At 39.7% G+C, this 124,618-nt stretch overlaps 1 protein-coding gene across 3 annotated transcripts; it reads left to right on the top strand.

The window, feature by feature from the left end:
* Positions 1-15,804: 15,804 nt before the first annotated feature.
* On the top strand, positions 15,805-120,975 carry Dennd4a (DENN domain containing 4A). Of its 3 annotated transcripts, XM_015998034.3 has the most exons (35): positions 15,805-15,944; positions 44,865-44,938; positions 45,592-45,719; positions 46,307-46,470; positions 48,679-49,010; positions 52,714-52,963; positions 58,087-58,156; positions 59,920-60,089; positions 61,176-61,417; positions 65,725-65,791; positions 67,064-67,122; positions 69,067-69,211; positions 69,471-69,646; positions 73,356-73,456; positions 75,687-75,905; positions 76,912-77,057; positions 89,432-89,565; positions 90,825-90,960; positions 91,252-91,458; positions 91,547-91,675; positions 91,918-92,059; positions 96,178-96,297; positions 98,141-98,272; positions 99,779-100,887; positions 106,966-107,155; positions 110,871-110,965; positions 111,934-112,109; positions 112,198-112,344; positions 113,958-114,153; positions 114,389-114,643; positions 116,350-116,467; positions 116,576-116,602; positions 117,055-117,217; positions 117,366-117,430; positions 119,640-120,975. In XM_015998034.3, exons 5-35 carry the CDS (start codon positions 48,700-48,702, stop codon positions 119,774-119,776), a joined length of 5,634 nt encoding a protein of 1,877 aa, XP_015853520.1. In that variant the 5' UTR covers positions 15,805-15,944; positions 44,865-44,938; positions 45,592-45,719; positions 46,307-46,470; positions 48,679-48,699; the 3' UTR covers positions 119,777-120,975. The 3 variants fall into 3 exon arrangements, with proteins under 3 accessions (XP_015853520.1, XP_006979407.1, XP_076432632.1); XM_006979345.4 differs by lacking the exon at positions 46,307-46,470; XM_076576517.1 differs by lacking the exons at positions 15,805-15,944; positions 44,865-44,938 and having other exon boundaries at positions 46,375-46,470.
* Positions 120,976-124,618: the final 3,643 nt, after the last annotated feature.

The raw sequence follows: 124,618 nt of genomic DNA on the forward strand, positions 1-124,618 counted from the left end.
CATGTGGTTTTCCGGTCTCTTGTCCCTGTCTCCTCTCTGCAGCTGGTGGAGTGGCCAGTGGCCAGGAATTCCAACAGTATGTCCAAAGGACAAACTTGGATTGTTGCTCTTTAGGTACCTTTGACATTTTGTTTGAGTCATAGACTCCATTGTCCTGGACCTCCACTAGCTGGTTGCATGGAACTTGGTAGTAATGAAAATAGAGAATGAAAATATGGTATACAACAAATTAGCTGAATGGTTGTGTTTGGAATGTCTTGATTCCACAAAACATTAAATTCTGACCAAGGCTTTAGTATCAGAGGAAATGATTATGGTAACTGTCAGCTTACTGCTTCCTGATAAAAAGATAAAGTTAAGAATGCTTTACTCTTTATCTCCTCATCCCCACTTTGTTTTTGAGACTAGGTCTCACTCTGTAGCCCAGGCTGGCTCGAGACTCACTATCCAGCCCAGGCTAACCATAAACTACTGACATTCTGCCTACTTCTGTCTCCCATTGCTGGAATTACATGCACAAAGCACCACAGCCAGCAAAAAATGCTTTTTTATGTAAATAATGAGCTGTCAAATTCATCAAACAAAATATAATCATGGGTGTGGCTTGTAGCTCAGTTGGCAGCATGCTTGAATAACATGTGCAAAGCCTTGGGTCCCAGTCAAAGAACTACAGAAAACTGAGTGTAATGTCACATGTCTGTCATTCACATGGAAGGCAGACATAGGAGGGTCAGAAAATCAAGGTTACCCTCAGCTACACAGCAAGTTTGAGGCACAAGCCTGGGATACATAAAACCCTGTCTCAAAAAAGAAAGAACGAACAAATCCTGTCAAATACATAGAAAAGTAAAAACAAAAATGAAAAATGAACAACAACAAATACCATCATGTACTCCCATACACTTGAAAAATCTTTTTCTTCTCTCTCTCTCTCTCTCTCTCTCTCTCTCTCTCTCTCTCTCTCTCTCTCTCTCTCTCTCTCTCTCTCCAGGTCTCACTATGTAGCTCTGGCTGTCCTGGAACTCACTGTGTCGACCAGGCTGGCCTCGAACTCACAGGTCCACCTGCTTCTGTCTCTCAAGTGCTAGTGCTAGGACTGAAGGTGTGCACCACTGTGCCCACTTCATTTGGTAGATCTTCTAATGTTATGTTTGCTTGGTTTCTTTTTAGAAAAGCAACACATTGCTATAGTTAAAGCCCCTACTTGCTTCTGTTTTTCTGCTCCTTCTTAGAGGTAGCCCTCTTCCGAAGTTGGTGTGTAGCCTGTTATTTTAGACATGTGTCCATGTTGCTAAATGTCAGCAGATTTCACTAAATTTAGTACTTGTACAGTATTGCCTTTGTCCAGCCACCCCATGTTCTCCCTCTAACTGGCATTTGGGTTTTGTTCTGTAGTCACTACTGTGGACAGTACACCAGTGAACATTCTAGTATTGAGTTTCTCCAAGTAGGGGGGCTCTTAATCTCTCTCCCTCTCTCCTCACTTTGTGTGTGTGTGTGTGTGTGTGTGTGTGTGTGTGTGTGTGTGTGTGTCTGTGTACTCACTCATGTGTGCATATGTGAAGGCAAGAAGTTGACACTAGATGTCTTCAATTGCAAGTCTCTTACTAAACCTAGAGCTTATCATTTTGGTGAAGCTGACTGGCTAGAAAACCCTCCAAGATTTGTTTGTTTGTTTTATTGGGTTTTTTTTTGGGGGGGGGGGCGGTGGCGTTCGAGACAGGGTTTCTCTGTGGAGCCCTGGCTGTCCTGGAACTTGGTCTGTAGCCCAGGTTGGCCTGGAACTCACAGAGATCCACCTGCCTCTGCCTCCCGAGTGCTGGGATTAAAGGCGTGCGCCACCACCGCCCGGCTCCATCAGCCTTTTAAACGGGTGCTGGGGACCCAAGTTGAGACCCTCATACAGCAGGCATTTTGCCCACTGAGCCATCCCCCAGCCTCTGGCTTTCAAACTTTCAGTACCCAAGATGAGAAATTCCTTTACATTTAGATCCCAACCATGCTGGTCACGCTGCTTGGCATGTAGCCTCTGAGACAGATTTTTGTCGGGATTTTTCTTTAGAGGTGTTAGAAATAATCTCAGTGTCAACACATATAAACAAAATGAAAGTATCTCATCAAGACAGTTCTTTTTGTAAAAAGGGTGTGCTAGAACCCAAACCTGTCTAGCAACACACCAGGGCTAACATGGCTTCTGTCGTTTATCCCTGGTGTAGGTGGTAACTGTATGCCATCCCTTGGGTGGGAGCTTGGTTAATTGAAGCAAAGGTTACAAAATCTGTTTCTCACAATAACAGGGTCTCACTATGTAGAACTGTTCTGGGACTTGCTATGTAGACCAAGCTGGCCTCAAATTCACAGAGATCCATCTGCTCTGCCGTCCAAGTGCTGAGAGGAAAAGCATGTGCTGCCATGCTGGTTCATGGATGTTTTTGTTTGGGGACAGGGTTTTACTATGTAGCTAGTAAAATGAGGTTGCTCGGACTTCAGTGTATAAACCAGCATTGTGTAGCAGTTTCCTGGCCCATCCACCTTCGAGAGAAGCCTAAGACACTGGATGTTCTATGGAGACGTAAAACATTCCATCCTGAAGGGAAGCTAGTTAAGTTCAGGAAATAAACAACTCAAAGGCTTCAGAAAGTTCTTGAAACTTCCTCCCCCACCATATATAAGCAGTGAGGGCCGCTGAGAGACACTCTAAAGCTAAGTTGCCTAGAAGAGGCTCAGATCAGTCAAGCTACCTGGAAGCAGCAGAGACGAGCCTAGTATCCTAGAAGAGGCTCAGACCAACCGAGTGACTTAGAAAGGACACTTCCCAACGTGTCAGGCTGCCAGTAGGCTGTGCAGTGTGCTCCAGGCATTCATAAGCTGCGCCCATGCTGGGGTGGACTTTGATGATGTAGCTATCTTTGGGTCCTTTCTGCTCTCCTAAATAACCCTTCACCCGCACTCTTGTGTGTAATCCCAATAAGATGTATTGGTTCATCACGTTGGACTTTGGTGGTATCCTCAGCGGTTGGTTTTCTATCTGGGGTTGGTAGACGTTTGTTCACAACCCCCCAGGAGTAGTGTGACACAACAGCCAGGCTGGCCTCAAACATGCAATCCTTCTGCCTCAGCTTCCCAAGTCCTGGGATTATAGGCATGGGCCATCATTCCTGGCTTTGTATGCAGAATGTTTATTGAGAAGTTCCCCAGAAGAGGCACACTTGTGGGTGAAAAGTGGCAAGAACGGGAAGGGGGAGGAGTCAGCCTACCTCCAATAGCAGATGGCCTCAACTAATCCTGCAGAGACTGGCATGATCCTTCAGATTACTGAGAACTGGAGAAGGGGACCAGGCCTTTCTCTACCTACCTGCCAGTTACGGGATACAGTTGCAACCAGGAAGAGGACATGGCCTGGGGTGAGTAGCTTTCTTCCTGGAGAGTCCTGTAGAAGGACCTAGATAAAATCTGGTGGCTGCCAATACTCTTGGCAGCTGGCAGAATGAATGCTTCGGTCCTAGAGAGAGAGAGAATTTAGATGGCATATCACGATATTTAATATATATATACAGATGTAGAGATATTAGTGTGTGGTGTTACATATTCACACACATATAACATCAACTCATATTGATCTGATATTTTCTGTTCTATTTCATTTTAAAAAATCATGGTGACACATTCCTGTAGTCCTAGCAGTTGGGAGGCAGGAGGGTCAGAAGTTCAAGGCCAGGCTCAACTAGTGAGTTTGAGGCCAGACATGAGATCCTATCTGTAAGTAAATAAACAGAAAAAGGAAAAATAAACCAAAAATTCCCATACTGTAGTACCCCAAGACTTAACTTCTTGCTAGCTTTTCAACCAACAAAAAGACACATGTGTTCCCTGATAATTAGGTATCATTCATTTTCCAGTATTGCAGTATAGAAACCTCATCTTACAAAAATGAATCTGTTAGTCTTGCAACCCTTCCTCTAGCACCTATCAGCATGCATTGCATAGGATAGTTTAAAGTAAAATACAGGTGGGCGGGAGGAGGGATTTCTATGCCCAGAGACATGGCAGTTTTGGTTTTGTTGGCTTCTCCAGTAGAGATCCATTGGCCCAGGGGTCATGGGGCCTGAGCTCACTATCTGTCCGATGACTTGGAAAAATTTATTTTACTTTTCTGAGCTCAATTTCTTCCTGCCAAAACTAAGGTTTTGTTTTGTTTTGTTTTTCCTATTTATCAGTCTTGCTTCTAAGAGAGATTGGTCCTGCGTTCTCAGGCCTGATGGGTATACGTGGAATGTAGAGAGCTAAGCACTCTAGATCTGAGAAGTGGAACCTGGCTCTAATTCTTTTCACACAGTTGCATGTCTATGACTTCAGAGAAGTCCCGGGTAGGCAAATGGTGACTGTCTTAAAGTTGAATTTGTCATTGTTTACTCTCTGAGATTTATTTCTGCATGAAAGTTCTATGCTCTGGAGTAGAGAAACAAGAAATCAATTGATGTGGGTTAGATGATGGATTTGAAATACATTTTCTGTTGCCTGCTCACCTCGATTGTCCTGGAACATAATCCACTGTCCAACTGCTATAGAAGTTACTTAAACTCCAGCGTTGAGGTTGTCCTTTGGGAAGACCAGTGTGTGTGTGTGTGTGTGTGTGTGTGTGTGTGTGTGTGTGTGTGTGTGTGTGTGACAGTGGTTGACTTCTGATCTCTTTCTCAACTGCCCTTCACCTTATTTTTCTGAAGCAATCTCTCAGTGAGCCTAAAGCTTATCACCTAGCTTTTATGTGGGTCCCGGGGACTGAACTCAGGTCTTTGTGCTTGCTGACTGAGCCAACTCCTCAGTCCCCACAAGCAGCATTTTTTATTATCTGTAGTATTTCTTTTTAAAAGTTAAAAGGTGTGCGGGGGTGGGGGGGGTGGGGGGGTGGTATGTGTACGTATGGGTGTATCTGCCATGGCACCTGTGCGGGGGCCAGAGAACAACCGTGTGGAGTTGGTTCTCTCCTTCTACAGTGACGTGCATCCCAGGGATCACATTCGGGCTTTCAGGCCTGCCCGGCTGGCACTTACACCCATGGAGCCAGCTTCCCAGTCCCATCATCAGAGTCTTTCAGCTTGACTTTATGAGAGAATTTGAAATGGAGGAATACATTTCTCGTCTCTTTTCATAGAGCCATTATCTGCCCAATTCCCTTTTCATACATAAATATTAAATATTAGCTAAATGTGGCCAGTATCATCGTAGATCTCGCCAGCCTAATGGGAAGCATTTCTGTGGCTGCTGTTCTTCATCTGTACTGTCTACTGCCTTCCAGACGGTCTGACTTCCGTGCAGGCAGGACCATGGCAGTCGGACAGCACTGTCCTGAATACCTTCTTTTCTATCTAGTACCAATACTTTCAGATGAGAGATAACTCATATCAACTTCTCTCTCTCTGTTTTTTTTGGGGGGGGGGCAGGGCAGGGTTTCTTTGTATAACAGCTCTGGCTGTCCTGGAACTCACTCTGTAGACCAGGTTGGCCTTAAACTCAGAGATCCTCCTGTCTCTGCCTCCCGAGTGCTGGGATTAAAGGCATGTGCCACCACTGCCTGGCACAATTCTTTCTCTTTCCCTGGAAACATAGTTTATTTTGAAACAGATTCTCATGTAGCCCAGGTGGGCCTCAAATTTGTTATATACCCAAGGATGATCCCGAATCTCTGGTCCTCCTGACGCCACCTCCCAAATGCTGAGATTACAGGCAAGCACCACCATGCCTGGTTTTATGCAATGCTGAGGAGTGAACCCAGGCTCTTGTGCAAGCTGGACAAGCATTCTACCAACTGAGGTACATCCCTAGCCCCTTGACATAATTTTAAGCTCTGTAAGTTATTATCATAGAGTATTAACTCCATAGGTATGATAATGTCTAAAGTCTACTAATTCAACAAAGTAACATTTATTAAATTACAAATGCTGTTAAAGCAATTACAACCAAATGTGCAAGCTTGCAGGACTCTGAATGAAACACAGAGGAAGGCTGGGTACTGCTGGCAAACAGTTAGGTGATGCTCACACTTGAGAGCCTAAAACAACTTGGGAGTTATTTAGTTATCAGGAAAACTGATATACAGGGGGCTTTGGAGACCTTTCTAAGCTGAAATATCTATTTTAGCAGTCTGCTATTCTCCAAATCTTTTAAAACAGTTTATTGGGCTGGAGAGATGGCTCAGCAGTTGAGAGCACTGACTACTCTTCCAGAGGACCCGTGTTCAATTCCCAGCACCCACATAGCAGCTCCCAACTGTCTGTAACTCCAAGATCTGACACCCTCACACAGACATACATGCAGGCAAAACACCACAGAACATAAAATAAAAATAAACTATTTTAAAGCGGTTTATTTTTATCTTTTATTTGTGTGTGTGTCTCTGTCCATTTGTGTCTGTGTGAGTGTATGTCACATGTGTGCAGGTATCCATATAGGCCAGAAGAGGGTGTCGGATCCCTTGGAGCTGGGTTACAGGTCTTTGTTAGCTGCCCAATGTCTCTGTGTTGAGAACCGAATTCAGACCGTCTTCAAGAACAGTTAATCTTTGAGCCGTCTTTCCAGCTTCTATCCTCTAAATCTTGAATAAGCTAATTGTGGGACTTTTTCCTTCAGGATGAATTTTGCTCTTGACACAAGTGACGAGTGTCTTTGTACTCACGTGTGTGGAAAAGGGACTGAGGTGCTTCTTTTGGTTTTTTGATACAATGTTTCATTATGTGGCTTAGGTTGGCCTCCAAATCCCAACCTTCCCGCCTCAGTTCCCGGGAAGATGGCATCACAGGCTTATGCCATAGGCTCAGCTTGACTGAAGTGCTCTTACAGGTAGCAGAGGTTTAAATGCTTCCTGTCTGTCAAGAACCTTGTGCTGTCAGTGAATGAGAGATGCTCCATCACCCTAGAGAGTGGCAACAGAGAAAGAGGGAGGAGCTTAATGCCTGGCACCCTGTTTTAGTTACTTTTTTTTTTTCAAGACAGGTTTCTCTATGTAGTTTTGGTGCCTGTCCTGGATCTCGCTCTGTAGACCAGGCTGGCCTTGAACTCACAGAGCTCTGCCTGGCTCTGCCTCCCGAGTGCTGGGATCAAAGGCATGCCCTGCCGCCACCACCACCCAGCAAGTTACTTTTTTTTTCTTTTTGTTTGTTTGTTTTTTATAATTTATTTTTATTTTTTGTTCATTGGTGTTTCACCTGCATGTATGTCTGTGCGAGGGTGTCAGAAGGCCTGGAACAGGAGTCATGGACAGTTGTGAGCTGCCATGTGGGTGCTGGGAATTGAACCCGAGTCTTCTGGAAGAGCAGTCACTGCTCTCAACCACTGAGCCATCTTTCCAGCCCCGCAAGTTACTTTTTTATTGCCATGACAAAACACCATAGCCAAGGCAATTTATGAAAGAAAGTGTTTTATTTGGTTCATGGTTTCAGAGGGTCAGAGTCCATGGCCATCATGGCTGAGAAGATGGCAGTAGGCAGCAGGGCATGTTCTGAAGCAGCAGCTGGGAGCTTACATCTGATCTCCGAGAGAGAGAGAGAGAGAGAGAGAGAGAGAGAGAGAGAGAGAGAGAGAGAGAGAACTAATTGGAAATGATAAGGGCTTTTGAAATCTCAAAACCTACCCCTAGTGATGCACCTCCTCTAACAAAGCTACACCTCCCAATCCTTTCCAAACAGTTCCACCAACAGGGGACCAAGCACTCAAATAAATGAGCCTATGGGGGCCATTCTCATTCAAACCACCACACCCCTCTTAGGTAACTTCAAGGTTAGACATTGATGGCAACATAGACTCAGTTCACAGAGTGCTTAGCTAACATTCGTGAAGCCCTGGATTCAACCCCCAACACCAGATAAAAATGGGCAGGAAGGGAAAATGAGATTGATGACTCAAATGTTTTCATTTCTGTGACTAGGTACACAGGTGGGTGCCATTCAAGAAATTAGAGAATACAGAGGCTGGAGAGATGGCTCAGTTGGTAAACCGCTTCCACTCAAGTATGAGGACATCAGTCAGACCTCCACAGCCATGCAGTGGGAAGTACATGTAAAGCTACCATTGAGGAGGCAGAGACAGGTGGATCCCAGGAGCTCCCTGGCCAGTCAATCCAGCCAGCCAGCAATGTCCAGGTTCATTGAGAGATTCTGTCTCAAAATATAAGAAAGAGGTGCCAGGGAAAGGGCTCTTTAAGGTGAAGTGCTTGCCATACAAGCCTGATGATAGGTGTTTGAGCCCTGGAGCCCTCGTAAGGGACATACTCCAGAGCTGTCCTCTGATGTCCACATGTGCACTACAGATATCACACACAAATGACATAGTTTAGGCTTATTTATTTGTCTGAGTATTTTGCCTGCATGTATGTATGTATGCATACCACCCACATTCCTGGAACCCAAGGAGGTCAGAAGAAGATGTCATTCTTTACTCCCCTGGAGTTCGAGTTAAGGATGGTTGTAATCCACATGGATGCTGGCAACTGAACCCAGGTCCTCTGCAAGAGCAACAGATACTCTTAACCACTGAGCCGTCTCTGCAGCTCATAATAATCTTTTTTTTTTTTTTCTGAAACAGTCTCTCTATGTAGCCCTGGCCATCTTAGAACTCAGTATATAGATCATACTGACCTCTAACTCACAAAGATCTTCCTGCCTCTGCCTCTCTAGTGCTGGGATTAAAGGTATGTGCTATTGTGTTTGGCCAGTAATTACAGAATATGGGAAGAACAGGTTTGGGACAAAAATAATGAGTTCCTTTGAAAATGCTGACTTTCAGATGCACTTTTGATTGAAGTAGCAGGAGACAATCCATTATGCAATACTAACATGTAGGGGAGAAGTGTGGATTTAAGATGTGTCTCCCATTCTAAGGAACTATAGAGAAAACAGGAGCTGCCCCCTCCCCCAAGTTCATTCTTTGGAATTACAGGTGCTTCCCTTTCAGGCAGTTTTCCTTAAGCCTTGGCAATAAAAGGGTGACTCCCCTCTCCTTTTTGCAGGATGTGTGTCTGGATCAGTCAATACAAACAAAGCAGGTTGGTGTCTGATTTGTTTAGCCTGGTGTTTTCCAAATCTCCAGGCTGCACCTCTCGTGCTGAGCAGATGAGACACGCTGACTCATATTTCCTGCAAGTCAGCACAGATAGCCATCCTTCCAAATGACTCGAACTTATGGCCACTCCCAAAGACAGTTCAAGTGCTGGAGTCATTTATGAGCATCTCTTTCTGGTTTTGTATCTGTTATAAAAATTCAAAGAAAAAAAATGCCCTTTCTACTTCGACCCATCCTCAGCCCCAAACTCCATGATGTCCTTAGCTTTGTAGAAGGGCTCAGAAGGACCTGTCAGGATCGGTTCAAATGTCATTTTTCCTCCCGCCTTCAGTCTTCACAATGAGTATTCAATCCCCTGGGCTTCCACAGCAACGAGTGAGTCTGCTTTGTGTGCAACTTGTCACAGTCTGACTTTTATTAAAGTTCCTTGTCTGGGAGCATGCCTTCTGCCTCTTGGGTGTTCCTATTTGTGGTCTGCCATGGTCCTCCTGTGTTTTGCACGGTAATTGGAATGTAAATGCTGGCTGAGGTGAATATGTTAAAAGTTAGAAAACTGTTGTCTTACCACTCAGAGTCAGGGAGCACAGATGAGAACACAATACTTATGAATAACTTTAACTTAAAGATAACTCCAGAAGTAAAAGTTGCATTTATGAGGCATTGTTGGAAGAGATGGAATTACTCATTCGAGGAGAATGTTGAGAAGTGGTCATTTTCAAAGCTATGAAAAGGTGCTGAGTCAAAGATGATGCCTCAGATGGCCACCCAAGGGCAGGGACACCAGTGGCCCAGACTGCTACAGAACCCCCTGTTCTTGGTTATTTCTCTCAAGCATCAGGTTTAGAACTGATGATTTCTTTTGTATTTTATTTTTTATGTGTGTGTGTGTGTGTGTGTGTGTGTGTGTGTGTGTGTGTGTGTGTATACACACAACTTTTTTTTGGGAGCGGGGCTTGTTCTTTCCTTCCACCAAGTCAGTCCTGGGGACCCAACTCAGCTCAGGAAGCTTTTTGGTATGTGCCTTTATTGGGTGAGCTATCTCATCGGTCCTAGAATCGGTGATTGCCATTATAACATTTTTTACTGTTATTCTTTTAAATTGTTAGATACATTGTATTTAAAAAAGAATTACACCATATTTGGTCTATTTAAAGAAACAAATTGCTGATAGGATCATGTGACTGATACATTTCTGCTTGTGGGTTCAATACATGACAATGTCACTCTAACACTGTTTCACAACGAGTATAATTTGGCAAATGTAGGTTCTGCTTTGGAAGTCATCCCAAGAGTTTGTGAAAGCTCATAAATGGCTGCTGGAAGGTTTTCACACCCATGAGGAAGCCCTGTGGCACAGATACCAAGGATTACTTTAAGGCCACAGGCTTTCACTTAAGAAGCCATCGAAACGTCTGGCAGAGCCATGAGAGCACCGGTTTTAACAGGTGGACAGGACTAGACTGTAAGCAGCGTGTGCTCCACCGCTGTAAACGGTTACAGCTTTCATCGTTTGCCTTCATGCATCATTTGAACTACAGTGTTTTAAAATAACTTCTGAGAAACAGCCAGATAGAGTTCCAGGTGTAAAGGGATGACATCATTTCAGAAATGGCATGGGGCTGAGATTTATAAGCCATGTTTTTCTATCTGGTTCATGTCTATACTGTTAGAACCCCTTGTGTGAGACACATTTGGGCCTTAAGTTTATTTAGCTGTGACTGTAGTGACATGTGCCTGGAATGTTGCCAGGACTTGAGATCTGACTGTTAAGGGCTCTGCAGTACTTGAAGATACTTTCTAAACACAGCCAAATGTTCCGTATTGGCTTTCCATCATTTCTGTTTGCTTAAAGCAGCAGAAAAACTTATTTATAATATCAAAAAAAGTACTTAAGAGGTTGGAGAGAAGGCTCAGTGGTTAAGAGCACTTGTTGCTTTTCTAGAAGACATGGTTTCGATTCCCAGCACCCACAGAGTGGCTCACAAGCATCTGTAACTCCAATACCAGGGGATCTAACACCCTCTTCTGATCTCTGTGGACACCAGACATGCACACAGTGCACAAACACACACTCAGGCAAAGCATCTATACCTATAACATATAGTAAAAATATTATTTTGAAAAGTGTTTGAGATCAAGCACAGAGTCTCCTGTATGTTAGGCAAACGCTCGAGTTTCTTGAGCCTCTGCTACCTTTTGATAGAATTCTCTTTTCAGGAGACAGAAGGTCTGGGGCTAGAGAAACAGCTCAGCTGGTCAAGTGTTTTCTGCTCAATTATGAGAAACTGAGTTTGAGCTGCGGTACTCCCATAAAAAATCCAGGTGTATTATCTAGATTTGTGTCAAGTTGACATAAACTTTAGTCATCTAAGATGAGAGAACCTTTATTGAGAAAATGCTTCTAGAAGATCTGGCTGTGGGCCAGCCTGGAGAGCATTTTCTTAATTAGTGATTGATAGGGGCAGGACCTGCCCATTGTGGATGATGGCATCCCTGGGATGGTGGTCCTGGGTTCTAGAAGAAAGCAGGCTGAGCAAGCCAGCAAGCAGCACCCCTCGATGACCTCTGCATCAGCTCCTGCCTCCAGGTTCCCACCCTGTTGGAGTTCCTGTCCCCACTGCCTTTGGTGATGAACAGATATGGGAGTGTGAGCTGAATAAACCCTTTCCTTCCCAACTTGTTTTTGCCATGGTGTTTGGTTACAGCAATAGGAACCTTAACTAAGACACCAGGTATAGTGGCATGTGCTTGTAATCCCAGTGCTGGAGAAGTAGAAACGGGTGGATCCCTGCCAAATAAGCCTTACTTATTTGGGAACTCCAGGCCAATGAGAACCCCTGCTATTTCATTTGCAACTTTTTGTTTTGTTTTGTTTTTGTTTTCAAGACAGGGTTTCTTTGTGTAGCTTTGGCTGTTCTAGAACTAGCTCTGTAAACCAGTCTGGCTTTGAACTCACAGAGATCCACCTGCCTCTGCCTCCTGAGTGCTGGGATTAAAAGTGTGCGCCATCATCGCCCAGTAACTTATATATATATATATATATATATATATATATATATATATATATATATTTATATATATATATATATATATATATATATATATTTTTATAATAAACTTTAAAAAATGTGGCCTAAATCTGAGGAATGACACTGTAGTTGACCTCTGGCCTACACACACACATATGCATATATACTGGCCACATATATGCAACTGCACACACATACAAATAACCTGTCTCCACCTCCCCAGTGCTGAGATTACAAGGGCTGTGCCAAAATTCTAGTTTCCTTTCTGTTGCTGTGTTAAAACAACAACAACAACAACAACAACAAACAACAACAAAAACAAAAAACAAACAAACAAAAAACTAGACAAAACCCACCTGGGGAGAGTATTTCATCTTATACTGCCACATCAGAGTTCATCACTGAGGAAAGTCAGGACAGGAGCTCAAGAAGGAACCTGGAGGCAGGAACTGAAGTAGAACCATGGAGGAAGGCTGCTTATTAGATTCCCTTCCATGGTTCACTCAGCTGCTTTCTTATTAAACCTAAGAACATCTGCCCAGTAATCAAGACTGTGCCATACACTTTTGCCTACAGGCCAATCTGATTCAGGCATTTTCTCAATTGAGATTCCCTCTTTTCAGACGACTCTAGCTCGTGTCAAGTTGGCAAAAACTAGCACAGCCACCATGTCCAGATTTTTAAACGTGGGTCCTGGGGGTTGAACTCGGGTCTCATTCTCTCACGGTAAGCACTTTAACGACTGAAGTCTCGCTTTACCCCAACTTTTGAAACTTTTAAAGAGTCCCATGCCACAAGCTCTTCTTGCAACTATATGTTTATATTTTAACTAGAACTCTATAATGTGGATGAATATATCTATTTCTCAACTGAACGTGCTTTGTACTGCTGATAATATAATATGCTAAGATACCCTTTAAAGGGGAACTGACTGGGTATGTTTCACAACAATCAAACCAATTAGTGGCTAACTCTACGGACAATGGAAAAAGAACAGGAGTTACCAGCTGAACCTTTAGAAAGTTTGTTTTTGTTTGTTGAAGCAGGGAATATTGCTCAGTTGCTAGAGTGCTTGCCTAGCATGCATCACTCTCGGGGTTGATCACAACACACTGGGTGTGATAGCACAAGCATGTAATCCCAGCACTTGGAAGGCGGAGGCAGGAGACTTGCGGTGGGTTTGACACCAGCTTGGGCTACATAGTGGCCTTGTCTTAGAAGAAAATGTAAAAAAGTAAAAGCTTTTAAGTGGTGCTATTGAAGTCTAAAGGATACAGATATTTAGAGGTGCAACTTAATAACTCTGACCTATGTATGTACCTATGACCATCAATGCAATCAAGACAGTGACAATTCCATCTTCCCCCCGAAGTTTACTTGTACCCCTTTATGATACGGACTCTCTAGGAAGCATCGATTGGCAGAGAGCCATGTCCTCACATGGGGGTAAAAACACTGTGATGACATTGGCAGCCAGGAGGAAGTGTCCAACCAAGTTAAAAGATCACAGTCTTTGTTTGGTTTCCTCAGGCACTGCATGCATGTGGTGGACCTAAAATAAAAATAAAGGAAAAAAGCTTATTAAAAATACATTTGGAATTATAGCATCTAACATTACCCATGAGCAGAAATGACTAAGACTGACTAACATGGGTTACTACCTGAATTCTATAAAAAGAAAAAAAGAAAAAAGAATAAAATACACATCAAATAACATTGATCTATACAGGCAACTATACATTATAACAAAATGATATATAAAATGATTAAAAATAAATGATATCAAGTCAGGCATGGTGATGTACAATTTAATCCCAGAGCTAAGAAGGCAGAGGCAGTTGGATCTCTGAGTTCAAGGCCAACCTGGTCTATATTGAGTGAGTTCCAGAACAGCCAGGGCTACACACAGAAACCCTGTCTCAGGAAAAAAAGAAAGGAAGGAAGGAAGGAAGGAAGGAAGGAAAGAAGGAAAGAAATGAAGGAAGGGTGATAGATATCACTTAATAATTTTCAATGAAATTAGCGTTTTTCTCTCCACAATATTATGTAATGCCTACACATCTTTAAACAATCTAAACTATATTTATAGTCAACTCAGTGTTGAAGAGTCTCAAACTTAGATTTTAAAAAACTTTCAGTCAGGTTCCCTGGTCTGTGTTGCCTGGAATATAAATATAGACGTCACACTTCAAACGCCACTCACTGCTCCTAACTCCTTTGCTCACTCCTTACCATTCATTCAGTGGCTTCAGCCTGCAGTTAGAATCAAAGCCAGTCTTGTTTCCGTGTCTTTCTAGGCTTTGTACAACTGAGCCCTCAACTCCCTCTCCAATCTAATGTAAGGCTTCTCCAGGCAAAACCCATTTCCCAGCAACACGGATTCCACTCCGTTCTCAAAGCCAAGCTCCTCCCTATTGCAGGGTCTCTGCACAATCTGGCTTTGCTCCATTCTCCAGGGCCTTTCTCCCTTTACTGGCTTCCTCCTGAGCTTCAGATGGGCATACCCTTGCCCACTCCGGTTTCAAAAACCATCCTACGATTTTTCTACCCAGAATTCTTCCTGTAATTTTCTTGTTTCTTCTCAAAGTGCGAAGAAAATTTGTTTTTTGGTTGCCCTTCCCCCACTAGACTGCAAGTCCCTGAAAGCCGACCTTTTGTGGTCCCTGATCATGGTGTCCCCTCTGCTGGGGTTCCCAACAATGTTGTCCTAACGAATGAGTACATGAGAAGAAGTGGAGGTATAAAATAAAACCATAATCTCAGGGAGTAAAAAGGTGAAGCCTGTTTTGCACAGATGAACTTGAACCTAGAGGGATTTTTTTTTTTAAGGTCTTATTTCTTCCTTCACTCGTCCTTGGAATAACAGCTAACATTATTCAGTACTTTTAGGCATACACTATATCATTTCTGAGTAACCCTGTAGAGGTAATCAACCTTTATTATCCTCATTTTTCAAAGGCAACCTGCCAATAGCCATTAACGGTGGAGCCGTAGTCTGGTTTAAGTAGGCCATATCCAATTAATCAATGTAATGGACACCCCTTCGGTCAACAATAGGTGTTTTATCAAGGCGCTTTTTAGAGAACCCCTCTGAATTTCCCCTTTTCCCTGACCTTCTGTCTTGGGACTGAAAGCTACTGGTGGTTGCTAACCGCTCAGGGGGTTTCCTGCAGAACGCGAGTGGCTTTGGTGGGTGGTTCTCAGCTCAGACTGCAGCACCAAGCTCTCTCTAGCAGGCTGGGACTGCAGGGGAGGAAGGAGAAAACAGGTCGTTAGCCAGAGCTGAATCCTTGCGCCTTGAGATGGTGAAAGAGGAAGAAGGTACAGTACGCCTTGTTCACACTCGCCAGGGGCTCGGGATCTCCCCAGCAGAAGGGGAACCACGGCGCGTTTCCCCAACTACACCCGCGTCACGAGCTAGCCCGGGCTCGCCCCGCCCCCGGCCCCGCCCCGGCCACGGCCCCGCCCACTTGCAGGGGGGGTCCTCTTCAGCCCCCTCCCCCACGACCCACCCCTTTAGCCGGCCTTCTCCTGCCCCTCGGGTCAGACTCGGCCTGTGATTGGTCTTCGAGGCCACAGCCCCCGCCTCCTTGCCTTTTCCGTCACTCCCAAGATGGCGCCGGCCTCGGTGGGTTTGGCGGCTGGCGCTGAGGAAGGAGGCGGAGGCAGTGGCGACCGCGCTGGGAGGGGGAGTCCCGTCTGACTGAGACGGCAGGGCGGAGCGCCGGGCCGGGGGATGAGCTAAGCGGGCTGCAAGCGTCGCGGCATTCAGCCCCCTCGTGTCCCGCCCGCCGCGCGTGAAAGGATCGGACCCCGCGCTTCGGGCTCTTCCCGGCGCTGGCGCGGGGGGCCGGCGGGGAGGTGAGTGGCGGGGGCGGCGGCGTGGGCATCGGTGGCGTGGGGAGCTGTCACGGCCCTGAGGAGGTGACTGGCAAGGGGGGACGCCGAGCAGGGCGATGGGACTCGGAGGGCCGCTAGGCGCGGGCAGCTGCTTGCAGGGGCTCGGACCGTCCGGGAGGATGGCGAGACGCTGCCGAGAGCGTTCGCGCGCCTCCGAGTGGGAACGCGCGCGGGGCTCCGGGGGGCTCCTTCCAGACTGGCCCTCCGGTGCTGGCCTGGGGCTGTTGTTGGGGTGATGGGGCGGGGGCGGACCGGGGGGGGGGGAGGTCCTGAAGCTGGGATTTTTGACAAGCCGGTTACGTAAGGTGGCTTCCCGGAATCCCACCTGCTCCAGGTTTCAAACCCGCGGCGGGGGCTGCTTTCCCGCGGCTGCTCAGCTGCTCAGCCCTGATGCCGGGGCCCAGCCGGGGCTCAGGTTCCACGTGAGCCCGGCCAGCGTCCAAGTTGGACAGTTTTTTTTTTTTTTTCCTTTACTCTGTGTGTGTGTGTGCGCGCAATTCTTGGTCATCAATACTCCTTTTGAAGTTTATCTCTTTCTAGGGAGGGGAAAAGGGGGGGGGGAAGAGAAGGGGCAAAAACCGCTTGTGATCTAAAATTGGGTCGCAGCGATATCTCTTCATATTATGGTGCGTTTAAATGACAGGACTTACTGGGAAATTTGGCTGTTGTCGCTCCAGTGTGCTTTTCATTCGGACGTATGGCTGGCTTCGGAGCCATAGAGAGGGTTTTTATTTGTCTTACAGGACAGTTATTTCTTGTTTGCAAAGCGGGACAGGCATCCATCAACAGGCTTGTATTTATTTGAGGGGAAAGCGAGTGTCAGCCAGCCAGAGACACGGGAGGGCAGAAATTGTGTCACTCTGTGAATCTATTATTCTTTTAAATGTATTAGACATGAATGAAAAGGATAACCCAGGCGTAAAAGAAACAGTATTACATGATCACAAGCTTTTGTTTAGTGTATATACACAGCCTCATTCTGTTTTCTGCCTAGTCCATTCTACCTCCTCTTTCCTTGGGGGAAGGAGGTGGAGACACCTGTAAACATCGTAGCCCAGGTTACACAAAGCTATTGTAGTGCATTTGAGATTATTATAAAAAGGAGTCTCTTGGGGACCCAAGATTGGTTAATAAGTAAGGATTCTTGGACAAGCTGTTCAGTTTCTATTTATAGTAGTTCTGGGATACAGCTTCTGAAAAAAGTGAATAGAATTTCTGATCTATTTGAACCCTAATTGAACCTAAAATAAGATTGTATTTGGTTTCTTTTATGGGAACTTAGTTTTGTTTGGGGGAGACATTTGAAGCAGCCTTTCATTTTCACAAACTCCCTTTGAACTGCAGCTCCCAGCAAGAGTCTAGAATAACATATAGTTACCAACATCATTCTATATGTGTTACATAATTCTCTTTTTTCCAAATTATTAAACACAGACCTACTTCACTGAGGAATTTTGAAAGAATGTGCTTGTGAGGGAAGTTAATTGATTTTGACACCAGCCTAATATTGGGGAAGAAAAGGAGAAATTTTGGCCTGCATTTCAAGCTTAATTGCACAAGTTTACATTTTTGAAGTTTGGTGATGCAGTCTAAGTCTTTTCTCTCTGTGCAAGAGACCCAGGAACCTGGAGCTGATTTTAGCTCTTCCACAGGATTACCACTGGTTTAAGTAGTTATTGATTCTCAAGTTCCTGGAATTACTGTCCCATTTCTAACAACTTGAATACTATTTAGTATAATTGGGACTTTATATGAAGAAAAGGACAGAGTACATCATATTAATTCATTCAGAAAACAGTAAACATGTAACAAAGAAGAAAACAATATCTTCTTCCTATGTGATACAAAGTACATTAACTCTAGTTGTTTGCAGAATCTTAAGCCTTCTGCTTATGAGAAGCCTAGTTTTTCATAATCATCACTAAAGATAGACTTGGTTGTTGTGTTACAGATCTTTCATTCTTGTTTACACTGGTGTCTCATAATTGTACGCGAAAAACATAAGTGACTCCAGCAGGAAAATGGACTTGCTATTTCTGCTTTCTCCCATGTCAGAGACTTATCTTTTCAGGTTCTGACCCTTTCATGCCAGAGGTAGAGGAAGGAGATACTTTAAAAAAAAAAAAGTGAATCAAGTGTTCTTCCTTTCTTTCCATTCCCTCCATCCACAACTGTTTTTTTTTTTTTTTTTCCCAGTAGAATTGGTGGGGTGGGATGAAGAGGGTCCAGCTATACTTTGCTACTACATATCATCGATATCACTTTGGAGTCGAAAAGAGTAGTGTAAAGCTTCGGATTGGAGACACTATTTTGGCCTGGAATTTGAGAGCTTCCTGCCTCAACCACATGAGCGCTGGGATTATAGATATATGTCACCACATTCAGCTAAATTACTGTTCTTATAATCACAAAGTGACATTAAAGAGTTAAGAGAAAATATTGAAAATCTAAAGCACTATTGATTCTACAAAGAAACTGCCCTCTTGTTAGCAGAATATGGTGTGTATGTGCACTCACAATAACAGAAGCAACTGGTTGTTTGGGTGAATTCATTTTTATGTCTATGGCTTGCATCTGTGCACATGAACTTCTGGGTCCTTTTTACTTCTGGCACTCAACTGCTCTGTGTTGACAGTGCCACCTATTGATAATGAACTCAGTTTTTTCCTCATTACTTTATTAGTTGTTAGGCAACGGCATTGGGATGTTTAAGAGATACCAATATTTTGCTAGTTACTGAGGATACAAAGGTGAATAAAACATGACTTCTGCCCTCCAACCCTGCCTGAGAAGCTTTGTTTGCTTTTGGGGCCATCAGTACATGTGTCTCCTGCTTTTCCTGTCTCACTTTCTCCTGGTGTTCATATCCTTTTGTAACTTTCCTAGTTGGAAACTGTTTTGGGTTCTAGACAACCATTTTTCAAATTTCTTTTTTAGAACATTTGATTTCATGTTGAAGTGTGTTTTTTAAGTAAAACCTGAAATATAGAGATCAGAAATTTATTTTTAATCCTGTGGTAACTTTCGTTCGATTACTGTGTGTGTGTGTGTGTGTGTGTGTGTGTGTGTGTGTGTGTGTGTGTGTGTGTGTGTGTTGGGGGGCTCAGATGCCTTCCTCAGTTACTTTTTTTTTTTTTTTGAGGCAAGGTCTCTCAGTGAACCCAGAGCCCATCAGTTGGCTAGACTGTCTGACTGCTGAATTCCTGAGGTCAGCTTTTCTCTTCCACCCATCCAACACTAGGGAGACAGATCTGTGTTACTTCACCCAGTCTTTTGTGTGGGTGCTGGGGTTCAAAACTCAGGGCCTCATGTCTGGGCACTAGGTACTTAACCCAATGAACTACCCTCCAGCTCTCTTACTGGTTCTGGAGACAGTTTGTCCCTTGAGCTTTCCAGCTGCTTGCCTCCTCTTCCATACAGCTGTGATTATATGTCATGCCCAACTAACTGTAAGTGTTGTTTTGTAGATGAGACATTTTTCTTCTTGAAAAGTTTTAAAAATAAACCCAATTACCAAAATATATAGTACACACCCACATGCCTACATAAAATGTTGACATTTTTCGTTTTTTGCTTCAGATATATATATTTAATATAAAAGAACTATGTATATCACAGTTACCACACTGAATTCTAAAAGAGCAATATAGCAACTTTGTACTTTATGTGAAGTTGCAATCTGCTTTGTTACCTCCAGTTTCATTCCTCGCCATCTCCCTTACCACTTTTTAACCTGTATAATGAATGTAGCATTGCTCTGGTGCCTAGATTGGTTTTCAGACAGGGCCTCATGTAGATCAGGCTGCAAGGAAGACAGTATTGGCCTTGAACTCCTGACTTCACTGTTCCTTCTTCCCCAAGCCTGGAGTTACAGTATTGCACCACCATACCCAGCTCAACTCTGAGTGCTGAGAACAAAGTATAATGACATCCTTATGAAAAATGCCATGATGAAACCCAGTACTTTGAATGTTAACCTGAAATTTTAATAGGAAAAGTAAGTGTGGTTTGAATCTTTGAAAACAGTTTTGAAATTGTGTTTTATGAGAATGAGTGTTTTACCAGTATGTATAACTATATACCACGTGCATGCCTGGTGCCTGCAGAGGCCAGAAGAGGGTGTTGCCCCCCCCCCACTGGAGTTACAGATAGTTATGAACCACAGAATGAGTATTGGAAACCAAACTCTACAAGGGCAGTAAGCACACTTAAACTGTTGAGCCCTCTTTCTAGCCCCCTTGGTTTAAATCTTGACTTCACCATTCAATGGTTTTATAGTTATTTAAACTATATCCTTAGTGCCCTTATCCTCTCAAATAGGATCAATAGAAATGTCCATCTCATAAGGTTTTCGTAAAAATTGAATCTATTTCCATAAACTTGAAAAAGCATTTGGTAGTTTGACTGAGAGCAGCTCCCATAGACTCTTACAGTTGAAGACTTCATCCACAGTTGGCGGAACTGTTTGGGAAAGATTAGGATGTGTGGAGTGTGTCGCTGGGGGTTGGCTTTGAGGTCTCAAAAGCCCATGCCATTCCCATTAGCTCTCTCTCTCTCTCTGCCTTGTGCTTGTGGATCAGATGTAAGCTCTCAGCTACTGTTCCAGCATCACCCTGCCTGCTGCCATGCTCCCTGCCGTGATGATGATGATGGATTTTAACCCTCTTGAACTGTGAGATTCCAGTTAAAGGTTTTCCTTTTACAATTTGCCCTTGTCATGGCAATAGAACAGCAATTAAGACAAATCATGTCAGCTGGGCATAGTCGTGCACACCTTTAATCCCAACACTCAGGAGGCAGAGACAGGCGCATCTCTGTGAATTCAAGGCCAGCTTGGTCTACACAGTGAGTTCCAGGGCAGCCAGCGCTACATGAAAAAAAAAAAAATACAAACCATGTCTACCATGTCTGGCATTCTTTTCTTTCTTTCTTCCTTTCTTTCTTCCTTCCTTCCTTCCTTCCTTCCTTTCTCTCTCTCTCTCTCTCTCTCTCTCTCTCTCTCTCTCTCTCTCTCTCTCCCTCCCTCCCTTTCTTTCTTCAAATACTAATAAATTTAAGTAGGTATTGATATTGCTGTGTCTTGGTATGTGTAGGTTCCATTGGATGAATGCACTGGACTGCCAATTATCATTTCTTCTAGTAATGCTTGTTTACATGGGCTTCATTTTTTGTCAGGTATAAACAATGCCTCATTAATATCACTCTAGCTCTTAAAGCTTTGGCTCTCAACCTGTGGGTCGTGACCCCTTTGGGGGGGTTTACGTGACACTTTTATGGGGGTCATATATCAGATATCCTATGTGTCATATATTTACATTACAACTCATAACAGTAGCAAAATTACAGTTATGAAGTAGCAATGAAAATAACTTTATGGTTAGAGTCACCACAACATGAGGAACTGTATTAAAGGGTCGCAGTGTTAGGATGGTCGAGAACCACTGTCTTAAAGCAACATGTCAGAGTTTTTCCAGGTCATGGACCTGGTTGTGAAATTGCTGAGTCCTAGATAGACGTATTTTTCCCTTTTAAAATTACTTATAAGATTTTGACAACCAGTGTGTATTTTTCTTTCTGTATATCCTCTCCAGGTATTAGGTTTTGGTTTTTGCTCATCTGCTTAATGTAAAATAGCATTTGATTTTTGTCCTGTGTTTATTTCTCTTCATCTTTTTGAGTATTCTTATTTTTGGTCATATCTTCAGTAATTTGTGTGTTCCTATCCTTTACATAATTTCTTTTCTTAAAGATAGATTTGTTTGCCAGGCAGTGATGACAAATGCCTTTAATCCCAGCACTCAGGAGGCAGAGGCAGGAGGATCTCTATGAGTCTGAGGCCAGCCTTGTCTACAGAGTGAGTTCCAGGACAACTGAGGTTACACAGAGAAACCCTGTCTCAAAAGCAGAAAAAGAAAAAGACTTGTTTTGTTTGTGTGTGTTTGTGTGTCTGTGTGAGTACATGTGCAAGTGTGTGAGGGAGTGCAGCTGTTTGCAGATTCAGAAGAGGTGGTGAGGTGTCCTTTCTGACACTCTCTGCCTATTTCTAGGAGGCAGGGTCTCTTCTGGAACTGGGAATTGTGTTTTCTTGGCTAGGTAAGCCCCACTGATTCTCCTGTTTCTTTCACCTTGGATCTGGGTTACAGGCATGCATGGGATGCCTGGCCTGTTAGGTGTTTCTAGGATCTGAACTCTGGTCCTTATGGTTGATCAGCCAGCACTCTTACCTGCTGAACCATCTCCCAGCCCCTTCTTTACATAGTTTTACTTGGTCTTTTTCTTAATATTTGAAAAAGATTGTTTTACTTATTTAAAGTATTTTTGGGATATTTACAAATGTTAGGGAGGCCCCCCTTTCCCCCTTTCCTCTTATCTATCTATCTATCTATCTATCTATCTATCTATCTATCTATCTATTGATGTTTCTAACTTGAAACAGTTACTTGGATTAAAATTACAATGCCTTATCTAACTTGTCATCTTCTCAAACTCTTATTTATCTTATCTAAACTGAACTTATTTACTTCATAAATTTTGCTTTTTATTTATTTTGTTGTATTTCAGAGATACCATGGACCACTATTGACTGTATAATTCAAGGAAGAGGCTTTTAGTAATTGTATACAAGTCCTTATCTTTCACTCTCATTTTTTATATCCACTCATTCACTAAAATCTCTATTTTTTTTGTTTATTTATTTACTTATTTTTGAGACAGAGTTTCTCTGTGTAGCCTTGGCTGCCCTGGAACACCCTCTGTAGACCAGGCTGGCCTTGAACTCACAAAGATGTGCCTGCCTCTGCCTTCCAAGTGCTGGGATCAAAGGTGTGTGCCGGCTAAAATCTCTATTTCTTTGGGTATGTGTACCCCAGGCTGACATCCAACTTACTTTGTAGCCTAGTTAACTCTTGATCTCCTGCCACTACACCCAACTTACTTGGTAAATCTTTTTAACACAATTTTTATTATACTTCTTTATTTACCAATGAGAGTGAGAGAGAGAGAGAGAGAGAGAGAGAGAGAGAGAGAGAGAGAGAGAGAGAGAGTGAGAGAGAGAGAGAGAGAGAGAGAGAGAGAGAGAGAGTGTGAGAGTGTTTATTTATGGGCATATTCATATGCCTGAACATGAAGGTCAGTGGACAACTTGCTGGAGTAAATTCTCTTCTTCTACCTATGGTTCCTAGAATTTAAACTCAGGTTTTCAGGCTTGGTAGCAAGGGCCATTGTCCACAGAATCATCTATCTGTCTATTAAATCACTTTGAATCAGAAACTTTCATAGCATCCTCATTCCAATGCTTATTAGGAACTGTTTTTTTTTTTTTTTCTCACTGGTTTTCTTGTTTTCAGTTTTGATTCCTGAAACTCATTTTTTCAGAATTGCCAGAATGGTATGTCTAAAACACCAATCGACAATTCCTCACTTGTCAACTGGATGAAGCCAGCACTCCTTACCGTGTCATTAAAATTCTCCACGATTTGGCCTTTGTCTGCTCTCTAATCTTAACTCTTACAATTCTACTTTCCATTTCCACTCCAGCCTTAGAGCACTACGTCTTGAAGTTTCCTTGAATACATGTGTTATTTCTGGAGTGTTGCGCTGCTGCTGCGGTCCTTCTGCCTAGAATACTGTCGCTCCTCCCTTCTTACTTTGTCTAGCTAAGTCCTTTCTATCCGTTAAGAATCAGTTAGGGCCTTATTACTTCCTCCAGAAAGCCTTCTCAGATATGGATTATTGGCTTCCTCCTGGAGTGATTCATAATTACTTTGTTATATCTCAAGCTCCAGAGAAGGCACTCAGTGAGAATTTTTGGAGGGGGCAGAAAGATGGCCCAGTGGGTAAAAGGTGCTTGCTGCCAAGTTCTGACAACCCAAGTTTGATTCCCCAGGACCTGCGTTTTAGAGAGAACTAAGTCTAGAAGGTTGTCCACTGACCTCCACATGTGTGCTGTAACACACGTGTACACACAGAAGATAAATACATGCAATTTAAAAAAGAATTTGTTGGATCAGTTATTGTAGTATGTGAGGGAGTACCAAGTAGTTGGCTAAAGCTCAGTGACTATGGGATTGGAGCCTGGCTTTGCTTCTGTTTCTTTGTACCTCAGTTTCCTCCTATGTAAAACGGGAAAGGATGCATTTATAAAGTTGTGACACTTAAATTTGGTAATGCAAACAAAGCGTTTGAAACAATGTCTGGTACCTAGTGAATAATCTATTCAAACTATTGTTGGCTTTAGAATATTTGAGTGTATGTGTCTGTTTCCACAATTAGGCTTTGAATCAGTGAGTGAAGGAACCCTCCAAGGAAATCTGGATCTTACAGTGAAAGATAACATTTCTAACTTTTCAGCATGTCCTGAAAAGTTGAGTCTATGTCCCCTTTTTCTAGCAACTGCAACATTTGGCTTCTTGCCACACATGTGAAATTGACATTGATGATAATTAGCATTTCTTAATTACACTACATAATTGGCTGCTTATTTAAAATTCAGCATGCTTTGCTTAGTAGTTCTGCTAGAATTCTAGGAATACCATTTACTTTTTTTTTTTTTTTTTTTTTTTTTTTTTTTTGGTTTTTCGAGACAGGGTTTCTCTGTGTAGCTTTGAGCCTTTCCTGGGACTCACTTGGTAGTCCAGGCTGGCCTCGAACTCACAGAGATCCGCCTGGCTCTGCCTCCCGAGTGCTGGGATTACAGGCGTGCGCCACCACCGCCGGCACTATCATTTACTTTTAAGCCTCACTTAGTCTGTTTGGTATTTAACCAACTTTTCCAGATATGGGTTAAGGTGTGAGGGGGCTGAACAAACAGGTAGAATTAGGGTAAAACATTATACTTCTGAGCCAGACATGTCCATTATACCTTCACTATTTATTTTAAAATGTTATCAGAATATTGGATCATTTCAATCATGTAATTTCAATAATAACTTTGCAGAGGTAATATAAGACATTAGAAATGATCAATACTCTGTCTTCTTCCATTGTTGCAAATGATTAAGACTTGTTTACTTGAGGTCATTTTTATTATTTCTGAATCCTTTTCTTTTACCCTAGATTTAGTGTTCCTTATTTTGTTTTGAATACTAAAACTATCTGTATAATCTTGGCAAATTGATAGAAGTCTTGTTTGTTTTATTTTTATCTCTGAGCTTGCTATTAAATTTATAGGGTTTTTTTGTCTCACTGTTTTTGATTATATGAGAGTAAGTTTATCTTCTTTTGAATATAGGGATAGTACAAAATTACTTGTATTCATTGCTCTTCAGTATCCATTTGAAAATTGTTGTTATAGAAACTAGATTTTTTTCTAAAAGGTCTTAAGTTGCTAAAGGAAAATTCTAACTATTATCAAATTAATGTAGAAATCTTAATGTATCACTTTTGTGTTAGAAGCTAATACTATATAATGATTGTGGTGTCAGGAGCTGCATTTTTAAAAGACCAGTGTCTTAGCGTTGAGTATTTTAGTTGGAGATTCTTAAGTATCATGTTTTTAAGAGAATGGATGTAGGTGAATAGGAAAAACTGAAATTATATTTTGGTTTGTTAAATAGAGCTGGCTCTTATCAACAGAAAAGTTGATCCTTACCCCCTTTTTAGTCAAGATGATAGTTAAGTGATACTATTTTTTTCTGTAAAAAATAATTTAAGTTGGTATAGTGGCAAATACCTATAAAATCCCAGCACAGTAGAGTCTGAGTCAGGAAGATGATGAGTTCTAGGCCAGCCTGACCTATATAGTGAGAGTTTGAAGAATTAAAAATCTCTCTCTATCTGTCTCTGTCTCTCTCATTCTCTGTCAAATGAACTCTAAGATATTCCCTATCCTTCCATTTTCAATTTTTCCTGGATGTCAGAACTTTGTAATAGTATTTTATATAAATATGTATTTTTAAAAAATGTAATGTTGGGGATTGAACCTGGGTACCTGAATTTGCTAGGCAAGTGTGTTATCATTGAGTTACATCCCTAGCTTTGTAATAGTATTTATTCATGTTGTTGTGTAGGCGATAATTTCACTGAAGTTGTACCCATGGGCTGTTGTTTGAACCTACTCTCATTGATGAATACTTTTCATTCTTTTAGGCTAAGGAGTGATTGAAGTTTCTAGTTTCATAGATATTTTTAAAAATTAGACTTTTCTTTTTCTGATTAACTGATATTTTAATATTTCTTGCTTTTTTTTTTTTTAAGAGGTAGGGTCTTACCATGTAGCTTTGACTGTCCTGAAGACTCCATATATAGTTTAGGCTGCTTTATGTAGGCAGAAGTTTTTCTTCCACCAGCAACTCCCAAACACCCAGCAGCTTCTTCCCAAATTACCACAGAGAAGCTTATATTAATTATAAATGCTTGGCTGATAGTTCAGGTTTATAACTAACTAACTCTTACACTTAAATTAACCCATAATTTTTAATCTACATTTAGCCATGTGACTTGGTACCTTTCCTCAGTACAGCATTCTCATCTTGCTTTCTCATTGTCTGGATATTGACTCCTGACTCTGCCCTTTTCCTTTCCATCATCCTTAGTTTGGTCACCCTGCCTCTCCTTCCTGCCTGGCTACTGGACAGTCAGTGTTTTATTAAACCAATTTGAGTGACAAATCTTTACAGTGTACAAGAGGATTATTCCACAGCATTTCCCCCCTTTTGTCTAATTAAAAAGGGAAGTTTTGCCGGGCAGTGGTGGCGCACGCCTGTAATCCCAGCACTCGGGAGGCAGAGCCAGGTGGATCTCTGTGAGTTCGAGGCCAGCCTGGTCTACAGAGCAAGATCCAGGAAAGGCGCGAAGCTACACAGAGAAACCCTGTCTCGAAAAACCAAAAAAAAAAAAAAAAAGAAGAAGAAGAAGTTTTAACTTTAACATAGTAAGATTATATACAACAAAAACAGTTATTAAGTAAGAGTTATAGTAACACTGTCTATTTCTATTTGGAAAAAATAAAAATACTCTATCATCTATCTTTGTGAGTCCAATGTTTTGTATCTAATTTATCTTTTATTATAACTAATGAAAACTGTATTATAACTATCTAGTCTTCAATTCTATCAAAGACTCCAGAAGGATGAAATGTTACCTAATGATAGAGACATCAGGCTGTCTGGACAGTCATCCAAAATTTCTCTGTAACATTGGGCATCCAACTCTGGCTACAGGCCTAGAATGTCTGACAGACTTTCCTGTGAAGCAGGGAACTTTGAAGGACTGTCCTACCTTCTCTTGACAAAGTTCTGTAGTTGCCTTTCTTGTGTCTTGTTGATCCAGTTTGGACAGTAACTGCCTTCATTGAGGCATGGGTAGTTTCTTTGCCCACATGGCTAGCTTTTGCCATAAAGAAAACAAACTCCATATGGAGTTTCTTCGATGCCCATCATTCTCTTTGAAGTAATTGGTGCTGCCAGGAGCAGATGTGTCTCACTGTCAAGAAAAGTCTAAGTTATTAAAACATTTTAAATGCCATATTCTGCAGATCTCTGAAGTGTTTGAAAATTGCCTATCTATCTGAAATATATCTCTGTATGATACCTAACATGATTATAAATTTGTTGTTGTAGATGACTTAATTTGTATTTCTTTATATATTAATTTTTTAAATGAGATGCACAAATATAATACCCTAAACAAGAGTAGAAATATATATATAAAACAAAATTAACTTTAAATTTGTATCAATAAACCAAAAACCATACTAATGTAAAATATGTAAGATTAATAGTTTTTTGTGTTAAAGTAGATTCAATAATCTATGCTTTCATCTTATCATTTCTATAACATACATTTCTTTCTTTCTTCTTTTTTGGTTCTTAGGTTTTTTTTGAGACAGGGTTTCCCTGTGTAGCTTTGGAGCCTGTCCTGGATCTCACTGTGTAGACCAGGCTGGACTCGAACTCACAAAAATTCACCTGACTCTGTCTCCCAAGTACTGGGATTAAAGGTGTGCACCACCACTGCCCGGCTGTATCATATATTTCTATATTAGCTTTAAACTTGGAATAATCTTCCTGTCTTTCCCTCCTCATGAATGGTGAGATTACAGGAATAAGACAGCATGCCCATGACCTTTTTTTTTGGGTTTTGAGGGTTGTTGTTTGATCAGCTTTCTTTTGTTTGTAGGCAGTAGAAAGCAAATTTAGACTAACTCATTCAAAATAGGAATTAATGACAAAGATACTTGGGATTTCATGGCGTCTAATGATAGAAGAACAGCCAAACAGCCAGAAGAGCATGAGACCAAGAGCTGGAAATTCCCTAGTAGTCAGGCAGCGTCTGTCTTAGCACTCTGGACCAGCCTGATTCCCATGGATGTAGCAGGAGTCTTAAAAATTCTTATTAATAAAATGAAACCTGAGCCAGGTATTGGGGTGAACTGGAAGATCAGAGAACCAGAACAAGCCATAGCTAACCTCACCTGGCCAACTTTTCAGCTGGTTTTGTTTCCTCAGACTGGAAGCTTCTGTGTCCTCATCCCAATGGCTCTCAGCTGAACTGCTGCTTGAAAGCCTAAAAGCTTCTAGTTTCTGGTCCTCACGCCTTATATACCTTTCTGCCTTCTACCATCACTCCCTGGGATTAAAGGCTCGATTTCTAGGATTAAAGACGTGAGTCACCATGCTTGGCTGTATCCTTGAACACATGGATTTCTGCCTCTGGAATGCTAGGATTAAAGGCGTGTGCTACCACTGCCTATCCTAAGTATCTAGTGGCTTTTCTCTTCTCTGACCCCAGATAAGTTTATTAGGGTACACAATATTTTGGGGAACATAATACCACCACACATGCTCCTACTTGTTCTTTTCATTTTTGTCTCTCTGCATGTTGTCTTTCACCACTTTGTGTGGCTAGACATGTCTTCTGACTCGTTGTTTCTGAGACAGGGTCTCTCTGTGTAACTTGGCTAGCCCGGGACCAGATTGGCCTTGGGCTCATCCACCTGCCTCTGCCTCCCAGTGCTGGGATTAAAGGCCTGTGCCTCTTTGTCAGGCTGTCTTCTGACTTCTAAATTCATATATTGTTTCATGATTCTGTGATCTCATTCTAAACCCCTAAAAGAAAATCTAGTATGAGGCAAGTATCAGCTATGGCAAAGGAAACCAAGGTTTCGCTGAACAGGACTCTCAGCCCTAGTTTTGTGGAATAGGATAGGACACATAGCTTCCCAAAGACAGCTGGTGGTTACAAAAGGATACTAGATGATGAAAAATAAAATTAACTTTTAAATGAAATTCAAAGAAAATGCTCAGTGTCTTTACATAATATCAAAGAACCCAAATTCTTTCACTCCCTATTCAAAGGTCATTATTATGAAAGCCATGAACATTTCTCCCTTTTTCAGGTGAAAACTAGTAGAGGAAGAGGTACCCTTTTAGCTTCTGTGTATAGAATTTGTAGTTTAACTCATTCTATGAATACATGTATATTAATATATACCATCTTTAATATATTAACCTCTAAAAAGCATCTCTGAGTTGTAGTCTTACTATGTAGCTCAGGCTGGCCTTAGACTTCTTATAGAACCCAGGCTAGCCTCCAGAACATACTTCCCCTTAGTGGTGGCGCAATGTGTCTGGCCTTAATAACAATATTAATAATCATGACTTTTTAAAAACTCTGGTGCTAAGGATTGAACCAAGGACATTCTAGGCAAGTACTCCACCATTAAGCTATATCCCCAGTATGATATTCCTTATTTTGCAAGCATTTACATACTGTTTGTGTAATGCCAAGGACTGTGCTAAAACAAGTATTTACAGAGTAGAATGGTATTATTGTTTACTCTCAGAGAATTCGTATTCTGGTGGAGAAGAGTAGATGTTCAGGGAACTTCTTATGGTATTAGTGTGATATCATATAAAGTATGTATAGTATATACACTCTTGAAGCCCAAGACTAGACAATGGCAGTCTTTCATAGGAACAGCACAGAGAAGGACTAATTTTGCTGGAGCTGATCATTTGATGTGAGTGTTCTGGTGGAGGAGCTGAATTTGAATTTGCAAAGGTACCTGGAGTTATGGAAAGAGGAACTCGGTACAGTGAAACTCAAGTGAAGTTTTACACCATTTAACTTAATGAAACTGAAATTAAACCCTGTTTTCAAGCCTGCCCTTCAACTTCACATGGCAGTAATTATAGTCCTTTTGAAAAGACAGTTGTAGATTTTAGAATACTCAGATTATCTGTTTTTTAGCTTTTTGCCACCTTTGAGAATAAGATGCCATTGATAGCTTCCTTTTAGATTCTTTTATCAGAATTCTCTAGTAGTTGGTTAATTGGGTTGTTAGTTTCCTTTTATAATTACATTTCCTGTTCACACATAGCTCTTTGTAGAGGGAAATAGACTGAAAATGAGAGCACTTGTAAAATTTATAGAGAGCATAGTTCTTATCAGACTAAGTGTTGAGGACGGTGGGGAAAAGTAATGATGAAAGTGATATATACCTAATGTAATGATCTATACCTCCTGAATATGATCTATACCTAATGTAATGATCTATACCTCCTGAAAATGATCTATACCTAATGTAATGATCTATACCTCCTGAAAATGATCTATACCTAATGTAATGATCTATACCTCCTGAAAATGATCTATACCTAATGTAATGATCTATACCTCCTGAAAATGATCTATACCTAATGTAATGATCTATACCTCCTGAAAATGATCTATACCTAATGTAATGATCTATACCTACGGAAAATGATCTATACCTAATGTAATGATCTATACCTACTGAAAATGACCTATACCTAATGTAATGATCTATACCTCCTGAAAGTGATCTATACCTAATGTAATGATCTATACCTACTGAAAATGACATATACCTAATGTAATGATCTATACCTACTGAAAACGACATATACCTAATGTAATGATCTGTACCTCCTGAAAATGATCTATACCTAATGTAATGATCTGTACCTCCTGAAAATGATCTATACCTAATGTAATGATCTATACCTCCTGAAAATGATCTATACCTAATGTAATGATCTATACCTCCTGAAAATGATATATACCTAATGTAATGATCTATACCTCCTGAAAATGATCTATACCTAATGTAATGATCTATACCTCCTGAAAATGATCTATACCTAATGTAATGATCTATACCTACGGAAAATGATCTATACCTAATGTAATGATCTATACCTACGGAAAATGATCTATACCTAATGTAATGATTTATACCTACGGAAAATGATATATATACCTAATGTAATGATCTATACCTAATGTCATGATCTATACCTACTGAAAATGATCTATACCTAGAGGTAGCTCTAAAATTAACTTCAAATAATAAATAAAATCATTTTTTCTTTGGTTGGTTGGTTTTGATTTTTTGAGACAGGGTTTCCCTGTGTAACAATCCTGGCTGTTCTGGAACTTTCTTTGTAGACCAGGCTGGCCTCAAACTCACAGAGATCTGCCTGTCTCTGCCTCCTGAGTGCTGGGGTTAATGGCATGCGCCACCACACCTGGCTCCATACAGTTTTTTGTTTTGTTTTAAATCTTCCTCCCTTAGCCTTTTGAATGCTGGGTTTACAGGTGTGCACTACCATACTGGTCCCATGTGATATTATTTTATATCATTTTTTCCTCTGTGGAGTTGGACCTACTATTATGTAAAAGTCTATGCAGAAGAATGCTTTGTGCTTCACTACTCTGGTTACTTGATGAACACTTTTACTTCCTTTATGCATTCATTCATGATTCCTACTCCACCCTATCACAAATAACCAAACAAAACAAGACCCCCGCCCCCCCCCAATCCAGATTTACTATTCTGAGAAGTGACTGAGGAGAGAAGGGAAGTAAGAGGCCAGCTTTATGGTGGTAATGAGGGGTGGTGTGTGTGTGTGTGTGTGTGTGTGTGTGTGTGTGTGTGTGTGTGTGTGTGTGTGTTTCAGCATGAAGTTCATAGAGCAAACTCAAAAATACCATCATTGTCATCCAAGTCAGAAATTGTGGGCTTTTCTTCCTCACCACAAAACCAGAAACTGTTTGCCTTCTCTTACTTCAAAACGTGCTTCACTACCTTCTCCACATCATCTGAATTATATTTAGATGTGCTTTGCTTGTTTGTTTGCTTGTTTTGTGAGATAGGATCTCCCTCTGAAGTGACAGCTGGCTTGGAACTTGCCGTGATCCTCTTGCCTCTGCCTCCTGAATGCTGAAATTACAGCCCTGTGCCGCCATGTTCAGGTTCAGATACCCTTCTGACATTGTGTAGGCGGAGGCGAGGAACAGAGAAAAGGGGAAGTAATAGGACTTGGTCTGTTTCTCCTTTGTGTCCACTGCCTTGCCATCTCCTAACTCATGATGCCTCTTTCTTTTCAGACTTCCCAAGCCTAAACTGTGTGTTCTTCTCATTTCTGTCTTCTTGGTGACAGGCTCACCACTTCCTATGTTGCTCATTTACTTTTCTGACTTGTCTGTCAAGCTCCTATAAGGCAGCCACACCATTTTTCTTTGTGCTGCCATTGCCTGCCACAGAGTTTGGCACATGGGAGGAGTATCTAATGTTAGGAGTCGTCATTGTAAGCAGGAGTCAGCTCTGATCAGCCGAAGTGAGAGTCAGTGAATTTGTTAGAAGGATATTAGTTATTCTGCAGAAATGACTGCAAGAGTGGAGAGCTGCATGCTGAGGAAGAACAGGAAACAAACTTCAGGGCTAGACCGTAGCCAAAGTGAAAAGCCCCTTGTGGAGATAATAAAAATGAAGTGTTTTTTTCCCAAGACTTCATTCACTGATGGTGCTGCTGGAATATTGTCACTGGGTACAGTATGCCAGTGATTTAAGAAGTGGGTGTTGCCAGGCGGTGGTGGCGCACGTCTTGAATCCCAGCACTTGGGAGGCAGAGCCAGGTGGATCTCTGTGAGTTCGAGCTCAGCCTTTTCTTTCTTTTTTTTTTTTGATATATATTTTTTATTTTACAATATCATTCAGTTCTACATATCAGCCATGGGTTCCCCTATTCTCCCCCCTCCCACGCCCTCCCCTTACCCCCAGCCCACCCTCCATTCCCACCTCCTCCAGGACAAGTCCTCCCCCGAGGACTGTGATCAACTTGGTAGATTCAGTCCAGGGAAGTCCAGTCCCTTCCTCCCAGACTAAGCCAAGTGTCCCTGCATAAGTTCCAGGTTTCAGACAGCCAACTCATGCAATGAGCACAGGACTTGGTCCCACTGCCTAGTTGCCTCCCAAACTGATCAAGCCAATCAACTGTCTCACCTATTCAGAGGGCCTGATCCAGCTGGGAGCCCCTCAGCCTTTGGTTCATAGTTCATGTGTTTCCATTCATTTGAGCCCAGCCTTTTCTACAGAGCGAGATCCAGGAAAGGCTCAAAGCTACACAGAGAAACCCTGTCTCGAAAAACCAAAAACCAAAAGCCAAACAAACAAACAAACAAACAAACAAACAAACAAAGAAGTGGGTGTCTATTTCGCTTATAAACAGCACAAATTGTTTTTACAGTTCTGTCTGCTTAGTGACCAGAATCATGGTCAAGTTATAGTGGGAAAGTCTTCATGTAGGTGACAGACTGCCAACTCATATGCACACATGACCCAAAGAATCCCAATAATGGATCTAACCTGTCCTTGCTGTACTTGCTCTAGATTTCAATTCCGTGTGAGTGCATTGAATTGACTGGCCAGAGTGCCTGTTCCCAAAGTATGACAAACAAGTATCTTGCTTTGTGATTGGTCAAGTTTCTATGCTTGCTTCTAGAGTCTACTTTCTTTCCAGACACACATGTCAGATTCTCTAAGTAGAGGAAAAGGCTAGCTCAGTTCTGAACAGTGAGAAGTAAAACTGGCATCTGTCCATTCAGTAACCATCTCATCAGTGAGTATGAGCCAGAGCCATGATACTGGATCTCTAAGCCTTTTCACCATTAAGCATTCAAGTGTGGTCACTAATGATGCTCAAAACCCAAATCAATGCAGAGTCAAAAAATAAGTAAAGGATAAGCAAAGTCAGCCCACTGTGATTTTCAAGCACCTTTCTTGGTATCTAATTACTTAAGGTCCATTACTTGCCCCATGTGTAGTGTCTGATCAGAAGCTTTGGTTTGCCTGGCAGTCTGACCCTGGGTGAACTGAGATTTGAACTCTGCTCAGATGATTCTAGAACACACAACTGCTGTATTAGAAAAATCAGTCAAGTTTTTGTCCATTTCTAAGCTGCCTTACCTGTCATCTATAAGGTTTTACTATAATCACTTTGGAAAATATTATCAAAGTTGAATATGCATATACCCATGTGCTAGTGATCTCATTTTTGTTTTTTTAAGTGTGCATTTATGTGTCAAAGGACATATACAGTAATTTCTATCCAACTCTGTAATCACAGTAGCCTAACACTGGAAACAAATTGTTTAAAAATTGTCATTAAGATGAAAAAATATACAGAAACAAAAACAAACAAAATACTGTTACACAGAACAACTGTGGCTGATTCTCAAAAATAATATAAGGTGAAGAAGCAAGCCTCCCTCCCCTAATATAGACTGTGTGAGTCCTTCCATGTTCCATTTTTATAATGCAAAATGGTGGTTCTCTGGAAAAGTTGGAGGGGCTTTCTGCTCCTGGCAGTACTCTGTTCTTGACACTGGAGGTATTCATAATGGAGAGTGGGGATTCTTGCAGTTGTAATTTCTTTATGTTTGTTACACTTTAATTAAAGAGAATGAAAATGGAGCTGGAGAGATGCTCAGGGCTTAAGAGCACTTGTTGCTCTTGCAGAGGACTGTTGTTTGGTCCCCAGCACCTACACGGTGGCTTACAAGCATCCCTCACTCCCTTTTGAGGAAATCAGATGTCCTCTTCTGATACTTCTGTAGCACCCAGCTTGCATGTGGTGCACATACACACGTACATCAAGACACTCATACACATACAAAATCAAAACAGTGAAACAAAACCAGGCCTGTGCATGGACTAAATTGCGGAGCAAGGCTAAGTGAGCCCCTCAGGTTGTGTGTTCTGTTTTGTGTTCACATTTCTGTGTATTTTAGAGATTGTTAGCATTAATTAGATCTTCTAGAGTGGTTTATGACTTCTAAAAGGTTAACAGCCCACATCAGGTATTTATAAAAACATGCATATACATAAAAATTGTTATTTTATACATTTTATTGTGGATAGCACATTTTTTATCATGAGATAGAACCTGGCCTCTAAGATCAGATCCTCTGCTTTGGATCCTATCCTTTCACACTTTCTCAGGCTTACTTTAAACATTTTCTTCTGGATTTATTTTATTTAAAAAGTTAACAGAATTAAGGGAGGTATGCCAATAGCAATCACTCAGGAGAGGGTGAAAGTGGGGAGGGAGGCCTCAGAGAAGGCGACTGTAAAGCAAGCCTGAGGGGCTGGAGAGATAGATGGCTCTGTGTCATGAACCAGTTTCCACCCCATTTCCCTTCCCCTTTCCATTGGAGCTCCTCCAAGGATGGCAGTGCTTCCTTACTTCCCATTGTCTTCGTCTCATCCCAGTGGGACTTCCCTCACAATAACACTTACTGAAATGACTGCTCAAGTTCATTGTGATTGGATGCTTGCTAAGTCTAGTGGTTAAATAGCTCTTAGGATGGAAGTGGGGTGAGAGTGCTCAAGTGTAAAGGATTGCTTTAATCATGGTTCTCCTTTCATGATATGTGCCTGTCACCGGCCTGTTTGGGGCTCTGATTTAATTTTAAGTTTCTTTGTTCCCTGCCTCTTCATTACCTGCCTTTCTCCTCTTAGGTGTTCATTCAAATATGGCCATGATATCATCCTAGAATATCTTTGGATACCATAATGTGGTTTGGATGTGCGTATGCTTTTAATTCATATCAATACTATTTTGCTTTGGATTCCCTTCTGGTTTTTAGCTGTTCTTATTCAACACTAAATTTCCACTACATTTCTATTTCATAGTTTTGCTTGCTACATAATATTCATTATCTGCCAGGTTTTAAAATTATCCCTTTAATTACAGCTATCATCGTTTGTTTATTTATCCATTCAACAAATATTGAATGCTGTTCATCAGGCACCGCTGTCAGTGGTGTACAGCAGAAAACTCCCAAACCTCAAAGAACTTTTACAATCTTGTACAAAGAAAGAGAATAAAAAATGTATCAAATAAAATACATAGTATGCTGGAGCTGAGAATAGGAGTACATGTCAGGGTTAATCCCAGCACTTAGGAGACAGAGGCAGGCAAGAGATCTGTGAGTTCTGGTTCATCTTGGTCTACATAGCAAGTTCCAGGCCAACCAGGGCTACATAGTAAGACCCTGCCTCAAAAACAATGTATATAAAATGCTGGAGAGTAAAACTGCTAAAGTGAGAAAGGAAGGAGAGAGTGTGTCATAAATATTCCAATTTAATATGTGTGCTTGCTAGTGACTATAAGAGTGCAAGTGTCTGTGCTGACAGGAAAGTGGGTTTAGACTTAAGACAGAGGGTTGCAAAACATAGACACATAGGTAGAGCCATCCAGTGGACATTGTGGATCTTAGTTCGGAGTCATGGCCGGGGATACAAATTTGAGACTAAATTCTTTATTAGACTAGTAGGTATTTGTCTCATGTTAGTCTTGTTATTAGTTTAATAGATATTCTTTATTTAGGCTTCGACTGGTCATCAGAATGTTTAGGAAGAATCACCTTTGGACTGACAGTGTGGCTTAACAGGTAAAGGTGCCTGCTGCCAAGCTTGCTGACCTGAGCTTTACCTCAGCAGGTAAAGGTGCCTGCTGCCAAGCTTGCTGACCTGAGCTTTACCTCAGCAGGTAAAGGTGCCTGCTGCCAAGCTTGCAGGCCCCACATGGTGGAAGGAGAGAACTGACCTCTACTAGCTGTTCTCAGACCTCTGCATGAGTGAGGGGACATGAGCATGCTCCCACATATCCACACACTAAGAGAAGAAATCAAGTGTAGGGTTTTATTTGTCTTTGTTGTGGATCACCTGTCCTCACCAAGCTGATCTGAGGAGGCTGCAGTGTCCAGAGATCTGGGAAAAGGAATTCCAGGCCCTGCTCTGCTCCTGATGGTTTGTGCTACTGTGCACATGTCAAATTAGCATTCCTGGAATTTAATTTTTTCATTGGTCAAACCAAAAGATTATAAAGGTCCTTCCCTTTAAATTCTGAATATAAAGGAATTTCTGTGACTCTTTTAAAGGAAATAGGATATAAATAATCTTTAGATCAATAGTTTGATTTAAAAATTAAAAAGTTTTGTGACAATTTTTTCTTTATAAATTAGAAAAAAAAATGCCTACTACAACTTCTTTAAAATTTCTTTCTCTGTCTGCCTGCCTGCCTTTCTTCCTCCCTTCCTTTCTTTCTTTCCTTGAGACAAAGTCTCACTATATAGCTCTGGCTGGCCTAGAACTCACAGAAATGTACCTCCCTCTGCCTCCTGAGTGTTGGGATCGAAGGTGTGTGCAATCACAACCAGCCTTCCTAATTTAAAACACACACACACACACACACACACACACACACACACACACACACACGAGTGTGTCATCAGTATTTGTAGTCGCTGGCTGCAATAGCACAGGAAAGCTTTTCTTCTTTTGTCTGACTGTAACTTAATATCTATCGACCAGCTTTTCCTCCTTGCCTCCTTCTCTTACGTTCTCCAGTAACTACTATCCTACTGTCAGGCTCTATGAAATCATCTCAAGAATGTTTTGTTTAACAGATAATCAAAAGTAAAAATAATAAATAAAATTAAAACAATGTTTAACAGAATAAAATTAGTTTGAAAAGTAAAATCACAGCTGGACATGGTCCCGAGCACTAGGAAGGCTGAGGCAGGAGGATTGCCTCAAGTTCAAGACCAGCTTGGACTACAGAGTGAGAGACTTTGTCTCAAACAGAAAAACAGGCCAGGCAGTGGTGGCTCAGGCCTTTAATTCAGAGCAGGCCGAGGCAGGCAGATCTCTAATTTCAAGGCCAGCCTGGTCTACAGAGTGAGTTCCAGGATAGCCAAGGCTACACAATGAAAACATGTCTCAGAAAACCAAACCAAACCAAAATAAAAACAAAAAACCAACCATAAAACCAACACCCCCACTCTTATCCAGCAAATCATTTGTAAGTAATTTCAGAATATAAGAGAGGTCATTCTAATTTACAGTGCTATTAACACTTGTCAGGTGTGTTCATTTTCCTGTAACATCACCAGCTCTGGGCTTAATTGTTTTTTATTCATATTTGTTCAATTTAATTTAGTACCCCGGAGTCTATAATTATTTGCAAGATTCCTGGTTCTTCCAAGGATTTTAGTATTTGTATGTTTTCTGTTTTTTTTGGACAGGGTGTGGGTATTTTGCCTGTATGTGTATCTGTGCACTTCATGCATGTCTGGTGTCCACAGAGGCCAGGAGAAGGCATTGCATCCCTGGAGCTAGAGCTGCAGACTTTTAACATGGATGGCAACAGGACTGGAATCAGACCTGGCTCCTCTGAAATAGCAGCCAGTGCTCTTAACCATGCCATCTATCTAGTCCCTTTTTATTTCTTTTCAACATTATTTATTTGTGCATGTGTATCTGCATGTGCCAGAGTATCTATAGAGGTCAGAGGAAGCTTATGGGAGTTTTCTCCCCTAACCATGTGGGTCTTAGAGATGAATTTAGGATTTTGTTTTTGTTTTTGTTTTTTGAGATAGGGTTTCTCTGTGTAACAGCCCTGGTTGTCCTGGAACTCGCTCTGCAGACCAGGCTGACCTCAAACTCACAGAGATCCTCCTGGCTCCACCTCCTGAGTGCTGGGATTAAAGGTGTGTGCCACTACTGCCTGGCTGTTTTTATTTTTTTTGTGTGTGGGAGAAAGGGATTCTTGTAGCCCGAGCTGGTCTCAGACTCCCTATTTAGCCAAGGATGGCCTTCTGCCTCTCTCTGCTCCCCAATACACTTCTATCACAGGCATGTATAAGATGCCTGGCTCTTAGTGGTTGGGATTCTGTTTGAAGTGTTTGTTTTTAGTTTTTAATCATCTAATATGCCATATAAAAATTTTAAATTACATCAATCATTAGTAGCTAGAAGGGTAAGGAAATTCTCAAAGTTGTTTTCAAGGGTTGATTCCCAGAGTCCATTTCATGTCTCATGTTTGTTACAGTGTGTGTGGAAAAATGGAAAGGGTTTTTTTTTAAGTCTTAAAGCCTTTTTAAGTGAATGATGACAGATTGGTACGAAATTGGAATGTTCAACATTGATCAAATGACAGAATTCTAAATTTATATTTAAAGGCAGAATCGGGCTACTGTGTGGTTTGTTTACAGCTGTAAAAGAGAGGAGTGTCCAGATACTGTATTATCTGACAGAAACAGATCATTCTGCTGTAGATGGCAGTTCACATTAGCTCCCAGTTAGCAAATGCAGATGCTAGTCCAAAGAGGAAGTAAAAAGTTAGAGATGGAGGAGTAGTGTGCAAGGGGGAAATTAAGTAAAAGAAGACTGTGCAAGAAAGGAAATTTAAAATCGGACTTCCTTTTCATGCTGGTGGGCCAGGACACTTGGATTTCACAGACAGTGCCGCTTGCAAACTGACTTTCAGGGTAAGATTGGTAACTGAATTTTGTTATTTTCGAGTAATCTAGCTTTCACGGTGGCAATAGTACATTTCAGTAATCATAAGAGAATGTATGTAGCATTAAAAGTTCCCTAGTGCCTTTTCTTCATACCACTGTAGTCACTTTTCACCTCTCTACTTCCTCTTTAAAAAAATGATTTATTAATTAACTGTTTTGGGGGATTGTGCTGGGCATCTAACCCAGTGCTCTGTGTGTTGGCAAGTGCTCACTACTTGCAGAACTATATTCCAGCCCTTTATTTTACCCTTTTATACCACCTCCCTCTTCTTAATCCCTTTTTAAAAACTTCATTACGTTTTAATTTATTTTATTTATGTGCACGCATGACATGCCTAGATTGGAGGTCAGAGGACAACTTGTGGAAGTCAGTTCTCTCCTCCTACCACGTGGGGCCTGGCAGTGCGAGTCAAGTCATTAGGTTTGGTAGCGGGCTTGCGGAGCCATCTCACTGGCCCTCTTTTTTTTTTTTAATTCTTTCTTTTCTTCTTTATTCAAATTTTTTCTTTTTTTCCATTTATTCTCTGGTCTTATTTTTGTTATTCATTCCTTTTCTTTTCTTTTGTCAAGTTTAACTTGAGCATTTATATATTAACTTTTTGAATAGCAAAGCCTAGGTTACTAACATACAGTAGTTTCCTCAAGGACTCTCTTCTCTTCTATCCTTTAATATGAAGTATAGTGTAGTAGAACTCCAAAGTAAAAGTCATAGATTGATTTATTTGGTTACAGGCAGGCTACTATACTGTAGTTATAAAATATCTTCAATTATAAAAGGAGTAATGGACACAAAATCACCATGGACTCTTCTCTAAAATCTTACGATTCAGTGATGTTTCCACTTTCCTATGTTTCCTACTGTTTTGACCTCACTCATTACTAAATGTTCACACACCTGCCATATGTTTCTATCTGCTGTAATAGAAGATAACAGAAATCATAGCAGTCTTTGAATTATTGGTAGTCTTATCTGGAGACAAGTGACCGTGCATTAAAACTCAGGATTTCCAGTCCGATCCTGTTCTGTCAAGAACAGATCCATATTCCCAAGACAATACTAGCTACTTCTGCTCTGGCCTAATTACCAGCTGAGGGGCAGACTTGCCCTTGAACAAAGATGACTCCTCTAGCTCTTTGACACCTGGGCTCCCACTGTAGCTGTTCCCTTCCACCCCTTTTGCCTGTTTGTTTCCAGTCTGTAGTTTCTCTGCAGTGGGAATATTTACCTTAAAACTGATGAGGCTGGTCGTCATTGTGAGTGGGTAGACATCACTGCCAGTGATCTTTTGTGTGCATGTACATGCCTTTATATGTGTGTGTAGAATCATGATCAAAGGGAATGGGCCCCAGCCTGAGTGAGTGTGACCCACAGAACTTTCTGTGTTTGTTCCTTATTCTTCGGTTTGTTTCTGCACACCTTTTGTAAGGAACTGTTGCTTTAGGAAACATCTTTTACTTTCATGGGCAGTATGTAGTTTCTGGTGTGTGTGTGTGTGTGTGTGTGTGTGTGTGTGTGTGTGTGTGTGTGTGTGTAAAATCATGCTACAGAAAGTAGGGATGGAGGTGGTGCCTAAGGAAAGTGTATGGAGTAAGGAGAGGGTGTCATGACGTGTGCATCTTGTCCTGGAAGTGCATTGTGTCTTGACTAGTGACAGGTACATGATACATACGCATTAAGTCTGTATAGACTTAGATATACACATATACAGATGAGTATTAGTCAAACCTAGGTAATAAGACAAGTTAGTTATTATCAGTGTCAGTGTCCCAATTCTGTCATTGTGTTATGGTTGTGTAAGATGTGCTAATGGGAAAAAACTCAGTAAAAGGAATTCCAGGTCTTTTTCTTTCAACCAAATGTGTATCCAACTATCTCAAAAGTAAAAATTTCAGGGGCTGGAGCGACAGCACAGTGGAAAGATAACTCCTTGGTTAAGAGCACTGGCTGTTCTTGTGGAAGACTCAGATTCCGTTCCCAGCACCCACATGGTAGCCCACAACTGACTATAGGACCAGTCCCAAGGGAGTCAATGCTACCTCACTCACTGCATACATGTGCACAGACATGCATGCAGCCAAGCACTCATACACATATTGTAAAAATAAACCTCAAAAAATTTAAGTAAAAATTTCAGTGAAAAAGAATAGCAATTTAAAGAAGTCTGTGCTGAAAAATAGTGGCTTAATATATTAGTGACAGGAAGCACATTGATGTGTTTGTGCTGTGGAGCATGGCTCTTCCTTTTCAACCATCGATGTGCCAGCAAATAGAGCTAACTAGTTGCCTCTTTCTTACTTTTCTGTGCATGTATGGAAAGTAAAGGAGTGACTGTAATATGTTACTTCCATTAGCAGAATACTTTGCAAATATATTTGTATTAAATAGAAAATCAGTTAATTCTAATAATGTTCAGGTGTTTGATTTTTACATAATTTATGGAGTCAGAATAAAGTTTTGAGAAGTTTATCAATGGAATTATGTGACACTGGGAATGTGACAGTAAATTAATCTAAAATTTCAACACTGAAGGAAATGGTACCTGGGTTTTAGTTTTTTGTTTATTTGTTTTATTTTACTTATTTATTTTTTTTAGAGACAGGGTTTCTCTGTGTAGCCCTGGCTGTCCTAGAACTCTGTAGATCAGGCTGGCCTCAGACTCACAGAGATCTGTCTGCCTACCTCTGCCTCCCTAGTTCTGGGATTAAAGGTGTGTGCCACCACTGCACAGGTGATAACTGGTTTGTTTTTTTTTTTTTTTTTTTTTTTGGTTTTTCGAGACAGGGTTTCTCTGTGTAGCTTTGTGCTGTTCCTGGAGCTCACTTGGTAGCCCAGGCTGGCCTCGAACTCACAGAGATCCGCCTGGCTCTGCCTCCCGAGTGCTGGGATTAAAGGCGTGCGCCACCAACGCCCGGCTGTTTTTTTTTTTTTTTTAATTGTAATACAAATATTGTTTAGTGGAACATAAAGTCATGGTCAAACCAATATTCTTACTATATTAAAGGATTCATAACGACAGAAAGTAAGTTTGGGAGTCCGGTCAGATGTCTTCAGAGTGTAACGGCACTTGCTGTCAAGCCTGGAAACCCAGTGTGATCCCGGAACCCATGTAACAGAGAACCAACTCCCTTGAGAGGTCCTTCGATCTCCACTCGTGCACAGTGGCTTGCACACACACACACACACACACACACACACACACACACACAGAATAAATGTTTAATTTTTTAAAGAAAATGTATTTTTTAGCCGGGCGGTGGTGGCGCACGCCTTTAATCCCAGCACTAGGGAGGCAGAGCCAGGTGGATCTCTGTGAGTCTGAGGCCAGCCTGGGCTACCAAGTGAGTTCCAGGAAAGGCGCAAAGCTACACAGAGAAACCCTGTTTCGAAAAACCAAAAAAAAAAAAAAAAAAAGAAAAGAAAGAAAATGTATTTTGAATTGGTTTTGACACACCTAAATATCTAATAGATATCTAAACAAGCTGATGTCCTATCAGGTATTTCAAAACCTCACATATATAGTATTTTAGCTTGAAATTGTATATACTGGATTTTAAAAAAAAAAAATGTTTCACCAGGTCAGTATTTGTGTTAACTTTGTTACCCATGAGCAATAAGATGTAGAAATATTTCAAAAAATATATATACCATTCCATAGTTGGTGCTTGAAGCTGTTCTGTGAGCCTGAAGTAGAGTACTGTCCTACTTAAAAACACATTTCTTTACTTTGATCACTTGGCAGTCCAAAAGGTAACAACCGTGGCAAGCATGATGGCACCAGGAATGCCAGGTACTGGGAGGCTGAGGCAGGAGGATTGCAAACTTAAGGCTGTCTTGAGCTATATATAGTAGAAACCTGTCTTTAAAAAAAAAAAATCAAACAATAAAAATCAAAAAGTAACAAGATTATACATTTACGTTATTTTTCATTCTTTCTTTTTACCCTTCCTTCTAAAAGATTGTATCTAAATTGTGACTGAAACATTTTAAGTTCTTTATCTCATTCTCTCCCACTTCCCACAGAGGCTGGTGGACTGGTATCTAGGACCAACTGTCATGGGTTTTTTTTTTGTTTGTTTGTTTTGTTTTGTTTTCCTTGAGAAAAGAGCTAGCTAGCCTTGGCTGGCCTGGAATTCACTGCAGACAAGACTGGCCTTGAACTCAAAGGGCTCCACTTGCCTCTGCCTGCTAAGAGTCATTTAAAGCTTATTCTTACCGGTTTCGGCTGCTGTTCCTCTGTGACCCCACGATGGTCCAGATCGGGTAAAGGTGATTTTCCCCTTATCCTGGGATGGCTATCTACCCCCACTTTGAGGAAGGAACAGTATAGGAAGTCACTGAGAAATCACACTGCCACAACCCCGCTGGTCTAGGACAAGGAAGGAGGAAAGTCATTCCTTTTAAAAGGGTTGTTGGTCTTTAGTCTCCCATAATCTGAGAGGACTTAAGAGGCTGGGAACAGAAGGACCATCACGTGATACTGTGGTCAGGGGGCATGTGCTGGACCCCCAGATAACTCAAAACCCTTTTCCTGTGTGTTTCCAGCGTTGTGGAACTGCCCTCAGCAGGCACCGTAGTCAGTGTTAGTGCACCCTGAAACTGATTCAGTGAGGCCGCCTCTTCTTCACTCACTCACGCAATCTAAAGAAAGCACGACAGCGGCATGCTAAGTCTCATAAAACAGCATGGCTTGTTTTGTGCCAGAGGTTTGGTTTTTGTTTGCTTGTTTTTCTGTAGGGCTAGAAATTGAACCTGGTGTAGACTGGGTCAGTGGTCTGCCACTGAGCAACATTCCTAGCCCAGCTTTGGTTCTTCTGTCCTATCCCTATTGTGTCTGTTTTTAAGGACCGATATGCTAATTATATTAAGATAGTTGTAAATAATTATAGTAAAAGAAAAATCTTTGAACATTGGTCTTATTTGAAACATGTGTGTGGAACTTTTCTGCATCTACTTTTAAATTGTCTTGAATGGGTATTTTTGCTTTATGAAGGAGACTATCCACAGGTGCCCTAGGAACAGGCATTTAAAATTATTTCCTTTCCCTTGCTTCCCCACGCTTTTATTCTGTTTGTTATTCTGCTTTCTCTTACTCTACTGGATCAATTTCTTTTCAAGTCTGTATCTATTCTTGACTAAAGTGTGCTTTTTGAATAATCTGGTATTTATTGAAAAATTATTGTTAGTAGGTCTTTAAGTATCCACAGATATATTAGGGGGATATTTTATTAGAATTAATTTAACCTAAATTCTTCTTCTTTTCAATACAGTATTTCTCAATCCTGAGGCCTGAAGAATTCACATGTTGGGAACTGCTGTTTTCCAATAGAAACTTCGGTAATGTGTGAGTAGTTCTTTTTTTTTTTTTTTTTTTAAATTGTGATTTGCTCCAGTTGGGTTTTTTCTGTGTAAACACTGAAAATTTAATTTTCCAGAGCTTTAAGAATTTGTGATATACTCATTATATGATAATTTTAAGTAACAGGTGACACAAAAAATTTATTGAAAGATGTTTTAAAATGTCTCTTAGAGGGGAGTATAATGCACAGTCTAAAATCCCTGAACTCAGGAAGATGAAGCAGGAGGTTTGTGAGTTCAAATCCAGCAGAAAATTTCTTATATTTAATCAGCTGGCTCATTGTGATACTGATCATTTTCATATGTAAGTCTGAGTGTGTGATTATCAGATCATATCTGGAAATTTCAGTAGTAGTTGATACTTTCTTTTTATAGCCTAAGCAGATCTCAAACTCACTATCCTCAGTCCCCTATAAACTGGGGTCAGAAGTGTCTGGTCACTATACCTGGCACTGGTAGTTACTAGTTTTTCAAAACTTAAGTGTTCAGAATTTTACACTTAAGTGTTCAGAATATTATTCATATTATATATTGATATGCATAGGTAATATATACACATAATATATAATGATATGAATGTATATAATGATATTATGTATACAACATCCCCTCAGATTTTCACTCTTGCATTTTCTTTAGAGGCAGTCTTGGTAGCACATGCTTAACTACTTTGACCTAATGGAGTGAGGTAAGAAATGAAAAGCATCTGGATTGGCCAGAGATTGAAAGGGAGAAAAACAAACCAATCTCCATTAGTTGCTGAATGGGTAAGAGCCTTCTTGTAATAACTTTTCAATTTAGTTATCTTCTATTTCTTAGGAATAGAGTGCACATCCTTCTTGTTTTCTATTTCCAAGGACAATAGATTCCACTTAAAGTGAAATATTGGGGCTGGGCAGTGTATCCATCTTAGTGGTAGAGTGCTTGCCTTGTTATTTGCAAGAGGTTGGCTTCCATCCCCAGCACTTTAGGATATTAGACTACTTAGCCTGGTCTTGGATTTACTGAGGTACAAATATATCTTGTATGAAAACCTGGGCTGGGCATAGTGGTGCATGCCTTTAATCCCAGCACTTGGGAAGCAAAGGCAGGTGCATCTCTGAGAGTTTGAGGCCAGACTGGTCTGCAGAGTGAGTTCTAGGACAGCCAGAGCTACATAGTGAGACCCTATCTCAGTGTGGGGTGGGGGAAGAAAAACCTCTGAAGGTGCTATCATAGGCTGTAAATCATTTTTTAAAATAAGTAAAATACTAGCTCAGCAGACATAATAAATTTTAATGCAATATTTTTATTAATTTTTAAAGAATTTCTTAAACTATATTTTGATCACCCTCACTCCATACTCCTCTCCCAGGTGTATAAAAGAGGCCTGTAAGCATTTCATCTGTTTATATTTTATTGTATGCATCTGTACATATGTAGTACACACATGCTGTGACATGTAAATGGATACCAGAGGACAATTTGTGGGAGTCAGTTCTCTCCTTCCACCCCGTGGATCCCAGGAATTGAACTGAGGTAATCAGGCTTGGCACCAAATGCCTTTTCCCTTGAGCCACCTTGCCAGATCCTTAACATTCTGTTTTATGAGTAAGTTCCTAAAGTTATCTATAACATTTTGAACAAAGAAGAATTACCAAGTAATTATTGATAAATGATTCAGTATTGTTACTGCAAATTAATAACATTTCAGGACTTTGTATTATAGTTATTATCTAGAGAACCTTTGGATTAAGTGCATGTTTTTTGTGATCCCCAGTTTCGAAAAATTAATGTAAAGAAATTTACTTTTTGAGGCTAAAGGCTCATAGTAGACCACTTCCCTGGCACACAGAGGGCCCTAGGATCAATCCCCATCAACCATAAAAAAACAAACAGGGAGAGAAATTTACCTCTTAGTATAGAAGGTGTGTGTGTGTGTGTGTGTGTGTGTGTGTGTGTGTGTGTGTGTGTGTGTATAAGCAAGCATGTATACATTCACAAGTGTGTATTTACGTGCAGGCTAGAGGTCAACATCCAATATCTTCCTCTATTAGTCTCTGCCTCATGTTTTGCAAAGGGTTTCTCACTAAGCCTGGGGCTCACAGCATGGATTGTTTGCTCAGTAAGTTTGAGGGAAACATAGGGATCTACTGTTTTTATCCCCACCTCCTCAGGCACCCCCAGCTTTTCCATGGTGCTGGGATGTGAATTCAGGTCATCATGCTTACACAGCAGGTACTCTACCCACTGAGCCATCTCCTCAGCCCAGTATGGGAGGGTTTACTCTGATGCGTGACACAAATTCCCTCAGGGAAGGTTATTTACTTTGAACTAGCAATTTTTAGAGCATGTTGTAGAGTTTTTCTAGTTGTTAGGTGGTAAAATAGGGTTTATTGCTCCAGTACATTTTGGAAATCCTAGAGTTTGAGTAAATGACTAACTTTAATATTAACCTTTCCACGTATATGAAATATATGCTACAGTCATCTGTGTGCCCCATATGTCATAGAAATAGTAACTGTGAGAAAGAGGTTGATGGCATATGCATGCCTAATTTGTTTGTCCTTGAAGTCTTTTTCTTGTTTGCCTTTCTTAAAACCAAGACTGACATGAGACTCTTGCTGGATTGTTGTTTTAAATAGAACTTTCACCCTGTAACAGTGCTTTACAAGTAATGACAATGCTAGCAGCATATTAGCTTAAAGAAGAAAAGAAGGTTTAAGTGATTGTAGACAACTGAAGGAGGTTTTACTCTTAAAGGCTTCTAGATCTATGAATATATTTGTTTTTTTAGTTTAAGAGGGTTGTGTTCTTTTATTTGAGTACTTGTTTGTTGTATATGCTGAGACTCATTCATGGTAGATTTTTCCTTTTATGTTTTTGTGGTTTAGAATAGGAGCTCATCTTCAAGTGGGCCTTGTCTGTAGGTTTATGGGTTTAGGGTGTAGCCTCAAGAGCTGCTTTAATTTGCTCCCCCAGGGATATCACTAATCTCAGAATACTTTTATTGTATATTTCTCAGTTGGAGCTTCCTGGAACCTTCAAAATTACTTAAGTTCAAGCTCCAGAGTCTAAGTGCATCACAAGCCAGGGGTGCATTGAAGCCAGCTTCCTTGTATGTCAGTGGATGGGGGCTTCAGTGCTTGGGGTTGAACCTAGGGCCTCACATGTGCTCTACCACTGAGCCACACCCAAGCCCAGGATGGATAGGTTTGAAAATCCACTCTTTAACCAAGAGTCTAGTCATTTGGGGCTTTGGGCTTTATATAACTGTTCCCATTCCAGTTCCTTGTCTGATTTGGATCAGAAGCCTTGTTCCTGTCCTTGTAATGCCTTTTAAAGCACAACTCCTTGATTATTGAGGAGTATTGAGGAGATGGCAGATTCTCTGATCCAACATTAGTTTATAGATTGATTGCATTCTGGCTTTCGGTCTCCTCAGTATTTTGATGCTGTGGGAACTTTCATTATATTTTAAAGGTTCATGTATATATTTAAAGGGCTGGGTTTTTGTTGTTGTTGTTATCTACTTCAGTGATCTAGGTTTCCATGATACCAGAATTAGAAATGACTGCATTAGTTTTATAATAAAATTGCTAAAGATTGTCTCATTTTAAAAAAAGGCATGTTTTTCACTTACATGGGTAAAATATCTAATACTAGGGTGAACGGAACTTGCATTCTTTATAGATTTGTACTTTGACGTGGCTGATTATAGAATTGGATATTTTCTTTTTCATTTAGATGTAAACTTAGTGATGGAAGATGATTGAAGACAAGGGGCCTCGTGTTGCTGACTACTTTGTTGTAGCAGGCTTAACTGATGTCTCAAAGCCTCTGGAAGAGGAAATTCATTTCAATGATGCCTGTCACAAAGTGGCTAAACCGAAAGAACCCATCACAGACGTTTCTGTTATCATCAAATCCCTTGGGGAAGAGGTGCCACGGGATTACACGTGTATTGACGTCACCCCAACTGGACTGTCAGCAGATCTCAATAATGGAAGTCTTGTGGGACCCCAGATATACCTTTGCTATAAGAGAGGGAGAGATAAACCTCCACTTACAGATCTGGGGTAAGTATTTTTTTTAATGAATTACTGTTACTAATCCAAATTATATGCGTTGTAAATTTTGAAGTTAATTGTTAGTTATGGGCATTAATAGTGGTATGGTAGCTTTAGAACCAGACACATTTGCTTGGGTATAGGATTACAGGCATGTACCTGTAATCCTAGCACTTGGCAGACTAGGGCAGGAAGATTGTTATGCTTGATGCCAGGCTTGGCTACATAGTGAGAATTTATTCTTCCCCTACTACCTGTTAATAAAAGGGGGTCAGGAATTAAAAAGTAAAGCCATGCATACCTAGAATTCTATATTCACTGTCTCCATCTCTCTGTCCTGAGAGTCCTAGTGCTCACCTTCCTGTTAAATACAAAGGAGTAAATTTATTTTCAGAGGGTACCAGAAAGTTAATTATTACCCTTATCACAAATTTTAAATTGAAAAAATTTTCAGATAAGGCTCTATGTTGCCCAGGCTTGCTCAAACTCCTTCCTCAAACTCTTAAATTAGTGAAACTACAGGTACACATACATAATTATATTTGTATGTGTACCTGTAGTTTCACTAATTTGATACATGGATGCTTAACCATGTATCAAATAAGGATCTTGGGGTAAATTAGAGCCCTACTATATTGGATTTGGAGGCTCTTTTCTATTTATAACAACCTCATTGAAATATAATTATGTACAGTGGGATCTTAGCCATTTGAAGCATATAATTCAGTATAGTTAGAGGTGTACAACTTTCACCACAACATATTTTAGAAAACTTTCATCATGTTAGAAAGAAATCCTGTCCTCATTAGTGTGTGCTGGCCAATTTCCCTAACCTTCTCAGTCCCAGGAAGTCACAGCTTTCTCCCTTTCTGTATAGATTTGCTTATTTGGGACATTTCATGCAAATGGAATTATACTGTGTGTGCCTTGTGCGATTGGCCTCTTTAACTTAACATGTTTTTAAGCGTCATCCATGTTGTAATATGTACTGGTACCTCATTCCTTTAAATGACCAAATAATATTTCAACATATGGCTGCATTATAGTTTTTCTTGTCACCAGTTGATGGATATTTGGGCTGTTTATACTTTGAGGCTATTATTAATAATACTTTTATGATTATTCATGTACAAGTTTTATGTAGATATGTTTTTGTTGTTTATGTGTATATTATGAGTGGAATTGCTGGATCATATGATAATTCTGTATTTAACCTTTTGAGAAACTTCCAGAATAATTTTCCAAAGGAACTTTACAAGTATTGCACATTCCCACCAACAGAGTATGGGGGTTTTGATTTTTTTTCAAAGACTGCATAAGATTTCGTATTTCTATTGATTATATTTGTACTAGTGAATTTAATTGTGATTTTAATTTGTATTCTTGTGTTTGCTGATGATACTGAACATCTTTCCATCTGCTTATTGGCAAGTATCATTTGAGAAATGTCTGTTTAGCTTTTTTACTCATTTTTTAATTAGGTTATATTTTTATTGATAAGCTAAAGAGTTCATTCTGAATTCTTTTAATTATTGTTATTATTTTTTTATTTTATGAGCATTGACTGTTGCTTTGCCTGCATGTATGTCTGTGTGAGGGTGTTGGATCCCCTGGAACTGGAGTTACAGACAGTTGTGAGCTGCCATGTGGGTGCTGGGAATTGAACCCTGGTCCTTGGGAAGAACATCTCTCCAGCCTCTCATTCCAAATTCTTAATGCAGTCCTTCATTAGGTATATGATTTACAAATATTTTCTCCATTTAAAGTTTTGATTTTATGTGTATACATGTTTTGTCAGCATGTATATCTGTGTACCACATGCATGCTTAGGGCCCAGGGAGGCCAGAGGAAGGCATCAAATCCTCTGAAATGAGTTACAGATGGGTGTGAGCCACCAAATGGGTACTGGGAATTAGACCCAGGTCCTCTGGAGCAGCAGCCAGTGCTCTTAACCACCAAGTCATCTCTCCAGCCTCCTCTCCATTCTTTATGATATCCATCTCATCATGGTATCTTTGAATCCAGGAAATTTATTTATTTGTTTATTTGTTTTAATTATTTAATTAATTTGTCTGTGCCTGTCTTTATTTATTTATTTATTTATTTATTTATTTATTTATTTATTTATTTAATTAATTTGTCTGTGACTGTCTCTCTGTCCCCACCCCCGTGTGTGTGTGTGTGTGTGTGTGTGTGTGTGTGTGTGTGTGTGTGTGTGTTCTACCATGTAGGTTGCAAGATCTAACTCAGGTTGTCAAACTTTGTGACAAGTGTCTTTACCTACTGGCCTATGTTTTGATTTTATAATTAAGTAGTATAAAGCTCAGAGAGGTTAAATGCTGCCCAAGGTAACACAGCTGGCAGTAGCATTTTAAATAATTAAGATGTTTTTAACTCCTTTGTGTTTGGAAATCCTTATTGAGAGTGTTAGAGTAAAAATATGCAAGAAGATACTGTCTGGTCATGCAACCTTCTGTAGATTTTAACTTTGACTAGAATACAGTTACATTTCCAATAGAGTGTGTTTGATTTTATACAACATAGGTAAGTAAATATATTCATAAATAACTTAACTAAATGGAATGCTGAACATTAAGTGCCCTTGTATTTAATTATTGCCACTCTGCTATATTTATAAGCACAAAGCATTATTTGAAGTTTTAATAGGGAAACAGTTATTCTTTAGTAAAAAGGACTGTGCAATTTAGTCTTTAAATAAGTTGTAGAATGTAGTAAAAAAAAAATACTTGACAGGAAGCCAGGAGATGGTGACACACACCTTTAATCCCAGGACTTGGGAGGCAGAGGCAGGTGGATCTCTGAGTTTGAGGCCAGCTTGGTTTATAGAGCTAGTTCCAGGCCAGCCAGAACAACAAAGAGAAACCCTGTTTTGAAAAACCAAAAACCAAATCCAAACAACAACAAAAAGACTTAACTGGAAAGAGTCAAAGTGAAAAATGGGGGCAGAATATACCCAAGTCTTTTTTGCAGAAGATGTAGATTGTCACAGAATCTCAGGTAGCCGTGGCTTTGAACTTGTAATGTAGCCAAGGATGATATTGCATTTCTGATCCTCCTGCTTCCTCTTCCTGAGTACTGGAATTTTTAGTGTATACTGGCACACATATGTAGCATGAATCTTAAAAGTTCTTATTAATAAAGTCAAACCTGAGGCCAAGTATTGGGATGAACTGGAAGATCAGAGAGACAGAATAAGCCACAGCTAACCTCACCTGGCCAACTTCTCAGCTGGTCTTGTTTCCTCAGACTGGAGGCCTCTGTGTTCTCATCCCAATGGCTCTCAGCTGAACTGCTGCTCGAAAGCATGAAAGCTTAGCCAGCCAAATGCTTCTAGTTTCTGGTCCCCACACCTTATATATCTTTCTGCTTTCTACCATCACTCCCTGGGATTAAAGGCTCACTTTCTGGGATTAAAGGTGTGAGTCACCATGCTTGGCTGTATGCTTGAACTCATGGATTTCTGCCTCTGAAATGCTAGGATTAAAGGTGTGAGTGCCACCATTTTCTAGCCTTTGTATCTAGTGGCTGTTCTGTCTCTGACCCCAGATAAGTTTATTTGGGGAACACAATACCACCACACACATAGTTTATACAGTGTTGTGTTTTAGGGTGCATCCATGATACTTGAGATTGTTATCTTTCAGGTTTGAGGGAACTTTGTGTACTTACTTCTTAAAATTTTATGTTTTAGGGTATTGTATGACTGGAAAGAAAGATTAAAACAGGGCTGTGAGATTATTCAGAGTACTCCCTATGGACGACCTGCCAATATTAGTGGCAGTACTTCATCACAAAGAATCTACATCACTTACCGAAGAGCCTCTGAAAACATGACTCAGAACACCCTGGCTGTCACAGACATATGCATTATTATACCCAGTAAAGGAGAAAGTCCACCACACACATACTGCAAGGTTGACAAGAATCTCAACAATAGTATGGTAAGTCAGTTCCTTAGCACTAATACAATTAGACATTCATCAGTGAAGAATAATTGTACTTTCACAAAAAACTGTGGAAGAAGCTGTGTCCTCCTCTGCTCCTCTTTCCCTCTCCCCTTCTTCCTTCTAACTTAAATAACTGTTCCGTGTTCCTACAAAATCAGTAAATTAATGCCATGGCTGCCTTCCTGGTCCCTTCCTTGCATACTGGGTCCCATGCATACCCAGCTCTAAGGACATGGCTTTGCCATCTACCCTACTGTTTTGTTAACCATCAGTTCTCTTCTGTTAAACACATGCAAAACTTGTTGCAAGATGGCCATCTTTTTAAAAGTGTTTCATCCCATATTCTCCTCTCTTCCATTGTCCCATTGCACCATTTTTTGCAGTGAAACTTTTCAGCATCTATGTACTGGTTGAGGATGGAAAGGGTGGGGTATAGCTGAGTATGTGGCTGGGGATGGAGAGGGGTGGGGGATAGCTGAGTATGTGGCTGGGGATGGAGAGGGTATAGCTGAGTATGTGGCTGGGGATGGAGAGGATATAGCTGAGTATGTGGCTGGGGATGGAGAGGGGTGGGGTATAGCTGAGTATGTGGCTGGGGATGGAGAGGGGTGGGGTATAGCTGAGTATGTGGCTGGGGATGGAGAGGATATAGCTGAGTATGTGGCTGGGGATGGAGAGGGGTGGGGTATAGCTGAGTATGTGGCTGGGGATGGAGAGGGGTGGGGTATAGCTGAGTATGTGGCTGGGGATGGAGAGGGTATAGCTGAGTATGTGGCTGGGGATGGAGAGGGGTGGGGTATAGCTGAGTATGTGGCTGGGGATGGAGAGGGGTGGGGTATAGCTGAGTATGTGGCTGGGGATGGAGAGGGTATAGCTGAGTATGTGGCTGGGGATGGAGAGGGTATAGCTGAGTTGGTGTAGTGCTTGCCTAGCATGCGTAAGACCCTGTTTCCATCCCATGTGCTGCATAAACTGGCTGTGGTGGAGCATGCCTCTAATTACAACACTCAGGAATTGAGGCAGGAGGATCAGAAATTCAAAGTCATCATTGGCCATATAGCAAGTGCAAAGCCACTCCAAACTACTTGAGACCTTGTTACAACCCCATCCCATTCAAAAAAAGAGTTGAATATATTTTACCTCGCCCTTTACTTTGGCTCTTTCCAGTGAAGCTTTAAACTGCCTCATCCCGAGATTCTTTTGTTACTGAGTCCAGTGATCAGTTCTTCATCTCAAGTCTTTAGGTTTTGTTCTAGATGGTAATTTTTTTCCATCTACAGTGTCACTGGCCTGTGTACTTGATTCTTTTCCCTCTTCCCTCACCAACCATTGCCTTCCTCTCTCCCAGCTTCCTGTTCAGTGGAGTGAGTGCCCAGGGTTCAGTCCTCAGTGCATTCACCTTCACAACCAAAGCTTACTCCCTTGTTGATTGAGTTATTTTAATACAACATGTGGTGACTTGTAAATTTCTGTATCTGACCAGGCCCTTTAATTTATTGTCTCTTGTTAGTTATTGTACCTAATAGAGCACCTCAGATTTAACATGACCTGCAGTGAAATCTTGATGTACCTTTTCTGACCTTCTTATTGCCATAGTCTTGCTTGTCTAATGAATGGAAATTTCACTCAAACTTACTTAGACTAACAAACTTTGGAGAAATGTGAACCTTTCTTTTTTTACTTATTGTGTTCTCCTATAAACTCTGTTGATGCTCATTCCAAAACATACCTTGAACTTGATCGCCTTCTAACCACTTCAGTGTCATGAGCATGATCCATGCCAGAATAATCTTTAAAAAGTTACATTTACTTACTGTTTTCCTTTGAGACAGGTCTCACTATGTAGACCAGGCTGAACTCATAGAGATCACCTGCCTCTGCCTCCCAAATGCTGGGATTAAAGATGCGTGGTACCACTCCTGGTCCCATTTAGGGGTGTGTGTGTGTGTGTGTGTGTGTGTGTGTGTGTGTGTGTGTGTGTGTTTCTGTCTGTCTGTCTGTCTATGTGTGTGTCTGTGTTTGGGTATGTACATATGAGTGCAGGTATCCACAAAGGCCAGAAGCTGTGGACCTTTGGAGCTGGAGTTATAGGCTTGTGAGCTGCCTGATGTAATTGCTAGGAACAGAACTTAGGTCTCTGCAAGAGAAGTACATGTTCTTAACTGCTGAGCCTTAAGCTTTTAACTCTGACCTTTCCCCTAGATTCTTGAATAATCATAAATATACTGTTTTTCCGTGTGTGTGTGTGTGTGTGTGTGTGTGTGTGTGTGTGTGTGTGTGTGTGTGTTTATAATAAAATTTAACTTATGTATAAGGCATGGTAAGAGATTAGCAACAGCAACTTGTACTGAAATATAACAGAGCAGTATAACAATAGCCAACATCACTATCTGATATGTGGAGCCATTGTTAAGTACAGTGAGGACTTCTCAAACACAGGCACTGCTGTTGCTGTTGAGTGAGTAATGGGCAGATAGCACACGATGCAAGTATATTCTGAACAAAGGGATGAGTCATGTCCTAGGCAGGATGGAACAGGATCGTGCAAGTTCCCATCACAAATGTCATTCAGGTTAAACATTCTAAACTGATAGGGGAGATGCTGATGAGGCCCCATCTCTAGTTGAAGATCTATTGGCAGTTGATGGCTGCTGGGGGAATGAGAGTAACTTTTCTGCTTTTGTTTAATATTTATGGGTGTTTTAACTGCATGTACATCTGTGTGCCTGGTGTCCATGGAGGCCAGAAGATGTACCATTGAATCCCCTGGGACTGGAATGATAAATAGTTGTGAGCTACCATATGGTTGTTGGGAATTGAACTTGGGTCCTTTAGCGGAGCAGCCAGTGCTCTTCCTTGTTGAACCGTCCCTCCAGCCCTGAGAGTAAGTGTTCTTGGAAGGTGTGGCCACTGTTAGGTTGCCATGCTCCAGTGGATGCCCCCACACCCATGCATGTGTAGGGAGCACTAACTGGAGTTATTTAAAGAAAAACAAAAACAAGAGGGTATGAATTTGAGAGTTAAAGGAGATCCAGGGGCCTGGGGGAGGAAGGAAAAGGGAGTCAATATGACCAAATGGCCACAGGGAACTGAACTGTGAACATTGAATGTGTGGATAAAGGGGGTCTAGGGAAAATAGCAATTCTTTAAAAAATATTTATCTATTTATTTATTTATTCAATGTATATGAGTGATGCATCTTCAGGCACACCAGAAGAGAATCAGATCTCATTACAGATGGTTGTGAGCTACCATGTAGTTGCTGGGAGTTAACAGCCAGTGCTCTTAACTGCTGAGCCATTTCTCCAACCAAAACACAGCAATTTTTAGTGAAGATTGCTACATTGGATGAATTTGCTATAATTTGTTTGTTCTACCTTCTACTATAAGACATTGAAATTCTGATTTTTAATATTAGAAGCAAGCTGTTGACATACTAAATTTTATGTAAAGTAAGTTGTATTTACTGTCTATGTTCTGTGTAGTATTCTAAGTATTTCTTCACTCCTGCCAATGACCTTAATAGGTATTTTACCCCCATTTTACAAAGAAGGAAATTTGAGAATTAAAAATGTGGTTCTTAGCCGGGCGGTGGTGGCGCACGCCTTTAATCCCAGCACTTGGGAGGCAGAGGCAGGTGGATCTTTGTGAGTTCGAGGCCAGCCTGGGCTACCAAGTGAGTTCCAGGAAAGGCACAAAGCTACACAGAGAAACCCTGTCTCGAAAAACCAAAAAAAAAAAAAAATGTGGTTCTTTTCTCATACAAACACCTTCAGTAAGTTGGTGAAGCAAGACTCAGACCCAGGCTATAAAATTGCAGAACTAAGAGCTAAGCATTGTACTATACTGCTCATGCCCTGTTGTGTGGCACATGTTCACTCCCAAGATTTGTATCAAGAAAACTTTAACTAATTTATGTTCCTGTCAATCAGTTTATAACTTTGTTAAGAATTGAACTTTTTTTTTTTTGGTTCCTGTCCCGGATCTTGCTCTGTGACCAGGCTGGCCTCAAACAGAGAGGTTTTAAAGGCTGTAGTAGTAGTAGTAGCAGCAGCAGCAGCAGCAGTAATGGTGGTGGTGAAGGCAAAGAAAGTTTTTGAATTCTTTCATGAATGTAGGATCTAGCATACAACATTTCAGATTTAATCTGGTATTTTTAGCAACATGATATAAGCTTACAGATACTTGGTATTTTCCCATTTGCAAGTTTTATTTTGTGGATGTGTTTCTGTATTTGTTTTGGATTGAAAGTAATTGACATTGTCATTAGCACTGTTTCTAAGTTTCATTAACTAATCAAGGTGTTTGAGCTAAACTTTGCCATTGTAACTAAGACCAGAATGCGTTTCTTTTTTTCCTGCTGAGATAGTAGTCTCTCTATTGCCACAGAGCATGTATTCTCCTCTGCAGAGAATAAAGAGGCATTGTTAACAGCATGGTCAGCATAGACACCAGCCAACCTGCTTGGGTTTGAATCCCAGATATGCAGAGTGGACAAATTCCTTCACTGTTTGTGCCTCAGTTTCCTCATTCATGGACTAGGGACAAAGTGATGCTTTTTTTTTTTCTTACATAGGCAGTTTTGAAGAATAAATGAATTAGTATTACAAAGAACTTGGGATAATGCCTACAATAATAGCAAATGATGTATAAATGTCAGATATTATTAGTTATTCCTTTAATTACTGCTTAATCCTTTTTATGTATTTAAAAATATTTAGAGAAGAGCTTTAAAAATTGTCTAGTTGTTAAATTTGTTCTAAATTTTCTTTTTTAAAAAAGATCATAGAAAGAAATGTTAAATGGTTGTTTTCTTACTTTTCAACCAAAGACCAAAGAATGGCCATTGATACTTCTGTCTAAATTTTAGTGACTTAGTTTTATTTTAAAGAGTCATTTTTTCTCACTACAGTGAAGGAGGGGAATTGTCAGATCTTCTGAAAGGAAAGTATGCCATGATTCTGATCAAATGCTAACAGAGTAACAGGTTGGAAATAGCTAGCAGGTGAATCTGTTACTCCATGGTAGCTAATCCATACGGGGCAGCTCAAAGAGACTTCATTTTCATCAAGCACTGCCTTTTAAAATTGAATGCTACTTTTTCCCTCTCTTTTCAGTGGGGATCTGCAGTGTACTTATGCTATAAAAAATCAGTGGCGAAAACTAACACTATATCTTACAAAGCTGGTAAGTATAATTTTGGGAGAAACAATTTATGTAGAAACATTGTGGGGTCTACAGGGTTAAAGACAAGACCTGCCTGTAAACAGGCTGTGTGCCATGTTAGGATGTGTTCGTAGCAGCACTTGAATTCCAGCCCCTGCTCCTGAGTCTCAGTTTATCTTGAAGTGTTTGGGATGCTGCATGAACGATCACTTTGAAAAGAAAGTGAGTTTTTTTTTTTAAGCCTTAAGTTTAAGTAACAATTTGAGTACATGCCAATTCTCTTTAATTTTTAAACCTGTGCAAAGTATGAAAAGGATGCTTCTTTAATATTTATATTAGTTTAGTCAAATTTAATGGTTATATTTCATGATACTGAATAGTATTAACACTAATTTGCAATCTTATGATGCATAGTTGAAGTTTTCAATTTTAAGAGACTTCAAAATGTCAAACATTTGATCTTACTTATAAGATAGCAGATTCAGCCTTTTACAGTTAGAGTCCTTGCCTCTTTTCTCCTTTTGACTTTCCAGGGCCCACAGTTAATCAATATTTCTATTCTTACTTTACAACTGTGCTGTTGCATCATGACCTGAGAGACTAGAACACAGTTAACTGTGGTCCTCAGGGGACCCCACTGGCTGGCTGCCATGTGATGAGAGGGAGAACCTTAGTTTATCTAGTTCATCTCGCCTTGCAGATGAAAAGAACCTGAGTCCCGCTGGTTGAGAATCAGAGACATCGGCAGTAGAGCCAGCTGTTCAGAGTCCCAGTTTATCTCTTTGTTTTTATGGTGAGACTAGTGATGGTTTCGCCTGACTTGACAGACTTCACGGTCATGAAACCTGTTTTCTGTTTCTAACCCCGCAATATTCAGTATAAAGCTGTTTCTAGGGTATCTTCAGTGGAAGATATACCTATTCCATTTTCATGAGTTAGATTGTCATGAAACTCTGGGCTATTTGAAACTCCTATCTACATATAAGTGGAGATAATTTAGAATTATTCAGAAGCTGAGTTTGAGGCAACACCATTCTAATGGAGTTCTAAATCTGTGTCTACTCTTTTATGAGTTGTTTTTCATTTGTGTAAGAATTGACAGACTCCTATAGGAGGTTTTATATATACATATATATAATTACATATAATATAAATATATTTATATACAAACATATTATATATTAATATATATTTTATATATAATGTATAAAAGGCTCCAGAGGAATAGTTAATAAGAGTGTTAAAGTAGATATAGGCAAATAACCATATTAAAAAATTTAAATATATACTTTAAGGTAGTATGACATAAAGTGAATTTTTAGGGGTATGTGTATTTTTAGAGGCTTCTGTTTTTCTTGTTACTTCTAATCTAGCCTTTGTAGATGAAGTTTGATAAATGTTAAACAATTTAATAGTCAATAATCCTTGAAGATTAACATCTATATAAATCCTGCTGACACATTCATAATTATCTGATGAACATATATGCAATTTTGGGCCTTCTAAATATGTGAAATAAGAAAGCATTTTATTGTCGCCGGGCGGTGGTGGCGCACGCCTTTAATCCCAGCACTCGGGAGGCAGAGGCAGGCGGATCTCTGTGAGTTCGAGGCCAGCCTGGGCTACCAAGTGAGCTCCAGGAAAGGCGCAAAGCTACACAGAGAAACCCTGTCTCGAAAAAACCAAAAAAAAAAAAAAAAAAAAGAAAGCATTTTATTGTCATTTCACTTAAAAAACACCTATATTCAAGAGACAGTGACCTAGTATTCCCATTGCTGTCATAGGTCTAATTTGCAGATATCCTCAAGAAGATTACGAGTCATTTTCACTACCAGAATCTGTTCCCCTGTTTTGTTTACCAATGGGTGCAACTATTGAATGCTGGCCACCAAATAGCAAATACCCTCTTCCTGTGTTCTCTACGTTTGTGTTGACTGGAGCCTCAGCTGAAAAGGTACGGTGGATTTAACTAGTGGTATTTGCTAATTTCTTGTACATTTTCAGGTCATAAGCCTCACATCTTCAAGGAACAATAGTAAAAACTGACTAAACCAAACCAGTAATATGTATTTCTTCTTCTTGGTTGAATTTACTATATCCAGAGACAGGAAAGGAAAGTTTTCCTATCCTCCCAAGTGTTTGTTTTTGGTTTTGTTTTTAAATATTAGTGAAGACTTTTCTCATCATCACATGTTGATCCCTCATTGGTTCATTTTCTGTGATAGAAAAGCTCCTAAGTAATGCCAAAGACATTATGAAATATAACATGATTTGGAAAAGAGACTTTTTTTGTTACTCTGGGGATCCAACCTTGCACTTGGTAGGCGAGTGCTCTATTGCCGAACTATATTCCAGCCCTGAAATTATAGAATTGTAGTTGGAAGAGAGCTTGGAAATCATCTAGACCAGCATTTGATTTTGTGGATAGGAGTATTCAGTGAATTGTTCACAGTTCAAATTTGTCTCACATGCTTACTAAATACTTTTCAGACATTTCTTATAAAAATATTGGTAGATTTGCTTTGTTATTTTGCTTCTGTTGCTTTTGTCATTGTTGTTGGTGTGAGACAGCATCTTTCTATGTAGACCAGGCTGCTCTTGAACTTGCTTAGATCCTCTGCCTCCTGAGTGCTGGGATTATAGGCATTAGTCACCATACCAAGGCTCAGTTGCTTTCACTCTTTATTTTAAAAATATAGTTTAATCAAAATAGCCATTTTCAATAATAAGTATACATGAAAATATTACTATATAGTTAACATACATACCAAGAAAGTAGTCATCAGGAGTGGTGCCTCAGGCCTGTAAACCCAGCACTCATGAAGCCGAAGCAGAAGATTGCAAGTTTGAGGCCAGCCTAGGAGACCCTGTCATTTTTTATTTTTTTAAAGAAGAGCAGGATTGATTTTACCACTGTGTTCCTAGTCCCTGGCACCTTACCTACCCATAGAAAGCATCCACTGAATAGTCAGTCAACTGGTGATGTGCTTTGAATAAATGATACAAAGTATATTTATTAAATGTATTTCTTGTTTTACAGGTCTATGGTGCTGCTATTCAGTTTTATGAACCATACTCTGAGGAGAATCTTACAGAAAAACAGAGACTTCTTTTGGGTTTAACGTCTCTGGTGGATGGAAAGTCTGATAGTTCTAGAACAATTCACACTAACAAATGCATTTGTCTTCTTTCTCACTGGCCTTTTTTTGATGCATTCAGAAAGTTTCTGACTTTTCTGTATCGTTATTCCATCTCTGGACCTCATGCCCTTCCAATTGAAAAGTAAGTTAGAGGTCTCATGGTTTAAAATTTGACACTCCAAAGTGGGCATGCTGGCACCTTTCTGTGAGTTTGAGGCCAGCTTGATCAACACAGTGAGTTCCAGGACACCCAGGGATGTGTAGAGAGACCTTGTTCAAAAAAATTTGTCAGTCCTTTCTATGGTATATTTATAATAGTAATTGTGTAAATTTTATATGGAAATTGTTATTTCTTGAGAGTTATTTGAGAAAAATGTTTGGTTATTTATGTAAGACTTTATCATTATATTTTTACAGTCTTGTTATTTTAAGCAATTTTATTTCTGCCAGTGAATGTTTTAATTTATTTTAAAGTGAGTTAGTTGGATAAATATATATATACACACTACTCTTACAAAGTTTATAGTTGCTAATTTAGTGAAATCCTGGAACTAGGTTTTCTTGAAGTACTCAAGATCAAACCCAGAGCCTTACACATGGCATCTAAGAGCTTTGTCACTGAGCCGCATCTCCAAGTGGAAAATATTAAAACTCTTCAACTATGTTTGTAATTTTTATGTATAACTTGAGATATTATGAACCTTTAAAATAGTCCTATGTTTAGATATCATGAATTTAAAAGAAAAATTTGATAGACATTTTGTTTTTCGTCCTGTAATTTTAATGATTTACTAAGAGCACGAAAATTTTACAGTGTTTCATTCAGTAAAACTAATGCACAGGAGCTGTAAATACATCACTGTAGGTTGGACTTTTGTCTTTGGAGGCTCGTAATCGTACTTTCTCTGTTCCCTCAAGCCGTCTATCTCTTCAGCCCTTTGGCAGAACTTTCTGACTCTGATGACAGTTGGGAAGTAATACAGTTTACCATTTTATGATAATTCATAAATGTAGTATTGCCCTAATTATCCTGTGCTCTTTTCCACTCTCATTTTTAGTATTAAAAAATTAGCACTTCTCAAATATTTTGGTGTTAGAATCCCTTGAAAATTTTGAGGACTCAGTGAGCTGTTCTTTGTGTGTTGTGTCTTTCAATACAGACATATTACTGCAATAGAAATTAAAACTAATTTATAATAATTTATTTAAAATTAACAAACTAGTTACATCTCTTCAAAAAGTAATTTTTTTTAAAAACAGAAGGTTAGAGGCAGGTGGATCTCTGTGAGTTCGAGGCCAGCCTGGTCTACAAAGCGAGTTCCAGGAAAGGTGCAAAGCTACACAGAGAAACCCTGTCTCAAAAAAATAAACAAACAAACAAATAAATAAATAAATTTTAAAAAATAAAACAGAAGGTTAATGAGAAGAGTGAGTGTTTACATTTTTGTAAGTCTCTAATGCCTTGGCTAATTGAACCCAGCTGACTTTTCTTGCGTGGTTCTGCATTCAGTTTGATGCAGTAATTGTCTTAGTTGAGGTATGTGAAGAAAATCTGACTTCATACAGTTATGTAAATAGAAAAGGAAGGGGCACTTAAGTAGTCATTTTAGGATGTGGATATTATTTTTTACATTGTACCAAAGTTTGGCAAGTAACAGTTTCTTCCAAATTAATAGTAATGCAGAATATGAAACCTAAGCAATAAAGTTTTCTTCTGTGTTCTATTAAAATCTGAAGGTCTCTCAGTCCTGACTGAACATTGACTCATGCATGGTCTTGTAGCATTGTATGTTGGTCATTTGGACAGCAGTAGTTCACTGAGGTAAACACATATTTGAAATGTAGTCAGGTGTCTCCCTCAATATAAGAAAATGTCACTATAGCATCACAAAGAGTTTACTTTTTAAATTTTTATTATATTTGTATAGTGTGTGTGTGTGTGTGTGTGTGTGTGTGTGTGTGTGTGTGCGCGCGCATGTATGTGTGCTCGTGCGCACATATTGGCATGTCTTTGCCATGTGCATGTGGAGGTCAGAGGACTTGTAGGAGTCTGTTCTCTTCCTTCCTTTTTGTGGGTCCTAGAGATTCAACTCAGTTTATCAGGCTTATTACATGCTAGCCCGGAAAGGTGTTTTGTTATTAATAAAGTTTATTGTGCTAGAGATCAAACCAGGACCTTACACATGCATGGCATGTGTTCTTCCTCCTAGCTGCATTCCCAGTTCTCAGAAAAGTTTTGAGTAGTAGAAAGCTTTCAGGTTTATGGTGACAAATTCTTACTTTTCATTTGAAAGTTTGGATTTAATTATTAACAGCAAGTATTCCTAGTTTTTTTCCTTGAAGTAATAGCACTTTGATTATTTTTATGTGGAAAATGTCTGTTGAATACCCAACACTGCATAAGCTTTACTAGCCCATCATCTTTCAAGCAAAAATGGTATTCTGTGTGGGGAAAAAATAACCAACTCACTCATAACTCAGTCCTCTAAGTGCTTTTGTAAAATTAAATGGCCACATGCTTTTGTATAGTAATGCTGTAGAGTACTTACCCCTTTATCTTAGAATATTCTAAATGTATGTTCCAGAATCAAATATTTGCTATTTCAAGTTATTAAGTCAGACATCCTTTTCCAAGATTTGTTTATTATTTTTATTTTATATGTGTGAGTGTTTTGCCTACATATATGTCTCTGTACCACATGTGTGCTGGGTGCCCTTGGAGGTCAGAATAGGGTACCATATCCTCTGGAACTAGAGTTATAGATGGTTATAAATCACCATGTGGGTGTTGGGAACTGAACCAGGTTTTCTACAAGAACAGCAAGAGCTCTTAACTGCTGAGCCATCTCTCCAGCCCCAGTCAGGGACATTCTTAAATGAAGTCTGTGATAGTAAAGCAATAAAATACAGCATCTACTAGTTTACCCCCGCCTTGATTTCATAGGGTGCCAGCAGTTTCATTCACAATACTTTGCACTATTATTGCTATTGCCAAATGTGTGAGAAAGGAAAAGGGAGTCTCACTGTTATCATAAAAGAGTCTGGACTCTTCGGATCCTCCCTGAATGGATCTTAGACACCATTAGGGTTCCATGAATCATACAAAAGTCCTGCTTTTCTGACTGCTTCATATAATCAAGCAGATGTGTGTCTTTTGGTACTCATTCCTCTAATCTTTTTTTTTTTTTTTTTTTGGTTTTTTGAGACAGGGTTTCTCTGTGTAGCTTTGCACCTTTCCTGGAACTCGCTTTGGAGACCAGGTTGGCTTCGAACTCACAGAGATCCACCTGGCTCTGCCTCCCGAGTGCTGGGATTAAAGGCGTGTGCCACCACAGCCCAGCTCGGGTTTTGTTTTTTTTTTATTCCAGATTTTAAGTAATGGTAGGGACTAGAAGCTTTACATCACTTTACATTTTCTGTAATGTTTGGTAGTGTCTTTGTACAATACATGGTTAAAATACATCTATAGAGTCTATAAATGACTCATCCAGTTCTCTGTCTGGTTGTAATGATCTCACTGCTAAAAATAAGATAATTTTGAAGTAATGTTTAGAAGAAAAATAATTCAAGAAGAAGACAGCTTATTCCTAAAGGGAATAAAATGTTTTTATATTTTGTCCTTTTTTTTTTTTCTCCTGTAGTGTTCAAAACCAAACTTATTGATTGGTGCATGACTTTAATCCTGATGCTCAGGAAGCAGAGACAGGGGGATTACAAATTCAAGGCCAGCCTGGCCTGTATAGCAAGATATTATCCTCCAAACCCAAGTGATGTAGTTGAGTGGGAAAATACTCGCTGGTGTGTGCAAGGTTTTGGATTTGTTCTCTCACTACAAACAAGCAAAAAGCAAAACAAAACCATCTCATTGATCTAGTTTTTATCCATTACTAAATGGAAAGCTTGTTGAGATGGGGAAGTCTGTGTTTGTTGCCCAGGCTGCCTTGAACTCCTGGTCTCAAGTCATCCTCAGCCTTCTAAGTAGCTGGGACTACACCTCTGCACCCTTCATCTTATCAAGCATTTAAACTCATTTATTTTTTTTAGCACCTTAAATAGTTATTTTACAAAACATGAGTGATTAATTAAAAATACATTACAATGTAATAATTAGCTTCTTTAGTAATGTTGATTACTACCTGCTTAGGGAAAAGAAAACATGGTTTTGAGGTAACTACAAATACAAACATGGTTGAATATGATCAGCTATTAACATAAAGTTACTTGGGCTGGAGAGGTGGCTTAGCCATTAAAGGCTAAGCTCACAACCAAATGTATAAGGTCATAGGATTTAGGCTGAGGCACCTCTAATGACACAAACAACTTTTTGTTGTTAATTTGTTTTCACAGCACTAGGGCCTTAATGAGCTTGAACTTGTGATGGCATGTTAACCTTTGCAGCAAATGATAATTCATTTTGGAATTAATTGAGTTTCTGTTTTTGTTTTTAAGGCATATTTCTCATTTTATGCATAAAGTTCCTTTTCCATCTCCTCAGAGGCCACGGATTTTAGTTCAGGTAAGGTTCTTTCCATATGATGGCCATATGAGGGTTCTGCCAGCATGTAACAAGACTAACAACTGAATGTGGACAGTACAATGAGCCCTGGGACAACCAGGTGTTCTTGCATGTAGGGATTCGGGCCCTGATATTTATTAACTCTATCCACAGGAGGAAACTTTTGGTGCACTCATACAATCCCAACACTTGGGAAGTAGAGGCAGGAGGGCTGAGAGTTTGATTTCAGTAAGGACTAGAGAGTCACTTCCAGGCCACCCTTGTCTACATAGGGAGTCTGTCTCAGGAAAAAAAGAAAAGTATGCAGATTGTTTCTAAATATTGGAAAGTTTGTGCCCTTGATGATCATATAGTTGGTTAAATGTATTCAAATAGTTATAAGGACTAGTTGTATGTTTATATATTGCAGGAGGGAGGAAATGCAGTGTCTTTAATGCAATAGGGAAATTTAAATGACTGAATAAACATTTTCTCAGTTGAATGCATCTCTCCTTTTTTGTTTATATCTTGTTTGGGATCTTGATAACTTAAATTGCCTATTAATCATAATCTATGGAATGGTTCATACAAAGGAAATACTTTCATGTGTTGTCACCATGCGTGTTACTGGTTACCGCAGCCCTGAAGGTATTATTAGTGTTAGAAATCATTAAAAATGTGCCAAAATTTGAAAATGCAGATAAAATTAATTACATTATTATATTGATACAGATAAAATTTCTAGAACATACATTTGATGACTTTGACAATCATTCTACACATCCATGTTATTACTTCATGATACTTAGTGCCAGAGTGCTATATTGCACACTCCACCTAAATACGTATGGAATTTTGTTTTGTAGCTGAACCTGGCAAATGTTTCCTGCTATGGATCTTATCTAAATATTTAATCTTTGCATGTTATCTGTTCTGTTACAGGGGCTCATCTTGCTGTTACAGCACAAAATTAGCTAGAGAGTATGAGAAAAAAAATTACATGGCTATATTCCATTAGACTGCTTACAGGCCATTAATTTACAGACCCTAAATGTATGGTATTGATTAAATAATTTAACCTTTTATCATAAATTTGTTAAAATAGTATTGGAGAAAAGTTGAAGACATAAGAGATAGGATTCAGAATAAGAAGTTGTTGGAAGGGGCCAAAAGTCTTATGCTGGTGATCTGGGAATCTTCATGGTTAGCATCATTAATCGATGTCTATTGCCAGAGCATGATGTTTCAGAGTTCATCTTTATACTTCAAAATGCTTTGTTTTAAATCTTCCAGTTATCCCCACATGATAATTTGATTCTCAGTCAGCCTGTTTCTTCACCTCTTCCGCTAAGGCAAGTAAAGCTTCATTTCGGTTTGTTTCTCTAAATCTATGTATACACAGTCCCACATCTGTGCAGCAGAGTCCAGAAGAGGGTGTTGGTTTTCTTAGAAGTGAGTTACAGGCTGTTGTGAGCTTCCTAACATGGACGCTAGGAACTGAACTCAGGTCCTCAGGAAGAGCAACAGGCACTCTTAACCACTCAGCCATCTCTCCAGCCCTAATTATTTCTCTAAATATAGTGTGAATTTAACTAATGTATATGTATATTGTCTTTCCTAGCTAAAATATTGGTGGAAGTACTTTTCATGTAACTGTTTCTTAGCTGATTCTTTTTGCTTAATATTGGGTTTATAGTTTGCAAAAGAAAGAAGAACTTTTACAGTAGTGTTTGGTGTTTATGTATATCCTTATTATTATCAATACTTATTGTTACATAATTGGGAATATATGTAAATTATGAAGGTAATTCATTTTTTAGCTTTAATTGTTCTCTAAAATACATCCAATACATCTTTAATTGTCCTCTAAAATACAAAATACATTTTTTTTTGAGACAGGGTTTCTCTGTGTAGCCCTGGCTGTCCTGGAATTCACTCTGTGACCAGGCTGGTCTCAAACTCAGAGATTTGCCTGTCCCTGCTTCCTGAGGGCTGGGATTAAAGGCATGTGCCTCCACCACCCAACCAAATACAATTTTAAATTTAATCCAAAATAAAAACTGCTTTTTAAACAGAACATATTTCATCATTCTAAAAGTTCAGAGAAGTTATAAAATGTGATTTCCCTACAGTATCATTTCTTGAAATTTAATTAGCTGTGTGATTTGCTGTCAGAAATAGTTATGGTATAATTAAACTATTATATTGCACATACCTTAGGGAGACCAGCTGCCATCTTTGACACTAATTTTGTAAGAATTACAGATGATTTCATCATTAGCCCTTAGCCTAGAGTGATGAGTGTTTTCCGAGCTCTTACCTGAGCTGAAAATGAAATGAACACACTGATTACAAATGATTCAAATTGCCAAAAGGACTTCATTGAGATAACAGCTCTGGCCAAATCAGATTTCCACATTACAAAATTCACCCAAGTATAAGCCAGTGATTTTATTCACAGAAGGTATAGATTTATAGAAATGGATTAATTTAAGCAGATTCACAGGTGTATTAGTGAATACCTATGATCCTAGCACTTAGGAGACCAAGACAAAAAGATCTCTAATTGGACCAGCCTGGACTACATAGTCAGACCCTGTCCCAACAGCAACAGCAAAAGAAAAAAGGAAACAAACAGGACAAGCAGAAGACTCATTTTCTGTATTGAATGTAGCGCTGAAAAGTTCATGACTTTGAAAACTCATACAATTACATTTCTTTCATATTGTTTTTGATACTGTGTTTTTCCTGCCTGCGAACAGTAATTACATTTAGAGTTAAATATACACAGCCCTGTAGCTAGAGTTTTCCTGCCTTGTCCACAGTCAGGACAAATCTCTGTCACCCACCAGTCCCACAGCCACTCAGACCCAACCAAGTAAACACAGTGACTTATATTGCTTACAAACTGTATGGCTGTGGCAGGCTTCTTACTAACTGTTCTTATATCTTAAATTAATCCATTTCTATAAATCTATACCTTGCCACGTGGCTAGTGGCTTAGCGGCATCTTCACATACTGCTTGTCATGGCAGCGGCTAGCAGTGTCTCCTCCCACCTTCCTGTTCTCTCCATTTTCCTTCCTGTTAGTCCCGCCTATACTTCCTGCCTGGCCACTGGCCAATCAGTGTTTTATTTATTGACCAATCAAAGCAACAGATTTGACATACAGACCATCCCACAGCACAGCCCCACTATTCTAGATAATTAGGAGTTTAAACAGTTTTTGTTGTTGTTGTATTTGGGTTTAGTTTTTTGTTTTTGTTTTTATTGTGTATTTTTGCTTGGATTGACAGTGGTGGAAAGTTTTCAACACTACTTCAGAATCTTGGCCCTGAAAATGCTGTGACACTACTGGTGTTTGCTGTAACAGAACATAAAATCCTCATCCATTCCCTCCGGCCTTCTGTGCTTACTAGTGTGACAGAAGCATTAGTGTCTGTAAGTATCCGTTCAGTTGAAACTTAATTCATGTAATTTAGAGTCATTTTAGGGCTTAACTCCATTTCAGAAAGTAATGGATTTTTACATGTTGCAGCAGTTTTAATTTCCTGACTTTTAATTTTAGTTACAATTATTTAATTCATTATCAAACATTAAACTTTAGGTAATAATCTAAAAGATAATTTTGTGTATGTGCTGATAAGTTATGCGTCAATGTCAAAATGCTTAATATTCTCCCATCCTCTGTTTATCCAAGATGATTTTCCCTTTCCACTGGCCATGCCCATATGTTCCTCTCTGCCCACTGGCTCTAGCAGATGTCCTCAGTGCGCCATGTCCGTTCATAGTCGGGATTGACTCCAGATACTTTGATCTTTATGACCCGCCACCAGATGTCAGTTGTGTTGACCTAGATACCAACACCATTTCTCAGTAAGTACACTTTAAGTTTTACACCTGAGGCTTCATAACTCCATCACCTCTATGTGTGAATTTGTTCTTTATAGTTGCTGAGTAGTGTTCTTTCGTGATATATTTTTTGTATTTGGAGTTATTACCATCTCCTTGTCAACTCTTGCTATGCTTCAGGAGAGTATATTTAGGATTTACAGATGATTTGATTGGAAAGAAAATATAATTTTAATCCTCAGGCTTTAAATATTTAAGAAACATAATCTTATGCTTACTTAAAAACTTAGCGCGCGCGCGCGCACACACACACACACACACACACACACACACACACACACAAACTTAACATAAGAGGAATTACGGCAGAAATAGAATTTGGGGGCTGGAGCGATGGCTCAGTGGTTAAGAGCACTTGCTACTCTGCAGAGGACATGGATTCAGTTCCCAGCACCTACATGGCTGCTAACAACTGTCCATAACTCCAGTTCCAGGAGATCTGCTGCCCTCTTCTGGCCTCTGTGGGCACTGCACAAAACATTGCACACTTACATACATATAAAATAAAAATAAATCTTTTCAGATGATGATTGAGAAGCTAATCAAAATGGTGCCAAGGACCACACAATTTTTTAAACGTTTCTTTCTTTGCCACATGAGTATGGGAGACTCACAATTGAATTAAAACACTGTTCCTGTATTGATACTTCAATATTATTTCTAGTCCAATACTTTCAGAATAGTAGTACATCATAGCAAAATTAGTATATTGGAAATTTAAAATAATCTATAAATTGATACATAATTTTGCCTCTTTGCATTCTAAGAAAGTAGCTTTAAAAATGTGTCATAATTTCTTTGTGTCCACATTTTCAGATTAGTTTTCCATCAGCCAGGAAGGAAGGAAGAAATGGACGCAACAAGATGGCGTCTACGGGTCTGGTTGAAGTAACCATTATTTAGTCCATTGGTGCATCACAAAAGCTGGTTTAGTTTTGCACGTGATAAGGAGATATGAAATAGGCCTTCCTCTGTTCACTTACTGGTGCTGGGGAATGAAACCAGAGCTCGTGCAGGCTGAGCATGTGCTGTATCACTACGGCACACTCCTAGTCTTTCCATGTTTAAATAGAATTGTACTGTAAAGCCTTTCAGTTTAATTCCAGAATTTTAGATTGACTCTCCATATTTGCTATGTATCAAAACCTCAGTTGCTTAAACCATTAGAAAAGTTGGGGGAAAAATAAAACAGCTTTTATTCATAAAAAATATAAACCAATAAAATATGGGACATATTTTATACATGAAAGTCTTTTTAATGTGGGATTACTAAAAGCAAAGTTTTTTTATGAGCAACACTGTGTTCTTTAGCAGAAATGTTTCATTCTTTGAATCAGTAAACTCATACTTTACTTTTTCACTTGTTAAATGTTAGATGAAATTTTCCCTCTTGTAATTTGCTAAATTAATTAATTAATTAATCTTTTCTTGCACATACTTTTAATCCCTGCATTTGGGAGGCAAAAGCAGGCAGATCTCTGTGAGTTCAAGGCCAGCCTGGTCTACATAGAGAGTTCCAGGGCTACTTAGTGAGATCCTGTCTCAACAACAACAACAATAATAGTCTTATTTGCTATTTTCTTTCTACTTTGGTCATTAATTAATCGAAGAGTCAAAATGATATGAGTTGTTTGCACTCAGTTCTTTCTTCAATAGTACCCTCCGAGCTGGGGAGACCCTACAAGTGAACTAAAGCCCTCTGCTTTCCTTCATCCTGAGTTCTGAAACTCCAACCTGAAATGTGAAAGAAAAGCAAATTCCAAGTATAGGATTTTTAGTTTCCTTTTGCTATTCCAGGTACATACAATACAGATTAAGTTCTGAGTATCAAGAAATTCCTGAAGAAGGGGTAATAGCTTAATATTTCTAATGTAATTTTGCAAAATGTTGCATGTATAGACTTAGTGACTGTGTACTTTAGTCTGTGTAGTTTATGAGGAATCTCACAATTCCTCTGACAGATGAGGAAGCACAAGTTTAGTTTTTAAGCAGTTAAAGGGACATATCGCTCACTCTGTCAGCACTTGATTTTTAAACTGTTGATTTCACACTGTGACACTAAGACTTCTGCCACTAGTAATGAGGTAATGTTTGTGTAATAGTAATGAGTGAAAATGCGGAAGGCTATCAGAGAAAAACTCAGAGAAAAGCTAGGGAAAGCTACCCTGCTTGGCCACATTTCACAGAAACAATATCCAGGGCAAGAGGAGGAAATCAGGAGAGTAAATAACAGATATTTTTCTGCCCATCTATGCCAAAAACATTATCTTGAATGCCTTCTTCTATAGATTGGTAACAAAAAGACAAACAAGTAAATGCACTCCTTTCTCTGAGTTCCTCAGACTCCAATCTAAGACAGGTGTGCGTGCAGTGAATGATTCCGCAGAGGGATGCTATTTGGCAATATTTTATCAGGATAGTGATATAAAAAGTTTCTATGCCAGGCGGTGGTGGTACATGCCTTTAATCCTAGCACTCAGGAGGTGGATCTCTGGCCAGCCTGGTCTACAGAGTGAGACCCAGGACAGACACCAAAACTACACAGAGAAACCCTGTCTCGGAAAAAAAAAAAAAAAAGTTTCTACAGTGTAGTCTTCCTGTACCCTGCTCTTAGTCACATTATAAATGTAAAAACTGTTCTTTTACAGCAGAACATCTGCAATATTACCCTACTCTGCCTTTATTTTTATTCTTGTTTGTGGGAAAGAGGATAAATTCTATGGTTATTAATATTTATAAGTTTAAGTTTTCTTGTCTGTTCTTTTTGCTTATTTTTCAAAATGGTATTTGTTCTATGAGAAGTTTAGGGGACATTTAAAAACTAAAACAGTAGCGTGGGAAAGTCTGCTACCTACTTGTACTGAATTGTTCCTTTTCTTTTTCTCTTTATTTTTCAATTTTCAAAGTGAGTATTCATTACTTTTTAATGAAAAAAAGATTGAATAAATAAGAGCTAGACTAAACAAAACTATAGTTAAGTTCAAAAGCTTTGGTTCCTTATGTCTCCTGGCCCATAGCAAGATACCACCTGTGTTGTAATGGTTATAATAAAGGAGATTGTAGACTCCTCCTACAGACAGAGATATTAGTTTATAGCAGATAACCTCTTTTAAAGTTATAAAGTGTTTTGTAATGTTTTACTTTTGTTCAAGAACTTTAATATTTTAGAATATTTCTTCTCTGAAAAACAAATCATTTTTACTTATACTAAGCATATAACCAAGTATTTTAATAAGGTCTGTAGCTCATAGGTTCAATGAAAGTTTTCAGTAATACTTTTTCTTCTATTAGGAAAAACTGTTAACAGTTAATTTTCCTGCTGTTTGAATGTCTAAGCCCTCACACATGAAAGAGAAGAGTCTGAATCACCTCCTAATGAACGCCTCTGTGATGAGCATCGTCCTCAGGAGATGTAATAGATGCTGTTCAGATATAACTGTAAATTCTGAAATAATACATTAAGTGGAACATTCCACCTTCATGCAAATCAATTTTATATAGTCACTAACTATCCCAATTTGCCTCTGTCAGTTTTCTTCATTAGCTTGACTGTTCTGAATGTGTTCCTTATTTTTTTTTTGTTCAATGACTGTTTTCCCTTCGTGTATAAATATGGCAGGAATAGACCCCCTCCAAATATAACAAATGTATTGGTGTTGTCATTCAATCTCAGAACTGGAGACAGAAAGAATGTAGCCTGGAAGATTCTTCCAAAGAAGCCATGTAAAAATCTGATGACTACACTGAATAATTTGCACCAGCAATTGGCAAAACGTAAGTCGATAATCTCATTAAGGGATGTAACTTCATCTGAGAAAATGACTGACTACTTCTGAATTATTTTCCCTTTTTTAGCTAAGGGTGTGCTCTAGAAATCCAAACTTGGGTTGTCAGGTTTGTATTCCAAGGGCTCTCGCTCACTGAACCTCTTCCCCTGTCCTATGAACTAATCTGAAAGCTTCAAGCTATAGGTACTTAAGTAATATTGATCTTTTAGATGATTAATTCTGTTCCTTATATCTTAAAAGGTCTTTAACTTTTGAACCAGTTAGGAACTTTTGTCTTGACCCTTGAGAATAGGAGCCCTATTACATCTAAATGGAATGCATTTCTTACCAACAAGGCATTCTTTCACAGCACTACAACACAGTTATGGAAGTCAGGAAAGTAACATTGAACACCCTAATCTCTAGACCACGGTCAAGTTTTACCATATTTTGTTTTGTTTTGGTGTGTATATAAATGCACTCACCTGGTATATACATGTGGAAGTTTTCCTTTCTCATTGTCCACCTTACTTTTTGAGATAAATTCTTTCAGTGAACCTGGCATTTGCCATTTTGGCTAGCCTGGCTTTGAAACCCTGAGATCGTCATGTGTCTTTCCCTTTTCCTCCAGCACTGATACAGATGCATACCACTATGCCTGGCTTTTTTGTGGGTGGGATCCAAATACAGGTCCTCATGTGTGTACAGTAAACACTCACCCATGTTGTTGGTTTTTTTACTCATAGCTCTTTGGCTCTTGTTCTTTTAGGGGCCTGCCACCCAGTTCCCCAATAAATCACACACAGAGGCTTATCCTTAATTATAAATGCCTGGCATTAGCTTGGCTTGTTTCTAGCCAGCTTTTCTTAAATTAGCCTGTCTACCTTTTGCCTCTGGGTTTTTACCTTCCTCTGTTTCTGTATATCTTACTTTCACTCTTACTCCATGGCTGGCTGTGTAGCTGGGTGGCTGGCCTCTGATGTCCTCCTCCTTCTCTGGCTACTTCTTCCTCTCCTTCCAGGTTTCTCCTTTATTTATTCTCTCTGCCTACCAGCCCCACTTGTTCTTTCTCCTGCCTTGCTGTTGTCAATTCATTTCTTTATTAGATCAGCAGGTGTTTTAGACAGGCACAGTAACACAGAATCACAGAGTTAAACAGATGCAACATAAACAAAAGTAACACACCATAAAATAATATTCTGTAACACACCCACCAGGCCTTCTCCAGCCCAAGTTTTGCCTCTTTTGTAAATTGTTTTTTTTTATAGCGAGAGGATTTAATTCCAAATCAGAGACAGATCGTTTCAAGTCTTTTCTATCTCCTCTTCTCTAAAACAGTTCTTCAGTTCTATTATTTTCATAATACTGCCCTTGCAGAGGACCCAGATTTGATTCCCATCACCCATATTGTGGCTCACACCGTCTATAACCCTAGATCTGGGACAGTCAACAGACCTGGCACACATACATACATGCAGGCAAAACATACACAGAGTAAAATAAATAAATCTTTTTTAAAAATTATCCTTACATTGTCAAATGGTCCCTGATTTTAATTTTGTCCAGGAGTCTTCTTGTAAAATCGGGGCATGCATCATTGGCATGCGTGCCTACAGACATGGTAAGCCCTTCTCCACCATTCTCCTCAGTGTGCCCTCTCATCTTCTTCTGTTATTGAAAGGAGCTCTGATGTCTATTAGGCTTCTTCACTTGACCTTAGTCAGAAGTTAGAGAAGAGATTCAACCAGACTTCTCTAACATAAACTTACTCCTCACCACCAATTGGCTTTATCATTGAGTTGCCTAGGAAGAGGTTTTTTTGTTTTTATAAATCCTTCTGTTTTTATCCTGAAGGCACTTGTATTTTATGAAGAAAGGGGTGGAAAAGGACTGTGTATTATATGTATCCAGTGTAATGGTTGTTAAGAACTTTCTTTACTAGTGTGTGTATACACATACTTACATACATACACAAACATACATAGTTATGTTAGATCATGAACTTACTCTGATGATAAACTTGCAGAAATAATTTTATGTGTAACTTAAGTAAAATATACTCAACAGAGCCTAAAAATGATAGAGAAGGTTTTCTTGAGGTTTACCTGCAATGAAGTGGTGTAAATAAAAAGTTGTGGTTATATGAACACTTTCGAAAACAGATAAATGTGCATTAAAATCAATGTGAGCCTTATTTTTCATAGACTTCAAAATTCCAACTCTGTATTTCTCCACAGTGCAGCAGAGACCAAGAGATGATGGACTAATGGACTTAGCAATGAACGATTATGATTTTAATTCTGGAAAAAGGCTGCACATGATAGATTTGGAAATCCAGGAGGCATTCTTGTTTTTCATGGCCTCTATTCTTAAAGGTTATAGATCATACTTAAGGCCAATAACACAAGCCCCATCTGAGACAGCGACAGATGCAACCTCTCTTTTTGCTCTCCAAGGTGAGTGGAGATATAATTTTCTAGCTTTCATGTTGTTAAGCTTCAACTTATGATAAATCACTTGTTCCCTGAATTAATAGTTCATATTTAACAAGGCACATACCTGCTCTTAGGAGTGTGTGAGGACCAACTCTGGTGATCCATTTCTGTAGGGCAAATTTTTTGTCTGGTGCATTAACTGGAATCCTAGTAAAAAGATACAGAAGGAACTGTCTGAAAACTGCAGAACCTTCTGAGTGTATTTCATTCCACTTTGTTGTGTCACATACATGTTGAGGTATTGTTGGTTTCAGTTTTCAGGGCTGCTAGGCAGTACTGGGGATCTGAGGTACCCCGGGATGATTACATCTGGCTTGTACAGCCTCATTTGTTTTATTTTAGTCTGCTTTATAACTTATTTTCTGTCTGTACTGCAAAGGGGAAAAAAAGGAAGTTGGGTAGCCCAGAATATAATTGGTTTCATGCTATGTACTTACTTTCTCTTGTAGTATTTAATATTTGAAAGAGAAATTCATCTAGTAAGTATGTACTTGGTGCTATAAAATGTTGGACACTTGGTATATATTAGTAAGCAAAAGAGATACAGCCATGGAAAAAAAGAGACACAGTCACTTCTTTCATAGAGCTTGCACTAAAAAAGACGAGCAATTAGAAAGTAATAGAGTAAACAAGTTTAGTTTAGTTTAGAGAGAAAACAATGGACAGAAGAAGCATTCACACAACATGCAAAATATTGTGCAAAAGTAGCAGTTGCAGAAATTGAGCTATACTAGTTTAAGTGTAATCATGAAGACAGAGATAACTAGGTGAAAGCTTGAACTGTCTGTGTGTCCCTTTTCTATTGCTTCTCCTAGTTCTTCCCCATTTATCAAGGAGCTTAAGTTTTGCTTTGTTTTTCTTTAAGGTAGTGAACAAAATGAGAATATAGATGATATTGTTGATCAAGTTTCTTCTAGCAGAAAATTTTTCTGAACTTATTCTCACATTATCTATTTATATTGAATAGCTTTCTTAAGAAGCCGGGACCGATCACATCAAAAATTCTATAATATGATGACCAAAACACAAATGTTTATTCGCTTCATTGAGGAATGTTCTTTTGTCAGCGATAAAGATGCAAGCCTGGCTTTTTTTGATGATTGTGTAGATAAAGTAAGTAGTCTACTGTAGTCTACAGTGCCCTGGCTTATTTTGTGTGACTGCTATAAATGCTATGTTAATTGTTTCTATTTGTAGCTTATAACAAAATCTAGAATAATTTTATTTTCATAATTGACCACTTTCAATGAAAGTTTGGGCAGCCTGTTAGATATTACAGCACATACTTTTATTATCTTTTATTTTATTTATTAGTAGTAGTAGTGTATGTGGGTGTGCACATGTATGGAGGGCAGAAAAGGACTTTTGAGAGTCAATTCTCTTTTCCTACCATAGGTTCCAGAGATGGGATTAGGTTGTTAATCTGTGTGGTAAACACTTTTATCTGATGAGCCATCTTTCTTAAAGAATCCTTTTTTTTTTTTTAATTAATCAGTAATTTTAAGTGCAGTACCTGGAGAGACCAGAAGAGGGTATTGGATCCCCTGGCATTGGAATGATAGACTATTGTTTTGCTGCCTGACCTAGATGCTGGGAACCAAACTCAAGTCCTCTGCAAAAGCAATAAGTGCTTTTAACCATTGAGCCATATCTTCAGCCCCAAGATCATACTTCTTAAAGGGGTTTTGTAGGAATTTTATCTTAACAAGGCTAAGGTTAGGTTCCTAACTCAATCTTTGCACTACAGAGTAGGACATTTTTCCAAGCCCATGAACCTCCAACATACTGAGATATCACATGCTAAGAGTAGAGGGCATAGCATAGATGTCATATAACTATTTTTTATGCTGAGGGTGAATTTATTCCTTATGTAGATTCTATTTTGAATTCACACATGAAAACTACCCATTTTCTGTTCAGTCCTTTTGTATTATTAGGTAAGATGGAACTGGGTTCATGCTGGAAACAAAGGAAGCAGGATAACAGTGGTCCCTAATACAGTGTCTAATCTTAAGTAGGGTGAGGAAGGTTGAGTTGCCTAGAATAGGCACCTGAGCTCCAGCCATGAGCAAAGAGCTTCCATTCAGAGATCTAGCTTGACATGGGACTCAGAACAAAGAGAAAAGAACATCCTTCCTGGGTCAGTCAGCCTCAGGCTATCAGAACTTAACCAGGATGAGAAGAGTATGATGGTGATGGTGGTATGAAGCTCAGGAGCCTACACAGGGTCAGCAGAGTAGGGTTGGATATAACATGGGATGTTAGACTTTGACTTGGATGAAGGAGATGCCAGCATGGTAGACATGAAATTCAAGTTAGGGTAAGGAAGTCATCTGCATAGGAGCAGAGCAGTGAAGAGGGGAAAATGATACATAAAGGTAGGGAAAATGTTCAAATAAGTAAATGTGTTCAAAAGATGAAGATTCTCATGGCCAGGAAATTTACATACAAACTTAGAGAGAAGTAGAACAAATCCTGAATTTGGAAATACACTATTGGTTCTCAATGATAGACAGACATAGAAATAACTATAGGCAAAGTGCATATATCTGTGCACATATACATATATTCTGTAGCTTTGTATATTAAGAGAACTTGGGAACAACCACACTTTAATAACAGTGTAGTATAATATGCATATACTTTGTCTTCTATATAGTAAAAGCCATCAGGACTCTTTGGAGAAATGATTGGTTACAAATTTAAGGCAAAGAAAAGTCTAAGATAAACTCTAAGTATCCTGTATTAGGAAGTAAGAAATTATCCCAAGAATGATAGAGGCATATAAGACATGCACTGGACCTGTTTGAAGGGTTACCCTGTCAAATCGGAGGTAATTCAAACATCAAATGTTAGTAACAAATGATTAACCTGTTGAATAAATAGGAAATCTGAAGTATATGCAGACATCAGTTGATAATTCAAAGTCTTACAAGAAGCAAAATCTATACATAGTTCACTATATCTCCCTACGAAATAAATAGGAATTGAACTGTATAGTGGAAAGGCCTGGCAGACACCACATTAAAATTAAGTGAGCAAAGTGGACATCATCAATAATAGAACACAATGTCATGTGTTCCTAAAAGATGCTACTTTGTTTCTTTTCCTTCTACTAGAATAAATACTTTGACAAAAGCTACTTAAGGGATAAAGGGGTTATTTTAATTCACATTATCATGTCAAAGAAGTCAGGGCATCAGGAGCTTGAGAGAGCTGCTCCATAGTCAGAAGACAAGAGCAATGAGTGTATTATGTGGTTCTCAGCCTGTTTTCTCTTCCGCAGTCCAACATCCTCTGCCTAAGGAATGGTTCTACCCATAGTTGTATGGATCCTCCCACCTTAATTAGTCGAGATAACCATCCACAGACATACTAGAGGCCCATCTTTCAGATGATTCTAGATTCTGTTAAGTTGAAAGTTAACACTAGCCATCACAATTCCATCTTCTGTCAATTTGTAAACCACCCATTTGGGTTTTGGGAATTGAACTCCCATCCTCTGCAAAAGCAGGAAGTACAGTTAACCAATGAGCCATCTCCAGTCCCATTTTTCAATATTTTAATAAATATTTTAAGTATGCATTATTTAAAAAGTATTAACAGAAATAGGAGGGCATAGCTATAAGTTTTTCTCTAGGCCCCTATTTACAGAAATAATTGTGTGCACATGCAAGGGAAAGGGAATTCCCATATGGTACCAGATCTCCACTAGTCATATGTATGTACTTCCTTTATGAACAATGACATGTATCTGTATATTCCCATGCCAAGCTAACTGAACCATATGAGACCAAATTAGTGACCAGGGCTTAGCTAATAACATGCAGTAGTGAATAAGTTCATTAATCCACTTGGGGACACTGAACTACTTTGCAAGACTTTAGTTAACAGTATAAAAGGGAGAATTTTTGCTTTTTATAAAAGAATTGTTTTCTTTTTGACCCACTCACTGTATTTTATTCACAAGTCTGTGTTTTACCTAAACTTATACTGTAATATCACATGGTCTAATGAGATACTTATTAATATTGTAAGCTGTACAAGACTTGTAATTTTACTCCATTTCTAGGACATCTTGGCCTAAGGAGATCTCTCAGTACTGGTAGTTAATACTTTAGATTGTCTAGGGTTTTCTGTAGGTCACTTGAGATTTATGTGATAGGAGTCACTGTGGTGGATTATTTGAATAATTCCTTTTGCAATATGAATTCCAAGTGGCTGAAGAGATGGCTTGACAGTTAAGAGCACTTGTATCTCTAACAAAGGACCTGAGTCTACGTTCCCAAATGCTCTTTTATAACCTATTTTAAAAGTCTAGAGCCTATGAAAGACTTCTTATATATATATATATATATACATTGAACTAACATACTTGAAGATTTTGCTGACTAAACAGGAAATCAAAGCTGAGAGCTGTAATGGGATATAGCTTAGTAACAGAGCTCAGCAGGGAAAAAAAAAACAACTAACAGAATCCTGAGAATTACCTAGATAAAACCTAGTTTTTGTTTTTGTTTTGATATAATTCAAGGGACACTTTATTGGAGAAAAAGTATCACAAGGCCTAATGTGTATATTACTAAGCTTCATGTGTAGTTGGAGCAAAGGTTAGTTGTCCTGATGTTATAGAGCAGAACTCTCTGTTCCTGCCTTCCATAGTCTTCTACCCCAGTAAGAAGACTGAGCATAAAACTCAATACTTTTAATCTGAAAGCATTTTCAGAGTGTCATACATCTACTTTGAGAATAATCATTTATGTGGAGGCTGTTCCTTAGTTGGATATGTTTGAACTCGTGTTTTTAAGTGAACAAATCCTTTTACCTCTAGAAGCTTAGCTATGGAAAATAAATAAATTAGATATGTATTAATTCATTTCACCATCTATGCCTGTGCTTAAATGTAAATCAGATATACTCCACTCGTGATCTTAGCATATCCATACTGAAAACATCTGACTCAATTTTGAAATAAAAAATGAATAATGCTGAATAGGAATAATAAAAACAATGCATAAGAATTATTTGCATTTCATTTATGACTAATTTAAGAGCCATATGTCCTTGTTCTTCACATGATTAATTTTAAATCCATGCAGTCTGTTTCTGTAGGAAGGTGCTTAGCCAAGGGCAGTGTGTAGCAGATAGTCAACTAGGATGCTTTTCTTGGTTCTTCAAGTGTTCATTTACAGTGTTTTCTGAGCATACCAATGTCTTCTGGAAGAATTAGGAAAGAAAATATGAAAATGCCTTAATTTTATCCTGCCATGTGTGTTGGATTTCTTTTTTTCTCAATTGAGACAGATACCACTTTACTTTCAAAGACAGAGAAATGTCCAGTTGAAGAATGTAGGGTCCCCGGGCGGTGGTGGCGCACGCCTTTAATCCCAGCACTCGGGAGGCAGAGCCAGGTGGATCTCTGTGAGTTCAAGGCCAGCCTGGGCTACAGAGTGAGTTCCAGGACAGGCTTCAAAGCTACACAGAGAAACCCAGTCTCGAAAAACCAAAAAAAAAAAAAAAAAAAAAAAAAAAAAAGAATGTAGGGCTTATGGTATTGCTATATTTACAATACAATACAATTTTTAAATGTACAATTAAAGGACATTTTGTACATTTAATGTCTTACCAAGGTATAGAATCTCTAGGTCCAAGTTTCAAACTGTCTGTGATTTTGTAGTGCTGAGAAATACAGAAGCACATTATTTCACTTTCCTCAGAGTAAACAGTTGCTCTACTTCTGTCTTCTGTCTGTTACTAATTCATCTGGAAACTTATAAAGAACGAAACACTACTCAATACATCAAGTTATCCATTTAAGTGTTAAATACATTTTGCTGGAACGTCCCATTTTAATTGTTTTAATATGAATTGACTGCCTTCTAGTCTGTCCTCTATAATTTTCCTCCTCCAGCGCCTTGGTAATTATATTAACATCTCGCTGGAGTTGAATGCCCTGCTTTCAGCTCCTGCTTAATAGCTACTTACTTGGTGTAGTTCCTTGTTATGGTGAAGCCTGTCTGAAAACAGCTTCTCCTCTACTACTTGACTGCTAACTTGGTTGGATCAGTATTTGAAATTCATTTCTGCATTGTCTTTTACTGCCCCCTGAGATATTAGCAAAAAGTCTAATACTGTCTTTCTTTCTAGGCGATTGTGTCTGATCTCTCTCTCTCTTTCTCTCTCTCTCTCTCTCTCTCTCTCTCTCTCTCTCTCTCTCTCTCTCTTTCTCTCTCTCTCTCTGCAAAAAAGTTCCTTGATATCCTGGAATTTCAGGGAATGTGAGAATATGCCTTATGTAGGCATTTCTTTATTCATGAATTAGATGGGTGTAGATACTTTTAATGTAGGAATTCACTTCCTTCACTTCTAGAAATTTTTCTTTACTTCCATCCTGCTCCATTCTCATTCATACTCTCTGTCTGTCTCTGTCTGTCTGTCTGTCTCTGTCTGTCTCTTTCTCTCCTTTCTGGAAATACCTAGCCTGATCCTCTTTTTCCCCCAACATAATATATTTATTGATTATTTTGGAATTTCACATAATGCACCCCAATCACACTTCCCACCCACTACCCTTGTGACCTCCCATACACAAAATAAAAAGGAAAAAAGAAAAACTATATACCAAGTCCAATTTGTGTTGCCCATATACTCACAGTGGCCAGCCCCTTAAAGAAAACTGAGTCCTTCCCCACCCCATCCCCTAGCCTGATCCTCTTAATTTTTCTCTTTTCATCTCATTTTCTGTCTTTATATTTTAAGAAACTAGAGAGATTATAGTATAATTACATTGTTTCCACCTTCCCTTTCCTCCAAACTCTCCCATGTATATCACTGCTTTCTTTCAAATTCGTGTCCCTTTTTCTGTATTTATGTTGTTGTTGGTAGTGGTGGTGGTGTGTGTATGTTCCTAAATACATAGTTACATCCTGCTCGGTCCATATAATGTCAGTTGTATGTACATGTTTTCAGGGCTGACTATTTGGTATTGGATAACTAATCCGTGCTCTCCCCTAGGTAAGATTATTTCTCCTGCTCTCAACTTTCCTTGGTTGTCTGTAGTTCTTTGTCTAGGGTTGGGATCTCATGAGCTTCCCCACTCTCACTTTATCATGTCAAAAACACCACTTTTTTTGGTGCTGTCCTTGTTCCAGTCATGTTTAGGAAGCCATGTTGGTGAGATTTCATTCATGGATATAGCTTCTGATGTTTCTAGGGGACAGTCTCACCACAGGCTCTCTGTTCCGCTGGCCTGTAGTCTTTCCACTCACTCTTCCATGTTGGTCTCTGAGCCTTAGGTGGCAAAGCTGCGCTGTAGATGTGTCTGTCCATTGGGACTGGGCTCCATAACTTGGCATTTTGATCAGTTGTAGTTTTCTGTAATGGTCTCCATCTGTTGCAAAGAGAGCTTTCCTTTATGGGGTGGGAGCGTGGAGACTACACTTTTCTGTGGGTGTAAGGACTAATATTTAGAAGGTGGTTAGGGATTATGCTGGTTTAATAATGGTTATAGGTTCTCCTCCAAGGTCCATGACTTCACCAGCCCTGTCTAGTTGGCTAGGTTTCCAGTACCAGGCACAATTTCCCTCGTGTTTGCGGGTCTTAACTACAATTAGAGAGCTGTTGGTTACTGCTAAGATGTGCATGCAACTCTTGCACCTTTTGTGCTATCTTGTCATGCTTGTCATTGTTGGGTTCATAGGTATCCTAGCTGGGAACGACTGTTGATGGCTTCCCTCCTTTGGAAGCTTGCATGGCTTCTTCTGATACCATGATAGCTAGTCCTCAGAGAGGAGGCTTTCAGGTTGTGTCCAGCTCTAGACTTCTGGGACCTCTGTCCAAAGTATTTTCAGCAATAGGGACTTACCCTCCACACTCATTATATAGCCTATAATGTTTTGTGAGTGTCTTAGATAACGCTGACCAACGATTCAAAGGAGGGTGTCTCATGCCTGGTGTTGGAATTTTTGTTAGGTGGTCTATAGCTCTTGGGGGTAGCTTTGTTAGTCTATATGGGAAATTTTCACTTAAACTCTATGAGCATATTTCTATAGCAACTTAAGTGTATTATAGGTATTTTAGGTGGATAGGTAATAGTATGATTCCTTATGACTTACTCAAGTATCCTTACTGTTACTTTATACACTGCCCTCCTTCATCTGCATTTATTTCCCCCTCCCTCCATAATTAGAGTCTTCCTTTTCCTACCTCCCTCTTCAGACCACTTAGGCCCTGCCATTCTCATCCTTATTGCCCCCTTCCACTTTTTGACTAATTTCTTCAATTTCATTTTCCAGTCCTTATACGTTTATTTCTGATGTCATGTTTGCAATTTTTTTTTGAAAATTTTATTTTTTTATTTTACTCATCAACCACAGATCCCCCATCCTCCTGCCACCCCCCAGACTTCCCCCCAAGTCCACCCCCATCCCCTCCTCTGAAAAGGTAAGGCCTTCCATGGTGAGTCAGCAGAGCCTGGTACCTCCAGTTGGGGCAGGTCCAAGCCCCTCCCCCTGTATCAAGGCTGTGCAAGGTGTCCCACCATAAGTAGTGGGCTCCAAAAAGCCAGCTCATGCGCCAGGGATGGATCCTGATCCTACTGCCGGGGGCCCCTTAAGTAGATCAAGCTACACAACTATCTTACTTATGCAGATGGCCTAGTCCAGTACCATGGAGGCTCCACAGCTGTTGGTCTAAAGTTCATGAGTTCCCACTAGTTTGGTTTGGTTGTCTCTGTAGGTTTCCCCATCATGGTCTTGATACCCCTAGCTCATAGAATCCCTCCTCTCTCTCTCTCTCTTCAACTGGACTCCTGGAGCTCAGCCTGGTGCATGGCTGTGGATCTCTGCATCTGCTTCCATCAGTTGAAGACTCTATGATAACAGAGTATTCATCAATCTGATTACTGGGGTAAGCCAGCTCAGGCACCCACTCCACTATTACTAGTAGTCTAAGCTGGAGTCACCCTTCTGGATTCTTGGAAACTTCCCTAGCACCCACTCTCTCCCTATCTCCATGATGTCTCCCCCTAACATGATATCTCTTTCATTGCTCTCCCACTCCGTCCCTATTTCAGCTCAACCATCCCATTCCCTTATAACCCACCCCCTACTCTCTATTACCACTCCCTCACCCCCAGTTTATCACTCTTTACAATAGCCACAAATAATATAAAATACCTTGGGGGTAACTCTAACTAAGCAAGTGAAAGACCTATATGACAATAACTTTAAGTCTCTGAAGAAAGAAATTGAAGAAGATATCAGAAAATGGAAAGATCTCCCATGCTCATGAAGAGGTAGGATTAACATAGTAAAAACGGCAATCTTACCAAAAATAATCTACAGATTCAGTGCAGTCCCCATCAAAATCCCAACACAGTTCTTCACAGACCTGGAAAGAACAATCCTCAACTTCATATGGAAAAACAAAAAAACAAAACAAAAAAAACATAGCTAAAACAATCCTGTACAATAAAGCAACTTCTGGAGGCATCACCATCCCTGATCTCAAGCTCTACTATAGAGCTATAGTAATAAAAACAGCTTGGTATTGGCCTAAAAACTGACACATGGACCAATGGAATCTAATTGAAGACCCTGACATTAATCCATACACCTGTGAACACCTGATTTTTTACAAAGAAGCCAAAACTGTACAATGGAAAACAGAAAGCATCTTCAACAAATCATGCTGGCATAACTAAATGTCAATATGTAGAAGATTGCAAATAGATCCATATCTATTGCCCTGCATAAAACTCAAGTCCAAGTGGATCAAAGACCTCAACATAAATCCAGTTACAATGAACCTGATAGAAGAGAAAGTAGGAAGTATCCTTGAATGCATTGGCACAGGAGACCACTTCCTAAATATAACACCAGTAACACAGACACTGAGAGCAACAATTAATAAATGGGACCTCCTAAAACTGAGAAGCTTCTGTAAGGCAAAAGACATAAATAAGACAAAATGACAGCCTACAGAATGGGAAAAGATCTTCACCAACCCACATCTGACAGAAGGCCGATCTCAAAAATATATGAAGAATTCAAGAAACTAGACATCAAAATACCAAACAACCCAATTAAAAAATGAGCTACAGAGCTAGCTAAACAGAGAATTCTCAACAAAAGAATCTCAAATGGCCAAAAAGACATTTAAGGAAATGCTCAACATCCTTAGTCATCAGGGAAATGCAAATCAAAATGACTCTGAGATACCATCTTACACCTGTCAGAATGGCTAAGATCAAAAACACTGATAACAGCTTATGTTGAGAGGATGCGAGCAAGGGGAACACTCATCCACCGGTGATGGGAGTGCAAACTTGTACAACCACTGTGGAAATCAGTATAGCGGTTTCTCAGAAAATTGGGAATCACTCTACTTCAAGACCCAGCAATACCACTTTGGGGTATATACCCAAAGGATGCTCAATTATACTACAAGGACACTTGCTCAACTATGTTCATAGCAACATTATTCATAATATCCAAAACCTGGAAACAACCTAGATGCCCCTCAACTGAAGAATGGATAAAGAAAACGTGGTACATATACACAATGGAATACTACTCAGCAGTAAAAATCAATGACATCATGAAATTTGCAGACAAATGGATAGAACTAGAAAATATTATCCTGAGTGAGGTAACCCAGAGTCAGAAGGACAAACATGGGATGTACTGTATGTACTCACTCATAAGTGGATACTAGATGTAAAGCAAAGGATAACCAGACTACCACCCACAGCTCCAGACAAGCTAGCTAACAAGGAGGACCCTAAGAGGAACACATGGATCACCTTGGAAGGGGAAATAGATGAGATCTCCATGTGTTTGTAATTTCCGTATACACTTATTGAATGTTTCTTCTTTATGTGACATCTTGTTCTTACTTTCTGAATGTAGACTTATTTGTTACGGTTATTTTAAAGTTTCTTCTCCCTACGTTATCTTATCTTCTGAATACCTCAACTCTCCTATTGTTCAGAAATGTAAAGTCCCTCTGATTCACCCTGGAAAACAAACAACAAAAGCTTAGCCCTCTCCCAGCACTGATGAGAGGTAGTGTCCTAACATGGATCTGGGAGTCCTTAACTGAAGGTACTAATGCTCTTGCTTCAGTCTCACCTTTAAGGGCATTGTGTGTGTGTGTGTGTGTGTGTGTGTGTGTGTGTGTGTGTGTGTGTGTGTGTGTGTGTGTGTGTGTGTGTTTTAACCTATCAAATATGGTTTATGCTGCCCATATACTTGGATATGTGGCTTTCCACTGGAGTGTGGTAGACCTACCCTGTCTTTTTTTTTCCAGAAAGTGACTCTCACTGAACCTAGAACTCAGTGATTGGCTAAACTGACCTCTGAGTCCAGGGGTCCCTCTGTGGTCCCCTCTCCAGCACTAGGGTTACAGGTCCACACCCGTGTTTTACTTGGCTGCTGGGGATCTGAGCTCAGGTCATCATGCTTGTGTGACAGGCAGTTTACCAACTGAACCATCTCCCTGGCTCACATATAGCACTTTTTAGGACTGGCATATCTGAAGCATTGCAGAGCTACACAGCTTGTATTTGGGCATTCCCCTGCTTCCCTTCTCCAATGCCAGATCGTTGTTTGAACCCCAGCTCTGCTGTGGTCCCCTTCCAGTTCATTTTGTCTTGATATTTTTACTTCCAACTTCCAAATTTCATTCTGGTGGGATTTTTAAGAAGCAAAGAAGATACTAACTATATTTGTTTTATTCAGGCAGAAAGCCATATAATTGTTATTTTCATTATCAGTAACTACACTTCATTGGTGAATTTACTCCCCTTTATCTAACTATTGTTTGACATATGCATTACTTCTAGTTACTTACTGTTGTAAACCTACAAAAACAACCTAAGTACTAATGGGTGTTCACATATCGTTATTTTCCTAAAATAAGAATACAGTAGAAATGTTTGAACACATCTTACTTTCTAAAAGTTACGATACCATGCTGGGTTTGTAACTTTAGTGGTAGATTGCTTGTCGACTCTGATTCAGTCCTCAGCACCACAGAAACAAGCAAACCAGTGTTAAGTTCTAGTAGGGCATGTGCTCCTCTAGCTTTTTATAGTCATTGTGTCTTTGCTGGTGTCAGCATAGAAGTCTCCTCCCCAGGCTACAGAAAGAAGCTCAAGGACAATTTTATTAGATTTTGGGATAAAAAAAGTAAGAGCAAGCAATCTGTAAATCTTGGCAGCTGTTGAGGCGAGTGGAGAAGAGAAAAGGCCATGCCTTGTGAGCTGGGATCTGGGAAAGGTGGATGTTCAGTGGTGGTGGCTGGCAAGCCGCATGGAAAGGGGGAGAGGGACTTCAGGAGTGAGAAAGCCTAGTGTGTCAGGGAAAGCAGGCTAGGATTTGGGCTGGTATCCAGAAGAAAATGGTAGAAAGAAAGAAAAATTCAAGCTCTATTTTCCTGAATTAGAACTCAGAAGAGCAGGCAGGCTCAGCAGTGCCTCCATATGGGAAGACCCAAACACGCAGCTAAAAGGCTTTTGACAAGCTGAACATAGAAACTTAGCTTCTTTTTACCAATAGATTTTTAAATTCCCTCCAACAAGATGGAAATAAGTGGTTACTCTAACAATAATTACTTTGAGTTTTTCAAAATCAAATAACACGTAACACTAATACTCATTATTTTTATTGGAAAATAAACAATATAGATAATAATGTAAATTAATTGCTAGTGATACTATTACTCACATTTAGCATTTTGATAATTGTGGGGCTTTCTGTTTATAAAAGAATATATAACAAACATAATCACCCATCTTTAAAAAAAATAGAAGTAGAGAACTGGTCATGGTGACATAAACTTTAAATCCCAGTTCTTGGGAGGCAGAGACAGGCAAATCTTGTGAGTTCTGGGCCATCCAAGGCTACATAGTAAAACCCTGTCTCTCTCTCTTTTTTTTTTTTTTTTTTTGTTTGTTTTTTGAGACAGAGTTTCTCTGTGTAGCTTTGCGCCTTTCCTGGAACTCACTTGGTAGCCCAGGCTGGCCTCGAACTCACAGAGATCCGCCTGCCTCTGCCTCCCGAGTGCTGGCATTAAAGGCGTGCGCCACCACTGCCCGACCCTGTCTCAAAGTAAGTAAAGAAATAAAATAGAAACACAGACACACACAAAATTAGAAGTAGGGCTATCAAGATGGCTCAGCAGGTAAAGGCACTGTTTTGTTTTGTTTTGTTTTTAGAGACAGGGTTTCTCTGTGTAACAGCCCTCTGTGTGTCCTGGCACTCTCTGTAGACCAGGCTGGCCTCGAATTCACAGAGATCTGCATGCCTCTGCTTCCGAGTGCTGGGATTAAAGGAATACACCAGCATGCTTGGCTCTAAGGCACTTTTTAAAAATAGTTCTTTAGTAGATGTTGATGGAAATGATGTATTTGATTGACCATTCCCCTATGAATGCATTCTTGCCTAACCAATGTGGCTTTTAAATGCATTTTTAAATTCCTTCAGGTGGATATGGACAAGACTGGTGAAGTTCGACTTATAGAACTGGATGCATCTTTCAAAAGTGAACATACTGTTTTTGTGACACCACCCGAGATCCCCCATTTACCCAATGGTGAAGAGCCCCCATTACAGTACAGGTATTCAATAACACAGTGTGAGATTGACGGAGAAGCAGTCCATCATCTGTGGCATAGCTTTCCAAGGACTGCGGTATTTTCAAAAGTACAAGTTACAGATAAGCAAGCCCATCCCACGTCCATTAGGTTTTACAGCATAGACAGAAAAAAACAAAATTTTTCATAAGCTTTAAGTAGCCCTGTCAATACTGGTTAAATTAGTAGATCAGACAGTATTCACATGTATTACTTTCGTAATTTTGATTGTTTTACTTTTTACTAAAAACCAATCTCCTCGCTCCTGCCCCTTCTTTATTGCCACATATACATTGGTTAATGTAGCTGATTTACAAAGAGATTATAAATTAATTTAGGTTCATTATCTGTTTTCTTAATTTGTATGACACAAATTTTAAACTATTCATTTTTGATGCGTTTCTATTTTAAGACATGAGATTTCAGAGTTGTTGACATTGACTGTTGTTAATTTAGAAAGTTTGTAAGAGACTGCTGGGAGACTGGTGTAGACTCAAATGATTTGTTACCTCTGCATTCAAGTCTAGTGGGGAGGGAGAGAAGTCCTGAGCACAGTAAAATAAGAGCTGTGAAGAAGGAGGTAGATGTGTCGTTTTCTTTTAAGTGCTGTATACATTTATTTTTTACCTAAGATTGTGTTTCTTTTTATATTTTAAATTGTTTTTATTCTTCAGCAATACTTTATTTAAAAGTTCTAGAACTATTTCAAATCTGTAATTTTCATTGATCACAGTTTGTTTTCCTCTATTCCAAAAGTGAGGTCCCACTAGCTAATCTATAAGCCAGTCAAGATAATGTGAGAACCTAGCCCAGGTGCTTAGAGGGTACACCCAGCTGCTATTGCCATCTTTTTAAGAGAGAGTATAAATATCTTAATCCAAAGCAACAGCATTGTTGGCTGTCTTGTTTGAAAGAATATTGTTTTCATGAGCCCTTTACCACTAGGAACATATGTGAAAATACTCTCTATGTATTTATATGAACACTCATTTTTAAATGTTTGCTGGAATTGCTTTGGAATTTGATATCAAGTTCATTAAAATGTGTTTCCTCTTTTATTTCTAAATATATTCTGTGTTTATAAAATAATATTTATAAAAAATAACAATATTTATTTGTTGAGTATATCTTATAATCTGATAGAAAAATATAATTAAATTCTAAATAAGTTACTTGGTCATAATTCTTCTAGCTAGTAGCAATCTATCTGTGGTTGAAAAGCAATTTCTTTTTCTCTGAAACAGCTATAATGGATTTCCAGTTCTCAGGAACAATTTATTTGAGAGGCCTGAAGGATTTCTCCAAGCACGAAAGAACAAGCTGCCTTCAAAGCCCAGCAGTCCCAGTAGCCCTTCTCCCATGTTCAGAAGAACAAAGCAGGTGCTTTGAAAACCATGTTCCTTGTGTATTCAGAGAGACAGAAAGTAACCTGATGCTCATCCTCCCTTATAATCTTTACTACCCAGACATAACCTTCAGCAGATGACGAGGCACTTTATGCACTTGGAATATAGTTTGTAGTAATCTGACCTAGAACTTTATCTTATATATGATACAAATTCAAGAGGAGACTTAAAAATATATTAGTTATAGACAAGTTCTACAAAAGCATGTGACTTTCTGTGTTTTCAATTAAGTTAAATAAGGATGCTACCTTGGATTTCTTTCTAGGAAATCAAATCAGCCCATAAGATTGCGAAGAGGTATTCTTCTATCCCTCAGATGTGGTCTAGGTGTCTGCTGCGTCACTGCTATGGATTATGGTTTATTTGTCTCCCAGCTTATGTGAAGGTTTGTCATTCCAAAGTCAGGGCTCTGAAAACAGCATATGATGTGCTTAAGAAGATGCAGCTGAAGAAGATGGATCCACCTGATGAGGTGAGAACACGTGTTCCCAGATGTGTTGTTTAATTTTAGATTGCTGTGCGTAAGAATGTTTCCGAACACCTCTCAACTTGTGTTGCAGGTGTGCTACCGAATTCTCATGCAGCTCTGTGGACAGTATGACCAGCCTGTGCTTGCAGTTCGTGTGCTTTTTGAAATGCAGAAAGCTGGTATTGACCCCAATGCAATCACTTACGGATATTACAATAAGGTAGTTATTTTTATTTAATGAGGAAAAGTACTGTTTTGTCACTGCACAACATTAATTTACTGCCAAAAAATAATCAGGGGCGACTTGGTATTTGTTTTAGAATGTTCAGAATTTATTTCATAAATTAAGATATTTTTGTTTTCTATCATGTTAAACTTTTATTTTCTTTAGCTTGATTCAGAAGTCAATGTATGTTCATTTATAAAAATTGATTTACTAATTATATATTTTTAAATGAATAGGCTGTTTTGGAAAGTACATGGCCTTCAAGAAGTCGCAGTGGCTATTTTCTTTGGACAAAAGTAAGAAATGTTGTTTTAGGAGTCGCACAATTCAAAAAAGCTTTAAAGAAACATCCACACTTAACACAGAGAGCTCTCTCAGGTAATTAAAGGGTGATGAAGTATGCACATGGTTAGCTTTTTTCAAAACTAATTGATTATAGTTTATAGTTTTAGAAAATTTTAAGTGCTTTAAAATGCTGAGTATTTTCTGGGTTCTACTGGCAGTCAAGAAATTTTATTAAAAGTTGACTTACGCACGGGAGTGTTCTGGATTTGGATTGTTTTAGAGTTGCAGTGTGTGCTAAGGTGTATGGAGCGACAAGGGAGGTGGGAGTCAAGCCATTCGTGTTCCACATAGAGCTTACACACAGCCTTATGCTCATTTCATGCAGTGTCTGTGATGGGCCTCCTGCTTGATATGATCTATCACATGACGTCAGCTGTGGAATTTTCCACTTGTGATGTCACGTTAGTGCATAAAAAGTGTTAGGTTTCAAGTTTTCAGATTAAAGAAATCCTACCTGTATTAGACAACTCTTCCCATTTTAGAAAACAGCAGATTCCTCTTTCTCCAATTGCTAAGTTGTCAACCCTTAGTGCTCTTGTTTTAGTAGTTATTAGTAACTCACAGTAGACCTCTCTTGTAGTTGTGTTTTGCTCTGTGTGGCACTTTTCACATGGTTCGATAGTAGGTTACAGCTTTAACAACACACTCTGAAGAGTTGCTTTGGTCCTTTAGTAGTAAAATGCTCTCGAACTTGGCTCTTAAGCAGATGGCAGTGAGCCACCCGATGCTGTTAGTCATGGTAGCATGGATAGCGGCAGTGGGACACACAGTGTGGAGTAGGACCTTTCAATACAGGGTTACTCATAGTGTCCAGCGTCTCTGCTACTGACGACAGTCCAGTACAAGTTTGTTGTGCTTCTGCATACATTTATTTATTATAGTACATTTTAAAAACTAAACTTACTAGTCTATGTTTTAGCTTGTTTTCAATGATATATTTAACTGTCACTTTTTGATTTCTATTAGACATTTCACATTAAATTCAATTGCTATATGTAGTTCTCTTCTTTGTTTGAGAGGTTATAAAGTACTCGGTTCAAGTATTTAGTTCATGGTAATCCACTTAACCCTAGGTAGCCACAAAATTCTTATATTTTAGGTGATGCCTTTGTTTTTGTTTTGTTTTTTAAAGGCAGGCCATCCTGAGTAAGGGCTCTACCAGTGAGCTGTACTCCCAGCAGCTTGCTGTGTCATTTTCTTAGATATACTTTCTTTTTAAGAAATCCTATCTGTGTTTCTGAGTTAATAGTATTATACCAATGCCAGTTTCCTCATTTTAACATTGTGTTGTGGTTATGTAGGGTATGGTTAGGAGAAACCAGCAAAGGGCCCCACCAAGAACTTTCTGTAAAATATTATTTTTTTTGCAAGTTTTGAATCAAACTTTTTTTTTTTTTTTTGGTTTTTTGAGACAGGGTTTCTCTTTGTCACTCTGGCAGTTGAGGAACTCACTGTGTAGACCAAGCTGGCCTCGAACTCACAGAGATCTGCCTGCTTCTGCCTCCCAAGTGCTGAGATTAGAGGTGTAAGCTACCAACACTCAGTGAATCAAACTTCTTAAAAGAAAAAGTTTTCATTTAAATGCAGAAGTCCTAGCAGTGTCTGTGACATTACTTTCATTACAATATAGGACTTGTACATAAGGGCAGGCACTATGGTTCTGTGAGTAAGGGCACTTCTTGCCAAGCCTGCTGACCTGACTTCCATCCCCAGCATCCACATGGAAAGACCTACTCCTGCAAGTTGTCCTCTGACCTGGAGGTCCACAAATACACACACATACAATGCAAATAAATAATTTTATATAAGCATTAAAGCATTAGTATTAAAACACTAAATTACTTGTGTAATTCTGACTTTTCATTATTTAAAAAATACACATGATTTTTAGTATAGTATGAACATGATTTTTTTTGTTTTTGTTTTTGTTTTTTTTTTTTTTTTGGTTTTTCAAGACAGGGTTTCTCTGTGTAGTTTTGGTGCCTGTCCTGGATCTCGCTCTGTAGACCACGCTGGCCTCAAACTCACGGAGATCTGCCTGGTCTGCCTCCCAAAGTGCTGAGATTAAAGGTGTACACCACCGCCACCTGGTAAACACAAACTCTTAATGGGCATACACTTAAAAATACAAAACATTATAAAATGTGAAGGAAGCTATTTCTGCATATGGCAACATTATTTCTTTCTCTTTCATTTTAAGCCACTTTTAAGACTAATAAATGTGAGCTGATTGTACTAAAATATAGCACATTGATTCCTCCTTAGCTGGTTTTAGTATTGATCATGCAGTGTGAATTTAATCAGTTATAGAAGTTGTCCTTGGGCCTAGTTTCTTAAAAATGAAGAGATCTTATATTTCTTTAGTGCACTTAAAAAAGAAAAGGCTGGCTCAGAATAGTATGGAATCTAACAAAAATATCTTTAAATTTTCCTATTTGTGATTTCTTTGGGATTAAGACCTGAAAGTTTCATTAACCAAAACAAACTCAGGTTAATATCAAAGACATAATAGTAAGTACCTAGTGATACTCAATATAACCTCTTTAGAATTCTTTACAAGTTTATAAAACTTTTATTTTTAGTCTCATAAACATAGCTTTTTGTTTCACCACTCTGAGAACTGGAAGTTCATGCAAAAACAGTTACTTAAAATCACACATCCCTGCTACTCAGAACCCTAGCTTTTGGCTGACCTATTGGGAACAGTTTATTAAAAATGAAAAAGAATCTGGTTGACAAAACAAGATATTAAAGATTTTCTAATTCTAAAGCAAAGTGTACCTCCTCTCTCTCTCTCTCTCTCTCTCTCTCTCTCTCTCTCTCTCTCTCTCTCTCTCTCTCTCTCTCTCTCCCTCTCTCTCTCTCTCTCTTTCAGTCTGTCTTCTCCTTTTTTCTTCTTCTTCCTTTTTGACAGGGTTTTTCTGTGTGGCCATGGTCGTCCTGGGACTCACTGTGTAGACCAGACTGTCCTCGAACTCACAGATCTCTACCTGCCTCTGCTTCCCAGGGGCTGGAATTAAAGATGTATTCCACTACCACCTGACTTCTGACTTCTGCTTTCCTTAAGAATAAATTTTTGTTTGTGGGTTTTGGTGGGAGTTTTGGGGAGGTTGTTTGTTTGTTTTTGAGACAGGGTCTCTACAGAGCCCTGACTTTCCTGGAACTCACTATGATACCAAAGTGCCTGCCTCCTGAGTGCTGAGATTAAAGGTATGTGCCACCAAGCCCAGCATCTTGAGTAATTTTAGCACACTATATTTTCTTATTCCTATATGTTTGTACTCAGGTGCAGTTCTATAATTACTCAATTGGGTCTTCAGAAAAATTACTTGTCAGTGAAGTTAAAGGAACTTGATTCTGACAGAATCGTTAGTTTCAGTGACCTACATGTGTATATTTGCAACTTTCTCTTCTCTGTTGCTTAGTTAGAACTCAGACCAGATGTAGTGGCACACATGTTTACCTCTAGCACTCAGAAGGCAGAGTCGGATGGATCTTTTCAAGGCCAGTGTAGTCTACATAGTAAGTTCCAAACCAGTCAAGGCTATATGAGACCCTAGTCTTAAAAAGACAACTCAGACGTTTACCTAGAAAGATGGTGAACTTGAGTGAAGATTAACTAGTTTGTCTGGTTTCGGTACCCATAAAGTAATATAAATGTAAATATTTACTTGACTGCACGTAGAACCAAAAGTAAATTATTTAGAAATTTTCCTTTCTTACATTAATGGAGGTGGGTGCTTGGGTAGCTAACAAAATAAGGAAATCCAAACAGTAATCTGTGGCAGGCACCTCATTCTAGTTGGTTTCACCAAAGAACCTTGTGATAGGTGTTGTGGGGACTAGCTAGCAGGCCTCTTGATCTAAATGGATGCTCCATCCCTGGGATGTCACCACTCACCTGTGTGGTGTGCTGTCACAGTCCCGGCCTCATCTCCTCACCCCATCCCACTCTCGGCAGGCAACAGTGAAGCCCCTATTGGGGTCTCGCATTCACGACAGTAGCCAAGAGTGTTCATTCAAGGTGTTGTGTTGGCCTAGGGACGTTTACAGTTGACTAGTCTTCTGTCTGATCATTAAATTTGTTTAGGATATAATCTCAAAAAAAATTTATGGTAAGCAGTATAGTATTTGTTTCTGTTTTTGCTCAGGTGGCCAGTCTGATCTTGGATATAATTCATTATCTAAGGACGACGTTAGAAGAGATGTTAGTACATCTGCTGAAGACATTCAAGGCGAAAAAGATAAAAAAGGGAGTGATTCTAGTTCCTGTAAGTATTAATTGTTAAGTTGATATTATGTAAATAAGTTGATATTATGTAAAATTGTGAACTTCACATGGGTGTTATTTTTTTTTTATTATGTATACAATGTTCTGCCTATATGCATATGTCCCTGCACACCAGAAGAGGGCACCAGTCTCATTACAGATGGTTGTGAGCCACCATGTGGGTGCTGGGAATTGAACTCAGGTCCTCTGGAAGAGCAGCCAGTGCTCTTAACCTCTGAGCCATCTCTCCAGGCACCTAAAATTGTAAACTTACATGCCTAGAAAATACAAATAACTTTAAGTATAAAAATACGAGACTTACCTCCTATCTTCCTGTTCTAATTATCTTTTTTTCTCATTGATCCCTCTTTGCCACCTAATACTTTCACCCAAAAAACATTGTGTAGGAAATGTGCATGCTAATGTAACTCGTATTAAAATACTCATAGTAGAATGTCTTAAAAAAAAAAAAAAACAGAACTCTTTTTCTGAGGATTAATACTACCTGTCTTAGTTAGGTCTACTATTGCTGTGATGAAACACCATGACCAAAAGCTACCTGGGGAGAATATTTGGTTTACATATACCACTCACAGTTCATTGAGGGAAGCCAAGACAAGAACTCATACAGGGTGGGAACCTTGGAGGCAGGAGTGATACAGAGGCTATATAAGAGTGCTACTCACTGCCTTGTTCTTCATGACTTCTCAGGCTGGTTTCTTATAGAACCCAGGGCCACCAACCCAGGGGTGGCCCCACCCTCAATAGGCTGGGCCCTCGCCCATCAATTATTAATTAAAAAAGTACCCTACAGACTTGCCTACAGCTGACCTTATGGAGGCATTTTCTCAGTTGAGGCTCCCTCAACTGTAGCTTGTGTCAAGTTGACATCAAACTAGCCAGCACAATACTGATAGGTTTTTCTGCTCTCCACACCCCATAAGAGGTTTCTCTGCCAACACAGTAAGCCAGATCAAGCCAAACTGAAAAAGTAAAACAACAGATTTATTTGAGCAACAGGTTTATTAGAACTCCCAGGTGGGTTTTCCAGTTCCAGAGATTGAGGCTGGAGAAGCTGCACATCTGAACTAAAGCAGGGAGAATATATAGATTGTAGGCAAGGGGTGATGACCTGTCCACCACAAGCTGGGTTTGTGCTCAAATATGGTCAAAAGCTGACTGTTTTTGGCAGGGACTTTGGCGGCAAGAATGCAGAACTGGACTTTTTGGAGTCTCATTGGTTTGGAGATTCTGGGGGGGAGGGGTTGGAGAGAGAGATAGGAATGGGGATTTCTGGATCATGCAGGGGTGAACTGGAGGTACGAACCAAACAAATATCTTTATTTAAAGTTTGTTGGTGGCCGGGCGTTGGTGGCGCACGCCTTTAATCCCAGCACTCGGGAGGCGGAGGCAGGCGGATCTCTGTGAGTTCGAGGCCAGCCTGGGCTACCAAGTGAGCTCCAGGAAAGGCGCAAAGCTACACAGAGAAACCCTGTCTCGAAAAAAAAAAAAAAAAAAAAAAAAAAAAACAAAATAAAGTTTGTTGGTGAATTGTGATTCATATTTCCCCTTTTCTTCCAATCCAAAATATGTCTTTTACAACCAAAGAGAAAATACAAAATTCTTCATGAGCCTTATATTTGACTAGTTCTTAGTAATTTGATCCACACTTGATGGCCTTTAAGTGTAATGGCTTATTTGTGGTTGACAAGTGTAGAGAAGCAGTTAGTATATTCTTAACACCAATTTTCATTTTAAATATGTAAGACTAAAAGCTTCTCTTCATGCATTCTGCGATGTATATAGGTTTAATTTTGTTAACATTTTTATTTTCGTCTTTATAGTGTCAGAGAATGAGAGTACAAAAGGAAGTGCTGACTGCCTTCCTACCCTCAGTTACCAGAGTTCTTCAACTATAGTTCGCCTCAGTGGTGCAAGGAACAACAGTGCTGATAAAGTGTCTGGACAGCGTGGGGGTAAGTGGAGTTACTACACATTGGCCGTATGCAGAGTGAAGTATATCTGTGCCTACCAAATATGTGTTTTAAAATGTTTTAAAGTTCCATTGTATTGTATTTTACATCTGTTCTACAGCCATGTGTGTAGGTCAGGAAACAACCTATGGAGACTCTTGATCTTCTGAGTCCCTGGGAATGAACTCAGGTGGTCAGATTTGGTGGCAGATATCCTTCCTCATTAAGCCACTTCACTGGTCCTAGTGAAGATATACTTTTTAAATATCTTAATGCACTAGAATTATCTATTAGAATATGTTTGTGTGCCCTCTCCTAGTAAAACTTAGGAGCTTGGGTTTTGTGCTTCATAATGTATTTGCTCATGCTTTTCTTATAACAAGGCATAAGGGTGCGCCTGCGGCCTAAATGCTGCCTTTTGAGTTTGTACTGTTGGGACTTGGAAGGGAAGGTGTGGAAAAAAAAAAAATGGGGGAGTAGTGAATCTGAGGGAACTATACACCTAGCCGATTTTTAAATGAACCACATCCTTTTGTAATCTAATGTAGTTTGTGATTATTCAAAGACAAAACAGATAGTCCTTCAGATAGTTTAAGAAACTAATACCCATGGCCCTGGTAGCACACATCTTTAATTCCCACGCTTGGGAGGCAGAGGCAGCTGAATCTCTCTGAGTTCTGATCCACCTGGTCTACTTAGGCTTCAGGGAGCCCAGGCTACTTGGTGAGACAGTGTCTCAAAAAAATAAAGTTTTGGCCAGTGGTGGTGGTGCATGCCTTTAATCCCAGAACTCGGGAGACAGAGCCAGGTAGATCTCTGTGAATTCAAGGCCAGCCTGGTCTAAGAGAGAGATCCAGGACAGGCACCAAAACAACACAGAGAAACCCTGTCTCTAAATAAATAAATAAAGTTTTTCTTTTTAAAATATTTTCATATTACAATACAGCAATTACTGTATTAAAGCAAAGGTAAAATCTACATGTATAGTCAAAAATTTGAAGATTTAAAAATAATTTTTACTTGTGGATAAAATTACTCTGGTTACCATTGGTTTGATTTGATGTTTGGGGGCTTGTTTTGCATCTTAATAAGAAGATGGCTTAGACTTTCATATTCACCCAGCATAGTTGCAATTGTACAGCTGTTACTAGGTGTAAATTTATTTCTGTTAAAATGCAAATCTGAACTGGTAAGTTTTATATTTTTAAGCAGTGCATTCTAATGGCTAGAAGCATAACCTTTCTCATTCAACAAATCTGAATTTGAATCAAGTCCTGTTACTTAGGAACAAGATAATTTTGTCTAAATAGTTTATCTCTCTTCATGTGTGTTTTATCTGCTCTGAATGTTGGAATGTTTATAGCAACAATAGCAGTGAATTTTAGAGTGGAACCTGGAAGCCAGTGAGCACCTGTTGTTATCATCCCCATTACTGGTATTTTAAATATTTAAGATGACATGTGTACACAGTACATTTTCATGACTGAACGCACATTTCTCGTTTTTCAGAAAGTACACCTGAGCTGCTCTTCATGCCATCTCTTGAGGATACCAATGAAACCCAACACATGAGAAGCAGATGCTTCCGGAAAAGACATAAAAGTGACGATGAATCTCATTTGCAGCAGCAAATGGCCTGGGGAAATAGGAACCGTAATCTTAGTGGCGGGGTTCTGATGGGATTTATGCTGAATAGAATTAACCAGGAAACAAACCCTGGGGATATGGTTGAAAAATTAGGAGCTGATGCAAAAATTCTTTCAAATGTTATCTCTAAAAGCACAAGGCCAAATAGTCTTGACATTGGAAAGCCACCTGTAAGATCAAAAAGAGACAGCCTAGAAAAGGAATCCAGTGACGACGACGACGATGACGACACACCATTCGATGGTTCTAACTGCTTGGATAAAGTGGATTCTCCTGGTATTTTTGACTTAGAAGATTTAGATACTGAAACAGATGGATCAAAAGGAGGCTGTGTCGCTGCACAGAATCCCAAGAGGCTTCAACGTATGAACAGCAGCTTCTCAGTAAAACCTTCTGAAAAAACAGATGTTGTAACAGGATTTGATCCCCTCTCTCTCTTGGTTGCTGAGACTGAACAGCAGCAGAAGGTGGAAGAAGAAGAGGATGAAGATGATAGCAAAAGCATTCCAACACCATCTGCTAGACGTAATTTAGCTGAAGAAATTGAGATGTATATGAATAACATGAGCAGTCCTTTGGCAAGCCGTACACCGAGCATGGATTTACAACGAGCATGTGAGGATAAGTTAGCAAGTAAGAAAAGTCCAACATTGGTCAAGGCCTGCAGGAGATCAAGCTTGCCTCCAAATTCTCCTAGGCCAATGAGACTTACCAAATCTAAAAGTTATACCAAAAGTGAGGAGAGACCAAGGGATAGACTGTGGTCTTCACCAGCCTTCTCACCCACTTGTCCATTTAGGGAAGGGTCTCAAGAAAGGCTAGCCCATTCATCACCCTCGTTTAACTTAGATACGCTGCTGGTACCTAAACTAGATGTGCTCAGGCACAGTGTGTTCTCGGCGGGGAAAGGAGTTGCAGAGAAAGCAAGCAAATGGTACTCGAGGTTCACCATGTACACCACATCATCAAAGGTGCGTTTGTTGGCATTTGCCGCTTTTCTTTCCTCACGCTGCCTGTACCATCACCACTGCTGAAAGCTTACGTATGAGTGTATCTGTCTAACCATTCTCCTTCATACAGCTTATGAAAGACAATGAGGTTTTTTAAAGGTTTATTTTAATTGACAGGCATGTGTATGTGCCTATGTGAGCTCATGTGAACCATTATGTGCAAATGTCTACAGAGGCCAGGAGAGGGTATAGGATTCCTAGAAACTGGAGTTACAGACAGTTGTAAGCTGCCATGTAGATGCTGGGAACCAAACCCAGGTTCTCTGCAAGAGTAGAAACTGCTCTTAAACACCGAGCCATCTCTCCAGCCCCAAGAAAATGTTGTTGTTGTTGTTTTTAACTTGGAATATTTGCCTGTTACATGAAAGGTCTGAATTTCAGTATTTCCTTCAGAATGTACCTTTTTCTCAGTGTCTCGTATGTTTCCAAAAATTACTAACCAGGCCTATGCTGTCTCTTCCTGGTTAGGATGAAGTAATTTGTGTTCCTCCCAAGAGCAAAAATGTAGATGAAATATAGAAAGTGTGTGTTTAGAATCATCCGAGAACTGTCACAATTAGAGAACAGAAAGGTAAGATTCCAGAAAGAGAATCGCAGGAAGGAGCTAAAGCAGTAGTCATTTCCCCAGAAGGCATTTTTCCTAATTGTGAGCATCAAGCATAAAGTTGCCACCTTTGAGAGGGGAAGCAGTGAACACTTGAGGGCTCCAGGTACCCCGGTCTATCACCTGGCCTTTGGGAAGCCAGCGCTTCTGCTTGGCCCAGGACGTCGGGTTCAGTTAGACCTCTGTGTTTAATATATCCAGTGCAGCAGCTGCATCTCTCACCATAGTTCTGACGTAAGAGGGTCAATAACAAAGCTCTTCGCATGCTCCTCTGTCACCATCTTGTATCTTACAGTATTTGAGAAAGGCATGTCTCTGGGCCTCTCCATCATGGTGGATTAGGTTTTAAACAGGAAATCCATTCCAGCATTCCAATTTTACTCAGCCTTAAAATCCCTTCATCAATAAATACTAAACCAAGGGATATCAAGGATCTCCAGCAGGCCATCTTTTGACAAATACTTTAGCCAACCATTCAAACTCTCAGCACCTTTCTTAACTGTTCAAGCCTTTCACACTAATTTGTCAAGGCAACTCCACATAGTTAAAAAGGAGGTTTATTTTGGGGGTAACTTACAGCCAATAAAGGGGTTGGTTACAGGATCCGGGAGAGGTGAGGGGCAGTCCAGCAGGGTTCTCTGGAGAACTCTGACTTGGTCTGTCTTCCAGCATCCAGGATCACCAGGAACCAAGAGGGCCGGCACATCTGGATCTTGGGTCTTAAGGGCTCCCGTCTTGGCCCCACCCCAGAGGCGAATCATAGGTAGGCGTGGCAGTTACCAGAAGCCTCACTAGGGGTAGTACTTCCAGGTCAAAGCTGGAACAGCTACCCACTACACAGGATTGATTCCCTTAGGCAGGGTTGGAGAGGGCAATACTGTAAGAGGTGAGGAAGCACATTTTCCAAATACTGATGTTCCATGAGACAGATAAGCAGAAAGCCTCTGAAAAAGAGTTCTTAGGAATCCCACGGTGAGAAGAGCTAGCATCTATGAGTTGCCAAAAGGGAGAACTTTGTTGAACAGGTCCCTCATGATGTAGGCATATGCCTACAGCTGAGGATTAAGCTCAGGGGTCGAACTCTTGCCTAGCATCAAGAGGCCCTAAACTCAATCCCCAAATGCCCTGTCATACTGTAGAACTATTTCAGTTATTGAATCTACCTGTTGATAAAGCTGGGCCCCCTTTCCTGGTATGCCAACTGGCATTATAGGTAGCCGTTTTGTCCCCTTTGCCAAGGAGTTTTCTTTTGACTTAGCATTCCATCTTGTCGAGGGGAGCAAGAGACGACGTACTCTCAAAATTGTGGAACTGGTTTTTCTCTTGTGAATCTCAGGATTAACAATGGTAAATACCATGACCAAAAGCAGCTTAGAGAGGAAAGAGTTTATTTAGCTTACATGTTCCAATTACAGTCCATCTTTAAGGGAAGTCTGGGCAAAACTTCAAGCAAGATCAGAGTCAGAAACTGTGATGGAAAACTTCTTACTGGGCTTATTCCCTGGGAGTTGCTCAGCCTGCTCTCTCATGCCACTTAGACTGCCTGCCCAGGGCTGGTACTATACCCACAGTGGGCTGGGCCCTCAAACATCATTCAGTAATCAAAAGAATGGCCACAGACATACCTACAGGCTAGTCTGATGGAGGCATTCTCTAAATTGAGGTATCTCTTCCCAGATGACTCTAGTTTGTGTAGTTGAAAAAAAAAACTAACCAGAGCAAAGACCCTGTCTCAAACAGTTATAACACAATAACAAGACAAGCAAACCCCCACATTTGGTGTCTCACAACCACCTGTACCTCCAGCTTCAGCAGGAACTGACACTTTGGGCCTCCTCAGGAACTTGCTCTCATGTGTACATACTACATATATAATTTTTTTAAATATAAGGTTCTTGACACCTGGGAAGCAATACTCAAGGTTGTCCTTTAGCTGTTATATGGACCCATCCACAAGTCTAGCAAAAAATATTTTTCAAAACTTCAATTAATAGTTTGGATCCGCTGTGATTAACATGAGGCCACTTTCGCCCACCCTACATCCCCTTACTGATTACAAAAACTTCAGACAAAATATAAAAACAACTAAAGAGTCTACAAAGCAAGTAAGAATTGATGGAGGAAGAACTTCCACAGAGATGAGTTTCCTGTTTTTCATCCCATACCTCCTTGCCCCAAGGGCAGTCACAGTGGGCCATAGTAGCTCAAAAAACTGAAATCACAGGAGAACCCTTACTCTGTGCACAAAAGAATCAGGAAAGAAGGCCTTGGGGCACTAAAGAGTTTGAAGGAGACCCATTCAAGTCTCAGTCTAACCCTTGATTTACACACATGATAGATGCAGACTAACAGAGAAGACTGAGTTCAAACTCCACCTACAAGAAGCAAAACACAGTACACAGTCTAAATATAATTTAGTAATGTTTACTAAAACAAAAGCATCCATCTTCCCCAAAATATTATAACAGTACCTGTGCTATGCAAAGTTAACATTCACAATAGCCAATATGAAATGATGATGATGATGATAACAATACAGATATGCATGGTGACATGTGCCTGTAATCCCAGCACTTGGAATACAGTCAGAGGAATCCAGTTCTCAGCTACATTACGTAGTTTCAATGCTAGCCTCGGCTGTATAAGACTTTCTCTCAAAAATGATGATGTAAAGAACTGAAAGGCTGGAAATAGTGGTGCACACCTTTTAGTTACAGTGACCAGGACTCTGAGGAAGAATTATCCTTAGGCTTAGGCTAAGGGAAGTTGTCCTCTGACCTCCACGAAAACCATTTCTATACATATTACATATCATAAGCAAACTACTAACAACCAAAGCCAGCTATTAAAAAAACAAAAACAAAAAACTGAAGTTATGTAGGTAAACCCTGTCAGAGAGAAGAGAGGGAGGGAAGGAGAGAGAAATCCAGACAAAACAGAAGCAGGGGATATAACTCAGTGGTAAAGTGCTGACTTGTCATGAAATAAACTCATCTGAAATAAACTCAAGAACAGAATGCAGATAACAGCAAAAAAAAAAAAAAAGACTATAAGAATGTATAGATGATGGGGGCTGGAGAGATAGATGCCTTAGCAGATAAGCCCTTGCCACTCTTGCAGAAGATCCGGGTTCAGTTCCTAGTATCCACATGGTAGCTCACAGCTATCTAGAGTTCCAGTGCCCTTTCTGACCTCTGTAAGTACTCTGTACACATGGCACATATGCAAACGTACAGTCAAAGCACACACACAAACTAAAATATAAGTCAGTCTTTTAAAAGTGCACAGAGCCTTAGAGACTTGTTAGACAATATGAAAGTGTAAATAGGATAGGTATAGTTGTCATTTCAGAAAGGATTGAGGAAAATGATTATTGCCAAAAAGATACTTGAATTAGTAATACTATAACTGACCACATTTGGAAAAAAAGATACAAATTTACAGACATGGCACAACACACCATAAAGGAAAGAAAACCACATCTGCGGCCCCTGAGATGGCTCACTGCCTAGTGACCGAGTTCAGTTCCCAGAACCCATGTAAAGGGGGAGAATTGACCGCAGTTACTCTCTGACCTCCACACGAGCCATAGACCTCCAAAATAATAACAGATCCTTTTTAATGCATCTGTACTTACTGTAAGCAAAGGGCTAACAAAGCCATCTATAAGAAAACAAGTCAACTTTTTAATTGTTAAAAAAAAACATTAAAGAAAAATTGCTAAAGAATAAAGTTCTGAATGGCCATGTGTTTTTTTCATAAACCCATGAAGGGAAGAATTCAGTGAGAAAGCATCTTAACATGTTGAAAGAAGACATGCCAATTCAAAGGCTCTATCCAGTGAAAATACTCTTCACAGGTTTAGTTAAAATAGGGGCACTCACAGATAAGGGAAAGAGTGAATAAAAAACACCCTTGCTTTGTGAGCTGTGCTCAAGGGAGACCAGACTGGGGAAAACAGAAAAACTGCATCTTCAGGGAGGAAGGAAGAAACAAATTGTAAACAGTTGCTAGCATAATGTATGCCTTTTGCCTCCTAAGTTCCCTACAGCGCTTATAATAGCTGAACACAAAAGTTGTTGACATTGTAGAGATTGCAGTATACAACTTCATAATTTACTTCCGGGGCTGGTGGCAGGATGGATCAGAAGGTTGAAGCACTCGCTACCAAGCCTGAGGACCTGAGTTCAGTCCAGGGACCTCCATGGTAAAAGGGGAACTGACTCCATCAGGCTACCCCCTGACCTCCACACTTTTGCTGTGGTGTGCAAATACTCCACCCCCTCAAAACAAACAAAAATTTTAATTGAATTTAAAAATTGAACTTAACTGAATTCTAAAATCTTAGTAGGAAATTTTCTTGAATTTTTGAAGTCAATTTTTGTGAAATTTATTTTCTGAATGTTATAGCATGTAAATTATATCTCAATAAGATTTTCTTGTTTTTTTTTTTTGTTTGTTTGTTTTGTTTTTGGAAACAGGGTTTCTCTGTGTAGCTTTGCACCTTTTCTGAAACTCGCTCAGTAACCTAGACTGGCTTCAAACTCACAGAGATCCTCCTGCCTCTGCCTCCTGAGTGCTGGGATTAAAGGCGTGTGCCACCACTGCATGACCTCAATAAAAATTTTTTTAATGAAAGCATATTTCCTGACCACAATAGAATCCAACTAAAATTATTAATAAGTATGGTGTCAAAAAATCCAAAGTTCTAGGTAATTTATGAGTCAAAGAAAAAGATTGCTAGCCTGGAGAGGTGGCTCAGTGATTAAGAGCACTCACTGCTCTTAGAGAGGACCACAGTTAGGTTCACAGTACCCACATGGAGGTTCACCTGTCTGTAACTCTAGTACCAGAAGATCTGATGCCCTCTTCTGGCCTTCATGGGTGCTGAATGCACATTGTGCTCAGACATACATGCAAGCAAAATAGCCATACACATAAATATAAATAAAGTATTTCTTTAAATAATGAGTATTTTTTAAAGGCCAGCTGCAGAAGCTTGTGCTTATCATTATAGCAATAGAGAGTCAGAAATCCCAGGGGCTCACTGACCATCTAATCTGGCCTACTTGGCAAGCTTCAGGCCATGAGAGATCCTGACTCAAAAAAAAAAAGTAGATAGCTGCAGAGGAACAACACTTAAGATTTCCTCTGAGCTGTACACATGTATGCACACCTAAACAAAATGCATACACATGCCTACTTAAACACAATGCACACCTTAACACGGTGCAAACACACACGTGGAAAGAGTTGGACTCCAGCATATTTACCCAGAGTAGTATGCCTTTGTAAAACTGGCTGTTTTTCTTGCAGAAATTATGATGTTGACCATCTGGGTAGAAGGTGGTAGGTAGTTGTTTCTATTTAAGAAGTGACTTTTAGATAATTATCTTTAAACGTGAAGGAAATTAAGCTTATAATTATGTTCTTAGGATCAAAGTTCTGATCGTACCAGTCTTTCTTCAGTGGGAGCCCAGGATTCTGAATCTACCTCTTTAACAGATGAAGATGTCTGCCATGAGTTGGAAGGAGCCACTTCCTCCCAAGAAAGCAGTGCCACTTCAGGGACCAAGGGAATTGATGTCAGCCGCACAAGCCTGGGAAGCTCTGCCTCCTTAGAAGGTTCGCCCAGTTTCTGTCATGCTGCTTATTTGCAGTCTTTCCTTCATTGTGATTTGTTTTTTATCTAAAAGATTTGCATGGTAAACAAACAAATAAAAATAGGGAGGGGGGGGGGAAACAGGTCATTTTCAGAGAAGTCTGGTTTCTGCCCCTATCCCTTCACATTATTTGCTTTTGTTCTAGAAGTAACTGTTTTTTCTCACTTTTTGCTTTATCTTTTCACTTGAAAATGTAAATGCGGGTCTTTTTTATATATCTTTGCTATTTTGAAACTCAAAAGGTAACATGCACTAAACCACCCATAGTTTCTTTCTCTGACCAGATCATCATGGTGTCCTGAATCATCACTAGTGAATGCCGTGCATCCATTTTCTCAGTGGCTTAGTTCATCGTGTGGCTATATCAGTTTATTTTAACTACTACCTACTGCTGAACATTAAGTATCAAGTCTGAATAATGCCACAATACATATGTGCCATTTTTTTTTAACCAATGTATCTTTCTGAGCTAATTGCTAGTTGTCCTTGAAGTAGTATTTCCAAGTTCCTTTCACAGATGAAGCATAATCCTAATTAGTCTTATCAATAAAAACCAGGAGTCAGATATTGGGGCAATGACCTGAAAGGTCATAGAAGTAAAGGAGCAACCACTAATGACTTCATACCTCTCAGGGTCCTCAGGCCAAAAAGGGGGGTGAGAGCCTGTCTCCACCTGCCTTATATTCCTGTCTCAACCTGCCTTATATTCCTGTCTCAACCTCCTGATTGTGCTAGGATCAAAGGCATGAGCCTCCAAGTGATGAGATGGGATTAAAGATGTGAGCCTCCCAAGTGCTGGGATTAAAGCTGTGAGCCACCACCTCCTGGCCTCTGTGGTTAACTAGTGGCTAGCTCTGCCCTGTGGTCTCCAGGCAAGCTTTATTTTTCAGAACACAAACAAAATATTACACAACATTTCCTCCTTTTGTCTAAATAAAAAGCAAAGGTTTTAACTAACATAGAAAAACTTTACACAATAAGAACAATAACTATGTAATATTATATACAGGCAATAATTATATTAACGATGTCTAGTCCATTAGCATTTGACAGATTCAGAGAGATTACCCCATTATCTGTCCTATCCTGGTGAGTCCAAAGTGTTGTACCTAATTCACTTTCTATCCTAACTTGCATTACCACATTTCTATATCTCCCTTTTCTTTTTTACAATGAGATCCCTGAATTTAATCTCCTTTGTTCAGCTTTTTTCTTGACCATTACCAGTAACAACTTGTACCTAACTCCCCCTCCCCTTAAATGATAATAAATACCCATGACCCATCTTTTGGGGATGTGAGCATAGTTGTCTAGATTACTTCCTGTTGATTGGGGGCTCTAGTAATCTTTGGGGAACCCTGAGAAATTTAGAATTATAGGCAAGTCCTGACTGGAGAATTCTATGAGGCTGGATCATCTCAACCAGCAGCCTTGAAGCTGTTCTGGATGTAGAACTCAGAGGAAACTGCAACGGAGGTGCTCTGAAATGTGGGATCGTCTGGGCTGTCTGCTCCCATCAGAAATTTTTTCAGAAGTCGTCCTTGATCAAACCTGATTTTTCTTAGTCCAGAATGAATCCAGAGCCTCCCATATCCTGTGGAAATAAAAACAGAACCTCTTTCCCAAAGTTACATATCTTTTGACTTAAATTTTGAAGTCAAGATATTTTTTAAATAAATAAATTGGTTTAATTTAGTATCTTTTACAATCAGATGTCTCTCAGCAATTATCATTTGCCCATTAACAGTCAAAAAATCCAAAGACAACACAATAAAATACAGAACATGGACTCTCTGCATTTTCATCTTTATGTGGCTTATTATATTGTTTATTATTCTATTCCCTTTTTAAGGACTTTACTATTTCTTAAGATTTATTTATTTATTATATATACAGTATTCTGTCTGCATGTATGCCTGCAGGCCAGAAGAGAGCACCAGATCTCGTTATAGATGGGTGTGAGTCACCATGTGGTTGATCGGAATTGAACCCAGGACCTCAGGAAAAAACAGCCAGTGTTCTTAACCTCTGAGCCATCTCTCCAGCCCTTACTATTATTTTTAAATAATTTTGTTAAATCTATGACTGTTTCTACCCTTTCTCTACTCTCTCCCAAACCTACACACATTTTTCAAACATACTGTATGCAAACTGTTTAGAGGTTTGTTTGTTTATCTGAATCTGTCTTTATTGCCTATCTCTATCTTTTTCTAACTACATGAGTCTTTAAACTGCTAAGCAGTGTGGATAGGACCTTTGCCTCTGCCCTGCCTGGTTCCCTAAGAGCCCAGCTTCATGGCAGAGTCATTGGCGAGAGCCATGTTCACCCCCCCCCCCAGCTCTGGGCATCTTCTGGGTCCACACTGCCATTGAGTAGCATGCCACCTGATGCTACTCCATTTAAGTGTTTGTCTCTTTTTAAAGAGCCGTGCAATTTTTGCTGCTAGCACTGAGTCAGGAAGCCATCTCTTAAAGGAGCAGTGCCTCTGCTTGCCGCTAGTAAACAGTCTACCCAAGAAAAAGCACTTACCAAGAAGCCAAGTTTTGACTCTGTTTTTGTGTGTTTAGAATCCTTTTTAAAGCCTTTTCAGGCTTTATGTGGAAATTCTTGCCCCACATTGGGTGCCATATAAAGTGTGATCCTAATTAGTCTTATCACTAAAAAACCAGGAGTCAAATATCAGGGTAATAACCTGATCATAGAAGCAAAGGAGCAGCCACTAGTGACTTCTTACCTCTCTGGATCCTCAGACTGAAAAGGGGGCTTAGATCCTGTCTCCACTTCCCAAGTTCTGAAATTAAAGGTGTGAGCCTTCCAAGTGCTGGGATTAAAGCTGTGAGCCGCCACCACCTGGCCTCTGTGGTTAACTAGTGGCTAGCTCAGCCCTCTGATCTCTAGGCAAGCTTTATTTGTCAGAACACAAACGAAATATCACACAACACACAGAGGTATGCTATTACGCATTTTCAGTAGCTGTGTGTGAGAATGCTTTTTTCCCATGTTCTTGTCAGTATGACAAATTATGTTGGGTAAAGATGCTTGTTGCCAAGCCAAATAACCTGAGTGGCATCCCCAAGACCCATATGGTGAAATGAGAGTACTGACTCTACAAGTTGTCCTCTGACCTCCACATATTTATTGCATGTGATCACTCACATGCCAGCACACAAATGTACAAGGAGAGAGAAATGCATTGACTAAGCATGTTGACCAACTTCTGTGTTTTGCTGTGAGGAACACACTTCAGCTTAGTTTTTATGTGTATTTCTGTTGTCAAAATGAGGTGGAGAATCTGGTCTTGAACACATTTAACTAACCCCTGAGCTAGTATTTTACACCATTTTTTTTTTCATTGAAAAAGACTTTTTCAGCTGGACAGTGCCTCGGGAGGCAGTGGCATGTGGATCTCTGTGATCTCAATGCCAGACTGGCCTATATAGCCAGTTCTAGGACAGCCAGGGCTGTTAAACAGAAAAATTCTGCCGGGGGTTGGGGGGTGGGGGTAGGGAGAAGGAAGGAAAGAAAGAGACTTTCTCATTGTTGATTTGTTTTTTCTAAATTACTTTTGGCATGCTTAGTAGAGCAAGTTAGTGTTTCATCAGAATTTATGGAAGAAAGGATTCTTACATTGCTCCTCCTCGGTGTTCATGGTTTTGCTCTTTATTTTTCCAATCAGGATCTCTGTCAAAGTTTGCCTTACCTGGAAAGTCAGAAACTGCATCTTCCCTCAACACCAGTAATACAAATATCTTCCAGAACTATGCAATGGAGGTACTGTTTTCCTCATGAGAGCACCTTTGTATAAAATGCACATTTCTGTAGTATTGATGGTCATTGTTGGAGTGACCTAAGTTGAGTATGTATCATCTGACGTTTCAGAACGTGTATTCCCTCCAAGATCTGGTTTTTTGTTTTTGTTTGGTTGGTTGGTTGGTTTCTCGAGACAGGGTTTCTCTGTGTAGCCCTGGCTGTCCTGAAACTCACTCTGAGGCCAGGCTGGCCTCAGACTCACAGAGATATGTCTGTCTCTGCCTCCCAAGTACTGGGATTAAAGGCGTGCGCCACCTCCGCCACCACTACCACCACCCTGGCTGCATCCAAGGTTTTTGATACCTGTTATTTCAAGTCATTGATGTCAAGCTGGTCTATTAGGACAGTTGCATGTTCGTTGGAAATTTGTCCACATTTATATTTATAGCTTGTTATGCGTACATTCTCTTTGGACATTTGTTTTGCATCATAAGCATGATCAATTTTGTTGTGCAAACTTGAAGAAGGGGAGGAAACAGCTTGGCTTTGTTGTCACCTTCCATCATGGTTTTCATTCTTTGTTAGCTTGACAAATGAAAATGAAAAGTTATACTTTCATATTTTAAAAACTTTCCCCAGTTTTTCTCAAAAATATTGCTTCCAAATACTTTGTTAAATGTGTTTGCTATTTCATGCTAATTTTACATGAAGAAATTTAGATTCAGCTGGAAAATAAATAATGAGCACTGATGTGGAGTTTACGTTCCTGTGGCTTCGGGGGTTTTTGCTTTATGAACTTCAACAGCAGCATTACAGTACCATACTAGCTTTTTCATAATGTACAGTATGTGGCTGTACATGTTGAAATCTTTTGATTAATGTCAGAATCTTTGTGAGTTTTCATTTTCCTATGGGCTTCTTGACTAAAGTGGGTTTTAATTTGTAGTATACGCAGGCCAGCTTGCTTAGTAAAATGTTCGCTTCCCTAGGTTCTCATCTCAAGTTGTTCTCGGTGTAGAACTTGTGATTGTCTTGTCCATGACGAGGAAATCATGGCTGGCTGGACAGCAGATGATTCAAATCTCAATACTACGTGCCCATTTTGTGGCAATCTTTTCTTACCCTTCCTGAATGTTGAAATCAGAGATTTAAGACGACCTGGAAGGTAACAACATGCCCTTTCTCCCTTTATGCTTAAGGATATTGTTTCCTAAAATGCCCTTTTTTCAAAATGTCTTTGATTCACATTCTAGATATTTCTTGAAGTCCAGCTCATCTACAGAAACCATGCACTTTGCATCCTCCTTCTCAAATCAAACAAGGCAGTCTTGCATTTCAGCATCAGCCTCTGGTCTCAACACATCTGCTCTCTCTGTTCAAGGGAATTACGACCTAAATAAGTAAGTATGACTGTGGAGAACGTAACTACGTATATTATACACGCTGTTGACATAGGACAGAAAAAAAAGTTGGCCATTTTAAGGTATAAGTTTCTGTGAAAAAATGTACATTCTAATCTCATCTCTCAACTGGTAGAGAAAGGATGATGTTTAAGGATGATCTGGTTTATATAACAAGACCCTGCCTCGGAAGGAAGGAAGGGAGGGAGGGAGGAAGGATGGATGGATGGATGGATGGATGGATGGATGGATGGATGGATGGATGGACAGATGGACAGATTTCTATGAATAATAAATTCATTATCTTATGCTTTTTTAAAAAAGATTTTCTTTATATTTTATATGTATGGGAGTTTTGCCTGCATATATCTAAGTGCAAAATATGCTTGCAGTACCCGTGGAATCCTTAAGAGGGCTTCATGCCCTCTGAAACTGGAATTAGGGATGGTTATAAGCCACTATGTGGATACTAGAAACTGAACCCAAATCTTCTGAAAAAATGCTCTTAACTCTATCTCTCCAGCCCCTCATTATCTTAAATCCTTATTCTTAATTAAAGTGATACTAAAGTGCTCTAATGTCATAGCTATATAAGTCTGAATGTTCATATGTTAAACTTCATGAACCTCCAAAGTTAAAATATTGTTTACCTGTATTTTGCTTTTGTTTTTGTTTGCTTGTTTGTTTGTTTGTTTGTTTTGAGATAAGATCTTGTATAACCCCATTGGCCTTTAACTTGCTATGTAAATGAGAATGATCTTGAACTCTTATCCTCCTGTCTCCACCTCCCAAATTCTGGAATTATAGATGTGTGCCTATGCTCAGCTGCTTACCAATATTTAAAAATGAAAAAAATATCTGTAGTACACTTGAAGCTTATAGTGACCTGCTTTCTCTCCATCTTTTTAGGAATTAATACTAACTTCTATTTTAGAATATTTAATTTTCTGTTTATGAATATTTAGTGGTGTAAGGAAAGTTAGAGCTGATATAAAAATAGAAAATTAAAAGCATATATAGCAATCCAATATAAGTAATACATATTTAAATGTAGAAACTGGGCTCTTTTTTGCAAAAGTGCCAGATTCGCCATATGTAGCTAAATAAGTGAAGCCATGCTGTCAGCGGCATGTGCAGAGAAAGAAAATGCCTATGTACTGCTGGCAGGGCTAAACACAACCCATTTGATCATAAATACTTAGACTGTTCAACAGTCTATGTTCACCTTCTCTCATCATATGTCCCTTGTGGTCCACGGTCTCTCTCTGACTCCTCAAAGAGTATGTATCCGTATTCTCTACTGTGTGTATTCAAGGGTTAGTCATGATGCTATGTAAAATCTCCTCACTAAATATTTTCAGTAAATGAAATGAATCCTGAATATTGAAGATTTGTTTGATATAAAGGAAATTTGAATTGCCACAATGCTTAAAATATATCTTATTTCCTAGTTGGTGACTGGATAGCACATTTCCTTTTATTTAATTTGCTATGTCCAGCTCTGATTCTAAAAAGAACAGCATGGGTTTTCTAGATAAGATGATATGAAATAAGATGAGGTCAGATAAGACAGTCTAGGCACTGATAAGATTTTTCTTTTCTAAATGTCCAAGCAAATCTAAACAGGAAAATCCCTGTGCTCGAAGTATTCAGATCCCTGCTCACAGATCAAAAACAGTTGTGTCGAAATGCCCACTATTCCCAATGGCCAGGAGCATTAGTACTTGCGGCCCCTTGGATAAGGACGATCCTGGAGGACAGAAGCTCATCCCTACAGGCAGCCTGCCAGCAACTTTACAAGGAGCTACAGTATGTATTTGAGTGTTTTTCTCATTTGTAAATCGATCATTTATACAATCTTGTTCCCTTGGTCCCAAAGAACATTAGCCTCGATTATATTATTGTCACAAAGAGCCCCATCCCGTGATATAGTTCTGTTATCTTTCTACATATGGAAATCATAGACATTTTTAAGTATGCTTTAAATTTAAAATAATAACGCATCCTCATTCTTACATTTGTCATATATGATTTTATTCAACAGGATTCTTTAGGGTTAGAATGGCACCTTCCAAGTCCAGACCCTGTCACTGTCCCATACCTTAGTCCCTTAGTGGTATGGAAGGAACTTGAGAGCTTATTGGAAAATGAAGGTGACCATGCAATAACAGTGGCAGACTTTGTGGACCATCATCCAATTGTCTTTTGGAACTTGGTGTGGTATTTTAGACGTCTGGACTTGCCCAGTAACTTGCCTGGATTGATTCTTTCTTCTGAACATTGTAACAAGTATTCAAAGGTACGAGAGTAAAGTTAAAAGGCAATGATCATCATACTGTTTGCATATTCCTAATGATACAAAGTATGGTTTATTTTTATGTTTGGTATTTACATTATCATCTGAATCATCACATAACACAACTGTCTTCACTTGGATTTGCAGACTAGCGTGATACAGTTGTAGTTTTAGCCTTCTCAGAATAACTTAAAACATAACTGAGTTTTGTTATCACTTGAAAAGTATTATGGCAATTACTCTTATAGTAGAGCTTTTTGAGTTAGTCCCCCCCATACCTCTCTCACAAATGAGAAAGAGCCCCACTTTTCCAGAGGGCATCTGATTCATACTGCAAGTATGCACTGCCGTTCTCTTCATCCCTCACTCTGAATCTTACTATGTTCATTTATTTATTTAATTGGGTTTTTTTAAAATAATGCTCAGGATCAAAACCAGGGCTTCATACATGCCAGGCAAGGGCTCCACCACTGAGATGCATCTTCAGTAATTTTATATTTACATTTGTATGTGGTTTTGTTTTGTTTTATCTGTGTATGTGAGTACAGATGCATACTGTGGTCAGAGAACAATCTCCCACCTTGTTTGGAAGCAGAGTCTTTTGTTGCATTTCTGCTATGGACTCTAGGTTTGCCAGTCCATAATCCTAGGAATTCTCCAGTGTCTACCTTCCATCTCCTCATGGGGGCACTCGAAGCATAGACATTCACATGACTGTGTCCAGCTTTTACGTGTGTTCTAGTGATTTGAACTCAGGCCCTCACACTTGTGTGCCAGGCACTTAACCCACTGAGCCATCTACCCAGCGCTGAGATGCTGTTTTATAAGGGTGTGTTTACCTTTTCTTATGATGGACAACCGAAGTGCAGTCTCTAAACTCAGGATTTTTTTTTTCTTCTCTCTTGTTTTTCTGTCTGTGACCGTGCATATGCTTTTGGGTTTTTTTTTCCCAGTACATCATAGATGACTGACAGAATATTAATTCAGCCGTAATTGTCTTAGCTGGGCAAGTACCTTGAACTGAGAAATAGTGGGTGGAGGGAACAGGCCTTCTAGATTTATTTTTCTGTAGACTCCTGAGCAGAGACAAGATTAGCTCTGTGTGATGTCCCTTCTCACTTGCCTAAAGTGCCTTGTTAAATCTGCTGCTTAGAGATCATTACCCTCTCACCCCAGCAAGTCTTCCTTCAGTGGGTATCAAATATGTAAAAATAAGAAATTTTCTGTTCTTTTTTCTTTCCTGTGTATCTTTAAATTTTTTATGAGACATTGTGCTATCTAGTTTTATGTCCACTTGACACAATCTGGAGTCATTTGGGAAGAAGGAACCTCCATTGACAAAAGGCCCCCGTCAGATTGGCCTGTGGGCAAGCCTCTGGTGCATTTATTAATTAGTGGTGGGTGTGGGAGGGTCCAGACCACTGTCCAGGGTGCTGTAAGCAAGCAGGCTGAGCAGGCCATGGGGAGCAAATGAGCAAGCAGTGTTTCTCCATGGCTTCTGCTTCAGTCCCTGCCTTCAGGTTCCTGCTGTGAGTTCCTGCCCTGGTTTCCTTCAGTGATGGAGTGTGACCCAAGAGTTGTAAGCTGAAATACCCTTTCCTCCCCAAGTCGTGATGTTTTATCACAGCAATGGAAACCCTAAGACAGGCTTTATTAAATATTTACAAAATTATGTAAAGATCAATAATAAATTTTATTTTACAACACAGATTCCCCGCCATTGTATGTCTGAAGACAGCAAATACGTTTTAATACAGATGTTATGGGACAACATGAAATTACATCAGGATCCGGGGCAACCCCTGTACATCCTCTGGAATGCCCACAGTAAGTGATGTCATAGAATGCTCACTTGAGGAGAGTCATCTCCTCCTCCTTGAAAAAACCTCCGTGTGTATAATTGACTTCTCCATCACTGTGCTTTGTGTCTTCCAGGTCAGAACCGCACCCTGCTGTTTGAGAGTGAGTGTTAACTGATGTATTAGTGCTGCCTTCTGGGGAGGAGCTGGGCTCTTGGTTCTGTTTGGGAGGGCTGCTCTGTATGTGGTGAAGGGCTTGCTTGTGTTTTGTACAGTTCGACTTGAAGAACATTGTTTGTCCCAACTTCTTCTTTTACTTATTTTTTGTTTCCGTCCCTGGCTGCTCATGCAGACTTTCCTTCAGGGGCTATAGTAAGGAAAACTACTTTTAGTTGTCTGTTTGACAACTAAAATTTCTCAGGCCTATTTTTATCACTATTTGTTTTACTTTTCCTATTTCATTCTTTTATTTTTAAACTTCTGTTTTTTACTTATTGTCCTTCATTTGTTTTTTAATGCCTTGTAACGTCTTCAACACTTGTTAGTTGCTGTTTAATTTATTTCTCCCTTCTACAAAAAAACATTTCCTTCACCTGCTCTTTTGTTCTTTTATAGCTCAAAAGTATCCAATGGTTCATTTATTACAAAAAAATGATAACTCATTTAACCAGGAACTGTTGAAAAGCATGGTGAAAAGCATTAAAATGAACGATGTCTATGGGCCCATGAGTCAGATTTTAGAAACACTGAATAAGTGTCCACATTTTAAAAGACAGCGGTAAGTCTTCACCTCAGTCTTTACCTCTGGTTATTTCCCTAACCAGATGCATCCTGTTTGCTTCATCATGCTTATACTTACGTAGCATAAAAGAGAATATAGACGCTCTAAGGAGTCTAACATTTTTTCCATGTCTTTTGGTCCACAGGAGTTTATATAGAGAAATACTGTTTCTCTCACTTGTGGCACTGGGAAGAGAAAACATTGATATAGGTAATATAGTTATACAGCGTATTGTAGTTTTTAAAGGGTTTTCATTAGTGGTCTTAATTATTATCTCATTGTATTGACTTATTAGAAAAATGGTTCTTTTATTTTTAGCATCTCTTTAAGATGTATTATTTTTAAATGATGTGTATGTGTTTATCTGTATGGAGGTTTGTGCATTTGAGTGCAGGTGCCTGTGGGGTCCAGAAAGAAGAGATCCCTAACCCTGGAGTTACAGGCTGTTGTGAGCCACCCCAGTGGGTGCTGGGAACTGAACTCAGGTCCTCTGCAAGAGAAGTTGGCACTCTAAGTGCTGAGCCATCTCTCCAGCCCCACCGTTGTTTTTGTTTGTTCGTTGGGTTGGTTGGTTGGTTTTTAGCTAATGTAAAAGATACTTTAGTCGTGGATTGTATAATGATGCAAATAATAAGCGACTATCTCTTGGGCCTCACAGTGTAGTGAGTTTCTCCAAGCACTATCTAATTCTCTACAAGTTTCTGTGAGAGTGGTCCTATTACCAGTTGTATATTACCTAAGCATTAAGGATCCAGGAGGCCAAGCAACTTAACCTCAGTCTCAGGCTTGCAGTGTTGTGTGATATCACTAAGGACATTAAATTTACCTGATGACCTGAGTTTGAGCTCTGGAAAACACATGATCGAAGGAGAGAGCCAAGTCCTGCAAGTTGTTCTGTAGCCTATGTACACACACCATAACACATGTGCATACATGCACACACACACACACACACACACAAATAAATACAAATTTAAAACTATTTAGATATGAATTGAAGTCACGTAGAGATCAATGTTTAGAATCTTTGTTTAAAAAGGAAATGTAAGAGCTGGCGTGATCCTCGGTAGGTAAAAGCACTTGCCCATGTCAAGCGTGATGACCTGAGTTTAATCCCTGGATCCCACAGTTAGAAGGAGAGGACTGACTCCCAAAAGATATCTCCTGACATCTACATGTGCACATCATAGCACACACACTTGTGTATACACACACACAATAACAACAATAATAGTAAACCTTTAAAAGTATGATCCAAGTAAATGCAGTCAGAGGCTGCCGAGACAGCTCACAGAGAAGGGCACTCGCTGCTCTCCCAGAGAGGTAGAGCTCAGTTCCCAGCACCCATGTCAAGCAACTGTATCTTCCTGTAACTCCAGCTCCAGGGGATCCAGTGCCGCCTTTTGCCCCCCAGATGACCTACCTACACACATGTATACAAACACAGTCACTGGAGGCCTAGAAATAAGAAATTTGACAAATGATTTTCACATTTAATTGGAAAAATGATTGCACAGAGATTGGCAGGAAACAAAACTGGTAAAAGAAACAATAAAGACATTGAAATGGTACAGTAGAAAATATCTGGTTAACATCCGCCTGCCTCTGCCTCCCAAGTGCTGGGAGTAAAGACATGCACCACCACTGCCCAACAGTAAAATTTAACTGTAAAACAAAAATTATATCATAAAGGTAAAAAATTAGGGATCCATTTTTTTTTCTTAATCTTGTTTTGCTAGGGAAAATTACTATGATTTTTTTTCTTTTTCTCAGTGCTAGAAATTGAACCTAGAGCTTCAGGCATGCAATGCAATGCAAGTGTGCCACTATGGAGAAGTAGTCCCAGCACTTGGTTCTTTGTTTGGAGTCTGGTTCTTCTTGATCTTGTTCTGTAGCCCAGACAGGCCTTGAGCTGACGGTCTTCCAGCCTCAGCTTCTGCAGTGCCTTGACAGCTGGACTGTAACAGGGGCTTTGCTCCATTGCTTATTCTTTTTTTTTTTTTTTTGGTTTTTCGAGACAGGGTTTCTCTGTGTAGCTTTGTGCCTTTCCTGGGACTCACTTGGTAGCCCAGGCTGGCCTCGAACTCACAGAGATCCGCCTGCCTCTGCCTCCCGAGTGCTGGGATTAAAGGCGTGCGCCACCAACGCCCGGCCCATTGCTTATTCTTGCTGTTTAATTGAGCATGAAAAGCAAATTACAAAAATATGTGCATGGTATTCAGTGGTTTTAGCACTGATGTTTGGTCTGTACTACTACCTCTGAAATGCGTTGTACTCCCCTTCTTTAGGCTCAAAACATATTCTTTGTCCCCATAGTTTTTTGTTGTTGTTGTTGTTGTTGTTGTTATATCATAGCAACTTGATTGTGATCAATATCAGCCATTAATTTCTTCTTTTATTTCTTAATGACATTTTGCAGATGCGTTTGACAAAGAGTACAAGATGGCATATGATCGTCTCACACCTAGTCAAGTCAAGAGCACACATAACTGTGACAGGCCACCAAGTACTGGGGTGATGGAATGCCGGAAAACCTTTGGAGAACCTTACCTTTAAGATGTGTGTGTGTGTGTGTGTGTGTGTGTGTGTGTGTGTGTGTGTACATTCAATATATATTGTATAGTCAGTGTACAAAGGAACACTTTTAGACTCTAAACTTCACTTTTTGAAAAGGCATTTGTAAATGGATTGGAAGGTTTAGGTCACTTGTGTACAGAATGCTTTCGTAAGAGGACAGTGACAGATAGGGAGAGAGCCACTTATTTCCCATTTCTTTCTTCGTTAGCTCCCCTGTAGAGTAATTAAGTACTTTGCGATGAGAAAGTCTCTTTAAAAACTTGATTGCCACAGATTAGACAACTGTTTTATGGTTTCTCTTAAAAGAAACAGGTAGGAAAATCATGTATGGAACCTAAACAGAAATGTGAGATCAAAGTATCTCCTGCTTTCATGGACTATTCAAATGTTCTGACCATGAAGTTGTATTATACATATTTTAAATTGTTTATAGTAAGTTGATATTTTTTTAATTTTTAAATTTAATATAGCAAACTTAAAATGAATTTAAACTTATGAAACAAGTGTTTATTTTCTTTGTCTCTGCTCTTTGAAGTAAGTAGCACAGCGGCAGATCTCTATATGTATATCTACCTATATTTTTTTTATTACTGAGAGAATGAATTTTAGCACGTCAGTGCTGGTGTCAGCGTCCTCCTCGGATTGCATGCTAGCACCCCAAGTCTGACCACTGAGAGGGAGTGATGGAAGGCAGGGCATGAGTGCTGCAGGAAGTCAGACAGGGTGCCTACGCATGGTCCAGTCTCCTCCAGTGTGAGTAGATGCGAACAGTACCCAGGGAAAGTAGCTCACAATCCAAATATCAACTTAAATGTTAATATTCTATGTGGAAACTTACAGAGGGGAAATACGATTGACATCTGATTCTTCCAAATTTCACCCAAAATATTGGGTATAAAGCAAATTGTACTATAAAATATGTATCTGAAATACGTTTTAATGGGGTATTCTGTTAATAATATGTATAGAGAGAGATTCAAAGTATTTTTTGAAAGCAGAAAAAAATAGTAACCGTCTAAAAGTACAGCCAGAGAGAATTTCCCATATTGAGGAACTTAGCTTTTTCAACAAGCTTCAGAATCTGAAGCTCATGGAATCTAAAATGTAGAACTATACATAATCAGACAATAAATTCAATGTTCAAACACCATGAGTATTAAATTGACTTTTAAAATGTATTTTTAGTTATATTATTTCTAAGATCACTTTCTATGAATAATTTCTCATAAGGAAAAAGCATCCTTTGTCCTTTAAAATTGTTCATGTCTTCTCAGTGTATGTATGTACATTTGCAAAGGTTATCATTGATAACAGAAGGCTAGCCGAAGAGAAAGGGGGTGGTCCCAAACTTGGTGTTTAGAGCCAACAGACATGATGCTTGACCTGGAAATATCTTAGACCCCTGAGACTCAGCAGTTCAGCCACAGAAAAGCTGCCTTTCAGTTCCTGCCACCACTGAGTAGCCAGGCTGAAGTGTGGCACCGCTTTTGCCCTCTGGCAAGTTGTGGAGAGAGCATAAAATGTGAATCTGGAGTTCAGTTGGTTCGAGGCTGAACTTCCTTACTTGAAAACACTGGTGCTATGCACGCGTACCTGCGCTCCTGTGGGATCCACCCAGCCTCACTCTGCTGTCCTGTTCCACATTCCCCAAGTCAGGGGAAGCTGAGAGGAACACTTGAGAGAGGAGGCTGTCGGCACTGGTGGTGAACATCCCCTCAAACGGGATTTGGGTTCTCGTCTGTGTTTTCTTTCTCCTTCCCTTATGAGAACAGCTCGCACTGTTCCCTCCAGTTTCCACAGTGCAGACTGTGTAAGAAGTAGTTTGTCTGACAGACAAAGCGGCTCTTCATACTCACTCAGAAGGCTGAGCACGCTTTCTGTCTCCCAGCCCTACCCTGAGTTCGTTTTCTGTCTCTGAATAAAGTTGTGCTTCTCCTGCTTTTAATCTCCAGGAAGTATTATTGTTTGAAGACAATTTTTAAAAATAATATCTAAAACATGGAATAGAACTCAGTCAGCCTTGCTCCAAAGAAAACTAGAGTAAGGATCATCTTTTGAAACAATTTAATACAAGCTGTTTTTCGGTTTTTCTACTGAACACATGTCTTGGAAAATTGTGGCCAGTAGTGTTGGAGAGCAATGTCCTTTTCCTCCACTATCTAAGTTCTTATTTCTCATTCTTAGTTTTGCTTATGTTTAAATTGTTGGAAATAAACCATGCTCTTGCTAGTATAGTTTGTTTAAGACTCTTACTAGGTTTGAATGTTATTCAGTATATGTACATACTACTTTAAATATTCAGCATTTTCCTCCTGTTGCCCGTCGTCACAGTACATAGCTATTCACCTTCTGATTTTGTCTTTTTTCTTAACTTTTTTTATAACCTTTAAACCCCTGAAACTATCACCTTATCTATAATAAGGTTCTATAGTATGTCTTCTCATTTTGTATATAGAGAAACGACCCTGAAAATGTTGGTTCAGCATTTTAGGCAATAAATACTTATTTTTACTTCATGTTGATAATTATTATTTATTGGTGCAACTAACAAGTGTTAGCTAATCCTATATATAACTTGCATTGTATTTTAAATAACTTATGGAAAGAAAATACTTTTTTTAAATGGGCAGTAGTTGAGCATTATTTTATTTCTTCCGCCATAATTTAAAGGCTACTTTTCGGCACTTCATGTCAGAGTAAGAAGAGAAAGAGCAAGTGGCCTTTGAGAGGCCTTGGCCTGGTGCTGTGGCTGGGGTGCTCACCTATTTAGATTCAGCACAAAGCCCTATGTGACCTGAACTCGAGCAAATGCCTGCCTTCATGGACATCAGCATCCTCAGGACTTGGAGTCTTATCACCCACCCCCATACTACCTGACTTTGCTAGCCCCAGGGAAAGCACATCACTGGCTAACCGTGTTTACAGGAGAAGAGGGCATTCATCTGTGTAGGAACTGCGTGACTCATCCGTGCACACACTCACACTCTGAGGCAGACTCTACTGAAACAGTTCCTGTAGTCTTTCTGTAGTTGCTGTTCCTCTTTATATAAAGAGTTATTTCCAAATGATTTTCTTTTAATGTAGCAACTGGTGGACTGGTCTATACAAGAACATTTTCAGGTTTTACTGACTTTACAGTGAAGGACCTGAAGACCAGAAGTATACCTCTGGCTCTGCAGGCTAACTTGGGCATGGCTATCCTGCCATGTTGCACAAATCCTAATCGGTCTTATTTTAAAAACCTAGAGCCAGATGTCAGGGTGGAAGCTGAAAGATTTCAGAAACAGAGCAAGCCACAGCCACCACCTCTTACCTTACCAACTCCCCAGCCTGAAGGAGCGTGAGTTCCTGTCTCCTCCCGCCTTATATTTCTTTCTCTGCCCAGCCATATCAATTCCTGTATCAACTTTCCTAGTGCTGGGATTGACGGTGAGTGATCCCAAGTGCTGGAATTAAAGGTGTGTGCCACCACTGCCTGGTTCTGTTTCCCTTTTAGACTAGATTAATTTCATGTAGCCCAGCATGGCCTTGAACTCAAAGAAATCCAGATGGATCTCTGCCTCCTGAGTGCTAGGATTAAAGGTGTGTGCCACCAAGCCGGGGCTGTGGTGGCATACGCCTTTAATCCCAGCACTCGGGAGGCAGAGCCAGGCGGATCTCTGTGAGTTCGAGGCCAGCCTGGGCTACCAAGTGAGTCCCAGGAAAGGCACAAAGCTACACAGAGAAACCCTGTCTCGAAAAACCAAAAAAAAAAAAAAAAAGGTGTGTGCCACCACTGCCTGACCACTGTGGCTAACTCTGTGGCTAGCTCTGTCGTCGATCTTCAGGCAAGCTTTATTAGAGTACAACAATATCACCACACTGCCAAGCCCTGCTGACCCCCTAGGGATGGGCAGGTTTTCTCAGAGAGCCCCTTTTCTTCATAGGGACCAGTCCCAGAGTACTTACAGACTGTACCTGCAGATAAGAGCAGCTAATCATTTCCATTCACCTTACCAAACTGTACTTTCAATACAAATTTCAGTTCCTGCCCCCTCAGAACTCAATTGTTAAATGAAAATTTTGATATAGACAGTGTTGTTTAGAAAAACAGTTAAAACCATTTTCATATCTATTAGTGACAGTAGAATATAATGGTCAAAATACATACAGTAGCTATTTTAAAACAGCAATTCCCAAAAATTTCAGGTAGATCCATTTTCATTTATTACATAACAGTTTGACCCAGTTAGTCAGGAAGTGCTTCCTATTGCTTGGGTGGACATCCGGGATCTACAGCTGCAGGGAAGGGAGAGGACAGCCGTAGGCACTGTTGCCAGCCCACACTCCCCCCTCACTCACCCCCCACCCCCCACCCTGCTACCGCTCAGACTTCCGGGCTCAAAGTACGAGGTCGCATTTGCTTCAGGTAATTCTACAAATTGTTTGCTATCAAATGAAAGGGCCATCTCAACCTTGTCTTGGCGTGTTAGCATACTGGTTTATCCCTCATAAAAAGGCGTGCTTTTAGTAAGTTAGGGTGGGTTTATAAATATATAACACAAATGTAATTGGGGCATGAGAGATGCCTCAGCAGGTAAGAGTGCTTCCTCCTCTTCTGGAGGGTCAGACTCCAGACCCCAGTGTCCACATCAGGAGGCACCCACTTCAGCTCCAGGAGTTTCAACACCCTCTTCTGACTTCTACAGGTGCATGCACATGTGTGAACACACACACACACCTTAGCACTCGTGTATGCACACATACAGCATCCTAAAAGATACAACCCAGGGGTGCTGCCTTTGCCTAGCATAGTGGTTCTCAGCCTGTGGGTCAAGACCC

The sequence above is a fragment of the Peromyscus maniculatus genome, chromosome 7 (genome assembly GCF_049852395.1).
Source record: "Peromyscus maniculatus bairdii isolate BWxNUB_F1_BW_parent chromosome 7, HU_Pman_BW_mat_3.1, whole genome shotgun sequence".
NCBI lineage: Eukaryota > Metazoa > Chordata > Mammalia > Rodentia > Cricetidae > Peromyscus > Peromyscus maniculatus.

Bases quoted from the DNA above. Each gene is read 5' to 3' on its own strand.
- Dennd4a (XM_015998034.3), top strand. From the start codon at position 48,700: ATGATTGAAGACAAGGGGCCTCGTGTTGCTGACTACTTTGTTGTAGCA. The intron at 49,011-52,713 runs GTAAGTATTTTT...TTTATGTTTTAG, and splicing joins CCTCCACTTACAGATCTGGG to GGTATTGTATGACTGGAAAG. The intron at 107,156-110,870 runs GTTCGCCCAGTT...TTTTCCAATCAG, and splicing joins AAGCTCTGCCTCCTTAGAAG to GATCTCTGTCAAAGTTTGCC.